At 47.1% G+C, this 144,179-nt stretch overlaps 1 protein-coding gene across 5 annotated transcripts; it reads right to left on the reverse strand.

Moving 5' to 3' along the window:
• Nucleotides 1–23,167: 23,167 nt before the first annotated feature.
• LOC116441162 lies at nt 23,168–90,042 on the reverse strand. Of its 5 annotated transcripts, none has more exons than XM_032102790.1 (6): nt 89,847–90,040; nt 89,460–89,764; nt 70,785–70,860; nt 69,060–69,550; nt 40,111–40,164; nt 23,168–25,550 (listed from the first exon to the last, which is right to left on the reverse strand). In XM_032102790.1, exons 2-6 carry the CDS (start codon nt 89,562–89,564, stop codon nt 25,422–25,424), a joined length of 855 nt encoding a protein of 284 aa, XP_031958681.1. In that variant the 5' UTR covers nt 89,565–89,764; nt 89,847–90,040; the 3' UTR covers nt 23,168–25,421. The 5 variants fall into 5 exon arrangements, with proteins under 5 accessions (XP_031958681.1, XP_031958682.1, XP_031958679.1 ...); XM_032102792.1 differs by adding an exon at nt 49,240–49,366 and having other exon boundaries at nt 25,460–25,550; nt 89,460–90,042; XM_032102791.1 differs by having other exon boundaries at nt 40,111–40,161; nt 89,460–90,041.
• Between the last annotated feature and the right edge of the window lie 54,137 nt (nt 90,043–144,179).

Here is a 144,179-nt window from a genome sequence, read left to right on the forward strand (position 1 = left end):
CACACAGGCACCACCAGTATGGGACTGTATCTCCAAATATTGCCAACACCCAGAAGGTCCACAGCAAAGTTGAACTCCTCCATTTCTTGCGGTTACGGTCCAAGGCCAAGACGTTGACTATGACAACCTGATGCTTTGATGACTGGATGGGTAGTGATGCTCCCCAAGAATAAACAATCACCGAGGGAAATGAAATAGAAACAGAGAGAATGTCCTGGTTCCCTCCTTCTGGGGCAAATTCCCTCTTCCCACAGAAACTAAGCTGTGAAACAAGAAAGAAATTATGGCAGGTATTGGAAAGCCACTGTAACCTGTAGCTGCTCTTGGGTTTGAGTGTGACCAGCACGGTCATATTCCACCCTGTATGCAGAAAGGTATTTTTTTTTCTACTGAATCTATTGAGTTTGAGATATTTTTCCCTTGTCCCCACTGCTCCATAAGCCCTTAGTCAGCAGTGTCCCAAAGCACCAGCCTGCAATGCTGTGCAGAACACAATCCTGCAGCACCCACAGAAATGAGTACAGCCTCAATGAACTCCTCAGAGGCCAGCAGCAGTCCTTAGGTCCCATGGAGTCTTGAATAGCAGAGCAGAGTTTGACTCTGAGCGCCTGGAATACCTCAGGACCATGTGCTTACCATGCTCCCATCCTGCTCTTCTGGTTTCTGCCTTGTAAACATTAGACTAGCATCTTGTATGTGCTTTACTCAAAGGTCTGCCCAGCCTTTCCTGAATAAACTGAAGGCATCCTATGGCACAGTCACTACAGTGATTCGTACTTAGGCCCAGGTAAAAGTGAAGCTCAGCTATGAGCGCCTGTTTATTCCTTTACATTCCCCAGGTTTGATTGCATGCACTGGACTGCGAATGCAGGAAGGTTATGGTTTGTATTGCACTTTGCACATCTGCTGAGCACTGCTGGGTGCACAGCACAGTCCTGGCAAGGACTGTGCTGTGTCACAGCACAGAGAGATGGCCTAGGGATGCCTGAGGTGCTACCACTGTCAGGAAATGAGAAGAAACAGCGACACAAATACAGCAGTACCTGCACAGCAGCACATCTGCTGGAAGGGCAGCTCTGCTCATCAAGCACTGTGGGACAGCTGACTCTCAGGTCATCACAGCCCACCAGAGCTCCCAAAATGTCCTCACTGCTCTACTGGGCCATGCCGGTTTCCTCCATACTCAGCCATTCAGGCAGCTTGTTTCCCGACATGCTCAAGGACTGAGATGGCATTTCTTTATCCAGAACCATCTGCACAGTTTCCCCAAGGTGCTGTTTGACATGGGATTTTGCTCAAAGCCTCACTTGCTCCAGATAAGTGCAAGCTGCTTTCCAGTGAGACCAAAGCATTTGCTTAATATTTGAGTTAATTCCTATGTTCCCCAGATAGGGCAAAGATCAGGCTCTCGGAACAAAATATCTGTGCAAGACCTCCCTCCCAAATTACAAATGACAGAAGCATGATTTTTCTTTTATGCCTTCCCTCCAACCACAATAGATATTGGTCCTCCTTTTTCTGTCATCTACCTCCCCTGGACCCTGTTTCTTCAAGTCCTAGTGGCATTCTTTTCTCCTGTCCCATCCTCTCTCCTCTCCTCTCCTCTCCTCTCCTCTCCTCTCCTCTCCTCTCCTCTCCTCTCCTCTCCTCTCCTCTCCTCTCCTCTCCTCTCCTCTCCTCTCCTCTCCTCTCCTCTCCTCTCCTCTCCTCTCCTCTCCTCTCCTCTCCTCTCCTCTCCTCTCCTCTCCTCTCCTCTCCTCTCCTCTCCTCTCCTCTCCTCTCCTCTCCTCTCCTCTCCTCCCCTCCCCTCCCCTCCCCTCCCCTCCCCTCCCCTCCCCTCCCCTCCCCTCCCCTCCCCTCCCCTCCCCTCCCCTCCCCTCCCCTCCCCTCCCCTCCCCTCCCCTCCCTCCTCTCCTCTCCTTTTCTCTCCTCTTTTCTCCTGATGTACATTGCACAAATCATCTGCCCCTCCCCTCCCCTCCCCTCCCCTCCCCTCCCCTCCCCTCCCCTCCCCTCCCCTCCCTCCTCTCCTCTCCTTTTCTCTCCTCTTTTCTCCTGATGTACATTGCACAAATCATCTGCCCACACAGGCAGGAGATGGTGTTCATCAGGCCTCTAGAGTTATCATGCTCTTTCATGAGCTGCCTGGAGAACATTCTGGAAGGGCATTGTAGGCCATCCTTCAGTGGTCAAGCACTTTGGTGGGGTGTTGGTAAGAAAGCCTTCGCAAGTCAACAGGAGAAGTTGGAAAGGAGCACCAAATCACAGAATGTCTGGGTTGGCAGGTATTAAATTTTCTGTTTCTCTTCTTTTTATCTTTCTCCGCCTCTGTTTCTTTTACTCAGAGTTCAGATTAAAACGCAGGAGACGCGGAGCTTCTCTTCGGACTCAGATGTTTATTATTTCTTATCTATAGCACAGCTGCACGGAATGTGCCTCTAAGTTAACAAGGTGGAAATGGCCCCAGAGTTCTACCTGCCAAGGTCTTTTAAAGCCCAAATTACCCAATTATGGAATGCCAACTAATTTATTTTTACTTATAATCCAGTAACTAATCATTCATGTTCTGCACTGCGGGTTTTTTGAACCAATACCAGATCACCCAGGCTTGTGAAGAAGAAGGAAGAAGAAAGAAGAAGAACTGACCTACACCCGAAGTCCTCCATCTTGTTGCATGTATATTACTATATCCCAGAAACCTAAATTCTCTGAACCCAGGGTTACAACAGGCAGGGACCTTTAAAGGTCACCTATTCTGACCCCCTTGCAGTAAGCAGGGACATCTCCAACTAGCTCAGGCTGCTCCAGAGTCTGACTTGGTGCTGAGCACGATGGCCTGATGCTGGCCGTCTTCAGCACAGTGCAGTGTGCAGGCAGGAGGGATATGGTGCTTTCCATTGTCAGAAGAGCATTTTCCTCCATGTCCTCCAGCCTTTTTCTGGAGGAAATATTTTTTGTTTCCTTCATGTCTCCATATCAAAAGGACTATCTCCCCTCCTGCCAAACAGAACATCTTAACGCACACGCATTTTGTCTGAAAAGTCACTTCCCTGAGCAGCCTGCTCTGGTGAGTCTCCCTCTTTCATCACAGGGCAACAAGAACGGAAGAGACCTGGGCTGTATCTAGTCCTTTGCTGTCACAGGCAAAGGCCAAAACTAGGCCATAAAGTCCTCTGCAGAGACTCACCCTTAGCTCCATGGAACTGTTCTGGGGAATGTTTGGTTAGCAAGACTAATATTTATATTAAGCATGAATGAGAATCAAACATCAAGTGCAGGTTTCAGTTCTGGTTTGGCATTTCCTGAGCAAAATCCCAACAACATATGAAATCTTTAAACCTTCAGGTTTGCATTTCACACTCTCTCTCATGTGAGTGTGTGCCTCCAACCAGGCTATCTCGGCATTCTGCAGTATGGCAATAACAAGCTTGCATTTAGCTGAAAGACCCTGCTCCCCTGTATCACCCACTGAGTGGGTCCCACAGTGCACGACAGGCTACGGAAAGGTTTCTAGAAATCACTTGGGGTCCTGCTGAGAAGCAGCCACCTCTGAACATATTGCAGCACTCACTGAATGGCTTCCAACAATGTGAGAGCTTCATTTGTGAGACTCCTAAGGAAATTGCATCCAGTTGTCATTGCAAAAGAGGGAATTTAAGGCATGCACAATGTAATTATTCCCACTGGGAACTGCCAAAAACAACAGGGTGGCACCCCATTGCTGGGAGGGCGGAGGAGCGGGGGAGAAGCTGTAGAATATCTCCTGCTGTGTGTAGCCAGGACTTTGATGTCCTATCTCCTCTGAGCACAGCCCATCCCCACAGACTCTCAGGCCCTCCCAGTGCCACAGGGGAGCACCAACTGGGCTGGAGGCAGAGGCGAGCCCCGCCAAGAAGCCACAAGCTGTTTGGCTGCCTCGTGTGGCAGCGGGGACCTGTACTCTGGCAGAAACAGATGCCTCAGGGTAAGGCCACCAGCATACGGTTTGGAAGGTCAAAATTTCATTTACAACATGTTACCAGCAGATCACCTAGATCCAAGTAGGCATTTATGCACTGAGTTCTCAATTTAACAGGAAATTGGACGTCTAAACATTTTTGACGATCTGTATGTAAAATGAGACTAACAGCACCTCAGATGTTACGGAAGGTATTTCTGAGGTGACAGAAGCTCTGCCTGGTGAGGTGGGCAGCACTGGCAGACACAGAAGGGCACTGCTCTCCTTCACCAGGTGCTCCCCAGCCAGGACTAGCGCAGGAGGCTCTGTGCCACCACCGCTGCTGCCCTGCCACCCAGAGCACTTCCTGTCAGTGCTCACAAGCCACAAGGCCTCTGCCTCAGGTGGCTCGCTGCTTCTGCAGAGGTCTTGATGCAATGAGCCCAAGACAGCCATTGCTGGGTTGTCAGGCTGGAAAGGCCAGGGAAAGCACACATCTGTAAGCTGTCCCAAGCTTCCCCACCACCTTCTGGGCTCTGCAAAACATCTTCAATTGTCACCAGAGTTTGAAAAGACCCGGGAAGCAACACCTGGATCAAATCTAGGCTTCATTAATCTGTAAAATGTCTTTTTTTCTCTACCCAAGCTCTTCTCCTCCCAGTGTACAAAGCAAAACATAGCGAAGAGCTCTGGGGGAGGCTGGGCCTGGAAGAGGCTCAAAAGAACCTAATCTCGTACTTCTGTGTATGTTTTTGCTTTGTAAAGACTTTTGTATACGTTGTTGCTCCAGATGTCAGCAGCAGAAGGGAGCAGTCAAGCTGCAGCCAACAGAGCAGCCACAGGAGAGGGATGTCATGGACACACTGCCCAGCCAGGGGCCAAACCAGCAAAGGTGGCATCGCCCTCACTGTCCCCACGGCAGCAGCCAGCTCTGTTGGTATTCACAAGCCTATTCTCAGTGCTGACCCTGCTGGTTTGAAAGACAGCCTGGCCACTGTTGTTAAGGGCATCTATGTCTCATCTGCTCTCCCACAAGGAGGGGAGCTCAAGGGAAAACACTTGGTTGGGTCTGAGCAATGGCTAGAGCTGGATGTCATGGGCATGACATTGTCCTACCAGCTACCAAAATGAAGGAAGCGTAACACAAACAACCAGTTGTACAGTGAAATGGCCAAAGCCCACATTGATTAATCTCCAGCATCGGCTCTAGATTCCAGTAGTTGTTTTGATCTGTGTGTTAAATAACACCAGTGCCTTACTGAAAGTACATTTGCAGAGGTTTAACAGCAATTAAATGCATATGTATCTCTTGCATGGGAGCTGAGCTTCACTGAATATGGTTTCAATAATCAAGTGGTATTTTGTTTACATGCTGTAATTATGATATTAAAATCTGTACCTAAACCTCACTGGAGACAGATTTTTTAATGCATGGCAGCCTTTGCAATGGACAGCAGGATGCAGAGGTAAAAGGTGACAAGATGGATGTGGGGTGAGCACTCATAAGATTACCCAACACCACAAACACAGCTGAGTGGGGTTCCTGGTATCCAGCAAGATGGGCACAGTTCTCAGCTCTTCAGCTGAAAACTACTGGATGGCTAGCTGGAATCCCTGAAAGATGGGCACCAGCAGGAGACCTATTTGGGATGCTCTGTCTCCCAGCAGAGTCATAAGATGGATGAAGTATTTATCCTTACAGCTGTGGCTGTAAGATTCAGCTAGGGCTCACACTTAGCAGGAAGATTATGCTCCACTCAAGTGATAGGATGTAGGATGCCAAATCTTAGCCCTTTAAATTTGTCTAGGCCTGCTAGGTAGGGCTCAGAATTGCATGGGGGAATTTACCATTTGGAGTAAAGCTTTCTGGAGAACCAGAACCACAAATCAAATACAAGGTACTCAATACCATCTTTGGCTCAAAAGCTTTCAGCACTTTCCCTCTCTGGATTTGTATCTCCCTCCTTGTGCTGTCTTCTCAACCTGCAGTGTAAACTTTTGGAGAAAGGCGCTCAGTTGATACCGAATGCTTGACCCAGAGCTTGCCTAACAAGCCATAGCCAGTGCCCCAGTGAGGACATATCCAGCACATTTAGCCCAGGAGATAATCAGTAAGAGGTGGTGAGAAGTATTTGAGATCTTATATTTTCCCTCAGTTGTGAATGTGGACAACCCTGCCCCATTCCATGGCAAAGTCAGATCATGATGGTGGGAACAAACCTCCATTTGCCCACTGGAACTGGGAGAAAGAGCTAAATGCAGGCAAGTAAAGGTGAAAAGAAGTTGTGTTTTCATGATTTTCATCTCTCCACCTCACAGCCCATGCTTTTCCCTGCCACCTCCCACCAGCACCCCAACTACACTGCAGAAAGGAGTGACTGGAGACTGCCTGGTTGGGATGTCCTCCTCCAGCCTCAGTCAAGGGATTTGGTGGGGAAGGTCAGTATGTAAGTAGTAAGTAAGGGCAGAAGCTCTAGACAAAGCCCCTGCATGGGCCCAGGCAGTGTAGGTGCATTCTGTGCCTGCCCACAGCACCATCACGGCTAGTGCCAGGTCAGATCCTGCCAGGGACATGCCAACCTCGCCATGCCAGTAAGCTGGACACCACGGCCCAGGCTCTCTGGGCTGCGTTATATGACCAGCTGAGCAGGATCTAAATGACTGCTCTTCTCTTTAAAATCTGTGGCCACAAAGGAGAGTTAATTTCTTTGTCATGTGTTGAGTTGATGAATTTCCTCCAAGCAGAGGAGCTGCGGGAAGAGAAACAGTCAGGGGCTGAGATTAAACGGTACCTCCAGTCCTAAAAGCGAAGCAGATTTGCCTGTAGTGAGTTTTCCTTTCCAAAAGCTGCGCCTGGATAATCTCAGTTTCTACCTAAGAGATAGCAGAGCTGTCAGGACATACTGCATGCGGCCACACAAGAAAACACAGACGTGACCCCTTGGCTCTTAGGAACAAATGTAAGGGGGAGGGGAGGAAAGAACTAGCAGGGCAAAGAAAGCAACAAAACCCAAATTCATACAGCAAACAAATGTAAGAGCTGCTATTTTTACTCAGTAATCTACATGCCTGGCCACCTTCCTATTTCTTCCATTTTTAATCTACAACAAATATCTCTGAACTGTGCTGAGACAATAAATCTGGGGCCCTTTGAAGACCTTGGGCGGCAGTGCAACAACAATACACTTAATAAACTAAACATTTTAGAGATTCATTTTCCCTTTGATCTGCAGCATGGTACCCCCACTGCATGCGTGTGCACACCCCGACGCACGTGCATGTCCTGCTGAACCCACCATGCCATGGGAGGTTGTTCCCCCACCGCTGGTGGTGGACATGAGAGAGGTCATAGATGGCTGTAACACACAATGTGCACCCGCTCAGAGATGCACATGTGAGCAAAGCTCTTTCGGTAAAAGGACACCGTCGGAGCGGTGACCACTCCAACGCTGGTAAACAACAGAATTTAAGGTCACAGTGGCAGAATTAATTGTTCAATGGTAGGGGCAGGAAGTGGTTATAAGCAATAGGGTTTGTTTCTTTTTAAAGCACAGTGAGAGAAGAGGAAAGGAACTTTATTGCATGATATCTTCCTTGTACCCACAGGAACCTCAGCAGAGTCACGTCCATGAGATCTGCTTTGCAGCCTTCAGCCCTGAACTAGCAGAGTTAGTGAGGGCAATGGCTATTTGTCATCCTTTGTGTAAGCCTGCACTGGACACTTCGCCTGTGGGGTTCACAGACAACTGTTGACAGTGGAAAAATAATGAGGCACTGATCACTTCACCACTCTAGTGGCTCTATAGCTGAGTCCACTATGGCCTCCCACAGCCATTGAGCTGAAAGGATGCAGAGTGTTTATGAACTGCACGTTACTCACCAGTGCAAGACCCACTTAATTCCCAAATACAGCTCCCCTGGGACAGCAAAATTGTTGTAGATTAGCGAGAAAATGGGATCTCTAAGCACAGCAATTTGGGGCAAGAAATTAAAAAATCACAGCTCAAAGAAAGAGAGTGAAATCTGGCTGTGAGAGGCGTGCGTGGCCCAGGCTCATATTTCCTGGTCACAGAAATGTGAAGGCCCTGTTTCATCAGATCAGTCTCCAGGGTCAGTACTCACAGAGCTCTGTCACAATAGGCTAGGGAGATCAGTCCCACTGAGCCAGAAAAGAGGTGGTCACATGTGGAGACAACCTGGCCTCTTCTCAGAGGACTCTCAACCAAGGGCCAACCTGGATCAAACGTTTTTGACTTACATGAACTGGCACGATCATGGTAGGAGCGAGGAGATCCATGAACGTGTCACCGATGCTGCAAACAGATCAGCTACAGCATTTGCTGTGTGATGTGTATGTTGGAGATCCTGGGGAACAGACAGAAGGTTGCTGCCTGTCATTCTTACTCATTTTCCGGATAATCCAGCCACTTACTACCCTGCCATTGTGGAAGCATCAATTCAAACTCCAGAATACCAACTTCTACTGCTTTTTTGGATTCATTCCTGACATGTATGCCCAAAATGGTTGAGCTGTCACCAGGAGGTGTCCCCTCACTTAATTGATTCTGGGGAAGAGCTGCACCAGGCACATGCAGCTGTGGGGCCAGAAGAGCAGGGCAGTAGCTGCAGCATATTGAATCAACAGCATCCTCCAGCCCCTGCACTCCAGAAACCAAAGGGAGGACAAAACCCAATCGTTTGACACAAATTAATTTCCTGCAAAGACTTCAGAGTGAGTTAAAAGCACACGCGAGTGCACACACGCAGAGCCCAGACCCTGAAACCCGACCCGGTGCAAGCTGCAGTGAGTCAGCCGGACACGGAGGGAACCGGGAAGCTCTCCATCCCTGCAGGAGACGGATGCGAACTGTGCTGCCCCTCATCGGTTTGAGTCGGCAAGCGGAGGGAAGCGCCAGTGTTTGGACAGATGCAGGTCTGTGTCACAGGCAGAAGGGCTGAGGAAAACGCTGATCCTCCGCTGCCCACTATGGATCCCCCCATAATAATTTTCCAGGCTCCTTTTAGCCATCTTAGAAGAGCTTGTTCTCCAGCTGCCTCCCAGGCCCCTCTCACGCTAGGTCTTCTAACCATGAGGATTGTCAAAGCCAAGCTTCAGGCAATTCTCCCAACCAAAATCAGAAGATCCTTCTTAAAAAGTAAGATTTCTTTTTAAAGGGTTGAGGTCTTCGGTTTGCTTTCTTGCTGTGAAGGCTACACGCAAGCTTTCCTCTCCCCTCAGGAGGCCTGTTGTCATTGCTTTGAGGACGTGAGAGATGAGAGCCACGTGTAAGCACAGCACTCCAGGAGCTGGAGCTTCAAGAGTATTCAAATGGCAGACCCCGAGGAGAGGGAGTAAATTTGTCTCTGGTGTCTCAGATCACACACAGGGGCTGGTTGTCCAGTGCCTGTGAGCAGGTGGGGGTGGCTGGGATGTTCCCCCAAACAATTCATTCTGCTTTCAGACAGTTCACATGGAGAATAAGTATGGGACTAAACACTGGTTACACGCTCTGTACAGCTTAGAATTTAGGGGTCAGAGGAGCTCAGAAATTAGGGCTGGAAAAGCCTACAGGAGGCTGTTGAGTCCATCACCAGTCTCAAGAGTGCATCAGCTATTGCTGCACTGCTTCTGACATGTTTTCCCAACCTCTCCTTTGAGATACATCCACCAATGGATTTCCACCACTCTTCCATCCATTAGCAGGGGTGACCTAGGACATGCTTAATTTAGGCAGGGAACAGAGAAAGTAAACCCTGGGGTGACTTTACTTTCCAGGATGAGAGAAGAGAAGAAAGTCAAACAGAAGTAAGGAGATGGATGGGAAAGCTGAGAGGAGCTACAAAAAACTGCCAAGATTTTGAATTTTGTCTCCTTCCACCCTCCAAGAGCTAAACAAACCCCAGTCCTCCTCTCACTACATCTGGGGGCTCGAAAGGCTTCCAGCTGGTTGACAAAAGAAGAGTCAGAGCCACGTCAGCACCGCATGAGGTCACATCACCCCGGGAGGTGATGCGTGAGACCGTGACTGTAAACCCCCGTCTTTGTCACAAGCCAGCGCTGACCCCAGGAGTAAGGTCGTGTTGGGGAAGACACGTCCCCAGTAAGTGGCACTGCTCTCTGCCATCCAAACAGCCTCTTGAGGTTGTCAGGTGTTGGTGGTGTCCATGCCAGGGCCTCAGTGCTGCAGCAGCTCCCCGGCAGTTGGCTCATTGCAGTGCAAGGTTCCAAGCCTGTTACAGCCCCGTAATAGCAGAGCAGCTCCACTCAGTACAATTCAACATTACCACTGCTGTTGATCTTGGCGTATTATTTATCCATCTTCCGAGCCATAAATTTCCTTCCTGGACTCCGTGACTGGCTTTATAACCGCGCTCTTTGCGCTGAGACTGCAAAGCCCTGGGGACAAGACCTTTGCCTCCGCACTTTCTATTTAGGGCCATGCAGCTTTATGACACTAACAGAAAGAGTAACTTCCCAGATGACTTTGCAGCCATCCCAGAAGTTTCTTGAAATGCTACTTTTTTGGCTACTCAGAAGGTCACCGATAAGAGCAGGGATGTCTCAAGCCCAAGCTGCTGTCTCATGGGGAGGAGGAGATCCTGGTAGCTCACTTGCAAATATGACCTTCAACAAAGCATGAACTCTTTCCCGTGTTCTCCCAGATGGATCAGCATGACATTCCCCCCCAGAGTCTCATTACTTGGCCTCTGTCTCCCAAGTTTGAAGCCTTTAAGGAGGTGAGTAGCCCCACCACATTATCACTGGAGGCTCAGCTGCCTGTACAATCTCTGCACCAAGATCTGGGAGCTCAAGGGAGACCAAGGTTTGCACTGCACACGTTGGTGTTTGACTCTCACAGAGGCCAGAGCTCGCCAGCCTCCTGGCTTGTGCATCAGGACCAGCATCAGTTGACTCATGCTCCAATCCCCATCCCAAAGTCGGTTGTCCCCACCAGCCTTCTTGCTCTGGGCCTCTGCAAGGGTCACTTCTCATTGGGGTGAGAGAACCTCAACAATGCTTTCCATCCCTGCCTGCCTTAGCTTGGAGGGGTCCCTTGAGCACGCCATGAAAGGAGAGGCACATCTGGGCTGGATTACGGGGTGGTGCAGTGGCTTTTATAGCTACAGATTCCTGCATATGTTTCTGAGCAGGACATATATGCTCATAGATCAGAATGCAGAGAGCCCCCAGGGTTGAGGACCCTCATTTTTTATATAAGTCATTCCAGGTTGTCCCCTCTTTGGAGGGCTCAGCTATGGACACCTTGCAGGCTGGGGTCAGTTGGAGGAGATGCTCTGGCCGATGCTGTGGCTGATGCTTTCCCACTGGGCACAGAGAATTGCTTTCTTTTGAGAACAGAGGCCAAACAGAGGGAATCATTTATACCATTGAGAAGTGGGTGTAACACTGCAATTTACTGGCATATTGCAGCCACAGAGGCAGTGACTTCGCATGGATAAGGAGAGCTCTGAAGAAAACAAGGGAGGAGGCAATGAGGCTGAGAGTAAATCCACAGAGATCAATAATGTTACATTAGATTTACGCCAGTTAGTAAACCAAAGGTTGTGGTCTGCGCTCCGCAGCACTGGTTTATCACAGCTCCAGATTTTATGCCACGGTCACTGCAAGCAGGATCTGTTCCCTGAGGTTTTAGAAATAACCTCTTTCTCTCAAAACCCTTTTCTTTAGCTGTCTGTGGGTTCAGAGAAAGAGACAATGATGTGTGGATGGAAAAACAATAAAAAAAAGAACTAAATTAAAATTAAAACGCAGCAAGCTCCAAAGAATTTACAGATGTCTCTCCTCTCCTTCCCCCCCTGCTTCCCCATGGTCAGCTGTAAATATTTATCTGGCAGGCTGCAGTGAAAGGCATGGCCCAAAACACTTAATCACAATTCCAGCATGGCTGCCCTCCCGAGCACCCCAACCTTGGGGGACGGTGTTTTTTTCTGCAGCATTGCTAGAGGAAGGTACTTCTGTCCTTACGAAGGCAAACAAGCACCTTCAAAAGCAATTCATAACATCTCCAACATGGGCTGCTGGGTCCTTTGTCTTCTTCTTTGGATTTTTTTTCTTTTTAAAGGGCCTGATTTTCTTTTTTAACCTGAGTGGCAAAGATGGGCAAGCCCTGCCACCCCACTGTCAGCAGCAGCCTGGTGCTGATTGACAGGCAGAAGTGGAGTTGAAGTTGGACTGGATCAGTGAGGAGGTTTGGGAAATATTCCCCAGAATCAAAGGAATCCTATTTCTGTAATTCACCTCAAACTGTTCCACAAGTATTGATCAGACCTGACCCTATCTCCCCTATGAAGAGTGGCTGTTTCCAGGGTGGAGCCTTGGCAGCTTCCATGGGTCACTCAGCAGAAATTTGGGACAAGTGGAAGCACTGCTAGAGGCTGGCAATTTTAGGGGCTTTGCTTTTGAGGATGCCCAGTAAGAAATACTGTTGGCACAGGGATTGCTGTGCAGCAATAGGTACCTTCAAAATCAGGAGCAAAGACCATGGGAGCAGGGACTTGCAAGCCTCACTCCCTGGTTTTCATTTTCGTGGCGAGTCTGGCCTTCTGACGGATCTCCCTGCAAGGATACTGGGAAGAATTTCCCTGCCTTCAGTTGCACTGTTCCTCCCCACACACAACCATTACACAGGGCTCTAAACCCTGTATATTTCTATTTTTCTATCTCCTGATGGTTCACTCTCCTGTTTGATATGGACGAGCTTGGAGAGGAGAAAGGACCATTACACACAAGGCCGTGGCTCCTGTGGAACACACCCTCAGGGCGTCCCTCTAAGTTTGCTCCAGCCTCACAGACAGAGGCTGGAGCACATAAAGAGGCAGCCAACGTTCACTTTGTGTCCCAGCTTCCAGCCTCCCCAGCCAATGCGTGGCAGAGTCTTCCTTGGGAGAAGAAATTAAATGTCCCACCAAAAGCTTGGTTGCTACTTCACCATCGTGATTATTGCCTCCGTTTCCAGCTGAAACACGAATGTATTTTATTTTTACAGTTCTTTGCTATTTTCTGCAGGGAGTGGCACACTTTGGCCAAGCAGAGCCATACGTGACATCATATTTTCTTATTGGCCTTTATTGCACTGCAATTGCCTCACCAGTTATTGCCACTTACTGCCGAGTAGCTCGTTTTCACCACCTGATTATTTATCAGCCTGCCTTTCTGCCTTCCTGGGCATTGAGATTCACTTCACTTTCTCCCTCCTCCTTGCCAATGTTTCCAGTGTAAATGATGCTTTGTCAGCACATCTGCAAACATGTAGATTTCCTTGAAAAGGTAAGTCCACTATTTGGTCATTTAGAGCAGTAACCACACAGATAAAGTATAAGTAACCACACAGATAAATTGGTCTGAGGTTAATCTATTATCCTGTCAGGGGCCATAGCAATTTTTAACAGACTCAGAGCCTACAGAACTTTTAAAGCCCCCTCCCTGTAAATATAAATATATGATAATCTCAGTTTCCTTCAAGAAATAAACTCCCTCTCTGCTGTAATTATTGTGACCTTGCCATTGCAATGCAAAGGGTACCTGAAAGTGCAGCCCAGCTAAACCCAAAAGTTTTCAAAACCCAGAGTGACCAGAGTTCAAATCGCACAGTTTTTTAATCTATTTTTAAAGCCAGGGCTGTGAGATTTGAGGCCTTCTTTGATATTTTGAAATCTCTAGGGCTGCTAATACTGTAGCAGTTAACTGTGTGCACTGACACCAACTGCAGCACCATAGGGGGCTGTGGGATGCTCTGGGAACAGCATGTCCTCCTACGGCAGGCTTTTCCAAAGGGCACTGTTTGCGTTGACCAAAATGGACTGCTGACTTTTTATTACACATAGGGTACTGTACCATGGGAGATTTCCAGTCTCCCTACTGCTGCCCATGTCTGAGCCCATCCCATTGGCTACCCAGCATCACATCCCGAAGTGCCAGGCCCACCCTTTCCCCTTGCAGTGTAATAAACGGCAAGGCGCAGGGGGCACATGGGGAGAGGCTGCTTTTATGGGAGGGTGTCTGGGGTCCTGGACAAGACAGAGTGAAGGTGAGGGGTGGCTTTGCATTATCACCCCTGAGGACAGCCCCAGTAGTGCCAGGCACTGCCTTGGCAGAGGATGGGACAGAGCTTTGCTTTGTGTGCCCATGCAATCGGGACCTGCTCATGCTCCATGGGGTTAACACAGTATTGAGATTACCCAGCTGTAATTCCCATCATCTGTCAGTAGCTGGTCCTCATGTCCAGCAGTCAGGCACTCAGGTTGGCTGGTTCATCCATCAGTCCCCTGTCCATTGGGACAGCCAGGTACTGCTGCCTTCATCCTGCTGAGGCAGACCATGGCAGGGTGGGGAGGGCATGTGGGCAGAGAAATATTCTCCATACTGCAACTGCTGCCAGGCTGACAGCAGTGGCCAGAGCCAGGTTTTCCCACGGTTCCTTCACCTTCCCGTCAGTGCTGAGGGTGAGGTGCCAGCCTAGCCCGGCTGCTGGCGGGCTCTCAAGGGGTGGGGAAGTGGAAGGGGCTGCCCAGGCTCAGCTGGAGCTTCTCTGACCCAGACATCAAGCACGATGCCGTTTTGGCAATGCACTTTGTCCTCCTGTTTTGTGAGCCAAGAGTTTTTAAACCCACAGGGAGAAGAACCTCTTCTTCCTCTCGGGCACCACCAGTCCTGCTTTTGGCTGCAGGCACTTCTTTGCTGCACGCCCCTGAGCTGCAAATGGGTATCTGCTGCCACTCTTTCTCTTGGCTTATCAAAGGGAACAAAGGAAAGAGAAATCAAGCAGATCTTTGCTGTTTGCTTTGCCTCTTCAGGAACTGATTACACAATGGGAACAGCAGTTTGTCAGCCTGGCCAGTGCCACCCTCCTCCCTGCCCCTATTTCACCCCAGAATCAGCAAAGTGGCTGCTCCAGGTAAGTCCCTGAGAAGCAGGAGGCTCATGTTGCCTGCAGGCACCATGGGGATCTGCTGACTGGAAGGCAGCTCTGCATGTTCCACCATCTTCAAGGGACATCTTGGGTTCAGGGTCACATCAGCTCAGGCACATCCCCATCTGCCTGGCATTGGTCTCAGGGTCTTTCTGCTGTTCACAGATACAGGGGCACATCTCTGCTGGCAGCTGTGGTGGGACACCTGGACACAGCATCAAAGAGAAATTGAACCTTCCCTCTGTCCCTGCCATAACGGGAGCCCCCACCACAGCTGCACATCCCCAACAGCCTGGCCCAGCCAAGATCATGACATGAAACGATGACATGAGATACACCCTGTCTATTTCTATCCCTGCTCTTCCTGTCACAAGCCCAGGAAGCTCAAATTATTTGCCTGATACAGAGGAGGCAATGGAGTGATTCAGAGATCAAGAAACTTTTCATTTCTCAGGCAGAAAAAAAATACTGCACCTTTGCAGTAAGTAAATCGTTTGGCAGTGCCAGCACCACAACAAAATGTGTTGTTCTCCTGATTCAGGATTGTCAAAGCCGGGCCACCAGTGAGCTCAGCCATCAAGCAGAGGCAGCGCTGGCATCTCCAAAGCCTGATGGCTCTCCAGAGGCTTCCAACCTGTACAAGTCTTAGAGAACTTGTACAGTTTCTGAGCGGCTATCGTAAGGAAAGGGCTAAAACTTTGCCAGGAAGCTGCCAGATGCTGTGGGAAGGTGAGATGAGGAGTTACCCAGTCTATGGCACCCAGCCTCTTACAGTGGCAAGCAACCGCGCAGCAAGTGACCACAGCTGAGAAGCCTGAAGTCTCTGGCTCATGTCCAGAGCATTTCCAGGCACACTAAAATCAGCCCAACAGCCTTGGTCAGCCTCACCTCCACAGAGCAGCAGCATCACTCACAGAGAAAAGGCCTGGTCATGCAGGAAGCCCTTGGTAGCATCCCCAGCTCAGGAGGTGCCTTTTGTGGGCTTCCCTGAAGTCCTGGGTCTGGAACATAGGAGCATGATGGAGCAGCTCTTGCTCTCTCCTGGCCTCTGTTCCCTCCTGACTGGGGCTGGAGAGGTATGGAGGGACTCTCAGGTCTCATCCTGCACACCCTGGACAGGGTTGCAGTCCTGGTTCCTATGGCCCAACCGAGCACTGGGCAAAGCCACTCAACCACCCCAGCTCCTCACTCTGCTGAAGAACAGCTGTAACACCCTTTGGCACATGGACAAAGCTCGTTGAAGGAGCAATGGGAAGTGTGAAGCCTCTCTAAATACCTTGTTCATGGTGTTTAGACAGCACTGCCTGTGGGCCAAGGCACAAAGAGATTGGATTCCCATGGCCCCAAATTATAGAACATGTTCTTCTTTTAACTGGTGCTTCAGATGATCTCAATCACCTGGGATCAATTGTGGTGGTTAACCACTCTGCAGTATCTACCTCAAGTACTCCGGTTAGCGGGGACACTTCTGCCACCTGCTTCCCTTTCCATTTCAGCCCCAGCTAACAGTTTCTCTAAGGACCTAAACTATTTGCTTACTCTGTTCTGCATTTCAGCTCCAAAGAGAGGATCTTTCCTCTGTGCAGGACCTGTGAGATTCAAAAATAGCTGGAAAATTCAGTATGCACAAGTAAATTTGGTGTGCACAAGTAAAATCCTATTTACCACAAACATTGTGCTGTCTCCCAGGGGCAATCATTAGATTACAGTTTGTAGAGCACCAAAATAATGAAAGCCCCAGAAATACCACTGGAGATGGAAAGGTCAGGTGATTTAATAGGAACCATACGTGCTGCTCCAAGTTTTCTGAGTAATCCAGCTTCTGCTTGTCCTCGCTGCATTACAGACATGATGCATCATCTCCCCTTTCCTTGGCTTCATTATGGGGAATGAATCTCCCCTGAGACCCTAATTGCTTCAAATGCTCTCTGCTCTATTTATATTTGATTTTACCCAGTGGTTTCAAGCAATACTGATCCTGAATGACTGTTGATCTAGGGCTGTACCCTGGCTGACATCTGCTTTGAAGGAATTGTGTGCAGGTCTGTTTGAGTAACATTACACAGGGCAGAGAGGACTCTGCTCTTCAGTTAGAGCCTTTATAATGATCCAGTCAATACAATGTTTTTCTTCACAGAGCCATGTGACCACAATGGTTTTCATATCTGTGGATTTAGTTTCAGGCTAATGTGTATCTTTCCCCTATCTTCGTGTGGGGTCCTGGCCTCAGCTGCCCCCTGCCTCAGTTTCCCCCTCACAAACTGGTCATAGCTCCCCTCACTTGGGCCAAAGTGCTGCCAAAACCTTGATAATCCACCCTGCCCTATCTGAAAAGGGACCTTTCCTGCCCTGCATAGTGGAAATACCCGCAGCAGGCCCCACTGCTGGCAGCCCTGGCATCCAGAGGTCAGCAGAGAGGGGGAGGAACATTTGTACCCTCTCAGTGCACACAGACCTGCTTCATGGCCTGGGCAAAGCGGTGCCTTCCCTCTGCTGCCACAAGGACAGAGGCACGGCTCAGTCTGTGTGGTGGCGGAGGGTGGGGGGCAGGAGGAGCACAGAAAGCAGACAGATGGCTACACAGCCAGCCCGGCTATTACCGGAATAAATTGGGTAAATCACAGGCTAAGCAGTTGCTCTCCCTGCGGTAGAAGAGGATCTGACACTGTGATTGAAAATTAGCACCATCTCAGAGGCAATCATGGCTGGGAAGCTTGCTGTGCTGGGAAGCTCCGCTCAAATGGGTGTTGCACTTGGAGTATGTTATTACTGCACCTTAAACCACAAGAACAAAATGTTTGGGACATGCTAATGACACCAGGAGAAACAGAAGCATTTTGATTTGGTAGTAATTGTAGTGATTATTTGCTACCAGGGCAGACATGAACACAATATAATGGGTCTGATTATTTATCAGCATTCAACACCAGAAAGAAAACAATGCTGGTAAATAGCAGAGGGTTTATTTTGGGGAACTGTTTAAAGCCAAGAAAGGACAAAACATCTCTGTTCAAAACAGGGCCCATGGAGGGTCTGTGGTGAAGATCTGAAAAAGGCTTTCAGGATTCACAAGAGCTGTATATGATTGAGGTTTGGCCCTGATGTGTTTGGCTTGGTGGCACTGCCAAGGCCAGGTTTGCTGAGAAGCCTGCCCTTGGGCAAGACCCTGACCAACATACTGCCAAATGTCACCCACTGGCAATGAAACCACCCAGGGCAGAACACTCTGGCAACCCACTTTGGAAAAACTTGGCAAAGATGCTTTAAGCACTTGCAGGAGCATCACAAACAGGAGAGCTGTAGGCACACCAGGACAGGTCTTACACCAGCAATACTCACCGTCCCTCAGTGGGGAGCAAAGGCCTGTGACACCCCTGCTGTAGCCTGCCAACATGCTCCCAGGCCACTAGAGCAAGGACAGATGCTGACAAGCCTGCCTTGGAGTGTCTACAGCACATGCCAGGGCAAGGTAGGCATTGCTCCTAGGGGACCCTTTGGTAGAAAACAACTTTCCTCCCTGTGCAGATGGCAACCACTTTCCTTTCAAAGGGGCTTTGTTGTCTCCCTTCACTTCCCCACTTGGCATCCAGCTCCCATGGCACTTTCGGTTCCTCCACTCATCCAGCCTCGGTGCTACTCTGCTGTGAGCACGTCAGACAGGAACATGCAATCAATGCTGGCCAACCCACTAACAGACCCAGCTATTATTACAGCAGGCACTGATGTGAGCAGCCACAAAAGCAAACAGAACTTCGGGCTCCTCGTCTGTCCGGAGCTGCCTGCACGTCCTGCCCCAGGTTAACTGAAAACATGTGGTCAGGTCCTGCCAGGCTGGCATGCAGCTACAGATGCTCTCAAAGCATCTACAACTTCTGTTTCCTCACCCCTTTGCTTGAATAAGCCCACTGAAATTTAGCTCAGGAAATGGTGAGATACCAACATGCTTAAATGTTCTCGTCATCACTGATGTTACTTCTGCAGAGCCTTGCTGCTTCAGCTGCATCCTCTTTGGCTTGCTGGGTTGAGGTTTACCATGTGAGGGTTACAAATCACTGGAGGACGCTTGCCCTTGCTTTCCTAACACGTTCCTAAATTTTGAAAGATAATTACATGCATAATATACCCATCATAAGCCTGCAGCAGTGCTTAAACCAAACTCACTTTGTTCCTATGACACATCAACACTGCCTGCCACCCAGGACAGACCTCACACACTTCAGAAACCTGAGCCTGAGCTATGCCTTTGTGACCAATCTCTGCACACAGCGACCATGGATGATTCAGGCTCAGCCTAGCTGTGCCAAGGGACATGATGGATGCCAGACAGCCCTGATGGCCCAGGGTTCTCCCAGGAGGCCCCAGCACCCACACTCTGAGGGCAGAGAGGATCTGTAGGTTGCCCATGTGCAGCCATGCAGATAGATCAGCAAGCAGCCCAGATTTCAGGCACTCCCTGAGTAGCAGTGCAGTAGGTGAACGGGGTCACCCCTGGGCTCACCATCAAACACATGAGGGCCAAGTCACCACTGAGGCTTCCACATGCAGAAATTCTTGGAAGTGTAACGGCAATGAACATGCATAAAAGGCAGTGCTGGAATGGCTGGTTGCTGGTGCATGTGCCTGTTTGGAGCTACTGGCCCACCTCGAACGCTGGCAGGAGTAGACCCTGCCACTGAAGAGGCACAGGAGATGGCACTGGCACACAGTAACCAACCCCAGAAACTGCCCCCATGTCACCACCCTCCTCAGCCAGAGGTGGCATTTGTGAAGGTAGTTTCCTAGGGAGTACTTTTTATTTTTTCTTCTTTCTTTCAAGTCTGTAGCCACGTAAATACCAAGCAGCCACAGCGTCCTGTGGCACAGGGTTCCCCAGTGCAACCCTGCACTCTGTGCAGATCTACCTCCGGTTGTTTGCTTTGAACCTGCCACCTGCTACTTTTATTTGATGTCCCTGAAGTTCTTGTCTGAGAAGCAACAGAATACAATCATACTCTAATTTGTATTGAGGTTGCTTTGTCTTGAGTCACTGGTGTTCAGGTGCCTGCTTCTTTCTAATTCAATGGTGAAAGCTCCCAAGTGCCTCAAGGGCACAGATCAGGCATTTGCAATTTTTTCTCCACTTTTCCAATCATTACTGGTGTGATGCACTGCAAAAGTCTGCCAGTTATTACCACTAAGGGATGAGAGTGCAGAAACAGGAAAGGAATACTCATTACCCTCGCCTTGGCATATGTAACCCATCTGTATGTCCTCCATGCATCACTGCCTGCAGACACCTGTGAACACACAGCCTCATTCATGCCCCTCCCTCCCCTGCATGGGCCCTTCTGCCCCTGCTCCAGATGCACATCCACCAGCACCCATCCTTCCAGAACCACACTTGCATGCAGGCATGCCCCTTTACCTTTACTCCTCCAAGACATCCTTCCACTTAAAATATAACTAATATGCCATAAATACAAACGCCACAGGCACATAAATGCCACTGTAAATGCACTGTGTCTTTACACCCATGCTGTATCAGCACATACCCCATTCAATCCTAACTTGATAGACATCCTTGAATGCATTCTCACATCCCACACCTTGCCACAACATGCTATGCAGCTTCAGGAAGAGCAAGGGAAAGCCCAAAGCTGTTTGAAGGACATGGTCTGTCCAGCTGGAAATTCTGCTTCTCAGTTTTTCCTGTGCCAAGCCATGTTTCAGTGGCCTCCATCAAGTCTGGGGTGAGAACCCTGGCCCCAGCAGCACTGCCAGCTTTGCCCATTTTCCTGGTCAATCCCATAGGTAGGCTGATGGGTCAACACTCAGCACACAGCTGGAAGCAGGGTGGTGGGTGGGTTTTCCGAGCACCACTGTGCTTCGCAGCATAGAGGTGGTGAGTGTGCCACAGATGGAGCCCTGCCAAAGACTGACCCAAGTAAGCACAGGGCACCCTGCTTGTGGGTGACTGTAAGGGGACAGAGATTTCTGCACAAATGAAACACACAGGCAGAAATATATAGATATGCATATCTCACATGTGTGCATGCAAGTACATACATATAGGTAAGAAAATGTTTGAATAAAACAAAGAAGAGATGATTCTGGGTGCTGGCTGCAAAGGGACACCGAGATACACATGTAACAACCCACTTTGCCACTGCTGTGATCTTGGTTCCTCTGTGTTATTTTTATAAGGCCATAGCATTAACCTAATTAATTTACTTTAATTGGAGAACAGTATTAGCTTAAATGGTCCCACTTAAATAGTAGAGAAGCCGTAGCCAAGCTCTTCAAACAGCTGCTTGTCCCCATTCACCCTCCTGCAGATGGTTAACACAGCTGAGCTGCACTTTGGCACAAGAGCCCTGCTCTCTTCACAGAGTGTTTTCTGCTCTGAAGGGAAACACCTGCACGTCTCCAAACAAGATGGCTCAGAGCAGAGAAAGGACTCAGCTTAGAAGTTACAGGCTCCCCTGCACCAAACCTGGTGGGAAGCCTAACACTGGAGCCCAGAGTTCCAGCAAAGCAGAGGTCCTGAGGGACCCGCGCCAAGCTGACCATGCTCACAGTGCTTTGCTCAGACCTCAGCCATCATCCCTGCCTGCTCTGGCAAAGGAGGGAGTGTTTGCACAAGCTGGTGTGGAAGCCACAGAGGTGAACAGCTCTGCACTGATGGATGCCAGAAGCAGCAAAAGGGGGCAGTGGCTACAGCAAGGAACGGCGCTCCAAAGACCACAGCTCAGCTCTCATTTCCCTGGTTTCTGCTGATAGCTCCTGCAGTGGGCGTTGGGAAACTGCTCCCATATGCCAGGGTCTGGCATCCAAAGGAGGCCAGCATCCTCACTCTCCTTTGTCAGTAACATTGGTAACTATAGCTGAAAGTACCCTGTAAGATCTTCATGAATACCACCAGCCTGAGCTTCAGAGTTGATGCCATATTGCAGTTTATCATCATGCTTCACCACAAAAACTGCCCTGTTTTGTTGTTAACCTGGAGGCCCAGCCTGCAGGGAGAGGTGATGGGTGGGCCTGAGTTAACTAAACCCAAACACATGCTGGGGGCCTAGACAACAGCCCCGGGGGCAGCAGCAGCAGCTCTACCCCCAGCTGATCCTGGTCCATGAGCTGGCTATGCACTGCCAAGCTGTATGCCAGCTTCCCACCCTTCACCAGCTGTACCCTGCCTTCGGAGCGCTATGTGTCCACACCACCAGCTTAGCGGATACAAGGTGAGTGCATCCCTCTCTATGAGTGTACAAAACGGACTTGTAACGAGCTTGACCTGGCAGATGCCTAGAGATGATCAGCATTTGTGGAGTCACAGCCACCACCACAGTTTTCAACGGCATCTGAGGCCCCAAAGGTGGGTGTGCTGAGCAATTGGGCTGTGCTGGAAGAAACATCCCAGAGAAAGGCATTCTGTAAGGGAGGTACAAGAGCAAGGGCTCAGGGGAGCCAGCAAGTCACCATCCAACCCTTGCAAAATTGGCCAAGGCCAATTAACAAGCTGCAGCTGACAGAGAGGGGAGGATTTCAAGATAAGAGAGATGGCAAGAAGCCTAGAGATCAGAGCTTGGAGGGAAGAATGGAAAAGGCCTCCTGGGAATGAATCTAAGTAGGACTGCTAAGGGAATTTATGCTAATATCTCTCAGGAGGCCTTGGAAAAGGGGATATAGGTAATAGCTTTGTGAGATGCTGCTGAAGATACAGAGTTAGGAGTGGGGGAGAGACAGGAATTAGCTCAAGTAGGTAGCTGGGGGTGGGGAATGCACATTAGAAGTACCTGAGATGGAGTTTTTAGAGCAAGATCCAGAGGAAGGGGTGAACTATAGCTAAATTATGGAGAAGAAAAAATGCTCTGGCTGTAAACAAAAGGGCTGTAGAAAATCTCAGGAGAGATGCAAGACTTCCGGAAGTTAAAATTACAAGCCAAAGACCAGCTGGGTGGTTACCCACCCTTCTGTTTTGCGGGGCTGGAAACCTCCAGTCACGCTACATCTGATCCCCAAGCAATAGGCAAGGCACTCAAAATCCAAAGCACTGTCTTGGTGAGGGAAGCACCAGTGAGGGACAATATACCACACCAGTACACCATACCTCACATGGAGCAGCTGCACATGCAAAGAACCTGGCATTCATTTTGCAAAAGCTCTTCATTTTCAAAGCCATTCACTCGCAGACGTGGCCTCCTTGTATTGTGGAGTGCTTGGGACTGGCTGCACTGTGTCATAGCTCACTCTACTCCACCTCCTCCTGCACCCCTGCCCACAAACACCCAGGAGACAGCAGATGCACGAGACCCACCAGAGATGTGAATATAGCAGCTGTTACACTTTATTTCACTGTGGGGTTTTAATTTTTTTTTTTTTTCCTTCTGATTGAAAAAGAAAAGACAGAGAAAAGTTACAAAAGTAGTAAAAGGCAACAATATCGGCAGGACATCCCTGTTCCCTGCTCCTACCCGGGCAAGGCAGCCTGCCCCACCTGCTGGCTGGCAGGAACACACCGCTGGGCGCCAGCACCTCGGCAGCTCTTGCTGAGCAAAGCCTGAGGCTGCAGGGCCATGCAGGGGCTGCCAGCCCAGCCTTTTGCACAAGGAATGTGCCTCTTAGATGGGTACCAGGCTATGGCTGTCCCATCTCCTGAGCACAGGGATTTGGTCCAAAGGAGCAACGCTTCCTGTCCTGCACTGGTCAGCTTGATCTGGCAGCAGTTAAAAAGCTGAAGCGTGCCATCAAAACAAGACAAGCAGAATTTCTACAGGGGCAGGAGGAATTAGCAGAGGAATTAGGCTCTCTTGGAAAAAGGGACTTGCAGGGAACCATGATGGTCTGCCAGAGGTTCCTCACCAGTAAATACAAGTGACCTCTTGGAGGTGGTGCTGGTGCAGGGGGTGGCCCAGCTGTAACAGTCTGGAGCCAAAGAGCAGGCAGAGCTGGGACAGCATCAGGACAGACATCCCCTCACCACCTTGCCCAGCTGCTCTGCCTGCCTGAATGACAGGCGTTAGGGAGGGGGGGGGGGGTGGGATTCAGGTCCCCAAGCCTGCAGCCTTTCCCCAGGGGTCTCAGTGAAGGGCCCAGGCCAGTTCACTCGGTAGCCTCCTACTGGCAGCTGGACTGACCATTGGTGTCAACCAAAGAGCAGCATCAAAGACCTCCACACTAAGGCAGATTTGAAAAACCAAGAATTATTCTGTATTACTCACAGTTGCTCCTCTTGATCTGGACAAACAGTAAACTACCTGCTTTCCCTTGCACTCAGATACAGGCTCATGGTGGGGAATGCCTACACAAAGAGGTTACTCTCTCCACTAGGTGCAGCAAGAGGAAAGTGCCTCAACAGGAGAGGTGGGAGCTTGTTCTATGAACTCCTGCCTTGTGCACAAAACACACACGCCTCGAAGAGAGATCCCAGTCAAACACCAGTGGCAGGCAAGGCCGAGCATGGTCCTAACAGCCTCAGAACTGTCTATGGAGGAATGTCCCCCACCTTCACCCGAACTCCTGTTATTTCCACCAACAGTCACAAAACTGACTGCTTCTTCCCACTCCTTGCTTCATCTGGGCATATTATACCAGAGGGGTCTACCTGAATTTAGCTAGCATGAACAAGGGGTGTGGAAAGCTTGCTGGAGACATTAAATTGGGTTGCGTTTGGTAGTACCAGTTACCTCCACCATCATGTAGTGGGACAATACTAAGGAGAAGTGTTGCATACCCCAGAACACAGACTGCCTCAGCAGAGAGGAGACCCATGAACACACAGTCACCCCCAAGTTCTTCTCTTTGATGATGAGGAGTGTAGTGAAGGTGGGTGCTGTGTGGCTTAACACAGACCTTCCACTCTAGAATTTTATTCTAACCTGACCTACATATGGATGTCTCACTCTCCCATTTCAATCTCTTTTTGGACAGTATCACTGAACTGCCAGCAGATCATCTGGAATGCACAGCTAGATGTGCCAGTTTCTCCTCCACGTGTCTCCCTGTCCTAGGGTTTTCCACTTAAGAGAGCTTGATGTGAATGCAATTATAACAATCTCAGAGAGGGATTTTCTTGTTTTGCAAGCAGCTCTGTATAGCCTCTTTCTTCAATCCTGAGCTCACTTCTGAGTGGGAGAAGTGTCAGGTCTACAGCAAAGCACTGTTGACCCAGGTATCCTTGGGAAACTGACTGGATTTGGTTTCACACCCTGATCACTCATCCCTGCTGCCATGCAGGACACTCTGACCCCTGAACGCCTCATGTGTATCTTCAATTACCACCATCCTCATGTTTGACACTGCCTTGGTGGCAGCTCTTGCAGTTTGTGGACCTGACTGGTTTGCTTTGCCCTGAAATGCAAAACTCACTCCCTTTGCCACTGCTCAAATACATCAGTGGTATGGGAACAGGCACTGCTGCCAAGCCATTCACTTCCTCCTGCCAGAGCAGCTGCATTGCAAAGATGTGTCATTGCCCCTTCTTCTCCCACCCCTCCCCTTGGGTATCACCACCTCCCCTTCTCCCTGCCAGGCAGGACATTGGTTGATAGTTCCTGAGGATTTTTGGAGAAACTCCTTCAGTAGGCACACGACGGTTCTTCCACTGGAGCTATCGGGCTCAGCGGCTTCAAGGTGCTGAGGGAACGGAAGGCAAAAGTGGAGGGATCATACATAAAGTGGGGCGGCGGGCAGCCTCCGCTGATGCTCTGCAGGGGAATAAAAACAGGCATGAAGTCAGTGCTCGTATCAGCTGCAAACAGTGAAGTTCTTGCCTTGAGTGATTTGTCCTCCCCCTCTCTGATACAATTACACCTCCTTGAATGGGTGGTCATGCTTGCAATTAAAGCATATGGCATTAATATAAGCAGCGGAAGCACTTTGCTCACATCCTTGCTCCTACCCTTCAAGGTAAAAAGCTGGCACACCTCCTTCCTCCAGTTCTGAGGTCCCTAGGATCCACATGACTAGGGCCCATGGCACCTGTAGCCACTAAGTGAAACAGGATATCCATGAAGCATTTAGAGTACCAGAGTCAGAAAGGTCAAAAGGTGTCACATGGAAAAACTAAATTCACTTGGCCTTGAAGTAAGACCTAATAACACTTTTAGAGCATGGAGACAAACCAAGCCAACTCTGAAAACTCTTTCTTCAGCTCCATTTTAAAACAATTCTCCAATAAGGATTTACAAACCATCCTTTCTTGAAGTCCAGGCATGCTGAAACTCTCCCGGGTTTTGGTTCCAAACTCCACAGTTTGACAAGGAATGGCTGAGAGATATGCAGAGAAGATCCAACCCCCAAGGCCTTACAGACTGGTTTCTACCATGGCCACTAAAGACCATTCTCCTGCCTTTGACTCCCAGTATTCAGAGCACGGTCAGAGCAGCTCCAGAGTAAGTAGGCCAGAAACCCCCATGGACTCCCTGCACTGCGTGACAGGACAAAAATGCTGCTCTCCACTAGGCTGTGCTGGGATGTGTGGATCCCAGAGAAATTAAAGTGCCAAAGAAGTGATTCTACTCTGTTAAATGTGAAGAGCTTTCTTTTTTACTTTTCAGGAACTTTGTTTTGTTTCTTTCCTTATGCAAGCATAAAGAGTAGTGGGGCAGCTACTTCACTGATACTTTTTGGCCAGGAGAGGTCAAACTGCTCTATGGGCCAGGAAAGTGTTTAATCATGATTCTGCCGAGTTAGTTCCCAAGGAATAGGTGGGATGTTCAGCAGCTCAGAAACTCATGCAAATGTCCCCTACTCTCATCTCACTTCCATCACTCTTGGGAAGAGCTTTACCATTATTTTCACACAGGTTAGGAAAAAAAACCAGTGAGAAACAGGTTAGAAAAAACCCAAAAACCTACAGGTTGGGCAGGGAAGTGATTGAGAGCAGCCCTGCAGAAAAGGACTTGGGAGTGGTGGTTGATGAAAAACTCATTGTGAGCTGGCATTGTGCACTCACAGCTCAGAGAGCTAGTGGAATCCTGGGCTGCATCAAAAGCAGTGTGGCCAGCAGGTCGAAGGAAGTGTTTCTCTTCCTCTATTCTGCTCTTGGTGATAACCCACCTGGAGTGCTGCATCCACTTGTGGAGTCCCCAACATAAGGAGGACATGAAACTGTTGGAGCAACTTCAGAGGAGGACCATGAAGTTGTTAAGAGGACTGGAGCACCTCCCTGATGAAGACAGGCTGAGAAAGTTGGGGCTGTTCAGCCTGGAGAGAAAAAGGTAGCATGGAGACCTCACAGGAACCTTCCAGTGCCTGAAAGGGATCTTACAGGGAAGCCAGAGAGAGACACTCTTCTGCAAGAACTGTAGTGACAGGACAAGGTGTTATGGGTACAAATGGGAAGAGGTAAAATTTAGTCTAGATATTAGAAAGAACTTCTTTCCTGTGATGGTGGTGAGACACTGGAACAGGTTGCCCAGGGAGGTCATGAATGCCCCAACCTTGGCAGTGCTCAAGGGGAGGTTGAATAAGGCCTTGAGCAGCCTGGTCTGATGGGAGGTGTCCCTGCCCATGGCAGGTGGGATTGCAACTAGATGGTCTTCAAGGTCACTGCCAACCCTTAACATTCTATGTGATTCAGACTGGGCTCTGGTGTTATGTGACTCCCTGTTCCTTTTCTAGGCCTTTCCGAACTAGAACCATGGTTTCCTTTGCTCAGCCTGCACTGTGGGACTGTTCCTCAAAGAATTAGGCTTTTTAGGAACAATTACCGACTCTGCTGTCTCATAGAAGACAAAGGTTCATTTTAGCACTTCAAATTCAGGTCTGTCAGACAGCTGCAACCACATAAGAGCACGGCAAGGTGATGTCTTGCTGCCTCCACCTCTGTTCTGCCTGGGTTTTAACTTGTCATCACAAGACAAGCACATACAAATATCCCTGCTTAAATGGTTTGTCTCACCCAGACATAGCAGATCAGAATGAGCTAAGGAAGTGTCCAAGCCCAGGCCCTGAATGCTGCAGTAACTGCAGCAGGATCTGGAAGCCTCTGTCTCCAGGCTCTGGGTCACAGCTCAGCCCCATGGGGCAGCATCCTTCATGTCAGGAACGACCTCTAAAACCAGTGTGGGCAGCTTATTCCTGCCTAGTTGGTATCTCTCCTGCAAATTAAGATGGGCACTTGAGAATGGAAAATGCCAATGTGGTGCTTGGCATCAGCTGTGCGTGGAGTTTCAGTCAGACAATCATGCCCTGCTACATCCCCCTGACACCTTGGCCAGCAGCATAAGAAACAAGAGAGGCAGATTTAAGGGCCTTTACTCAATAGCCACCTGCTGTGGGGTTATATATGGTGTATGCTCTGGCAGGCCTCAGAGCTGGAGGGTAACATAGCAACCCCTATTCAAAGCTAAGGGGCAGAATAAATCAGCACATTTGTCCTTCTCCAGAGCAGAGAAGGTCCCCTGCCAGTGCCAAGAGGGAATGGGAACAAAGAACCTGGCAGTCCCTTCCATTTTGAAATGCCAGACAGGATTAGGGAAGGCAGCTGAATCTGTTCATTTCTGGCAGACGGCAGATGAAGAGGCTGGGGAAAGATGGGCCCAAAGGACAGACAAAAGTCATCTACAAAACTCACCAACCTTGGGTGAGAAGTTGCGCTATGATTTCTCTCTGGGCCTTCTTATGGGGCCAATGTGTGGGGCAGAGAGCCTTTCCAGGGCACTGCCAGGATGATGGGCACAGAACAAAGGTTGAGGTGAAGGTCAGGGATGTGAGAAGACACAGGAGGATGCAGAGATTCGCAGGTGGCCAGGCAGCTGCGAGGCTCAAAATGCACCCAATCCTGCCTTTTCATCATGGCACCTCTCAAGCAGCCACAAGATGACCGCTGGCTTTCAACAACAGCAGACAAGGGCAGAGTGAGAAGGGGCCTGTGCCCAGCTGCAGGCAGTAACAGGAGAGACAGTAACCTGACTGCCCTCATCCATAGCAACACCCTGACCAATCTGCACTCCTTTATAATCCCAAGCAATACAGGATCCTCATGCACCTACTCCCTGACTGACAGGGCAGCACCTCTGCTACTGACCTTGCTGGAGGTAAGAAACCTCCAAATCCCTCGACTCTCTTCTTGCAGAGGAGCATTTTTAGATTGTAGTTCGTATCCAGCCCTAGGGATCACCAGACCTGATCTGGCTTAGTCCAAGACACCATTTGGGATCACAGCATGTGGTGGTCTGCTCCTGATGAGTAGCACAAGGCAAAGCTCTGTAGACGTATTTCCAGAAAGAAAATGGAAAGAGCCAGCTGCCAGAGAGGGGAACATGTTCCTGCCACCCTGTTGCTTGGGCCAGCTGCCTCCCTGTAGTCTGGGCAAACGTCCTAGCCAGCCTGCCCTTCTCCTTGGGCACACCATGCCTGGGACTTTGCTTTGACTAGGGAAGGGTCTTAGGAGTCATTGCTGCTGCAGCAGGTCCCCAAGGAGTTTGCCATAAACCTGCCTGACAGCCCCTGGTGAGCAACCCCAGGCCAGCTCCTGCAGAGGCTCCTCAGAGTGCAAACAATCCGCACTTGACATTAAAGGCTCATGTGTTCACTCTAATGGCATTCGGACAGCTGGGTACCGCTCACAAAACGGAGCCTAATATGGGCCCTGTGCTAATGGAAATCATTAACCAGAGCCCTCAATTTGCTAAGCAATGTATTTACACAGCTGGAGAGTGGCCCGAGTCAGGTTCACTCAGCTGCCACAGGAGAGCACACAGGCTGACATACATGCTGTCACACACACGTGCTCACTTGCACACACTCACCTGCCCTCACATGCCTCAGGTTCTCCCCAATACACATGGGCTTCCCTGGTCACTTGCCCACATCCTTCCGTGCACAGAGACTCCTCCTCACTTGGAAATCACAAGGAGAGCTGTTCCGCTCATACAAATCTTGCCTGCTCCTAAAGTAACTCAAGCCATGCAGGGCTGGAACTTCACAGCATCCAGGGGATGGGCTAAGGCACCACAGCTCATCACTGCTCAGAACACAAGGTAGGTCCAGCACCTGAAGATACCCATGCTGCCCCATTGCACACCTTTTTTGAGTTAGATGAGCTCCTAAGGGAGGTAAACTTGTCTTAAATACATTTCAAGCAACTATGCACAGACCACCTTGGTCAAGAATGCCTCTTCACCCATGTACATGTGCCTACACATACACTCTTGCCAACATGCACTGTTGTCATCAGTAGCAGTATCACCTTCAAATACAGGGGAGCAAATAAGCAACCAGGTTTGAAACATATCTGAAGTGCATTAACAAAGAAGCACACCTAAAGACAGTGAGTGGAAGGAATTGCCTCAAAGAAGACCAGTAAGAGTAAACATCTCAGCAGAAATGCTGATTTCAATCATATTAGCAGCTCTCAGAAAACAGACAAATGCACAACTGTTCCATAAACCCATCTATAACATAATTGTGTATTTCAGCAAGGAAAGAGTACACAGGAAGAAGATAAACATGTAAAGCTAAATCTATTAATATGAAGCCATATTCCTCCTAGAAACAAGTCCCTTACTTCTATGAAGTCTGGGAAAATATCCCAAATGCAGACTGTAACATAATTTTGGTGTCATGATTCCACAGAATCATGATTCTCCTCTTTGGACAAAGCCAAAGTGAGCACAGGTCCAAGTGAGCTTTCAGTTGTGGAAATTACAATGCCCTCAGGAGGGGGGGAATGCAGTTACCCAACACAACAATGTCTCCGAAGAGAGTGGTGTGCTAAGGGTGATGGAAAATTAAGAGGACTCTTTGGTCCTCTTTCTTAAGAGCCCTAGTATCCTGGTGGGATTCAAAATCAGATCAGCTTGTGCACTCTGCCAACTCACCCCTACTCAAGGCCAATCCAGCACAGGAGTCCCTTCTTTCCTACTCTTGGCCCCCAGTGGTTGGGAAATGCTGCTGAGCTCCTTTTAAAGGATGCTGCCTTCCAGCGGTGGGTGAATGATCCCTTTGCAGTCTGCAGACTCACTTGTTAAAAGTCCTTAGGGATGAAAGGCACCATGTAATTGCAAGTTGTAAAGGCGCATCCGATTCCCACCACCACCCTGTGTGGAAAGGAATAAATCCCCAGAATAGCTTTGGCAAGGACAGATTCCTGCCTGAGATGCTGCCTGTTTGTGAGACAGCTGCCTTGCCGTGGAGTGGGGAGAGCCAGAGGTAGCACCAATGTTCAGACAGCGCACAGAAAAAGTAAAGGCTGTCAGACTCCACAGAGGAACATTTACAGGTACACTGATTCAACTCCACTTTGTCCTCCTTCCTCTCACCCCTGCTTAGTGTTAGAAAAGAAACTTCTTCACACTTCACCTTTGATATATGAAGCCATCAGCAGTGAGCAAGGGAAGGGGACCCACACACCTGCTCCTAGGTACATCTGTAATTCCAAACATGGCTCTGACCAGGCCACTTCCCATCATCTCTGCCTCAGTTTCTCCAATGCATAGTACCTACATGTTCTGGTTTCTGCTGGGATAAAATTGATTTTCTTCCTAGTAGCTGCTGTATCCTGTTTGAAGGTTTAGATTTAGGATGAGAATAATGCTGACAGCAATAACTAAAAATATCAATCTGTTAAGCAATGTTTATACTAAGTTAAGGACTTCTCAGCCTCTCATGCCATGACAGTGAGAAGGTTTGGAAGGGCATGAGAAGTTGGGAAGGGAACAGCCAGGACATCTGACTCAAACTGGACAAAGGACTTTTCCATACCATATGATGGCATAAGCTGTTGTTTCACCTTCCCAAGTAACCATGATGCAGCCCTCCTTTCCTGGAGATGGCTGAACACCTACCTGCCCAGGGGAAGCGGTGAATGAATTCCCTGTTCTGCTTTGCTTGCTTGCACAGCTTTTGCTTTCCCTATTAACCTGTCTTTATCTCTCCCCACAAGCTATCTCACATTTACCCTCCCAACTCTCTCCCCCATCCCACGGGGGTAGCAAGTTAGCAACTTCATCATGGGGTTAAGTCACGACAGTACACCACAGCCAGGCAGCCAGGATGAACTAATTAACTTCTAGGTGTTTCAGCCTTCTGATGAGAGGTGATTTCTTTTCATTTACAGTCTTGCTTCAGGCAGTTTTCAAGAAGTAGTCGCTGGCAAACAGGACCAGCTCCTCCAGTGGAGCAACAATTCACATTTAACTGCTTATTCATTAACTCCGATAGGGCCTCTGACACTTTATTCCAGTCACAGACCTGGAGCAGCTCAAAGAGTAACTTTTCACAGGCAAACTCCTTGCCTCCTGAAAGTCTGTCCTCCACCCCCAGGTTCATAGAGAATTTTATTTCAAGGAAGAGTTAAAAGATAGACCATGACAGAACTCCATTTTATGACTACTCTGTTCCTTTCTTTTCCAAGAAAACGCCATCTCCAAATGTTGGTCTGACAAGGAACCCAAAACTTTGCAGTTAGCACAGTTTTCTTATGCTTTTCATTACCCTCCCCTAAAAGACTGAAAGACCTGTCTTCCATCACCAACATAAGGCTGCCTAACACCTATGTCCTTCTATACCACCCCATTGCAAAGAGCAGTTCAGTGGTTTACAAACACATCCCCGTTCCTCTTAGAAAGGTTAAAAAAAATTTTTAAAAATATCAAACATTTGCAAATCTGTGTGCAGAGTTGTCAGGTGGCAACTACCAGACTTACAGAGGTGCCACCAGACAGACAACACTGAACCTTTTTGGAAGGTACTTCAAAGGGCCTAGCAGATGCTTGTTGGTCACTTGCCCAAAAGCAGAAACAGCCAGTTTCAGCTACGGGTCCCTGCTGGCACCAGCAGGATAGGCCTTTCTTCTTCCCTCTTTCACACATCTTTAGATGCGTTTTTGACAAAGCTGACTGCAAGCTTTGATTCTGCCTGCCTGACAACCTGAAGGAAAGAGGCTGCACGAATAAAAGGGACAGATGGATCATTCAGAGGGGCAGTCTGTTGGTGCTCCCTGGCCAAGCTGGGGAACTCGTCACTCCAGGATCCCAGTAAAGGTCATGCTCTGAAGGCAAAACAAATCTCTTAAGAACAAGTGAATGAACCCATGTTTCCCTACTAGTGAGCTGTGTCTTGCACCCACTTTTTACCTTGTGATAAGGAATTGCCTGTGGTTCCTGCATTCCTGCAGTTCCTGCAACTACTACAGGATCTGCATATGCCTGAGCAGGAGGAGAGGCAGGCACAAGAGTAGCTCCAAACAAACACAGACACAGACAAGGCACAATCTGGCCCTAAATCTCCAAGTGCATCTGAGTCCTTAGTTTTGGTCTGTACACAAGTGACACTACCTCATCCTTTCCTTCCTCTCCACCCTCCCCGTTCCAGCTCTTGCTGTGTAGCAGGAACACCCTCCTCTCAGAGAGATCACACCAGCTGCCTCTCAGTCCTCCTCCCTTGGGGCCAGGAACCCCAGGTACCATGCTTCCCAGAGCCGGCACGTGGTGTGTACTTGGGCATGTGCAGCTTCCAGTTTGCATGAGGCCAGGGCAAGCAGATTCCCTCTGGCCAGGCAGGCTGGCACAGAGCAGCACGCTGCTTTCAACTTGAAGGGTACACAAATTAAACCTGCAAAGTGAGGATTAATTAGCCTGGCATGAGCAGGCTGCGAACACATGCTGACATAGTGTGCTTGCCCCTGGACAAACCGCCCCAGCTGTGGAAGCCAAGCACAGGAAGTGGGTGTATTATGGGAGAGGTGTGTGGGAAAAGAGGATTACAGCTCTAGGGACTGGGAGGTGCCAGGTTCCCACAGCCAAGAAACAGCAAACAAAAGGGAGCCGGGAACCACTGCAGTGGGCCTGGATGCAGTGAATAGATGTGCCTAATCAGCCATCTTGGACTTTAAGCTCTAGCAGAGAACAGTGGCTCTCTGTCACCCTGTGCCGTCCCCTACATCTCTCTCTCTGCTCCATCACCCAGGTATGACCCAGAAATCATTAAATCTGACCCTCTCTCTGTGAAACATGCCTTGCCACTTTCCAGTCCCTTGAACCGCGGTGCCACTAGCCATAGCCGCCACTGACACACAAGGCTGTCCCAGGAGCAACTGGGCTGCACCTCCTTTCCACCACTCCCCACCTCCCCCTATTCTTAAACCAGACCCACAACCCACATCAGACCACAAGGCAAGAACAGCACTGAAAATAGGAAGTCAGCCTCCTCACTCACCAGCCACTCGCTACTTTCATGATGCTGAGTGGATTACAGAGCTCTCGGCTATTTCACAAAGTCTATTCTGTGGGCACTTACATGATTCAACAGGTGTGAGGGCATACATGGCAGGAATTTATGAAAAGCAGGAAGCAATAAAAGTTCTTGTCCTTAAGGAAACAGAAGAGAGACATGACAGTCCCATTTTTACTGCTGTAGGCAGGCTAAAGGCTGGCTAGCCTTTGCCATGAAATCCAGTAAAAGCCAGATATTTGGAATCGTTTCTAAACAGACAGAGGCATTCCCCCCTTGGCTACACTGGACCCTTCCCCACACTGAGCAAACTCTGGAAAAAGTCTTTTGTCAGGAATTATTCAGAACAAGAGCTGGGGTTCTCCAGGACCAACTATCATCTTCAGCAGGAAGTTCAGTGGCTGGGCTGGGAGGAGTGTAGGATACCCAAAGGGATGTTCATGCTCCCACTTAGCAGAGGCCCTTCTCCACTTTGCTCAGCAGAGGCATGCCCATCAGCTGCAGACAAGACACCACTTGGGGAACTGGAATGCCAAAATCTCCATGAGGGGCTTCTGAGCAGCAAGTAATCCAAGGTTGTGACTGGCCAAGGAGGTGAGTCTCTCTTGTTGATTCTAAGGTCAGGGTCAGGTTTAGACACTCAGTCACATACTGAAAACAACCAGGAAGGTTTGGGAAACTGTTAGCAAGCTGCAGTTTGGGATTTCTGCTGCCTGAGATGCCCGAGCTGTTTATACTCATGATATGGTATGAATAAGGACATAGCTCCAGGAACACGGCTTGAAGTTCTCCTCACCCTGTCCTTCTTCAGGTGAGTCACACTTTCTGCAGGTTTCTCAGTATAACTCACTCTGAAATTGTAGTCATGGTATTTATCTGTGTATTTATATGCATCCAATGCTAAATGCTTGCACAGCTCCTTAGGAGCCTGTGATAGAAGGGGCAACATCTGTATTTTATATACATGCATATACACACAGAACCTTCTGGCTTTTTAGAAATCTTTACTTTGTGCTGTGCAGCCAGAACCAGAGGTTTGCACCAATATTGCTCTGTCACCTGGTATGCCTTGTATTTGTTAATAGCTCAGGCATCTGCCCAGGAGGTTCTGGCCAACACATCTCCTGCTCAACTCCACACTGAAAAGGTCCCTTGTTTTAGGAGAAGAAAAGCCAGCATGTTTCTGCAGTGGCCTTTTAGGATGTAGAGTAAGAGATAAGAGACAGGGAAGTCATTCGAGGGATCTGGCCCCTGTCCAAGCAGAGGGCGTTCTCAACATTGATAAGATCAAGGCAAGAGCACAAGAGGTTTATGTTCCAATTTAAAATTCTTATTTTTACATAGCAGAAAACATCTCTCTGATCAGCCAGGTTATCAGATTGGCCTTGAAATCCTTCCTTCCTTTCTGCCAGCCCCAAAAGATCCTTGAGACACAACTGGTAAGCCCCTGGGTTACCTACTGCTCTTAAGAAAAGCTCAGCTCCACTAATCCCATTCCGAGATTGCATGTAGAAGTTTGTGAAGGAAGAACAAAAACAGGAATAAATTACAGACTTTTAACCCTCATCCCAAAATGGCCTGGAGAATTGAAGACTGGTGGTATACAGACACACTGGAAGACAGGTCTCTGCATTCAGAGCTGGCCAAGCCTGGCCTAGGGCAGAGGCAGTTACACCCCACGAGCACATGGTCACGGTCATCCTCCTTCCAGCGCCAAGGAAGCATCTCCATTGCAACACCCACCTCACCCCACAAACACACTCTAGACAGTAAAATACTCACACACGCATGTGCCCCTCTCCCACTTCCAGTGTCTTGCTTCCAGTTACAGACATGGCACTGGCTGACACTTTGGGGCACCAGTGACCAGGACTGCACACTCACACTGCCCACCTCACGTGCAACACCCACATAGGCCAACGCCTGCCCCTGACCTTGCAGTGACACGTGCTTTGCTACGTGTAGCTATTATGTACAAATCCATAGTTCATGTACATGCTGTCACCTCTAATTTATCTCTGCTCACCTGCCCACAGGGGCTGATTCTTCTGTTCCATTATCTTTTATTGGGTGGGAAGAGAAGCAAGATTTTTTTTTTCTTTTCTTAATATTATTTGCTCTTCACTGTAGGCTGCCACCTCTCACAGCTGCTATTCCTGAAAACATTCCAAACTGACTAAGCTGCTGCATGTTAGAAAAGGTTATTAATCTCTCTCCCATAATCTGTCTAGGTTCTTAAACTAGTCACATCACTATCCATCATCCCACTAAAGAACCACTGAGTGAGTGGAAAGGCTGTAGCTGATCACCACCCAAGCTGGCCCATGGGAAACTTAAATACAGGAAACAACAGCAAGGTGACACCTTAGTGTTAAAACAGCAGCAAAACCCAACCCAGGTCACCTGCTTAAGAAAGACTCCCAAGGACCACAAACATTTCCAAAGGCTGTAGCTGTGTTTCCATGCCAGAGGGCAAAGACACTGCCCCTCCATCTCACCTTCCCATGGGAGACTCCTCCAGCAGAAGAGGGAGGAAGGCATAGCTGTAATGATGCATGAGAGCACAACACCTTGCACCCTGACATGCCAGCAAAGCCCCAAGATGTCAACCCAACCAAAGCAACAGCCAGGAGGAAAAGTTTTTTTAAAAGCAGACATCATCTCACAACCACGAGACACTGATCTCAGCAAGAACAAGATGAAAGTGCTTCACTGATGATATTAGACGGTCACTGTCATCGTTGTCCTCACACAAGACAGAATAAGAACAATCCCTTCTCCTATGAGTTATTCAGCAGCAGGAAAACTGAAGGGATAAAGCAAGGATCCTTCCTTCAAATCCCTGGCACAAGCTGTTAGATATCCTGCCTGTTCCTCAGATCAGTTCACTCACTACATCTTCATCCAGCTGCATGCTGTCTGGCTATCTGTGGCATCTCAGTTCAGAAAGAGACTACCTGATCTGAAACAGGAACACTTGTGCATCAGTGCTACAGTGACACAAACAAAGTGGTTCACATGGTGATGTTTCCTGTTCAGACATGCAGACAGCTGCCTGGTTCCTCCTGTAACAGCTCATCAACCCATCACTATGAGATCTGTCTTCATTTCTTCTACCCTCACCACAATGGACAGGTCCAACAATGAACCTGTGCCACCAGACCCTCAGCAACAGAGGGCCAAGCCTCTCGCTTTGCCTCCTGCTATCACTCTTGGCAGAAGGCCACATTCAGTAGGCCCTCAGAATAGCCCTTCCAAGAGAACTTAGGTCCCTGGTGTGCTCTGACTCCATTACTGAATGTTCGACAAGACCCAGAAATCACAGAAGGGCTGAGGTTGGCAGGCACCTCTAGAGATAGCTGAGTTCAAACCCCCTCCTCTGAGCAGGGTCAGCAGGAGCTTGTTGCCCAGGACTGCATCCTGGCACATTATGACTCTCTCCATGGACAGATTCCACAATTTCTCTGGGCAACCTGAATATCTTACATTTCGACTTGTGCCCGTTACCTCTTGTTCTGCTGCTGGGCAACACTGAGAAGGAACACCATGCCAAGAATGTCCTGCTGGCTGGATTGAGGTTTCCCTTTATATGATGAGAGCACGGCACTGTCTTTCAGAAGTATTGACCTCTCTCAGCTGCTTCCAGAGCTGAGGCACTTCAGCAAAGAGTTCTGCCAGGGACCTGCTGCCTCCTTTCTCAGCTGGTTACAAAAAAGTGGGCACTTACAATCACTTGAAAAATGGAAGCAAAAATGCACCTTTACTTAACAGCTCTGCCACCACAACAGACCAGCAAGAGGCTGTGAAGTATCATATGCTATTACCATGGAAGCCACAAGTGCCTCAGGTGGAGAGGCACTGTCCCAGCTTGGCAAAGCTGGCCAGAGAAGAGTGGATTTTGTGCCACCTGTCAGAAAAGCGTGCTCTCAGTTTCTGCTGTTTATTTTAGTGCAAGCTGATGTGGGCTTAAGGAGCAAAGGGATAATTCTCCTTTCAGATTCTCCAGGGGCACAATAGTAAGCCACAATAATGAGCTTAAGATGTCAGGAAACCACCTCAGTGAGGCATCACTGAAACCCAAGGGACTGGAGAACCATCATCAAGCACCACTGGAAATAGCTGGTGTCTGGGGACAGACACCCAGAAAAAACCCAGTGAAAGAGCACGGGGCAGGCATAAAGGAAGGTGATAAACAAGATGTGCTAAAACATTGCAGCAGGATTAGACAGCTGGTAGGTCTGAAGGACAGGCACAGTCTGGGAAGAGCTCATGGGGCACAGGAGGACACAGCTATACTGAAAACAATCCAGGCAGAAGCACATGAGAGCACATAAGAAATCAGGATTAATTGTGCAATCAGAAGTACCAGGTCCCTGTGGGGCTGCTGGAGACAGGATTGAAGAGCCCTGGCAGAAGGCATACGAGAAGTCAGAAAAATACCACCCCCAGCTCTGCACAAGGCTCTAGCCAGCTCTACCTGCTCCTCCTCCTCTCAGATACCAAATTCATTTCCAGAGCAGTGATGGGCAAGGGCATCCAACAGCGTGCTTATCAACAGCTTCTGGGTGCACAAAGGCATCATTCGTACTGCCTGCTGGGCAAGGTAAAAACCTTGAAAGGATCCAGGTCTGTCATTCATCCCTCTGGCAAGGCCATAAAAATACTGCAGTGAAAATAGCAGCTTTATCATGAAGGATGTTTGTTTTCTTCACCCTAATCTTTTTTTGCCTGTGTATCACAAACATGGAGAATCATGGGGGGAGGTACACCTGCTTTGGTGACAACATGCAAGGTCACAAGCAAACAGAATCATAGAATGTTTTGCGTTGGAAGGGACCTTCAAGATCATCCAGTTCCAACCCTCTGCCATGACAGGGACTCCTTCCACTAGACCAAGTTGCTCAGAGCCCCATCCAACCTGGCCACAATTCTTCTTCCAGAGATGGGGAAGCCACAATTTCTCTGGGCAATCTGTTCCAGTGCATCCATCACCCTCACTGTAAAGAATTTCTTCACAAAGTCTAATCTAAATCTACTATCCTTCAGCTTAAAGCCATTCCCCCTTGTTCCAGCACTACACATCCTTGTGAAAAGTCCCTCTCCAGCTCACCTGTAGCCCCCTTTAGGTACTGGAAGGTGATTTAAGGTCTCCTAGGAGCCTTATCTTCTCCAGGCAGAGCAGCCCCTGCTTTCTCAGCCTGTCTTTGTAAGGAAGGTGCTCCAGGCCTCTTAACAACTCCATGGCCTTCCTCTGGACTTACTCCAACAGTTCCATGTCTTTCTTCTGTCGGGGACTCCAGAGCTGGATGCAGCACTCCAGGTGGGATCTCCCCAGAGCAGAGTAGAGGGGAAGAATCACCTCCCTCAACCTACTTGTCACATTTCTTTTTGATTCAGCCCAGGATGCATCTCTCACAGCACCATACAGCATTGATCAAAAGAAAGGCAAGGTACCCACAAAGGACGCAGGAGTTGGCTGATGAGTCAGGGAACAGGCTGCTAAAGACAAAACTCTCAGAGGTGCAGGCAAAAATCTACAAGGATGAGACCTGAGCACACCTGATAGGGATGCAGGCTGTTAAGCACGGAGATGCTCGGGACACTGCAGCATCATCCCAGCTAAAAAGCCATCTGAGCAATGCAGCTCTTATCTGCCATCACCCAGTCCCATATCCCATCTGGTTCTGCAAACACCAGTGCACCATGCAGGTATAGTCCTGTTTCCCCAGCTTTTTACCAGGCCTCTCACCCCTACCAGACACCACTTGGTCAAGAAGGATCCAGATGACACCCTACAGGACAGCTATGCTGTATGAGCTCATAGCATGGGATGTAGGCTTTTACTCCAAGGAAGCTTTAAAACTACAGTCTCCAAAATGGAAAAGACCACGTATTATGAGCCTTGTCAACACCTAACCTAAATTGCAACTACATTCTATACTCCACAGTAGCAACTTTTGTAATGCAGCTGATCAAGCCACAGGAAATCTCCAGAAATCATCTTCTGGACACAGATGTTCAGTGAGAATCACCACATTAGGAATATGTGGAAAGACAAAGGAACCGCACCGGAAAAGAGCAACTTACACGAATTTTAATTACTCTAGTCTTCGCTCCACAATTCTTCTTGAGCAGCATCTTCTGAAAGAGAAGTAGAATCCAGGGATTAGTAGAAATATCATGAAGGAATAGAAAGAGGGATATTGTAAGGAGTCTCTTTTCATCAACATTTCATTAAAACAAGATGGATGGATGGTTAAGTGAGATATGAAAGATTAAGAATTACCAAAGGTGGACAGCAAGTAATCATCCTAATCTGAGACTGTCTCACACAGCCTGCACAGAGTCCTTTGGCAGGGGCTGATACCCTGGGTTTTGAAAGAATATACAAGAGATTTCACAAGGAAAGAGATGGAACAACTGCCTGAAAGGAAGTTTCTTCTTAATTTCCGTCAATTACTGGTTAGACTTTGCCCTGAAGCAGGTGAATTTATCTTCCTTTACAAAGGAGAAAATAGACTATTTCATGTAAATGTGGATGTTCCCATTATTTAACAGATATTTTCATTATGCTTATTTATTCAGAATTTTAAAAAAACAAGGTAAAAGCACCTGCCTGCAGTCCTAAATCTCTTTGCCATATACTGCAAGAGTCATTAAAGTTGTCATAACGTGAACCACACAATTTAGCAAACAGGATATACTCGAACCAGCAATTATTCTGGGAAATTACTGAAATAAACGGGTGAGTTGAAGCTCTATCCCAGTTTTGAGGCAGTGTTTTGAAAGCTGGAGAATGAATAAAATCATTCTTTCCCCTCAAAAAATTGTCACAAAACAACTCCCAAGTGGAAAAACAAGGCTTCAAGAGAACAGTTGTCCATTTTAAAAATTACTTCAATTACATTTTTCATACTGAAAGACCTGGTGAGGGAGGCATATCAGGAAGAAACTTCTCCATCAGCTTTTGAAAGAAAGAAAAGATTTTCCCAGCTCCTGTTTTTAACACTTCTCCAGTTGGAAAGCTGTGTGAAGTATGGGAAAACACTCCCCACACTCACATGCTTTTGCAAAGCAACTGAAGTGTTTTTCAGATGAAGTTCCTAAAGAGTGTAGAAAGACATCCCACCATTTTACCAATATGAGTGGTAAATAGCGAGACTTTTCTATTTTCTCTCTTTGTTTGTTGTCTTTCTGCTTTCTCTAGCACAAAGCAAGACAAAAGCAACTCAGTACAGGGAGCCTTGGAAACTCAAAAAGCTTAAAAAATCCAAACATACAAACAACCTCCAAAAAAATTCAGAAGAAAAAGCACCACCCCAAAGTTGAAGTCAGCACTTAGGTGAAAGTATTTATTATTTTTCCAGTAGAAAGTACTGCTGGGAGGTGGGAAGAAGTCCCATTCCTCCACCGCCCTCTGTCACTCTACATCCCATAAGCACGTCTTTGCAGTCCCAATCCACATTACTACCCAAAACTTGGAGAGGGAGTTAGCGATCCACCCAGCATTTCTACACACATCAGCCTCTTTGATCTAAAATCCAGAACTTGGCACACTCACACCCCACTCTGAAACTTTCAGATGAGTAGTTTGGGGCTCAAGGACAGCATATTTCACTATCCAAGCCTGCATGGGGAAGAAGGGAGGTGCTGCAAGGATTTCGAGCTTTTACTGTTAATCCTTTAGCAGGTGAATCCTATTGTTGTCTCCATTATTCAAAGGGCTCAACAGGAGCCATGCCGGATTGCTCTGTCCCCAGGTCTGACCTGGCAGCACAGCTCCAAGGTTTCTAACCTAAAAGGACCCTACCAGTCTTTGCACTAACCAGGTAGGAGCAACAAAAGGAACTGCTGAACTGAACTAGCCCAGCCCAAGGCTGTCCAACTGAACAAGTAATCCTCTGGGAATTCCTATAAAGTATTGCAGGACTTGATTCCCAGGCAGGCTGCAAGGCAGCTACTGTAAGGCTGGTATTTACTGTGAGGTCACTGCCTTTCTTGAGACCCCCACAACCACACAGTGAAAAAGACAGAGAAGGAAGGAGACCTTGGTAGGGCTCACAAAACCCAGGGTGCAGGGAAGGGCAAAGTGAGGAGCTGTGAGGTCTTGCAAAGTTGTGGTCTCTCCTTAAGCTTTTCTTCCAGCTGCTGTGAAATGCGGGTGGGTGGGTGGGATGAGGAAGGGCAGGCTAGATAGCTCAAGCCACAAGCCCACTGGTGGGATAAAATGTGCGAGACACAGTCAGGTTGAGCAATGGAAGTGAGAATCAGGACTTGTGATTTTGAGCCCCATCCCTTAGGGGAAGAATGCTGTTAGAGCAGAACTTATCCTGCAGCATCCCACTCGACCATAAGCTGCATGACTTTGGGTGAGAACCTCAGCTTCTCCAGGCTGCTGTAAAGCTGAGCTTTTTAGTGGTACTTGGCTGAACCCCCAGGATAAAGTGAGGCTGTGACACAAAATTCTACTGTCTCAGTAGCACCACTGAATCCTCTGCTGAAAGGGGAAAAACAGAGCTCTGTTGGCCAAGGAGCAAGTACAACACCTTCCAGTACAGTCCAGCGGGATGAAAAATGCCTAGCATGGTCACACCCACGGGACCCCCATGACTTCATCAGGGCACAACAAAAGACATTATTTCCCCACTATAATCAGCAGAGGCAGCAAGACATTTACCCATCCTGGCCTTCTATTAAAATATATAGGGAGGAGCAACAGAGACAGAAATTACAAGATGACACCAAAGACTGAATGAAAGGCTTGCAGGTAGATGGACAACCAGCCAGACTCTTCCAAGAGAAATTCAAGTGCTCAACTGTATCCCAAGTCCTACTCTTCTGGCAGAAAACAGAAGTGATTTTTAGTGATGCTGTTGTGATAAGCTTTAATTATATGAGAATCTTACCACTATTTACGCTACTGCTGTGGTTTGCAAAGATTTCATTGTGCAGCAAGACCAAGATACCCTACATAACAATTTTTGTTCCTCTTGTGCTTCCTTTTTGTTCCTGGCGTTCCTCTTGATGGACTTAGTAGAGAAATAAAAACATGACATCCCCTCATCCACAGGGTGTTAAACTGGACCATAAACCTCAGCATGGGAAGCTCTCTGGAACTGCTAGGTTCTCTTATTTCCACTTAGACTGAAAGGAGAGCAAGACCACTTGTGCTGCACTCTCAGAGCTTTCAGGTCCCACATCACAGTAAGGTCCAAAACAGAGAGAGGGAGAGAGAGAGAGCAAGCCAGCCACATGATCCTGCAAGCTGAGAATGAATACATGGAAGGCCAGTTATCAAATGCTATTCTATTTAATCAAATTGCTTCCACCTCACTAGCAGCCACACGCTTTCTGCACCCAGCACAGTAAAGCCATGCTTTACAAAAAGTAAGTCAAGCCATCTTTGAATGGTTTTCCATCCCTCAGCTTTCCCTTTCCTTGCCAAACCTGAGTGCAGACTTTCGGACAGGGAAGCTAAAATGCAGTGATGCCTAGCAACAGCCAGGGACTTTCCACGGCAGCCTCTCCTCATCCTCCCTCTGGAGACCTCCACGTCACAAGCCAACCACGAGATGCAGCAACTCATTAACTCCTATTTACACAGATACAAAGCAGAGCTGAAATAACATTTATTTGGCTACATGACTTGCAGTTGCCTAAAGCAGGGGAAATGGCCTATAAGGAAGGTGACATATTCAGTTTAGTAACTCTGGGATCATTCCTAACTACTAGACCAATGTAAAAGTGCACTTTTATTTCCTTGAGCTATTTTCTGGGAGTTATGACAATGAGCAGAGCAGAGATTTCTCAAAGGTCATGGAGGATATTAGTAGCAGAGCTGAGAATAAAACCATAGGGTATAGTTTCCAAAACTTTCTTCCACCTGCAGAAAATTGAATGCAAGAAAAAGAGGCAGTGTCCCTATTTCAATTAAAAAGTCTTTCCTGCTGGTCTCTGACAGAACTGCTGGCATCAGAGCTGAAACATACAGCTTAGGAGCACTATTATTTGCATGAAGGGAAGTTTATTTTGCTATCTACTGTGACTTCTACTAAAAGGAGGAAATGACATGACTAAGGAAATGTTAAAGCCTTTTTGAGGACACAACAGTTATGCCTCACTCTAAAAGCAAAGCTGAATTGAAACATTTCAGGGTTAATCCTCCAGAAAGCAGCAGCATCAGTTCAGCCCAAGAACCCGCCCACCAATCTCACCTCCTGCTCATAACCCAGAGACTCTCTCAGTCCTGGGCCTGGATTCAAAAGGAAGTTGCAAGGACTGGAAATAATAGAGTCACATATTCACCAAATGAAATGTGGTAATGAACCCCTGATCAGCCACACACATGGCTTTGCTGCACATCACTGCCACATCAAAATACCCCCAATTAGAGCAGAGATGAGCCACCAGCCCTGCTTCTCTTTGAGCACAGCTCTCCAGTCCAGCCTTGCTTCAGCAAGTATCTCCAACTGCTTAAGCAGCAGTACTCCAAGCCCTCTAACACTGACTTGAGCAGTTCTGAACTCACCCAGAAGGAAATGGTGAATGCCTGCATCTGCTTATGCACAAAAGCTACCATAGAACTATTCTCTACAAACTGCACCATCCAGATGACTGTAATATATATTAACAATCAAAATACAGGCATTCTGAATGCAAGATCACTCTAGGAATAGTGATATCCCCAAGATGAATGAATTTATGTCACACTGCTGCAACAGTTCAAAACTAAGTATTTAAACCTCTGTCAATGCACAGTTTAAAGACAGGCATCACAACTTAATTTTCAAATGTATACAAGTTTGAACAAACTCTTAAACCAGCATACAATGCAAAATATTTTACATTCATATATATTAATAAACACATTTCATCTTACATCTGCTTTTTATATATAAATTTTTGGTTGTAGAATAGTTTCATTTTCACTACCTCCACAAGACAGAGCAATTCTTTTGTCCATTAGTGTTTTGGGGGGGGGTTAATTTCTATTATTTATTTTATTATCTAATTTAACTAATTTATTATTAGTTTTAAACCTAAGGGCCTGTCCAGAGTTGGATGCAGTTTAACTATTACTGGTTTTTTCAGACTAGTTTAGTCTATTTCATGCAAGAGAGCACAGGCACTCTCAGTTTCCCAACATAACTCATTATTTAATGACACACTTCATCAAATGCTACATACTGATATACAATCAGCTTGTTACAATTTAAGAATGCTGCAGGGATTTTCACTTGCTTAATGAAAGAGATTTCAAAATTAAAAAAAAAAATCTGTATTCAATAACTGTGCTGTGATTTGACTCAAAGATCAGACTTTCCAGAGACCAGCAAGCAGGACAGAAGTCTGCCTCTCTTTAGTTTTGCTTATGACCCTCCACAGGACAAGTGCACTTTAAAGGTAGGGACATTTCTGTTTCTTGTTGACATCTTAAGGCTCTTGACAGGCTACAAAGTTTTTAAGAAAAAGCCTCCTCAGCTCTATAACCCCTGTTTTACTTCCATGCTGTTAACCCTACCAGACAGCTTCCCAGTTGTCCAGTCTTTTAGGAACAAGAAGGCAGACCAAGCTTGAATGGCTAGCACAGAAACAGAGAAGCAGACTGATGATATTGCTTGCTTTGTTCAAAAAAAATAAAAAAAGAACTGAAAGAAGAAACAGTACAGTGTGAGGAGCAATTGCACTCTAAGTCACAGCAGAGGGCTGATGAAAAGGGAAAAACCATGCCCAGTGATGCAATGTGCACAGAGAAAATTGCCTCACAGCAAGGCAGGGAGGCAGTTTCATGGCCCATTAAGCAGAGGATTGAAAGGGCCGCAATAAGACTCATCTTGGGACAGTGAAATGGATGCTGGTGCAGAGGCAATGCCTACGTGAGCTCCAGCCCAATGCCAATCCCATTACACACAGTGAGCCAGCCAGGGAAGCATGGCCCTATGGCCCTCCTCCCCTGGGGAGGCATTTCAGAGCAAAGGGCCTGCCCCATCTCCTTTCCTAACAGCCCTCAGAGACAGGTTTGGGCCAGGAGAACAGCTTTTCCCACCAGCCAGCTGCTGCTGAGAGCCTGTCCCCTGCCCCAGCACTGCTGGGGCGGGAGAGCATGCAGAGGGTTAAGGCGCAGGGCAGGGGTGCAGCTGCAGCACAGTGGGCAGATGAGGTCAGGGGCTGCACAGAGTGGCCATTGTGCGGCACACTGCGGCTGCAGGCTTCTGCTTGACCGGGTGCCACCTCCCTCCCACCGCGTGGCACCATGACAGCCCAGGGGCCGCAGGGCGGGAGGCCCACAGCTGCTACCCACCGGAGCGGGCAGGCACATGCGGGCAAACCAGCAGCAGCCTCACACTACTGATGAAGCAGAGGATTCCAACAAGGCCCTTTTTAGAGCACAGGCTGAGTTAAAGGAAGGGGATCGGCTACCCCCAAAGGCAGTGCTTGCAGAGGCCAGATGTGAAAGCCCAGCAAGGCCCCAGCCAGAGTTCAGTAGCAAGGTGGAAGCTTTCAGTGTTTTCCCAACCCAACAGCTCTGTGCACCTTCAGGCTTAAACATCACAGCCCAGTGTCTTCTGCTTCAGAGAAATCCTCCACCCAGGAGAGCAGTACTTCATGCCCACGTGGCAGGGCACAAGGGAACAGAGCCATGGTTCCTGTCCTTTTGCCAACACAGTGTTGGGTTTTATACAAGGGGCAAAGCCAGGTCTGCCCTCCCAATTTATTGGGGAGGATTTGTTTATTATTAGGAGAATTTATTATTTAGGAGAATAACCAGTAAAAAAATTTTAAAGCTATTTTGTATGTTGATTTTGGACTGGCTTTTTTAATTCCTTGGCACTGAGTAGTGCTGCTAGGACATGGGCATCATCTCTTAGCCCTTCAGTACAAAAACTGTACAGAAAAAAAAAGTAAGTCACAGGCTCCTCCTTACTGCTTTTAAGCTGAAGCAACTCCAGCCGACACTAACCACCATCCAGGCTCAGGCTCCCAGGCACACGACTTAAAGTGGCAGACAAACCAGGGGGCCAAGCCTTCCTAGCAGTCACCTGAGGGTATTCTGCAATTGCATCACCAGGGATGCCCTGTGCTAGGGGAACACCCACTGTCTGGGCCCAGGCGTGCAACGCCACTGTCCAGTACATCCATGTACCAGACACAGACACAAGCTCCCTGCCCAGCCCCTGAAGCAGCACAGCAACAGGAAGGCTATAGTTCAGCCACAGCTTTAAATTACAATTATCATCAGTCACAGCCTCCAGACGTCTCCATCAGAAGTTAAACAGCCTCACAGCATTTTAAAATACAGGCTAACTCAAATGGTTTGGCCAACAGTCCCCTGTCACAAAAACAAACCCCAGCATCCAAACACTAAGCTGTGGTGATACTGTGGAACATCCTGAAAAGCCTCTGAACTCTTTTGAAAGTTATTTCTAGTTAATATTCAGTTGAATTAGTCATTCATGCTCTTTTTGCCACATTTCTCCTCAGTCCATCTGCAGTTTCTTCAAAACATCAGCACATTTGGTCTCTTAACATTGTCATAAAGGGCTCCCATCTCTATCAAGATGGGAGTCTCAGTTACGCAGGCAGCACCTCTGCCAGCAAGGGCCAAAAATCCACAGCCTCCATAAAATGTAAACACTGACAACTTAGTGTATCTGGACAGTGCAGCAGAGGAAATACTGATTACTAAGTGATCATTGAGAACAAATTCAAATTAAAAAAAGCCAGGCAAGGCCTTACAAAAAAAGATGTACTGCAAGGACTTGCACAGCATCACACAGTCAGCAAACAGTGCACCATGAAAACCAAAACAAAGTCATTCCTGTGGTCACCAAAATCCTTTTTAACACAGTGTCTTTAATCACCTCATTTTGTGCACTTCTGGGAGGGGCTCAGCTGTCACTGCTAAAGAGAAATGGTGAGAGCCTACAGCAAATACAAACTGGAAGAACAGCAAGTCAGTCTCACCAGTAACTGCTCTCTAAATAAGCACAGCCCAGTTGCACTGCAGTCCAGAAAGGTGATGTGTAAGTGATCACTGCAGAGTAGCACCAGGCTGCTGGGCTTGGTCAATGCCTGCTACAGTAGAGAGTAAGCTGAAGTCTGGCCAGCAAGGTCTGCCACCTGGCAGAACATCTGAATTCCCACTATTCCCAAGGCCCAGAGAACAGATTAAGTTATTCAAATTACAGGCTGCTTTTTGAAGTTTTCCCTGCATATCACACTAGAGCCACAGCTAACATAAATACAGCTACCTACTCACACAGTTGTGGTCTAAGCAAACAGACTGACTGCCTGTCTGTAGGTGACTAGTTTTCTACTGCTCCTCTGTCTCCTTTGTGGCATACAGTTTCCAAATATACTCTGGATCTGTACAGAAGCCCTGCCCCTTTAGAAACAGATAAAGTGGGCCATATTTGCCCTGGCACTTTTACCACTAGCCCTTTGATTGGAATTTGGGGATGGAGGAAGTGAACACTCTCTATGGAGCATCTCTGGCTCAGCAGCCACTTTCCCTGCTGGTCTGGCAGAGTCTGAGTCTGCTGATCTGCAGGGTACATCAGATGGTTCATCTATTCACTCTATGCCAACCCCAAATCTCTCACTGAGTTTTCTTTGAGGCCTGGAAAAAACGCAAAGCTCCATTTGTGCAGGAAATAGACCTGACCAAAAACTCCAGCACCTGTGGAGCAACAAAAATCTAAAGAAAGGGCAGGATTCATTAATTCCCTATCACTCATCTGCACATGCCAAAGTTACCAAAGTTCAAATGTTAGGCTTGCCCCTCCTGCTCACTAGAGTCTGTGAAGGGAGGAGGGGTGCAAAGGGACAGGGGGGTCTAGTTTCACAGCTGGCAGGCACGGTAGCAGCTCCTGAGAAAAAGCTTACAAAGCTTTTAATTCAGGGCAGCCAACATGACTGTTTCCTCCCTTCCTTCCTGGCCTTGGCTCCAAAGTTGTCCACAGGGAATGTCCAGTCTAGTCTAACATATCATCTGATGTCTCTATAGTTAATCTCACTTCTAACTGAAGCCTTGGCTCGGACATGACTCCAAAGCCCTCCCTCCCCATGGACTTTTGCTTCAGGCAGAGCTAGGGCAGAAGGCACACTGCCTCCTGCAGCTTTATCCCATTCCCCTCACCACTGCTGCTGCAGCACGTGGGAGCTGGCAGCGCTGGGGGCTTTAAACAAGCAGCCCCAGACTCTTCCACCACTTACTGTTTAGATGCTGTCCCCAAGTGCCCCAAGAAGGGGTTAAGACATCAACGCAAGTCAGGCAGTAAACACAGTTCCCCTTTAAGCAAGGAGATACAGAGAGAGCTCTAAAGTCACACAGATGTATACCCTGGGAAAGAAGATGAAAAATACTAAAATCACTGAAAGGTACCAACTCTTGTCATCTGTGATGTTACAGGGACATGGAGAGGAAGAGAATCCACAGATGGCTGCTCCAAACCCAGAGGACACAGGGGCAAAAGTGTGTGCCTTTACACTATCCTTGGGTAACTGAAAAAACAACAAGACATTCCAAATGCTCTGTGCAAGCCACAGGGCCTCATGCACACCAGCCACAAAGTGAACAGCCAAGCATGTGGAACACCAGATTTCCAGAAGAGACTCACACAGGTTTGCCACATGAAAAGATAGATGTATGTGTGGATGGCAAAAGGAAAAATAGGCCAAAACGACCAGCTCAAAACGGTTTCAAGTCTAGATTTTTAAGCCAATTTCTTCCTGGTTTTGACACAACTAGAATATTTTAGATATTCATATGAAGTATTTATGTTAAAAAGTAAAAATTCTTGGACCTGAATGCCTGTTTGTCAGCCCAAAACCCTGCCCTGAAGTTTGCACTAGGAACTTTTCAGGAGGTATAAAACACTAAAAAGATCTACCTAATCCACCACAGAAAACATCCAGTGGAGATCAGTGGGTTTCTCTGAGGAGAACCTGGAATATGTACCTTTTCATCAGATTTTTAGCCAGAGGATTGGTCTTACAGGAGCTTCTCAAAAATAGGGCAACATGAGGTATACTCATTGCTCTAAATGAAGAAAGGATTTGTCAGTGGCCTGGATCTTCACAATAGAAACCTCAAAAGGTGGCTCTGAATTGCCTCCCACGCTCTCCAGCTGAGTGCAAAGGACATCACTCTGTGGGAACCCTTGCTTTGGGTTCATCTGGTACTGCTGGGAGCACTTACAAGTGGAACTTTAAGCAGAAAACACATAAGGTCACGTCTTCAGATGAGAACTTGGATTCATGGACAGTGGGGAAACTTTGAAAAAGCCAAATGCGGACTGACTACATAAACAGCTTTGGAAAGCCAAAACAAGCCTGTCTTAAACAAAGACGCAAACATCTCAAGTTGTGGGGCTTGCTTGGGCTCTGAACACAGGGCAACAGAATCCCTCTCCTTCTCCTCCCAAGACACACACACGTATCATGTCTGCACTGCCCTGCAAAATATTTGAGCATATTCTCCTTTCACATGACTATGCCTGTTTCGGAAATCTCTTGTGTTTGCATGAGCACATGAAAATAAACAAATACTATATTAGAAACTGGAGACCAGAAGATGATTAACAAACTGTGCTAGTTTGAAAACAAACCAGTGGGAGGCACCAAGTCAGAATAACAATTTAATGGAAATTAAAGAAAAGGAGAAAAAAAAAAGGTAAAAGAAAACACTATCAAACTGACAGAGTCAAGGTACAACCTGACACCCTGTTAGGCAGGGTGGTGGTAGCAGTCTGGTAGAATGGTGGCTGCAGTCCTCTGAAGCAGTGATCCTGTAGTGAAACAGTCTGCTCTTCCTCTGGAAGTCCAGTGGTGGCTGTGTAGCTCCTGTCCTCTGGAAATCCAGTGGGAAGCCCCAGTCTCTGGTGTTCAGCCTCAGCTTATATCCACGCTGGGATGCTTGGTTCCTCCCTCTGGGTGGAGCATCTCACAATGGGGTGATGAGTCATGAGGCCAAGTGTTGATTAGGCTCATTAACAGAAGATAGTTCGGAGGGAGTTATCTGTGAGTCATGCGGCAGGACAATGATGGGCCATTAACAGCAAGATAGTCTGGGGGGAGGAGGCAAGGAAACACTGCCCCACCTGGTTTCAACAGCTGATGGGGATGGTAATAGAATACACTGCAACCCAGGACATTATCCACCCCTTATTCTATTACCATCTACATTATCCCAAATCAATACCTTCTTAAACTCTAAAACACACATACATATATATATATATATATATATATACACAGTGAAACCTACACACTGTTCTCACCTAAGATTAGGTCTCCTTGTGGTACACAACGGGTTTCCCCATCTTTCTGCATTACCCACCAAGTGCAACCAGGTCCTTGAGCAAAGACAATCCCACGGATGGGTTTGCCTTTGCCTGAGGTGGGATTAATCCAAACAGTCTTTCCTAAAATACCTCTCAGGTGTACCACAGGGACTCTATCTCCATCCACTGTGTGCAAGGGTTCAGACTCGGCAGGACCAGCTCGATTGATGGACCCTCGGGTATTGACCATCCAGGTGGCCTTTGCTAAGTTCACTTCCCAATTTTTGAAGGTCCCCCCACCAAGTGCCTTTAGGGTAGTTTTAAGTAGTCCATTGCAGCGTTCAACTTTTCCAGCAGCTGGTGCATGATAAGGAATATGATATATCCATTCGATACCGTGTTCTCTGGCCCAGGTGTTGATGAGGCTGTTCTTGAAATGAGTCCCGTTGTCTGACTCGATCCTATCAGGGGTGCCATGTCTCCACAGGACTTGCTTTTCCAGGCCCAGGATGGTGTTCCGGGCTGTAGCATGAGGCACAGGGTAGGTCTCCAGCCATCCAGTGGTTGCTTCAACCATGGTCAACACGTAGTGCTTGCCTTGGCGGGTTTGGGGAAGGGTGATGTAGTCAACTTGCCAGGCTTCACCATACCTGTACTTTGACCATCGTCCACCATACCACAGAGGCTTCACCCGCTTGGCCTGTTTGATTGCAGCACAGGTCTCACAACTGTGGATGACCTGTGAGATGCTGTCCATGGAAAGGTCCACCCCTCGGTCACGGGCCCATCGGTATGTTGCATCTCTCCCCTGATGACCAGAGGCATCATGGGCCCAACGAGCTAGGAATAATTCTCCCTTGTGCTGCCAGTCCAGATCCACCTGTGATACTTTCACCTTGGCAGCTCGGTCCACCTGCTCGTTGTTGCGATGTTCTTCATTAGCCCGACTCTTGGGCACGTGCGCATCCACGTGTCGAACCTTCACGGTCAGCTTCTCTACTCGGGCAGCGATGTCCTGCCAAATCTCAGCGGCCCAGATGGGCTTCCCTCTGCGCTGCCAGTTGGCCTTTCTCCAGCGATCCAGCCATCCCCACAGAGCATTAGCTACCATCCATGAGTCGGTGTAGAGATAGAGCCTCGGCCACTTCTCTCGTTCAGCAATATCCAAAGCCAGCTGGACGGCTTTAAGCTCTGCAACCTGACTCGATCCACCTTGTCCCTCGGTAGCTTGTGCAACTCGTCGTGTGGGGCTCCATACTGCAGCTTTCCACTTCCGGTTAGCGCCTACAATTCGGCAGGAACCATCAGTGAAGAGGGCATAACGTCTTTCAGTCTCTGGTAGCTCATTATATGGTGGGGCTTCCTCAGCACGAGTCACTTGCTCTTCCTCTTCTTCAGAAGATAATCCAAAAGTCTCACCTTCAGGCCAGTTTGTTATAATTTCTAGAATCCCAGGGCGATTCGGGTTTCCAATACGGGCACGCTGTGTGATGAGGGCGATCCACTTGCTCCATGTGGTGTCGGTGGCATGATGCGTGGAAGGAACCTTTCCCTTGAACATCCAACCCAGCACCGGTAGTCGGGGTGCCAGAAGCAACTGTGCTTCAGTGCCGATTACCTCTGAGGCAGCCTGGACTCCTTCATAAGCTGCCAAGATTTCCTTCTCTGTGGGAGTGTAGTTGGCTTCAGACCCTCTGTAGCTTCGGCTCCAGAATCCCAGTGGTCGGCCACGAGTCTCACCAGGCACCTTCTGCCAGAGGCTCCAGGACAGACCATTGTTCCCGGCTGCAGAGTAGAGCACGTTCTTCACCTCTGGTCCTGTCCTGACTGGGCCAAGGGCTACCGCATGAGCGATTTCCTGTTTGATCTGGGCGAAGGCTTGCTGCTGTTCAGGGCCCCAGTGGAAATCATTCTTCTTGCGGGTAACCAGGTAGAGAGGGCTCACGATCTGGCTGTACTCGGGAATGTGCATCCTCCAGAAACCTATGGCGCCTAGGAAGGCTTGTGTTTCCTTCTTGCTGGTCGGTGGAGACATCGTAGTGATCTTATTGATGACCTCGGTGGGAATCTGACGTCGTCCATCTTGCCACTTTACTCCCAGGAACTGGATCTCTTGGGCAGGTCCCTTGACTTTGCTCCTTTTGATGGCAAAGCCAGCTTCCAGGAGAATCTGGATGATTTTCTCTCCTTTCTCAAACACTTCCTTTGCTGTGTTTCCCCACACGATGATGTCATCGATGTATTGCAGATGTTCTGGAGCCTCACCCTTTTCCAATGCAGTCTGGATCAGTCCGTGGCAAATGGTGGGACTGTGCTTCCACCCCTGGGGCAGTCGGTTCCAGGTGTATTGCACACCCTTCCAGGTAAAAGCAAACTGGGGCCTGCATTCTGCTGCCAAAGGAATGGAGAAGAAGGCATTGGCAATGTCAATAGTGGCGTACCACTTCGCTGCTTTGGACTCCAGCTCGTACTGAAGTTCCAACATGTCTGGCACAGCGGCGCTCAGTGGTGGCGTGACCTCATTCAGGCCACGGTAGTCCACCGTCAGCCTCCATTCTCCACTGGACTTACGCACTGGCCATATAGGGCTGTTGAAAGGTGAATGGGCCTTGCTGACCACCCCTTGGCTCTCCAGTTTGCGAATCATCTCATGGATGGGAACCATAGAGTCTCTGTCGGTGCGGTATTGCCGACGGTGCACTGTTGCTGTGGCGATTGGCACCTGTTGTTCTGCAACTCTTAGCAGTCCCACGGCAGAGGGGTCATCTGAGAGGCCAGGCAATGTACTCAGTTGTCTGATATCTTCTGTCTCCACAGCAGCTATCCCAAAAGCCCAACGATGTCCTTTTGGGTCCTTGAAATATCCATTTCTGAGATAGTCTATGCCGAGAATGCACGGGGCCTCCGGGCCAGTCACGATGGGGTGTTTCTGCCACTCGTTCCCAGTTAAACTCACTTCAGCTTCCAGTACAGTCAGCTGCTGGGATCCTCCTGTCACCCCAGAAATAGAAATGGGTTCTGCTCCCACATACCTTGATGGCATCAGAGTACATTGAGCACCGGTGTCAACCAAAGCCGTGTATCTTTGTGGGTCAGATGTGCCAGGCCATCGGACCCACACAGTCCAAAAGACCCGATTCTCCCTTTCCTCTACCTGGCTAGAGGCAGGGCCCCTCTATTCCTGGTCATGTTGCATGTTGCTCCCTTCCAGTGAATACGTTCCTGAGGTCCCTTCAAGAGGATCGGTCATAGTATCATTCCGGTACCGTCTGGAGTTCTGTGTGCGGGAGACCGGAGCAATGTTGACTCTAGATGCGCTTCTTGTGGTAGTTGTCCCTCTTTTTAGTTCACGTACCCGAGCTGCTAAGGAGGAGGTGGGTTTTCCATCCCACTTACTCATGTCTTCTCCATGTTCCCGAAGGAAAAACCAGAGATTACCTCGTGGGGTGTATCCTCTCTCCCTGGTTGGGGGTCGCCGGCTCCTAATGGCAGAGACTCTTGTTGGTTCTGGTGGGATGTGGTAAATCTCTTCCTTAAGTTCCTTTTTCAGTTTCTGATGGCCTTCTTCAATCAAGCTCCGGACTTGCTCAGCCAAAAGACTTGTTTCCACGGATGAGACATGGGTGCGAAACGGGGCTGTGACGGTGTCCTCGTAAATCCTCAGTTTGTTCACCAAGACGCCCACCCTGTCCTCGCCTTCCCTCCATTGCAGTGTTGCCAGGTAACGGGAGTATATCTCTGGTCCAAGGCGTGCGAACCTCAGCCACATCTGTGACGTGCACTGGACACCATCTGGGCTCTTAGGAAATCTCTCATCTTCTGAGAAAATGATCTCCAGCACAGCCAATTCCCTCAGGCACCGGATACCTTGTTCCATTGTGCTCCATTTTCCTTGGTGCACCTGGAGGTCTTCTTTACAAAGGTACCTGTCCCTTACACTTGTAAGCAGTCGCCGCCAGAGGCTGAGGGTTTCTTGGGTTCTCCCGATCCCCTGGTCAATGACCACATCCCGGGACAGAGATCCCAGTTGCCTGGCCTCACTTCCGTCCAGAATGGTGTCATTGGCTGCAGCGTCCCAGATGCGGAGCAGCCAGGTCAGGATAGACTCGTTCGTCTGGCGGGTGAATTCCCTCCGCAGGTCTCGCAGCTCACCCAGGGATAGCGACCGAGTGATGATCTCTGGCTCTGCCTCTTCTGCTGGGTGCGAAGGTCCTGCTGCATCCTCGTCAGTCACTATGCGGACTGATTTGCTTTTTGATTTCTTCTTCTGCACGGGGGCAACTGCAATCGGTTTAGGCTGTTCTGGTTCAGTGATGGTTTGCGTGGGGACGCTGACAGTGCTTTTGGTTCCCTTCTCCTCTGTGTCAGTCTGCGTGGACATGGACGCTGTTTTCTTGCGTCTGGGTTCTTTCTCCTCTGTGTCAGTCTGCGTGGACATGGACGCTGTTGTCTTGTGTCTGGGTTCTTTCTCCTCTGTGTCAGTCTGCGTGGACATGGACGCTGTTGTCTTGCATCTGGGTTCTTTCTCCTCGGTGACAGTCTGCGTAGACATGGACGCTGTTGCTTTGCATTTGGTTCCTTTCTCCTCTGTGTCAGTCTGCGTAGGCATGGTGTTTGTTGCTCTGCTCTTTTTCCCTCCCTCATCCTGAGGATGCTGTGCCATAGCTCTGATTCTAAGCATGGTGTACATGGTGCAGGCTGTACAGAGAAGACAAAGCAGAACTGACAGCAAGTTTATGCCGTCTTTGACATCCAGAGGGAATTCAATATTTTCAAAAACTGCTGTGCCCGGCCTGAAAGGCTGGAAGAAACCACTCTCTACTCCTCCCACCAGGGGCTGGGTGCGATTGTTGAGGAGATCCCAGACATAGGAGCCCAGACTAGGACAGCCAAACAAAACTGAGTATATACTCCGAATGGTATTCATCGCCTCACAGGTTATTATGCTGTAGACATAATAAACCATTAAAGCAATTCTCATACCATTCCCTGGTTTTAACAGGAGTAATACTACAGGCAGGTAGTTCCCCATGTGAGGAAAAATATAGAGAGCAAGATACAGTACCCACATAGACAAGCTGAGCACCATGGTGAATAGGTTTCCGTTAACACAAAATTGTAATTCTGACTTTCTCTCAGAGCTGCCCCACGTTGGGCGCCAAATTATGTGCTAGTTTGAAAACAAACCAGTGGGAGGCACCAAGTCAGAATAACAATTTAATGGAAATTAAAGAAAAGGAGAAAAAAAAAAAGGTAAAAGAAAACACTATCAAACTGACAGAGTCAAGGTACAACCTGACACCCTGTTAGGCAGGGTGGTGGTAGCAGTCTGGTAGAATGGTGGCTGCAGTCCTCTGAAGCAGTGATCCTGTAGTGAAACAGTCTGCTCTTCCTCTGGAAGTCCAGTGGTGGCTGTGTAGCTCCTGTCCTCTGGAAATCCAGTGGGAAGCCCCAGTCTCTGGTGTTCAGCCTCAGCTTATATCCACGCTGGGATGCTTGGTTCCTCCCTCTGGGTGGAGCATCTCACAATGGGGTGATGAGTCATGAGGCCAAGTGTTGATTAGGCTCATTAACAGAAGATAGTTCGGAGGGAGTTATCTGTGAGTCATGCGGCAGGACAATGATGGGCCATTAACAGCAAGATAGTCTGGGGGGAGGAGGCAAGGAAACACTGCCCCACCTGGTTTCAACAGCTGATGGGGATGGTAATAGAATACACTGCAACCCAGGACACAAACCCAAGATACCATTTTTTGCCTACAAATAGACATCCATGAAATGGGAGTATAACAACACTAATCACCACAGAGAGAAATGATGATGTAAGCCAACTGTTCCCACATTCCCCACCCAATCACCTACTTGTCTCCCTGCTCCTCTTCCCTAGTGAACACTGCTTACGCTTCAGTGACAAGGGAACATGCTGAAGCAGCTAGTCAGCTAATAGGATAAAGGCCTCTTACTCCAGGGAGCTAATCCATTTATGTAGAACATAACTAATGACTGCGCTTGGAGAATGCTCTCCCATGCCCATATGCAGCAGTGCCTGCCCACACGTGCCTCACAGCACAACCCTGTATAGCCCACAGGGCCTTGCTCAGGTGGTGCTTGAGTGTTTAAACTCAGAACTTGGGATGGGGTTCAACCTACCAACTTTGAAAGGGCTGGCCTAGGCCTGTACCCATGTGAACAGCTTGCAAATACTTCAGAGGAGCCAGTATCTCCTGCCTGGCGTGCTGTCCTTCCTCTGAAGTAGGCATACAGTTCCCTTCAGCACTGCTGATCAGCACTTGCAGATTCTAATACCATTTTGCATCCCTTCATTCACATCCTCACAGCTGCACAAGGCTTGAGATGGCGTAGAGCTGGTCCAGGGAACCATCCCCAGCGCAAGAATACAACCAATTCAGCAATCAGGGCTTTTCCCTGGACACTTCAATGAGCTTAGTGAGCTTCAGTATCTCTACTTGTCCATAGGTACCAGCACAGGATACACATTACTCCTGCCAACTTTTTAAAATTCCCGTGTGAGGGCAGTGAGGTACCATCAAAACCAGAAGCAGATCATTGCCCTTCTGAACAGGTTAGCAGGGTACAGCAACCCTCAGAGCTGTGCATGAAGTACTTGTTGGAGAACTGCTGCCCTCAAGCATGCCACTCCACTGTCTGCATCAAGATCCACTTTCCAAACAGTTGGAAATACACCATCAACTCAATAGCTTGCAAGATCCGTATCAGAGCCTGTATAACACCAGTGTTCATAACACAGGCATCAATTTTAATGCACAAATCATTTCAGTGTTTCCTTCTTTCAGCTCAGGATTTTGGCCCATCTCACACTTAGAAAATGGTCATGCCCTAAGACCAAGAGTTCTCCTTTACTCACTACACTGCAGAAGGGCAAAAGCTCAGATTAACTCATTAAAAATAGACCAGAATGTCCCAAGGCCAAGTTCATTAGGATCTCCTGTGCAGATAAAGGTTGATAACAAGAGCAAGTTTATTCATTATATGAATAGTTTTGAGGGTGTTTGAATTATTTGGACACTTGCATTTGGAAAGCAAATGAAACAGTGCCTCAACTCAGTACAGAGTTTTATACAGCAGACTGAGCGACAAGTCTCACAGTTGGCAGCAGTAGTTACAGCTGCTTTCTACCTCTAACCCTACCAGCAGCCCCATCATGAGGCAGCAATCTGATTTTTTTTCAGCCTCTTGTGGTTTACCGTTTCACTCAGCTCTAGAGAGAGTCCATAGGCTGTTTAGCATAACTGCCCATAGTAAGAGTCTGCAAAATGCAAACGGGATGAACTAGCACAGCAAAAATACCTTTCGCATTTCTTGTAGCAGTCAGCCTTGAATAGAACATTGGTGTATTATGAAAGAAAAGATACAAGAATACTAAAATAGTTGTACTATAAATCTTAGAAAATATTTTCCAAGAGCACCACTTCCAGTGCTCATAATTGCACTCTTTCCACTAACAATAATTAGAAACTAATAGGGTTGGTTGTGTTATTCAGAGGATGACAAGAAATTATATTAAGTTAAAAATTAGTTAAGAGCTTGATTGGATAGCACACCAAATTCAGTACTACAATGAAAACAAACATACCATTAATTCACTGTCCTATTTCCACCAGAGATCTGAACAAAGCACTGCATCTTAGATTAAGACTTACTTTAAAGTATGCTCAATATACGGTCTTATCATCCAGGCAGGTACACCATGTTCTTGTGTGAGGTTTGTCTGTCTTTCCTGCACATACAGCAAACAGTACCAGTGACAAACTTTCCTGAACAAACTCAGGGCATTCCCTGACCTATGGAGGTTCCCCCAGCTGCAAACCACATCACTTGAAACATAGCAAGGAACAGGTTTACAGAAAAATCAGGCATCTGACGAGCTCTATTTTAAAGATATTTCTACCCATACTAGGAACTACACAGATCCACTAGATTTGCAATTTGGAAAATGATTTTTTAAAAACTGTTCCTTGTTTCTTAATTATAATATGCCCACATACCATCATGGCAGAGCCTATAGGACTGTTTGATGAGCCTCTGAAATGATTGGAAAGATAGGGAGTTTCTAAAGCCTCTACAAGTAGACAAATTTTTATTTTGTTTATGCTGTCAAAAGGAGCATGCTTACAATAAAATTGCAAAGTAACTTGCAAAGCATTTTAGGGTTTTATCCTTTGCACAGCTATTAACCTTTTTTTTTATAAACAAACACGTGAAGGTGAACTTACAGCTGGCAAGGATATGCCGGAATTTTAAAGCACAAGCGTGTTTTTGAATTAAAAATACAATTTATCCTAGTATAGACTTGACCACAGACTTCATTTACATTAAGTTTCCAACATTCTAGACCAAGTTCAGTTTTGCAAATTCATTCCTATGAAAACTGCTTTGCAGAAGCAGTCAAAGTCCAGCAGGAAACCAAAAAGATTATCTACAATGAGGAAAATCAGCAAGTTTCATAGAGTTTCTCTTAAGTGTCTTCATTTGTGCTTTTTTTTTTTTTTTCAATTTACCTGTGGTACCAGGACACTTATGTTTTTGAAACCTTTAATTTAGAAAAAATGTTGTTACATGGTTTTTTGGCTTGAAGAGGGAGGGTTGGTCTCTCCCTTATTGGTCATCATTTCTTCAAAACAAATTGCAGCTCAACAAGAAGCATATCTGGGCTCACAGCTCTGGAGAAGGGCAGGGAGTTTTACATGTGAATCTGCTCTGGTTTAACTCAAGTCTCCATCTACATGAGAAGTAGATGCCTCTATTGAGTGCCTCCTCCTGTGAGATGAGCTGTGGACCAATGCCCAAAACTCTCATTGACATCAACAGGCTGAAAGAAAGCACAAGCAGAGCCCAGCAGTGCGGTTCTCATGTGAGCCAACAATGGAGAGGCTATTCAGAGCTAAGGCAGAAAATCAGAGCTAAACCCCAGTCCATGCCAAGGACAGCTGTGTTGTTGACAGCCAGGCTGGCTATTCTACCACTCCAAAGCTTGTCTCAAAAACAGCATTTCCTGGAGTGTTTACTCTAGTCACGGGCCTTAAAAGCTCAGCCAGCTTCTGCCTATTGAGCAGTAATGGCTGCTGCATTTTCAAGACTCAGACATGCCCTGGACAAGCTGCTTGCTCTCCGTCTGTGGTGACAAACTGGAGCACAAACACCCGGCATTAATAGTTAATCAGCACCATCACACGGCTGTCCTGTTCCTGCTGTTACCAAACTCACACTACCTCCTCCCTCCTTCCTTCTCACTCCCAGGCAGTGCCTCATGGGAGGCTGCAGGGTGCAAAGTACACCCATGTCACCTCTCAGATGCCAGTGCCAAGCCATGCTGGGCAAGGAAGGTGTCCTGCTTCACAGATACAGCACTAAGCAATGCCAGGGAAAAGCTAAGGAAAAACAAGCTCTTGTTTTCCATTCCCTCCTACCATCTCTTCTGTATAGTGCTTTGAACAAGTCTCTAACTTGAACTCTAAGCAATAGCAGCCCGTTATCTTGTGGCTGCTGAATTCTAAGGGAATTCAATGCTTAGTGGTGGCAAAGTAGGAACAAAGAGGAAAAAACAAACCCCTAATCTATCTCTACTGCTTACTTCAGTTTCTTAACCTATATAACACAGTCAGAAAAGCAAGCAGAAAACTGCTACCACCATCAGATGCCCTCCGGACTATATGAGGAATAACCACACTGGTTCTAAACAGCCATTCACCCTCTCCAGTTTCCTCAAGCCACTTCACCGGTCCTCCAAAGAACTAAACTGTAAGGCTCTCTCCTTTTCAGAAGTTGCTACCACAAGCAAAAGATGCAACTTATTATGCCTGAAGAGCGATCCATTCATCCACAGACCAAATACAACTTGGGCAGTGACAGCATATGGTGAAGCCGCCTGCAGACTCCTTCTCTCCCCAGGCAAGGATGAGATATTTGTATCACAGTGAGCCACATGCTACGGGAGGAGTGGGCAGGGAGAGGTATCTGGCCAATTCAACAGCCACACTGGGACCCAACCCAGGCACCCCTCTAGTCCAGACACACCAAGGCTGTGTCACCGAGGTGAGGACAATCCAGCCCTATTGCAGAAGAGGAGAGCACTGTAGAGAAGGTCCTGACCTTCCCTTCCAAGCAGCATCTCCAAGCTGGTGTTTTTGAAAAATATACACAGGTTGCAGCAAAACTTCTTAATCTGTCAGGCCCTTGAGATTACTTGGGCTGAACTCAGGGACTGGAAAACAGCATGCCAGCATTATCCTCCTGCACTGTACTGTGTCAAAACAAGAAAGAAAATATCCTTCAGAAAACCCTATTGGAAAAGGACCTGCAGAAGTCAACACACAAGAGATAGAACACGCATATATTGCAGGATGGCCACCCTTGGGGATCAAACCCAGCACCCACTCTGTGACTGCCGCTCACCCCACATCCAATCACGTTTTAACCAGTTGTGTTGTTGCTGCAGTTAGGATCTCTCAGTTTTGCTGAATGATGTTTTCTGTGGCCAGCTGGCAGCCCACCATTAAACACTGCCAGTAGATATGGGAGACTGGGCTTTTCCTTCTATTAGTTCAGTAGGCATCATTCTGTGTGGTGCTCTGAGAGCAAAATGTTAGAGGTCAAAATCCCAACCTTGTCCATTCACATGCAGAGTTTCTGTCAGACACTTTCAGGTGGAAGTGCTTTAACTCCCTCCCAATTTGCTCCTCCCAGGCCTACCTAACCCTCAGAGTCAGATCAAGAGTTAAGTCCTACACAGCATCGCTCAGGACTGCTCCCTGAGTCACATCCCCAGGCCACATGCCAGTGGTGCCCATATGCCCATTTGATCTCCTCTCTTTGGTCTGCAGCCAAAGACTCAGCTCTAGTTTAATACCTTCTTACCAGGCTTTAGAGCTTTGAGGAAAAAAGAGAAAGACAGCAGGGTTGGGAAGGTAGTCAGCAAGCCTGCCAATCTAAATGATAAGCCCTTGGCTTTAACCTCAGGCTTATAATTTTCTGCCACTGGTGCCAGGTGCTATTATTGTCCCTCTGGGAATCTTAATACAACAGAAATACTCTCTCTAGCTCTGTCTCCACCATTCCTAACCTTCCTATTCCACAGATCTCTGCTGCCTTCAACATGTACTCTGTCAAACTTCAGCCACATCAAACTTCCTCCCCTCATCTTCCTTTTGCTCAACCAAGCTCTCTGGTGTTCTCCAAATGACCCTGACCAACCTAATCCCTGCTCTCTTTCATGATTTGCAGCAGCACCTCAAGGAACCCCATTTCAGATGTCTCAGCAGATATTCTAGCTACCGGCTCACCCTCCCTTGGTAGTCCAAAATGGATACATTCGCAAACATGCAAGCTTCCAGGAAAAGGCAGCAAAATTACACAGCCACATACTCCAGGAAAAAGACTGGCAAGTATTTCCAGACAGAAGCTCATTTGTCCATCTCCCCCTTGAACTGCTGCCCCTTTGCATATGTTACAAAACCAGAACAAAAATGCAGAGACAAAACAAGGAGGGAAAACATCAAGGGAGAAGAACAGAAGCACTTGGCTCTAGGAATGGACAACACATTCTGTACCAGGGCTCACGCAACAGGAGAAGAGGTGCAAAGAGAGGTGTGTGCTCAGAATGAAAGTCTGCTAGCACACCTGAAAGTTGAACACAGTACACAGAACACAAGAGATGCCATAGGGCACGGCAGAACTGGAGGGGACTTGCACTAAAATTAATTCTGTATTTCAACAATGTACAGAGAACACAGATCCTCATGGAGAAGCTGTTGACGTAATGGCTGTATAACTTCCAGAGGGCCTTTGCAACCTCAACCACTCTGTGAGAATGCTCTAATGTCTGGAATACTGATTGATGCTGAGAGTTTAGGAACAGGACTAGATTATCCTGCCTGCCTTGCCTTTGGCATTTACAAGCTGGCAGCAAGATGAACTTTACCATCAGTGAAAAGAAGACATAGTCAACTTACTTGCCTCCTTCAGGAAAGAAGAGGAAATCATTATGCTTTCTAGGAAGCAGCTAGGACAAGTCCTACGTGGGTTACTGCTCTCTTACATTCCGATTCATCCAGCTGCAGCTGCACACAGACACTTCCTAATGTTTTTGCATGAATTAGATAACCATCCAGGGAACACTTCTGAGACACAGAGACAGAGGTATACTGCCTGGCAGTCATAATCACTTCCTTGGGGCTGGGTGGAGTTCCTCATGCCTTCCCCCCCTATTGAGTCTCTCTCCACCTCCCAGACAGCACGCTTTCTCCCCACCCTCCTTCTCTCCACCACTGTCAGACTACCAATGTCTGATGTCAGCAAACTGGACATCAGCTGGCTGGCCTTGAGCCAGAGTCTTTAAAACAGAGATCAAACCACAGGAGAACATCTCAGCTCCTCCAAAGATGCAAATAACAAGACACCTCTAGCATGCCCCATCTCCCACTCATATGGTACAGGCTTAGGTCTAGACTCCCAGAGCCTCCTGCCAGGGAACTACATCCTTGTAGGCAAGCAGACCAGACAATCTCAATCATGTTCAGGCCTGAACTTCCTCATGCTAGGACTGCCTTGCAGCAGCCACACATAGCATTTGTTTGCTGGCCACTTCAGTGCCAAACACTGTCAGGGTTGAGACAGACAGGCACTTCTGTGCTGGAAGAACAGCTGCTGTAGCATATTTCTGGGGGTGAAAAATTAAAGTGAAATTGCAGGAGGTTACTAAAAGCAGAATTTCTCATTCTGTACTGATGCAATCAGTTTCTGCAACACTTTCTTTACTATGTTGCTTCAACAAGCCCAGGGACAAAGAACTGCTATGGCCCAACTTCCCACACCTGATTGACAAGTTCTGGTACTGGGCCCCTTAAGAAATGGTGTAAGCCATTTCCTCAGCACAGGCCCCTGAACTCCACTCAGGCACTCTGGAGAGTGAGGCCCAGGGCAGAGTCTGTGATGAAACTACCACCAGCACCAGCAGTAGATTTTCCGGCACCCTCTTGCCACAGAGAGAAGCTCAGATGGGCAAACAGATGGTAACAATTCCCAGGAACTGAAAAGGCCTGGATTCAAATGGGAGGCCAAGAGGTGAAAAGGACTCATGAGCTCACACGTGGAAGCTATCTGGAAGCTATTTGTCAAGTCCTGGAGAGACAGGCAAGGGCAAAACCCAGCTGTGCTAAGGATATGGAAATCTCACCCTGGAGCCATTAGCAGCCCAAAGCCCAGACCCCAGTGCACCCAGGGTCACACACTGGGTCCTTGGTCACGTGTGGCAATTGCTGTTCTGTGGCCTCTGTGCAACCAGTATTGACTCAAAGGAAGTTTTTGGTGCTGATCACCCCACCAGTGCCCAGTCCAACCAAAATACCAGTATTCAACAATACAGCAGAAGGAAGGAGGTCTTGATATTACACAGCTAAGCCCAGATCAGGACTCTCATCAGGCACTATATCCAGGCCATTCCAGTGTCAAGTCAAGATGAAGTTCCACTCATCTGTCTTGCACTGAAACTACTCCCCCACCAAAGCGGGTGCAGAGCCTGCAACAAACAATCCATGTGTTAGCATGGGATGCATTTTCTCTTCTCTGATGGCCTTTTTCATCCTAGCATCTCAATGCATTTCAAAGAATGCACTAAGACTCCAAAAGAAAATAGTATTGATACTCTGTAGAGGGAGCCAAATAAGGAGCAGCTGCGATCACTTGGCTTGTTTAGTCTGAAAAAGAGGAGAGGAAGAGGAGAGTGAAAGGAGTCCTCATCACAGTCTAGAACTTCCTTATGAGGGGAAGCAGAGGGGCAGGCACTGCTCTCTTCTCTGTGGTGACCACTGACAGGAACTGAAGGAATGGCCTGAAGTTGTGTCAGGGGAGGTTTGGGTTGGATATAAGAAAGAGTTCTTCATCCAGAGGGTGGTTGGGCACTGGGACAGGCTTCCCAGGCTAGTGGTCACAGCACCAAGCCTGCCAAAGTTCAAAAGCATTTGGACAATGCTCTCAGGCACATGGTGTGATTCTTGGGGCTGTCCTGTGCAGGGCCAGGAGTTGGACTTGTGCGTCCTTTCCAAGTCAAAGTATTCCATTAATTTCTGATTCTGTCTATTCATACAAGCAGGCAAACCATGGCAGAAAGCTCTGAGCAAATGGTGAAACCTATCTAGTGACTTTGCAGCGTAACTGGGAATATACCCATGTACCCATATTCTCTGCCTCATACTTTTAGATTATGTTTTCCATATCAGCCACCTACCCACACAAAGAATTTGGACTGCTTGTTGTACCACCCCAAAGCTGCTCTCCTCCAAGAGATCTCTCTCCCTGCAAATGCTACAGTCTGACTTTCCAAGCTTCCGTAAGTAGATTTCAGAGGTGCTCCTGGCAGTCCCAGTGAACAGCACAGGAGGATCCTTTACTTCCTCTCTGTTTACACAACATGCCAAGACCAATTAGTCCACTGGTAATGAGCTCAGCAGCTCCGAGAAGTCTTTGTGGCACCCTGGACTTCCTTATACCTCAGGTGAACCTGACACCTTCACCTTGAACCAAAGGATGTCCCTGCTCTCCTAGACCTTGTTCTCTCAGCATTGCCAAAAAAGCCAGATATGCTAAAGTGGCAGCAGCCATGCAGGGTGGCAGCAGGCTTCATTAAATAGCAAGTGGTTGGCAGCAGGGCCTGCATGCAAGGACATGTCTGTCCAGGGACCGTGATTAAGAGGTGCTGGGAGAGGGCATTCACTTCAGCAGTGCGAGTGTCTGCACAAGCCAGGGTATTTCTGCCCAATTAAGGGAAAGAATAGAAGCCTTCTGAGCTAATTTTCTAGTCCTTTGGAGAAGTGAAGAAAAGCGTGCATTGAAATATCCTCGCTCTGCCTCAACAGGGAGACACTGGGTGGCCAGCTGACCAGCCAGGGTGGGAAATACATCTGCCAACAGTCCAAACTTACATTTGAAACAAAAAAGGGCTGAATTACTGTGCCCTGTGAAGCTGGAAAGGCATAGCCTGGCATCTAACCAAAACAGGACTTTTTAAACCTACTCCTGGTACAGCCTTCCCTGCTGCAGGAGGTTGAACTGAAAGGCACGGATGATGGAGATTTCCATTTATTCACGGGCCAAGAAAGGACAGCAATTCTCTAACTTCTTAAAAGTACTCTGATTGCCCCCAACCCACCTGTCTCCCAAGTTTGATCCTCTTTCTTACCAAAAGGCACCAAATTACTGGAATACAAGGAGACATTTAGACACCACTTGCCACTGACCCATTGGAGGAAGCAAAATCTGCTTAAATATCCCAACACAGAGCCACTCGACACCACAACTCTCTGCACCAATATTCCATCACCATCCAGCATAAACAGAATTTGATGCAAAGCACTTGGCATCTCTTCATCCACCCTTGAGTTACCCATACCACATCACACCCCCAAAGTGTCTTCTTATCTCATAACACATTTGCTTCAGGCACAAATTCATCTTCCCTGATATTCTTTGTCATCTGTCAGCTGCACAGAGCTGCAGGAATGGGAAGTAAGGCTCTGGGATAAGAGCGAAAGCCACATCTGCTACTCAAAAAAAAAGGTCTATCTGATAAATGTTTCAGCTGCATTCTCATGGGCAAGCACATGACAGCAAGGGCAAGAATCACAAAGCAAGAATAGCTTGGTGTTCGGAGCCCAGATGAAGCCTCAGACTAGCCTGTTTAATATTAACATTCCTCATATGCATTGTTTACCTGACTAAGAAACACATGATGCCACACACTGCCCAGGCAGTTAATAAGAGCCATTTTTGTTGGAAAATGGAAACAGACCAGAAAACAAACACCCCGGTCCCATTTTATAAGTGGGGAATGGAGGTCTTGAATGAGTTTCATAGGAGAAATAAGGACAGGTAGCAAGCAAAGACTCATCATAAAGCTTCAAGATGTTACTGGCTGAAAGCTAACCAATTAAAATTATAAAAATAATACAAATTACCAAATACAACATTCAGGCTGCATCTCACTTTGCATGTGTGTGTCATGTCATGTTGTGCCCTCAGTACATTTTCTTTCAAATTAAATCCACCAGCTGACTAACCTTTCTTTATAACATGGATTCCACAACCTGAAATGTTAATGACATCCACAGTAAAAATGTTTTTTAAATAACACACTGCCACCTCCACTCCAGATTTTAAGTGCTTTTGCAAAAATCTTTGCCACAATTAATCCAGAAGTGTAGAGAGCAAATGGACAAGGAAGCCAATTATTCTCACAAGGTTTCCCGAGAAAAAAACAACAGTTTGGAAAGCTTGTTTAAATTAGCCCCTAACCCTCACCAATACACTCCTAAAAACAGTGCTGAAAGGAGCTTAAAGGAGAGCAGGCAGATGCTATGCCTGGGATCCAAATCAGAGAAATCACCTGGGCCAAAAGAAACATTTCCCCATTTACTCATGTGCACTGTGAAAAAAAAGAGAAGGCTGGGCACAGGCTTACTAGCTTTCTTCTCCTCTCATAAGGATGTGAGACTAATTAAAGTCTGTCAGTATCAGTAGAAGATTTGGGTGATGTGAAATGCAAGACTGGGCCTTTTGAATGTTCTGTGAGCAGAAACTTGGCTAGAAGGTTGAAAAGGGGGTGAGGAAAACTGCACTGAAAACACAAGTCTCTGCATTATGTATTCATGGGATGTATGCTGCCAGCAGGACTGAGAAAAACCAGCAATGCAATAGGGAAATGGAAATCTCACTTTTAGACATCTTAGAAAATAAATACATAGTCTTTTCTTTTAATGGGTCCATCTTGTAGGCTTAAAAGGAGTGTTGCAAGCAAGGTCAAAACTAGTACGTCCAACCAACCAGAGGCAGTGAAATTCCTCCCTAATGAGAGGAAATTCACAACTGAAAATAATTGGTTTTAACTTACTGCAGTGTACCAGGGCCAGCAGATGTCTGCACATATCTTTTTAAACTGACACTACACCAGTGCAAATAGAAAAACAAATAATGAAGAGAGCTGAAATACTAACTCTACAGCAAGGCCTTTTGAAAGGGAGGCACCAGATGGGAACTGCACAGGGCAGCCTGCCTCATTTCCCAGGCCATGCAGAGAGAGACAAGGCAAACTTCTAGCATTTCCACACCTCAGTCCCAGGCCAAACTAAGTCCTGCAAAATCAAGAGTAACTGCATCTAGAGGAAACTGTAAACAGTCTGTTTGTAAAGTGCTAAGAAGGTAAAAAGCACTGTTTTACATTCCTGTAAAACTCCTACGAGGCATAAAGAGATCTGGGCCCAAGGAGGTCAACAAGTGTGGAAATACCTATCATCATCAAGTCTCCAACCACTTTCACCAAAGGCTTTTTTTATACATCCCTAAGTGATGAATTAATTTTGGAGGAAGTGATATAGGTCAGATCATGGAAGCAGTGGTAACCTGATGAAAGCAAACGCCAGTGATTTTGTTCCTGTGCCGCGCGATGAACTGGACAGTACAAGTGCTGCCTTCCTCATGGGGTAGCAAGAGAACAGCCCAACTGCAGCAGGAGCCACTCAAGAAGCAGTGCCTGTACCTCTCAAGAGGGGTATCTACAGTTACCCCAATCTATCCTAGACAGACAGCAGAAGAACCCTGCAAGTATGCCCCTGAAGACATGACCACAAGAAGTGAGCCTTGCCTCAATAACCCTTTCCTGTCTTTGCTTACCACACCTTTTTTCAAGCGATGCTGCTTTCCTCACGTGAAGTTCTGCCTTACCTGCTGCATTTTTTCCAGGTCAAGGCTGGGCCTGCTGACCTTATCCCCATATCCTTGTCGATGTCTCTTACAAGGCATGACTTGCTCAAGGCCCGCCCCAACACTTGTGAAGATTAAAGGTCTGGAGGCTGGGCTCCGCACCAGGGGCTGGAGTCTCTTGGGAGGGGAGGCACTGAACGGCACGGGGCTCGGGCTGGCGTGGAGGCCATCACCCTGCTCTGCCACGGGCCGGAAGGACATGGCGCACAAGTTCTTCACTTCTTCGTCGCTGGAGGAGGTGTTGTTGCCGTCGCTGCAGCAGGCCAGCCGGCTGACCTGGGACCACTTCCGCTTCTCCGTGGCAAACTCTCGGTTGATGCGCTCCAGCTCCTCTTCTGAGCTGTGGCGGTCAAGGCTGGCATGGAAGAGGGCCCGAACCTTGCAGCATTGGTTCTCCTGGTTCTGGAGCTGGTTGGTGGCCAGAGGAGTCAGGGCACAATTCCGTCTTCTCTCTAGTGGGAGGAGGAGACAGAGGAGCCTAATAAAATGGGCCTGTTTTCTCCTGACCTGTTGTTTTCATCTCCTCCCAAGTAAACTTCTGAGCTGTTTCTCCACCTTCTCTTCCCCAGATCAAACACCCCCCTGCTGAATGCTTCCCTTTGGAAGTTTCCAGACCTTTGGTCAGACCAGACTGCTAGATGTCATCATCCCCTTTCAAACCATCACCTGGAAGTCTAGTTCCAGAGAAAGAACATGGACCTGTCACCCACCTCACCTCCTCAAGGTGGAGAAGACATGAGCTTACAAACGTGTTGCAAGGCACTTGCCTCTAGCTGAAAACATTAACTTCTAGTGACCAGTTCTCAGGGCAGAAGAGGTGAGTAAGTGACGCTATTCTAAACGTCACCTTTACGGCTCAAATAAATGAGATCTGGTTTCTGGAAATAAAAATCCTCTATTATGAGACTTGTCACACAAGAGAGACTGTCTTCAGTCACAAGCTAGGCATGCTTTATCTCTTCTGCTGAGCTCTTTCTATGCTAAGCATATGGAGCAGGGATTTGAATTCTGACAGGACATGTCCTGTGGGTCAGGAATTGAACTTCTGCTGCCTCGGCATAAGAATCCACTTGAACCTGGGCACAGGGCATGCACTAATGGCAAGCTTAGCATAACTCAAGAGATGCATTTAATGCAGATTTCACCTGCAGCTCTAAGCTACTTAATATCAGTCCAAAAACAACAGCAGAGCACCTGTATCTTCTCTGTCAAAGACTCTCACTAGATGCAAGAATAGAGCTGCACAATACCAACATTATAGGAGGAAGGGAGAGAGATAAATAATGAGTCCAGCAGAATGAAGAAACTGAAAGTTAAAACTCAAAATAGCAAGGATGAGGAAACCTAGAATAAAGATGACACAAGTGCAAAAGCATGGAATAGAAGATAAAATTCTAGTCCCAGCTCTGCTGCTGGAAGACTTGTGGACCATCTCTGCCCCATGTCTGCAGCACTGGGACTTTAACACATGGTTAACAATGTCTGTTTCTGGTGGTAAAAATGCAACTGCAGCATCTGATAACACCAGCCTCTCCTTGTGAGGTCCCAAATGCTTCAAGGTGACTGACTTAAGGCGTCTGATTGTGGTACATTGGGGACTGAGGAGGCACTTGCAAGAGCACAAGCGAAAAGAAAAACTGACTTCAGCCGTAGTATCCCGGGATCCTTCTATCTTCATCCCTTTACCTCTGTCGATCTGAGCAAGTTCCTGGTTCTCTCCCTCAGAGTCATCGCTGTCCTCATCACTTGGGGGATAGGAGATCTAGGGGACAAGGAGAAAGAAAAGGCTTCATTGAGAACACTGAACATTGCCCTGCTGCTGCCCAAGCCACTTCCCGCACCCTCCCCCTCTCATATCCTGCAGGCATCCACCCCACCTAACCACACACACCCAGCCATAGCACCTCCCTCTATACACGTCCTCATCTCCCAACCCCAATCTCCCACTGTATCCTCTTACTTTCAGCAACACAGAACACACAGCCTACTGCTGTCTCCACCATACTGCACTGCCAACTCTTTCCCAAGCACAATGAACATATCCTGCCTTTCGCTTCCCAGACATGTAGCTTATAACCATCATGGCCTACCACATCCACATCACGTGGATAACTGAATCTCCAAAATCTCCACTGCCGAGATAAAGACACATCCTGTCAGCAGCACTATCATCTTGCAAGGCACCCACAAATGGAAGTGGCACGTTAACTTTAGCCATCCTGTGTATGTACCCACACTTCCCCCTTGAAGTTCACACATAAGCCACCACAGAACAGACTCGCCTTGCTTTCCTACAGGACAACCCTGAAGTATTTAATAGAAATAAAAGAAACATGATTTCACAGAAATGCAGACAATACTGTTATGCTGTCCCCTCCAGGAGATAATTTACAGTACCACTGAGCACCCTTAAATGCTCCAAGAGTAATGACAATTCACATATTTTGTCAATATCAAAACTTTTCAGGAACATTTGCTCTGTGTCAGCCAATGGACTTCAAACCACTCACTCAAAACAAGCCTAACATTGAACAAACCTGGTAGCTGCCTATCGAGAGGGTTGAGAGATCTGAAACCAAGCTTTTACAGGTCAGATAGATCACGCTGCTTCTGAGTTTCCTACACAGAGGAAACCCTACCTATCTTGTTCCTAAAGTGACTTTTGTTTGGCTGCATAGAGCCTACCTGGAAGTTATTAGATCAAACCTCTGAGCTACACAGCTTAGTATGTGTCTCTGGCAACAGCCAAAACCAAATGAGTCAAAGGAAGATGCAATACTTAAAAGAAACCTTTATAAGAAACAGTTCTGGAATAATACGATCACTGCAAGATGAACTTCATTATTCCTTACACCTTTTTATTCAGAATAACAAACACTGCTGTCATTCTCAGCTGGCTCAAGCTACTTGCTCACAACAGAATCCAGTGGCAATACATTTCAAAATGTTACATGCTGTGTTTCCATTTTAAGTGTCATGGGCTGTGCTTGACTTTTATGGAAGATGAGGCAAGCATGCAACCATTACACTGATTTGAACCTTTTTTACCTCCACCACCCTGGGGAGATGTCTTTGTAGCGTTTCAGCAACCCAGAGACACAGAAGAGTAGCTACACTTAACTAGGTGTCTATGAAAGACACACTGCTGATGCAGATAAACAATAACAGTGGAGAAATTCTGATTGATACTGAATTTGACAGCTATTAAATCAACACACCTATTTTGTGATTATCCTCCAGGATTGTGTTTGGAGGGTTTTGTTCCCCCAAAAGCATGTTGACACCTGTTTTCCCCTCCTTTTTTAGAACTACCTTTTGCTCTTCTGTATTTACACTGCCCTTTGAGAAATCAAAATATATTTTCCTTCCTTGCTATTCTTTAAACTACATTCTCAGCTGTCAAATGATGAATTGGGCAAGTCAGATTTCAGATTTATCCCCACTGCAGATATTCCTGAAGTAAATGCAGGACGTTGTTTTTCCTACTACAACTATAATTTTCTTGTATGTGTTCACACACATGCATCATTTAATAAAGGCAGCTGGCACTGAGGAACACTGCCAAACACAGAGACTTCTAGTTGTCCCCAGAGCAGGTATAATACCTTGTTTGTACCATGGCAGTTCACAGAGGGGACAGCTGACACTGAGGTGCCATTGTGTAACTGCTGTACAGACAGAGGTCCTGTCTCTGTTACAAAAGCTAAGGCTCCCATTCTAACTTGAGAGGTACTGACCTTAGTCTGTCCCTCATTCCCACATAAAAACCTTTCATTTGGACATGGCAGGGTTTTCAGTGAGGTTTAGCAGCTCTGCGTGGGAAACCTAGCAGCTTCAGTTTTTGTACAATGTCAATACATGGCATGGCACTGCTTCCAAAAAAAGAGGCAATGAAATCTAGCACATGCAGGTCAAACAGCTACTGCACAATGTCACTGGCTTGAGATGCTTAAGATAGGAGTTGGATTTGAGTCAATGATTGACATTTGAAGGCCTTTGTGCCTACCAGTCCTGGACTTCCAAAACACTCACTCTTCCCTGTGCAAGTGCAATTTTGACAGCTCTTCGTCTCATATGGGTAACTCTCCTCTACTGAGCCCTCCACAGTCCCTCAGGCAACCAAAGACCAATTCCCTTGCGAGTTGCCTTAAACACTTTGCTAGAGGCTTTCTTCAGAGCACCTGCAAGAAAAATCTCTTTCAAACAAGAGACTCTAGCTTTCATGCTCCCTAACAGAAAACCATCATTCATAGTAGGCTAACCATTAATCTTGCAGAGTTGAAATTTTATACCTGAAACTCCTTGCCACGACACCCCACACAGGCAAAGATTAATGAAAGATCAAAAAAACTATTCTCCCTCTGGATAACACAACTTTCCAAAAACTATACATTTGTGGAATCAAAGGCTAATGCTCTGACTAGCTGGAGATATATATTCTCTCCCTTGATTCTTCCCAGGCTTTAACAGTAACCTTCCCCTAAACATTCAGAAACATTTCACTAAACACAGCAGTACTGCCTTCAGGCCTCCAGCCTCCCTTGCACAGTCCCTGTCATATATTTGCCACAGATTTACTTTTGTCCAAGGCAGTACAGCCCCATTTTCCTCAGAAATGGCACGGCTATAGCAGAAAATTTAAAAACTCCATGTCAAAAGTCCCACCAGATCATGGCTTCATTCACAGCGCATCAATTGCAGAACTGTTTAGACTGAAAGACACCTCTTGGTATCACGGTAGTCCAAGCTCCTGCTCAAGCTGGAACAACTAGAAAGGTTGCCAGGACTGTGTCCAACACACACTGTGCCTTAACATGCAAAATTGAAAAGAATAAAATAAAATCTTCAATTCACATAGATGTGTGAATGTTTGCAAACTATGGCACAAAAGAAGCCAAAAACCAAAGGACAGGTGCCCCATCCACCCTTCAGTCTTTCTTCAGGAAACACATCAGAAAGCAGCCTCGTGTTGATGAGGATCTCAGTGTTACACCTGGGTTCTTCAGCTATGGCACCTGATGCGCCTTCTGTCAGGATAAGGACTCCTCCCGTGCCAGACGGAAACATGCACTAACCTCCCCATGCATTTCATTTTTCATCCATCTCTAGTAAGGAAATATGGGTTTGTGTAAAATAACCAGATGGTATTTAAGGAAAACTTGAGCGTAAAGCTTATACCTTTGAGGCAGTTTTAACATGAAAGACAAACTAGCAGATACAAGAAAAAACTAGAGATAGAAAAATATGTCTTTCTCATCACACTGACACTTGTCTACTGAGTAATGATAACTAACTGCAGTTGAAATTGCCCAGGTCCTAAAGGGTCACATCGCCCTTAAAATCTAAAGCTCTGAAATGCATCAGACAATAAAAAAGTCCCACTATGCTAAAGTGGAGCTCCTCTTGGTTTGGCTTCCAGAAGAGAAATTATCCTGCTATCATACAATCAGAAGTAATGACATTAAGAATCATCTGTGAGCTTACAAAGGATAAGGAATCTCACTTCTAAGGTAGAATAAAACTCTCCCAACAGGCTTCACTTAAAGGCTGCATTGTCCTAAAAACCTAAAACACCAACAGCATGGTTTGGTGTGGTGGAGGTGTATTCATGAGGAAGAGATAATATAAAGATACAACTGACCACAGGCAACCCCTTGTTCCCAGCTTGAATGAAGAACGCACACCGGCAGGAGGGCATCATTCCCAATCTCCCTCTGGGAGCGAGGGAAGGAGGGAGTTACCTCCAGGGAGGTGGTTTTCCTGGCAGAAGCCAATACTGGCTGTGCTGCACATATAAGGCTATTTGTGACACAGGCTTGTTAACTTCAGGCCAGCCACTCCACGGAATCTCTGTGACTACGTAAAATCCCCTCCAAGAGCCCTGGAAAGAGACTTTGCTGAGTTGGTCTCACACACTGGTTCCTGGCACAAAACCAGAAAGCAATGGATGACCTCAACAATGACTACTGATATCTCTGCGATGGGGAACTGATTTCCATTTCTTCAGACTTCAGACTGGAGAAATGAAACTAGGGCTCACTTACCTCCCCCCCACCACACTGCCTACAGAGCAGCTGCTACAGACATGGACAACCTACAGCACAGGGCTCTTCTCAATTTCCACTGCTTGGCTTTAGCAAAAACATTTCACTAAATTTCCCTAGTGTTATTTTTCCAGGTCAACAACTGGTGCAGTTGCCATGGGACACTGCCTGATCTTGAACGAGGGAGGTGCCATCCTGCCAATTATAAGAAACTCTGAATTAGAGAGAGTTGGAAAACAAGGTAGATGATGAGACATGGAAAGGCAGTTTTGAGCCATGGAACATGAGGAAGAAGGAAGGAATGAGTCAAACAGACCTTCAAATTAACATGCAACTCCTTTCCCAAGATCTCCTTTAATTTTGAGAGATACTCAGTATTACAGGGAGAATTTATGCTAGTACAACAGGCTGGTTCTCTCCTCAAGAAAAGTTGCCAAGCTGAAGTTCAGTTCAATCTTCAAACATGCACATGTGAGACATGACTACCCAAGCTATATCTGGGATTTACAGCTGGGGTCCTTCAACAGCTAAACTCCCAGCCAGAATCATCCTGGTTTGCAAAAGCTTTTCTAGAGTATTTTTTCCACATTATGTTCCTTTTTAATTTTCACAGTAGGTGTGCCTTCCAACTCTATTCCCCATTTCCTTGCAAATGGCTACAGTTCAAACCCAGGGTTCATAACCCTTGAACATGGTCTTGCTTGACAGAGCAGCTGAGTCAATGAAAGCAGGGATGGGCCAGTGGGACACAGCACTCCCTGAGGCTCTTGTTTCTAGGCCTGCTCCATGCCAAGGACAGAAAAATTCCTATTGTAGGAATGCCATCTTCTAAATGGAGCTAGAGTGTATTTAATTGTCAGTGGTTTCACAGATCTGAGGGAAGCAGAGTCACTCCAGGTAGCCAAATCTGCAACGTTTTAATAGTCCAGTTATTATTTTTGTTCAGTGCTTACCATTCTCAGACTGCCAAACATGGTGACTGGCAACACTCAGGGTACAGGTGGTAGCAGTCATTAACCAAAGAACATGGAAACCAAGCTTCTGCTCTGAGGAGCAATGACCGAACTGCATTTCCAGAAGCATGGGCTTAAACTGGGTTGCCTAGATCTTGAAAGGAAGGCACAAGGCTTACACAGAACAGTGAGGATATGAGTGGTGCATGGGTGTGAGGAGGCACATGCTTGGTCCTCTTACTGTTTTAAATCGTCTCCCTCATCCACCTGCATTTTCACAAATACATACGTGTGTTTTGACCATACTGTCTACAGCTTCTGGGAAGAATTTACCCCTGTGGACAAATCTGACTAGAACTAAAGCAGATACACTACCCTAGACTTGGGGATCCTCATCTGTGAGTGGAATAAACCAGAGGACTCTATGCAGACAAGAGCACAGCTGACTCTCTGCACTCTCTCATCTGCCCCACATCAGTTCTCTTTGCAGCAGACAGAGCGTGCAAACCTCTTTCTCAAAATCTTCCCCTGCTCTTCCCAGGGCTAAGCTGAGATGATTTTGCAGGGGAAGACTAAAGATAGAAAAACACCAGGAGGTTTACAAAATAAAAACCAACCAGACAAAAACCCCCAAGAAACCAAGCAAGTCCCGATGCTTCACCATTAATCCAGAAAAGTATGTATACAGCAGCAGTGAGCCTATGGTGCTTGAATACGTGGAGTCCACAGCCACCAGAAACTGGATACCCCATGTTCCCTGTCCTGGGGAAGTGAATGCAGCTGATGCCTACAATTGAGACTCCTATCCACCCTGGTCTATTCTTAGAAACTCTGGGCAAATATTGTTACAAGAGTGCAACCAAGACCATGCTTTTAAATTCCACACAAAATAGAAATAAGTACTTGCAAACAAACTAGAACAGACTCAGTTCTACCAATGGTATAGGCACCCATATGGATGCACACTCCTCCTACCAGGCATCACACATCTGTGACAACAAAAGACACAACATGAATGCTATCAATTAAAAAATTAGTCTTTAAAAGGCCTCCTAGGCAAAAAACACCCAGACTCTGTTCCTTAGCACCCAAAATACTCCAAATCTGAGAGAACCCCATTCAGTTTATTTATCCTCAAAGCCACTATGAGAACAAGAATCTCTCTGATTAAACATAGCTGCAGTCATGTTTGGGGCCATGATTTCAAAGGTTATAAATTTCACTTGTTAAAAATACAGATAAAGCAAAATCACTACAGCACTCACTCAGCAGGTGGATGGGGTCTGGTAACAAAGGTGTTACCACAGAAATAGAGCCTTTAATCCTTCAATTTCCTTCTTGACTTCCCAGACTACTGTGTTCCAAAGTAAGACTGCTTCTGCAGTATGGGAGCCAGGGGAATAGTGCAGCTCCATGCTGTGATATATATCACTCTCTCTGGTAGCAGGAACTTACACAAAATTCTCAAACTATCCCTATGTTGTTAGCTTAAGAGGCTAGTTAAGTTTTATAGCTCTTCCTACAAGTGACAGAAACCATACACTACTCCAACTCCACTTCTACCTGCAGGTAAAGCTCACAGATGTTCCACTTCCCAGTAAGTGTCCCACAAATCTCCTACCCTCCTCCCACACTCAGCTTCTGCTCCATACAGACACCCAGCACAGCCTGGCCTCAGGTGGCAGTCACCTGCATGGACCCACACTATGAGTTTCTCAACAGCTCTGTTACTCTACTTACAGCTTTGCTGATGCGATGAAGAGAATTATGGCTAATTCCTACCCAAGTTTCAAGGATTCTCATGGAGGCTGGCATTCACCTGTTCACTTTCTCATCCTATGAGGGAAGACAGCATAGCTCAGATGAGAACTAACAAAGAAAAAGGTGGCAAAGCGTTGGAAAGCATCCATCAGAAAGAAGCAGCAACAGTTGGGCTGCAAAGAGATCCCTTTCCAAAGGGGGTCAACTGCCCTGACGGCTCTCAGCTTGGAGCCCTTGAAGCCTGGCTGACACCCAGCAGGAGCAGTGTTATTCAGCAGTGTTGACACCACAAAGCACAGCAATCTGGAAAGACAAAAAGGACCCTGAAGGATTAAAGACCATTACAGGGCCTCATCCATGCTGCACTAAGATACAGTGACTTAGCTTCATCTGTAACTTACAGCCCATTTGCTGCTAAACCTTAGCTCCAGATAGTCAGATTAAAAGCAAAACTATTTATCACAGGCTGACAACCCTCTCAGACATAGGGAGTTCTAGGGGCACCTAGAACTGGAAGGGCACCTATAATAGCTGATCTTATCTGTAGTGCATTTACTCAGGGAGGGAGGATGGGAGCTGACTGCTCACACCAGTGCCAGCCATTCCTGCCTTGGCCACAGGGATTTAAAGACACTCCTCCCGACTCATACCCTACCCCCACCAGCGTAGCTCAGTTACCATATTGCTGTGATGGGAAAAAGTTTCTTTGCACAGGCCAACTTCTCTGGCAGTTTACAGCAACTCCTCAGCATTCCATGAGTCCTGTCAACCAGGGAAGCACGGCTGACAGCAGCTGGCATAAACAACACATCTGGTAACAGTTTTTCCATTCCCTACTCAAAAGACTCAGAGGGCAACTGCCTTTGCCCTGAGATACTTCCTTAGCAGAGGAGAAGCTGCTTGTGTTAGGAGACCTCACTCGACACTCACCTCTGCTCAGCCATAAAGAACTACATTAGCCGCATTTGCAAACACAAGGAACAATGCCTTACAGTCAGGCTGGAAAATACATTTGGAGCACATGAGACATTTCAGGCTTCTCCTCCTCTCAAAATCTCACATTAACCCCTCTGAGTGCAAGCAGATGAGAGCTGTTTCATCTCTATGGATTTACACCAAGCTTCTTGTGTTTTATCAGAGAGCAAACCAGTAGGATAGTCCTTTCAGACCAGGTCTTTGATCCATCTGGTCAGGCACCTTCGAAGTAAGAGACAGGGACATGCTATAACTTGCAATGGCTCTCACTGCACCAGATTCTTTCCTGGTAAACTTTGTGTGATTCCAAGTGGTTCCTAGTTGGGAAAATCTGACAAATGGGTTGTCAGATCGTCCCACACATGGAGGGATGGGCTAGAGATGAGCGCACAAAGACAGAATTTGAATAATCACTCTCTTCTCCAGTATACAACACAGAAGGCACAAAATTAAATTAGTATGAAGTAGGTTCTAAATAAACAACAGATGATCATTTGGCAGTGTGTAGTTAAGGTGTGAAATACTTGCCACAGGATGTTCTGGATGCAAATACCCTACACAGATTTGGTGGTGTAAAATGAACAGGTTTAGGTAAAAGAAGCCTACTGGATTGCTAATGCAGGAGATGGGATACTGGGGGAAACTGTAGGTCTAACACAGGATGCATGCTCCTAAATCCGATTCATGGAAGAGGGACACAGAGTACCATGCATTTACTTACAATGTCACAATGTAAGGGAGATTCACAGAGCAAAGTGTTAACAGTGTTCCTTCAGGTCAACTCACCCCACCACAGAGTGCTACTGAGACAGTGTCCAAGCACCAAATACTAAACTAGCATGCCCACATATCAGTTTGGGGGCAAGATGGGAAAAGCTGCATTGCACCGCAGCCCTCTGCAAAATACCATTGAGCAGTTTCCCAAAAGTGATTGGTTCTGTCCAAGCCAGAACAAAAAGGGTTCTCTGAGAACAAAAATATGTACATGGAATCTGCTGATTTTTCAAGCTTGTAAATTACTTCAGTTTATATGCTTCACACCAAATACCTCTGTTCTCTCCTCTTAATTAGCCTTTGGCCATAGAACTTTATTTCCTTGGAATAACCAACTCATAGGAGTAAAGAAAAAAATTATAAAGAAAAAAAAGAAACACACACAACAGTCTGGCTGCAGACAACTGTCTGGAACAACCACTTGGCTTTGTGTGTAATAACTAGGTGACAGGATATGGAAGGATTATTTTCAACTTTTCCAGCTTACATCCAGACACTCTCAGCAAACTGGAGAACCTAGCTGCCTGTCTGGCACCTTTCCCCAAGATGGGAAATTCCCCATTCAACCACAGGAAATTTTATTCTCATCTTATGCCCATATAGAGCTTGGCAGATTGTGGCCTGTCATGCCAAGAAATAAGGATATCAGTTAAATAAAAACCATCATGCATCATGGAAACAATGTGACCCCATTAGGAAGGAGTAAAATGAGACAGATTGCTGAATAAAATAGGTGTGAAGGGATAGGATCTTCGTGCTATCAGCAACTCGAATTGTGTGATCTCCTCGAAATCCTGGCTCAAAACCAGGTTTGTAGCCAAGACAAACCAATTAATCAGCTACCAAGCAATAGTTTGGTCCCTAGAAATATGAGAAACCAAGGCCTGCCTATTCTCATTGGGGACATTTATGAATATTAAGGTATTTGGACATCTCCCAAATACCAGGTATCTCCCATCCTTTCATACACCTAAATTCAGGTAAGGACCATCTACCTCGAAGTCAGGCAACAAACCTCAGGTGAACCTATCCATGAAATGGGAGACATGACTAATAAAAGCCTCCTCTGGAGACCTAACTCTAGACTTTGGTTTTTCCTCCTCAGAAAGTGTTTCAATAGGTCTTCTCATATGGGCTGATGCTGGAACTAGGATGGGCAGGTGAATCCAGGCAAAGCTGTAGAGGGCTTTTCTCAGGTGTGTTTGCTGGGTACAAAGACTGACCAACCCAGTCGTGCTGTTTGAGGAAGGTAACCCATAGCCTCACAGTCTACCATGCCTTAGGAATACCTCCCTGAGTTTCACCACATCTCCTCGCTCACAACACTCATCTGAAGGGTGCATGCCAGTGGAGCACGGGCATCGATCTGCTCTCAGCACCACGGCTCAGGCCTTGGCAAGCTGAAGTGGCTCTGCAGCAGGCTGAGCCTGGATGATGAACTGCTTGGAGAAGTGTGCCAGGGGAGGAGAGGGCTGGAAACAAAGAAACAAGGGGCTAGTCCACACCAGCTGCTTTGTAAAGCACACACAGAATCTTCTTTGGGCTTTTAGCCCCTGCCACCCTTAGATAACACTCCGCTGTGCTAACCCAGAACAACTAGAAAGAACCAGGATTTGGATTACTGCACATGCAGCCATGTGGCAGCTTCAGTGTAAACTTACTAAGCAAGATACTTTCTCACATACACATCCAACAGGAAGTTTCCAGAAGCATCCACGGTATTTCACTCTTCATGAAGCCATCAAGGATGGACTAGAGAACTAATCATGTGAGCTCTTCACATGGGTACTCTGTTATGGCATTCCCATTGTGCTAGAGCTTCTCAACGGGATAACAGCAAAAGTTCACCTGGCTGAGCACGTGGTGTGCTGCACTGATTACAGAGCAGATTAAAAAAATTTTTAAAAAAACCAAACTACTCACCATGTAAGATCTGCTCCCTCTGCCTCAGCCAGCTCCCAAGACGCCCCAGCCTCAAAACACCTACCCCACAAGGACTGAACAATTCAGTGTGACATATAGACTTAGGTACATATGGATGCCAGGTCTGTGTCCAAACAGACCAGCCCATGGCAGAAAGGAGGTTATAATGGGCACAAAAACCAAGAACATAGCAAGAGAGGGAAGAAATGCCTAGAGACACCCTGAGCTGTCCACCCCCAAGGAGCGACCACGCTGATCCAGAAGAAACCTTCTCTGAACTATGCTTCACCTGTTTGTTGCATCCCCACAGCTTGGGCAGCCCTGTGCCCAGCCTGGCACGGAGACAGCTCTGCATAGGTCACGCTGGGCCGTATGTCCTTTACATCGACTTTTAGGCCTGGGTCACAGCAGAGTTCACTGCACAGGGAATGCTTTCAGTGCAGATAAAGGTCACAACTAATTGGCTTTTCTCGAAATCCTTGCCTGGGTGTTCACGCTGAGTACTTGTGGGTGGTGCTGGTGCCTATTCACAAACAGCTTAGCTGGCTGACTGCTGGTCACCGGTGGCAGGAGGACAAACAGGCTCTGCCCACGGCCACGCACAACAGCTCCTGCCGCAGAACATGGCCCGAGCACACACATACCTGTGATGCTGGTTGCTAGGAAGAGCTGGGTCACCCAGCAACCTGAATCCCACTCAACCGGAGAACAGGAGCTACAGATAAAGGCACGGGGGTAGGAGGGGTTGGTGCTGCCTACAATGTGTGTGGGAGTGTTACTTCCCACTGAAAAGGGAACACAGCCCTTGGTCCCCATTCTGAGGAATCCAAACAACACTTCTGTGACCTCAGGCATGCTCCAGGAACAGACAGAGAAGCTGGCCAGGCTGACACATTACAGCAGTGGTGCCCTGCCCACCCACCACTCCACAGAATTCTCCTAAGCGGATGCAAGCCTTGCTTTTTGCTGTAAAAAAAGGTGAACCCACTTTTTTGTGACAGCCATATAATTAAAATAAATAATGACCTGGTTCTGCTTTCTATTTTCACCTCAAATATGAGCTCTTTTCATGCTCAGGAAAACGTTTAGCATCCCAAACAGTGCAGCAAATTTGGAACCTGGAGGACAATGCATGACAGCGGGAAATGAAGAACTGCACTATCCAGCAAAGAAAAATAATCAGTTTTCACTGAAATCCCAAAGTTAAATACATAGCACTGACTTTTCAGAATTTAGTTTTTCATTCAAATAAAATTCAAAAATTGGGAAATACAAGGAAAAGTAATGAGATTTCTTTGTGTCTCTGGGAGGTGGACTTTTTTTCAAGCTAGTCCATAGTTTCCTATCAGTCATAAAGGCAAGCTGAATGTCTCAATGAACTACCCCAATGTCAGTGAATGGCCTATCATGCTGTATTTGCAGTATCTGCAACTTGTCTGAAGTACCACTCTTTGGAATTAAGTCTGTACAGGAGATTATCAGTGCTGAATGTCTGCATAGAAAAGATGACAACCCTTAGAGATTCAGACCTTCGAAGCCAAGTAGAAAGAATTGCAAAGCCATTATTTTACAATGCCTCAGGCAGAAGTTTCAAAAACCCAAAGCTTAAAGTGTCTGGGATTGCCTGTTCTATTCTTAGCCTTAGCTAAGTATCTACCACAGCATTTCAAACCCACTAACATATATATTTTTAGTCCAAATTATCACAAACATAACTTCAGGCATATTCATAGATACTCCAAAAGTCAAAATTGTACTTACACACTTAGATTTGTGCGCTTGTGTCTTTCCTGAGATTACAACAAACCAGAGGCATCTAACACAACCAGTTGATGTAACAGGAAGAAAAGCAAAGTTTCAGTATAAAACAGAGTCCTCCAGCTCTAGAGGAATGAACTTGTTTGGTGGGATCTGCTGAAAACTCCAGAAAGGAGAGAAAACCTGCATACACCACAGCAGACAAAGCTAAATTTTCCCTGTGCCAAGCTGAAGACCTGTGACACATGACAAGCAATCAGCCCAAAGAAAGACAGAAATCAGTCTGTGGTCATTCATAGTAAGCACGAGCACTTATGCAGACCTTTGAAAGCACACCCACTGTGCATCAGTAACAACACTACTCCACTCTCTTTTGGTCTAAGGAGAAAAAAATAACACGCCCGGCTCTGCAGAGTAACAAGCTACCACAGGGACAGTGACTCAGGAGTCACTGCCTGCAAGCTTGAGGTTCACTTTGCACGGCCAGCTGAATCCCCTTCATACAGGGAGGATGAAGATGATTTCCAGTTGCCCGTCAGGGCTGGCCAGCCAGCCCAGACTCTCATAGCCGATTCCAGATACACAGGCCAGTAGAAAATAACTGAGATGACTTTCTGGTCCCCAGTGCTGTGTATGCACACATACAAGCTGCAAGGGTACATGAGGAGAGCTGACGCAGTGGCTTTGTTAATGCCTAGCACACAATTCCCTTTAAGCAAGCATAAGGCTAAAATTATGTGGAAGAGAAATGCAGTTCTCTGTCACCACAACACTCACATATGACTTCATACCATTGATCAAGGAAGTGACAAACATGTCTGAATTACTTCTGCCCAGGACCAAAATGAATATGCCTAGTACATAAGTAATTTAACAACTGCTGTGGATTAGAACATCAGTTGTATCACCTCCAAAGTTATTTGTGTCAACAGCAAAGTTGGAATGAAATTGCCACCTTTAAAGTGCTCAGTTTTTTTCGGCTGCATGTTCCAGCCAGTTAATTTTTTAACACACCACAATCCAACTGTTTCACTGTGATAACACCTAGGGCCACTAATTAAGGGCTTAGTTTGACTGGCAATGCACAGACTTGTTCCAGCCAGATGCTCCATACCCCAAGGACCTTGCTTGCAAGCAAAGCTCAGAAAAGAGACACCCACACTTTAGCCACTACATAAATAGCAAAGCCACAAGAGTTAAAGAGAAACTTGGAAGAAACACATTTGTGTGAGAAATCCCTACCCCAAATTGTGGGGATGAGCAAGACATTTGATTTGCAGAAAGCTCACAGAGTTGGTCAGAGAATACTTCTAAGGGCTCAATATCAGTACTCCATCACAAACCCACATGCAAGCCCAAGATATGCATTTTAAAAGCTCCTAGATCAGCCTGACTTATAGTTCAGAAAGTGTTTCTCAGGGCTACCAGTCCAAAACTATGAAAGGAAATAACAAAAAACTGTACTAGACTGTAATATTGGACAACTAACACACACCAAAAAAAAAAAAAAAAAAAAAAAAAAAAAAAAGGCCCACAGTTACAGGTCCCCAGGTCCCTCTCACTTTCCTGGTTTGAAGTATTTCACTACAATATGGGACACTCCCCCTTCTCACTCTTTTTCTCCTGTCCCAACTGCTCTGGAACAGATCCAGTTGCCAGCTGTTATCAAAGATGACCCCTAACCTGTTAAGTCAGATCTGCTTCTGGTTTAAAAACAGCCAAAAAGGTTCCTGAATCCGGCCTAATCTCTAGCAAGTAACACCAGACCACTGAAGCAAGAGGTAGACCAAAGACTGAGTCACCAGGCAATTCCCTCTCCTTTCTTGGATTTAGCCACAGAAGCTGAGGGTTGAAGAGCTGAAGCTCTTAAACTAACAGGCTGTGCTACAAACTACAAGAGCTCAGGAGCAGACACGCTGCCCCTGCTGCAGGGGCACAAGTGTCCAGTGGGAAGACATGTAGGAAAACTTGACACCCACAAGTCCACAGGCCCTGATGGGATGCTTCCAAAAATGTTGAGAAAGCTGGAAAATACCATAGCTAGGCCATTCATGATCATCTTTGAAAGGTCATGGCAATCAGGAGAGGTGCCTGAGAACTGGAAGAAAACAAATGTTACCCCAGTCTTCAGAAAAGGCAAGAATTAGGAGTCAGGGAACTACCAGCCAGTCTGCATCACCTCAATCGCTAGAAATGTGATGGAGTGCCTCATTCTGAAGGCCCTGTGTATCCACATGGATGACAAGGAGTAGTCAGCATGAATTTACTAATGTCATGCCTGACAAACCTGACTGCCTTCTACAGTGAAAGAACTACCTGGCTGGATGAGGGGAGAGCAGTGGATACTGTCTACACTGACTCCAGCAAGACTTTCAACACTGTCTCTCACAACATCCTCATAGGCAAACTCAGGAAGTGTGGACTGGATGAGGGGACAGTGAGGTAGATTGACAACTGTTTGATGGTCATAATGAGGGGCACACTGTCTGGTTGAAGGCCTGTCACTAGTGGTGTCCCCCAAGGTTCAATACTGGGCCCAATATTGTTTAACTCATTCATCAATGACTTGGATGAAGGGGCAGATGCCTCCTCAGCTAGTTCATAGATAATACAAATCTAGGAGGAGTGGCTGATACCCCAGAGGGCTGTGTGACCCTTCAGAAGGGCCTCAACAGGCTGGAGAGATGGGCAGAGAGGAACCTCCTGAAATTCAACAAAGGGAAGTGCAGGGTCCTGCAGCTGGGGAAGAATAACCCCATGGACCAGCACAGGCTGGGGGCTCAGCTGCTGGAAAGCAGCTCTGCGGACAACAACCTTGGGGTCCTGGTGGGCGACAAGGTGTCCGTGAGCCAGCAGCGTGTCCTGTGGCCAGGGAGGCCGGCGGTGTCCTGAGGTGCACTGGGATGAGCACTGCCAGCCCCTCTGTTCAGCCCTGGTGAGGCACACCTGGAGCGCTGTGTCCAGTTCTGAGCTCCCCAGTACAAGAGAGACATGGAGCTGCTGGAGCACGTCCAGTGGAGAGTAATAAAGATGGTTAAGGGACTGGAATATCTCTCTTACCAGGAAAGGCTGAGGGAGCTGGGCTTGGTCAGTCTCAAAAAGAGGCAACTGCGAGGGAATCTCATCAATGCATATAAATACCTAAAGAGGAGGTGTCAACAGGATGTCTCCAGGCTCTTCCCAGTGGTGCTGAGCAATAGGACAAGGGGCAACAGGCAGGAACAGATGCACAAGAAGTTCCACCTGAACATGAGGAAGAACTTCTTTACTGTGTGGGTGACCAAGCCCAGAGAGGTTGTGGAGTCTCCCTCACTGGAGATATTCAAGAACCATCTGGACACAATCCTGTGCCATGTGCTTTAGCATGACCCTGCTTGAGCAGGGAGCTTGGAACAGATGATCTACTGTGGTCCCTTTCGACCTTACCTATTCTGGGATTCTGTGAAGACAGCAAGGTCAGCTATCTTCCAAGGTGAGGGGCTCAAATTTGAACCCCAACTATCACACTTGAGAGCCCAGCCACCCTTATCAGAAACTGCTGGCTGAGCATGCTAACCCAACATCAGGTGAAGTGTCACACAGTCCCTCCCTTCCCACCACGGTGACTTCTGGAGAAAGGGAAATAAAGGGACACTTTCTGAGAGACACCAGCACATCTCCTGAGTCAAACTCCTCTGAGCAGCGCTAGTTGTCAACTGCCTAAAGCTTCAGTAAGGAAAAAGAGAAGTCCACTACATCAACACCCAAAACTTGCATATTTTTTTGGTTTCACTTACAGAAGGCCATGGCACCCTCTCAGCTTCTCCAAGTGGGAAAAGACTAGGAGGACCTATCACAGCCACACTAAACCAATTCAGGACACATCATACAAAAATAAAACCTTACAGTGGGCAGAAATTTCATCCTGAAAAGATTGCCAGAGCCTGGTTGCCAATCCAAGGTTGGTCAAATCTTCCACACTTGTAAAAATGAGTTGACAGTTTACCCAAGGACAGTCTCCTGGGACTTTGGCTGATTTCAATACAGTTGTAAGCTAGAAGCACAACAGCAGCTTGCTTTTCCTTGAATTTGGGAACCTCCCATAGAGGTCATAAAGTGCAAAAGCGAGTGGGCAATGAAGGAGAAGAGCAGCTAAGCACACTGTTATTAAAGCTCAAAAAGCTCTTGGTTTGGGTGGTGAATGCAGATCAATTCTTACTCTATCCAAACTTGATGCTCGTTCTCCACTTACAGGACTACAGACCTGATTCTATGCTCTCACCTAACTTTTCACTAGGTTTCAACGACAGCACACTGGACCTTTTAAATAATGCATATACCATACAAACCAGAATACGTACAGACCTGCATAGACACAGACCAAGGCCAAGAAAGCAGAAGTCTGGTCAGTGCCTGGCAGCCCCACATCATGAGGGCAGTAGTGCAAAATGGTACAGGACACTTGGCCTTGACACAGGGTCCATGCACAGCACAGGCACCAGAAGCTCCCACACTGCTCACCCCCTGTGACACCTACCCCAGGTCTATACCTGCAAGGAGCTCTGGTCCGACACCTAAGACAGAGCACTGCACACTCCATTAAGCAATTAGTATGCTGCTGCAAGGCTCAACCAAGACCAGGCAGCTGTACATGGTCCCCAAAGGCCTACAAAACAGATTTAAACCCAGAGTTTGCAAGTCTGGCTTTCTGCCCATACACGTGTACCAGTCATTGTACCACTCCCCACTGCAGGCTGCAAAGACAGCTCTGATGGGCTATGCATTAGCCTTGCAAGCAAAGCACAGTGCAAGCTTAACTTTCTCCATTGAGCCTGCAAAAATGCAGACCACCTGTCTGCAGCACAAAACCTTGGCACTAATATGAACAAAATGGCTGCAGATGCCCACTCATGCACATTTTCCTGCATGCCTCCAAGCATCCTGAAGGCTGTATCTACCTCTGAGAGCGCCTTCCAAAGATTCTCATGGTTTCACAACCTGAGGCTCCAAGAGACAAACAATAAAGCTAAAGGAGATTGCAGCCATAAGGCCAAGAAACACAGTGTTAAAAAAAAAATCCCTCACTGCTTCTGCAGATACTCTGCACTGAATCAATCCACTACAACCTAAAGCATTGTCCTTATTTTACTTCCAAAAATAAAATCTAACCCTGCCTCCCCTGAGAGCCACAGAACGTGCAATCCCCAGGGGAAGAAGTACAGCAAACTTTGTTAGAAACAGTGCTGATGTTTCATCAAAGTTGCCATCAGCCTGTCCAGAGTGACTGCGCAGAAGTGCAGCCACACGGCAATGAGCCTCTGTGTAACACATACAAAAGACTCCACTGGAGTCTGGTATACGGATCCCCAGCCCCCAACTCAAGCAACGAGGGCTGCTACTTTTCCCAGATCCCTTCTTTTATTTGGGGCCAGGTGCTACATTTCCCGCAGCACTGGTGCCAATCCAGAGTAACTCTGCTGATTTCACGGGATATTCCTTGATTCACAACAATTTTGCCAAACCAGGATCTGGTATTTTTTTCTCATTCGTCACAGATCCATTTTTATCCCGTGGTATATGGCTCAAAAATTCCTCTTTGTATTTTGCAGGAAAGGCTTAGACAGTTCTTATCCTGAATCTGTGATCCTCAGTTTTATTTTAAACATTAAAAACGGATGTAAGAAGAATCTGGAAAGCCATGGGTCAATGCAATGATCCAGTCTGCAAACTTCAGCTCAGATTCTGGCCTTCAGGACCCGAAGAGAGAGAAATGCAAATAACGAGCTGAAAGGCATTTTAGGTAAATCATGTTTGTACAGTACCTAGCACTATGGGGTTCTAGCCTGGCAAGGACTGGGAGGCCACAGATTGCACACATACAAAGGTATCTAGGCAAATGCCTACACAGTTAAATGTGAATCCCATCTAAAGGAAAACATTCTAAAAACCAGACAGATACATCTGTCTTCATACACCTTTCTGTATTATCTGAATTGTGCAGGGTAATTCTGGATGCCAAGGAATGGGACTTTAAGTAACAGGAATACAGCCTAGGCCAGTTCCTCCTGAGCACACTGGCTGAGAGGAAACCGACCCAGCATAATAAACACTGCAAGCTTCCAGCTCCTCGAGGCCCCCTTAGTAATTACCTGAAGGGGACAAAAAACAACCGAGACAAAAACGGGTTTTCTTACCTTTAGCTGGAAAGGTTGAATTTCGTTCAAACTCTGGTTCCTGAGCTTTTTGGTGAGGATCTTCAGCATGGTACAAATCCGAGGAGCCAAGAAAGGGTTAAGCATACACACACACACGCATCTGCATCTGCCGCGCCGCTACGCTCGGCGGAGCTGCGCGGAGCTCGCATCCAGCACCCCAGGTACGCGGCGGTGGGGGCACGGCTCCGCACAGCCGCTCCCAGCTGTGCCCCTTTCCCCTCCGCCGCCGCACTCTGTCCTACAGCCCTCCGCGCTGGGAGGCACAGGGAATCCCCCTCCAAAGCCTACAGAAAAAAAAAAACGAGCACCAAACTTCCTTTGCCTTCCACCCCCTCCCCAGTTACGCTTCAGAAAGGAGGGAGGTACCAGCTGGCAGCGTGCTGCAGGGGACAAGAGACACTCGGCGCAGAGTGCTCACTGCGGGACGGCAGAGCTCCCTGGGCGGGACACCGGGCTCCGCTCATGGCAGCGCTCCCGCCCGCTCGGCCCCAGGCGGGCACCGAGCATCGCGCCCCGCCGCTACCGCCGGGCGCCGCCGCCCCGGGGTCCCTCCGGCACCGCCGCCACGGGAAACTTGTAACAAGCGGCGCGGCAGCCGCGGCGCACATTGGCCCGACGGGGCGGGACAGGGCGGCACGGGGCGGGGACTCCGCTTAAAGGGTCACCGGCTCTTCCCGGCCGGTCAGCGTTCCCTGAGTTTCCGATCCGGGCGGGCTGTGGTCGGGATGTAGTGGAGTGGCCGCTGCCTGTGCGCTGCCGCATCCTGGCTTGCAACCCGCTCAGCCCAGGAGGGGAAAGGGATGCGCTGACCTGTCTGTCCTGACCTCCGATTCAGAGCACAGATCCACAGGGAGGGCTCGTGTGTTCTGTCTCGAGTCCCTTGAGCCACCCCGGGAGCTTGCATGGGGCCTGCGGCAGCAGGGAAGCTCGCCACAGCCTTTCCCCACAGAAACGCAGGCCAGACCAGCACCAGCTCCTGCTGCACCAGCTATCCTCGGGCACAAGCAAGGTGCCCCATTCCCATGGCCAGTCCTCCAGCACCTCCCTGGCAAAACAGTCAGGAAAGTTATCAGGGACTGACTGATAGGCTCCCAGCCACTTAGAACCCATGGGAAGCCGCCGACACGTTTGCCGGCAGTAACAACAAAGGGCTTTCACCCACTGCCAACTCCATGCCAGCGATAAACTCCCCGTGTCTAGGTGAAAGGTCCCTTTTGCCCATTACCAGTCCCTTGGGGCCAACAGAGCCTTTTGTCCCATCCTTCCTTCTGGGACAAGCTAGGAAGCGTTACAGAGGTCTCTGCTTGTGTACAAATTCCAGAGGAGCACAGGCTGGTTAACGTATGGGTTCGCAGTTCTCAGCCAGCAGGCCTGTAACAAGATAAGGAAAGAGCACTCCTAAAGTGCTGACTGAGAGAGAACATCTTCGCTGCAGGGGAAAGGGTCTCGGTTCAGCTCCAGTTAGCAAAGTATTTTTTCTTGAAGGAGTACAAAAAGCACAGAGTCTGAGCCAGAAAACAAAATTTCTGCTTTCCAGATAGTGCCTTCCTAGAAGAAGTCTGCAATAGAAAACTGTCTCAGCTGTTAAACCATACTTGCTCTGTGAGTTCTGCATTCACACTGTGGACTGCTCTTCATCTATTTTTCCCCCATTTCACACCAAATTGAAATCACAATCCAACCTTATGACTCTAAGCCACCACACATTGCTATAGATACTCCTGCTTTTCTTATTGCATGTATTAAAAAAAACAGGGAATAGTGCACATGAGCAGATTGCTACTCTGGCATGCTGCATCCAACAGGAGGGAGTAAAATGCCAATTGAAACCAGAAATCCTCCACAGAGATATGCAATAATATATTTAATTTTAGATAATAATTACTCCTGGTCCCTAACCAATAACCAAGGTATATCCCACAGTCCAACACTTGAGACTCTCTTAAAATTTTTTCCTTTTTTTTTTTTTCATATAAAGCAAAATTCCCCAAGCCATTATTCGTTCCTTATTTCAGCTCTGGAGACACTGGCTGTCCTCGTAATGGTCTGTAAGATATGACCCATAAACCACAGTCAGCTTAAACTAACATGTATGATTGCTTTCCCATTCAGAGTTCAAGCACTGGGACAGGCACATGCCAGGGCCCAGTTGTTTGTTTCAGATCAGATGAAGCTGAAAAAGCTCCCTGGAACAGAGAAGAGCAGAATCTGCCATCCCAGTTGTAACACATCACAGCTCACCCCACCCCACTAAGGCACAGGACAGCAGTGGGGACCACAGCCTGGTGAAGGGTTCCTGCTAGGCCTCCTAACCTGCTGCAGGGCCAGGCCTTTTCAGGGCAAGCAGCAAAAACAAGTGCTGATAAGGCTTTTTAGGGGCACTTGTAATTTGAGAGAAACTAATACTACAAATCCTGCTTCTGCAACCTTTACCTACATGTGTTTCAGCAAATACCTGCAGAGCATCTGTTTCTTTCTTGCTTTGTATTTCGTATGACCAGAATAGCCAGAAACACCAACTTTGGGTACACCCAGTTCTACTGGAAATCTAGTTATAGATACCTTCTCCCAGTATTCCTCTTTTCTCAGACTGTGTATCCATGAGCATCTCTGTGTTCCAGCAGACTCAGGAGAAAATCACACTCTCAGGTTCCTCCCCAGCTAACCTTGCACCTCGCACTGGTGAAGTACCATGACCTCTCTCTTGGACCACAACTGCAATGCCAGGAGCAACTGATTGACAGATCACAATCTCTGCGTTGATCACAGCATCCAGCATCTCCTCTGAATGAGACACGGTGACACACTGCTGTAACCAGCGACAAGCAATTTAGCAGACCCCCCAGAGGACAAGAAACCCTCACAGAAAGCAGAGCTGCAACCTACTGCTGCAACCTTTGTGTTAGGTGATCTGTGCCCTGAGGATGAGGCTCAACATGCTAAATGGGTTCCCAGTAGATGACAAGTTACGCTGCTGCATCACATAGTGGAAAGAAGGCTTCCTGAGCGGCCTGGAGGTGTTGCTCCTCCACATACAGGTTGCACAACACTACCAAGTAACTTCTATCCAAAGATAGCAAAATATTTTCCAGGGGTAAGTAATAGTATTATTCCCAAGGAAAAACCCAAGTCAGAGGAAGGTTACTTGACTTTCTGAAGGTCACTGAGGAAAGCTGTGGAAGATCCAAGAATAGAAGTGGTACCTCCTGGCCCCTAGCCGTATGCTCCCAGACTGTAATCTAGCCTGTTACTAGATCACACTGCTGGAGCTATGCAAAATTCAGTGGTTTCTGTTCCCAAGCATCTCATGTGATCACTCTGCTCTGGTTTTGGTTCCTGTGGGTTTCTACCCCTGGAGTTTTGATCTGCCTACTGGGTTCAAGCCAAATCTCAAATCTAGTCCAAGTTTCCTCTGGTCACATGATAAAAGCATGAAAAATGCATCACACAACATTTAGGATAAGCCCACATGCCTGCTCCAGCATTTCTTGAAGATCTCTTTAAATTCCTCGTGACCAGACCAGGAGCAGAAAGGAGGCAAGCAGCAAGTTTCCCCTGCAAGAACACATGGCATTGAGGTGACAGGGAGAGGGCAGGGGACTGTGAGTGGAGGCAGGATGCTGGTCACTTCCACGTGTTCCTGCCTGCTGCTGCCATGGGGAAGACATCCCTGGATGTCTGCTGTGCCACATCTTAACGTTCCCTTAGAGACATTCCTCTGTGGGAATCCTGACCAAGCAGTGCAATGGGAAGAAAGGCACTAGGGATGAAGACAATGCAGTGAGGATTAGTTTAATGCACAGATTCCCTCTGGGCTGTGTTTCCTGCTGTGCTCGGAGGACAAGCTAATGCCTTTTGCAGTTTATCCTGCCCAAGGTGTACCACTGACACTGCCAGGTGCAAGAACAGGAATGTGTGTGGGTGCAGAAAGCCTCATTAGGCAGGCCTGGCCAAGCCTTCTCAAAAGGAAAGAGATGGTTTTTTCACCCTTTGAAGTCGCCTGGGGATCTGCTTGCCCCTTCTTACACACTGAACTGCTCTTTGGTTTCCTTTTTCCACACACTGTGCCATAGCAGGCTTACACTGCACCCGTGCATACACTGGTCTGAACATCCCGAGGTTGGAGGGAAAAAAACAGCCAGGGAAGAGGTTCAAGTGCCATCTATTGGGGATCTCCCCTCATTACACCAAGGGAGACAAGGATGAGCTGGAAAAACCCCATCCATCCCCTCTCGCTTATGACCCTAACTGGGTGATGTCCAAGACAGACACTGGAGGTACTGCCAGTGCCAGGCAGGGAAGGCGCATCTCCCAAGGAAAATGCTAAAAGAGAATAACAGGGCAGGAGCAGGCTGAAAGCTGAGCCTGGAGCTTGCTTGGAGGAAGATGTGGACCCAAATCCAGGCACATCTTGGTGTCCCAGAGCAGAGCCATCCGCCAGCTGATTCAAACACAGTCCAATGTATGTAGGTAAAAGCAGGAGAGAAGGAAAATCCACAAAAATAACGAGAATTGTTCCCAGAACAGTTTGACTGACAAAGCAGACAAAGGGCACTAAGCTCTGTCCCTGAGCCAGCCACCAATCACTTGTAGCATTCCTCCTCCCAGTGTGAACTGCTGAGCCTGTGGGCTCGTCCAGAAGGGATCATCTCTGACTCGGCCTCTGCACGATGTCTGCCCTAACACAGGCCAAACTAAGCTGTGTCCCCACCACACAAACCACAAACACCCCATGACCCCGCTGCAGGGGTGAAATTGCAGCATACACAAGGGCTCTCCAAGCTCTGACTATATCAGGAGTATGGGACAGGCAGCTGGGAAACATCCCACATCCCACACATGAAGGAGCCCTTCAGTAAGGCTATAAGCAACCAAAGGTGAGAACTGCCCACCATTACCTTAAAGGCTACAAACTGTCCCAGAACTGAGCCAGCTGCTGTCATGCAAACACTTTGGACATTCAGGGAGAATCAAGAAGGGCTGGTTAGAGGTGGCTGAGGGTAACAGCTATCTGTTCTCTTTTAGATACATATCTTTTAAGCTAATCTGAGCAATGAACTACCTAGGATACATGTTTTGGCATATGCAGGTTTTGACTGCCATAAAAGAGGAAAAGAAGGAAAAGGAAATTGAAGAGATGCTATACAACAGAGAAACAATGACCATCCGATAACAGGCCATGTGACATACATTAGAAGAAGAGACAATCCTCTTAACAGCACTGCTGGGCAGCCCCATCTCTGTTATAATTCCCTTGCTGCCCATTCTCTCCCTGCAAATTGCTTGGGCCAATTGGAAAGTCAGCATGTGGCTGATACAACGAGAACCAGAGAGAGCAGGCCATTTACACGGTGCTTCTCCTGCTGGTACTGCAGACACTTGTTCCTCTGCAAGAGGGCCTGGAAGGGCCCCATGACATCCACTCGGTAACAGGCTGCTGGGACAGCACTCACAGTTTAGCTTGGCCAGCCAGAAACTCCAGGGTAGCAGGCAGCCTGGCTCCTCAGAAACACAAGCAAAGAGAAGTAATGATTTCTGCTTTGGATAGCTTCTTTCTAATCCCTGGAGAAGAGGAATTGTCTCATCTGACCTTCTTTCCTTCAAACACAGCCCCTGCAACTCACTTGCATCTCTTCCTTTTCAAACGCCTTCTCAATAACAGTCCTCAGCTGGAATCACAGAGTGCTTCTGAGCCCTGCCACGTAGCCAGGAGCACAGTCCAAAGATGAAAGAAACATCCAGTCTACCCCCACAGAAAGAGCCTACCAGCTCATCAGCTGCATCAGACTTGAGGTCTTCAGGTCAAAGACAAGAAACCTCAAACTATAATGGTTAGAAGGGCAGCAACAGAGAGAAAGGTCCTAGGGTCCTGCAAAAATGGGAAACTTCTAAAGCAAAAGTGCTAGGAAACAAGCACACACAATCTCTGAAGAGGAGGGGAGAAAATATTATTGTGGTTCCTGGTTTGATGGGGGGAAATTCCTTTCTGGAACTTCCTGGCTGCCCAGACAGCCTCTGGGCTTATCCCAAGTGTATAAATAAAACACAGCTTTCAACATCAGAGAGGTTTCCCAGTTCCTCTAGTTGGGCACCCCATCTAGATATGTATTTGTGAGCAGCTTCAGTGCTTCTAAGGGAAGTGAAAAAAGAGCCAGGTTAGTATCACCAGGGAAAGAAATTCTAAGAAGAATTTCCAGGACACGCATGTTTGAATTTGTTGCCTTAATGCGGGCACAAGGCACGGATGAGGAGTGCAACAACCAAGCCACACCCATGCTGTACCCTGGCTGGCCCATCCTAGGCAGCTCTTGGCCACAGTACCCCGCTTTGAGCCTGGCCAGACCTTTCAGACTGCCATCAGATGAGCAGAAAACACCAGCCAGCACTGGTGATATTTCACAGAACTGTTAGGACTCCCATCTGCCTCCCTGCACCTCATCTCCAGCTGCTGCCAGGCTCCAGTTCATCACTGGGCAGGGAAGACAGTTTTAGGTCTGCTGAAGTCACTGTGTGAACCTGTGCTGCTGAGTGGCTCAGCACGGAGGGAAAGCTGGGAGAGGAGCAGGAGCACTGCCTGAGGCCTCTGTGGGAGTGACAGCACAGCAGAATCCTCAGAGAAAGTTTTGCAGGTAAAAGACATGGCCCTTAAAATAACTGTAAATGACTGAGGACTTGTGGCCACAAACCAGCCATAAGCAAATGGAAGGGGTCCAAGCATTCAATAAAACTGCACTGTGAGGAACAGAAAAAGATAACTTGTCTTCACAAGCCTCTGCCTCAAAGGCTCAGATTGCTAGACTGGCCAAGGAGCAGCCTTAGAAGATTTTGACATGAGCATAAATCACAAGCACGCTATTTACTCCTTGCTTTCTAAACTCTGTGATTGCACATTGCACCTGTACCTCCTCCCCACCTCTTCTAGAGGCCAAGACCAAATGATGCAACCTTTATCAGTTTCCCACAGCTAGGGACAGTTATTTGCAAGCAATTCACCAGAAATTCCACTTGAAACAGCTCTCTAGGCTGTGTAAACAAGGATGAAAACAGCCTTGGGAGGGAGGAAATGAGATTTGGCATCAGAAACCATGAGCTCTGCATGCAGTCACGCTAGCACTACAAATGGTCAAAAAGGTGGGGGGGAAGGGGTGGCAAGAAAAGATGGGCTAAGACAAAGGGCTGATAAAGAGTGGGGGGTGAGATGTTTTCATGGAGGCCTTATCATCCATCACTCCCTCATTTCTCTTTGTTTCCAAGCTCGTGAAAAGCCTCTCCTGTCTCGGACCCGACTCCTTCAGTGCCTGCACTGCCGGCCGGCCGGCCCCAGGGGGCGCAGGAGACCGCGGCTTGGCGCTGTCCCGGCTCTCCCTGTCCGGCCGCTCTGCCGGGAACCGGGACGGCGGGATGCATGGATGCAGGGCTGCAGGGATGTAGGGCTGCCCCAGCTCTGCCGGAGGGTGTGTTCTCCCGGCTGGGCTAAGGGCACAACCGGCATTACCACGGAGCAGCAAGGAGCTGCTTTATATCGGCGAGCACACGCTCATGCAGGAAATGGCACTTTAGTAACCAAAGGTCTGGGTGTCTCACGCAGCCAGCCACGTTGCTGCTCCCAGTCTGCACACATATCCAGCCAGGTTGCTGATCCCAGGCTCTGCCAGCCCCCTTGGCGCAGAAGACCAGAGTGAAAGGATCAGGCCTGCCTCCGAATCCCATCCTAGGATGACCTCTCCTCATTCGAGTGTTTGAGAAGTGGACACCAGAGCCTTACACAAGTTACAGCCCCACACCAGGCTCCTAGCCCTCAAAGGCAAACCAAGTCACACACCTGACTCCACTCGGAGGAGACAATGCAGAGAAAAATTCTTCATCTCAGTTTCCACACCACAGCCAGCATTCCTAGAGGTATTGATGAGTCATTTTCTGGAGCCTGTTTTTGAAAAAACTCTCCTCATTCTTAGCCATATCTATTCAGATGTATTCTGGCTGCCCTCTAGATGGATAATGGGCCCAGATACACAGCACCAAATCCCCTGAATAAACCTGGCCACGCATCACAAAGCCACACATGTAGCAGGTGTGGGTGACTCCTTCTCTGGGAGGCATGTGTAGCAAATGGCAAAAAAGCCAGGACAGACAGATTCAGTCCAAAGGATCAGATGTTCATCTCATCAGTTCCCAGCCCTCCTCTTTTCTCCCTTGTAAACCCAAAGGATGACTTCTGAAGAGCCAGCCTAATTTGCTTATATATGGCAGACACTCATCATACCCACAGATAAATGGAATTTCAGTATACTTTTGCCCACTTCCTTGCTGCTATCGTCACCATAGTGCACAGTACCAGAGCTGTCCCAACATGGCCTGTGGTTGGGATGATTGGATACTCAGGTCACATATTGCACAGTAGAGCAGCAGTCCCACAGATTGACTGGAGCCGCACAGATAAGAAGAGACACTCGTTACGTCAATGTTCATCTCAGCCCTGGCCCGTGTGTCCTGACACTAATGTGGTGGCTGCATTGACAGAAATGAAACTCAAGTTGTGGTAAGAGTCAGGCTAAGTGGGTGACAGCCAGAAGGAGTTAGGAGAAAGAGCTATGATTAGACCAGACAGATGGGTCAGGAGAAGTATGTGACTCGGAGCACTGCAATTAGCGTCCTGACCAAAGGAGTTTTGTTCCTGCGTTTCAGTGCAGGTTTGCTGCTGTCAGTCAGATACCTTTCTGTGCTCTTCTTCAGAGGACATAGAAAAGCTCAAGGCTCAAGTACATTCACGTACTAGAAACTCAAGAGCACCATTCCCAAGAGATGTAGTACTACAGGGAGCAGTGTAACTGAATACACCCGCAGGGGTGTTCCTTTAAAAATGTAATCAGTCCCTCCATAATTTCATACAGCAATATTAATGTAATCTCAAAATCTCCAGGTTTTACCTGAAGACAAAGGAAGTTATTTTCTACAAAGTCTGATGAAAATTAGCCAGGCTTTGAAAAATTACTGGTTTGTATGGTTTCATTTTTATCTCCTATGTTTTATCTGACTTTCTCCTTAAAAATATAAAAAAAGTGTTAATTAAACAGAGCTCACTATTGTTATATGCCACTGTCATGAAGACAGTGATAATAAAACTACATAATTACAACCCACTTTACTTTCCACCAGATTTTTACTATTTAGGGAAAACACTATAAAGGGTCATGAACACCAGAAGGCAAGGCTTTTTAACTAAGGTGATAGAAGATTTAAAGGCTCAAGGCCCATGTCCACAAAAAAACCCAAGGTTCCCTAAAATGGATCTTGGGAGAAATCAGCTACCTAAGTCCAGGCATGCAACCCTTAAAACCCTGCCTAATCCCCTGGGCTCATAGACTATGTCTATACCAGTAAATTAAACGTGCCCAGGACTGTTCTCTGGCACCAAGAGCCCTGGCACAGGATGGCTTGCACCAGTAACATTAAACTCTTTTATCCTTCAAGCAAGGCATTTGAATCCAAGTGGTTGTTGGGAACGGCCCCTGGCCCACAGTAACTCCCTCAGTCGTGCCTGGGAATTGTCTGGAAAAGTGTTAACTGGCACAGGCCAAAACCATGGCAAGAATAAATTAAATGGAATCATCTATTAATTTCTAGACGACGGAGTTGTACTGCCCCAGATACAGATTTACTGATAAGACATAGCCCTAAAATCCTACTGTGTGGACATGCATAATTTATATATACTTATATCCTATCTATATAATATACATTTATGTAGAATATTTTGCATTCATACCATATACTTACAAGTATCAAGTTTGGTCAGCATAGGAAGCATTTCTTGGCAAAAGTGTGGCAGATAGGTGTTTATGTTGCTGGTTGACCAGCTATCAGCAGTCCTTCCTTTCAAGTGTCTTCATTCCAAGTGTCCCTTCCAGTTAATGGGAATTTCTAGCTTCTCAGACACTGCAGTTTTATTCTGAATAATTGGAAACATTTGGGGGCAAGTTTCACATCATTTTTCACAACTGGACTGTCCATTTGTCCATGCTTAGAGGTGTTTGTCTAGAAATTGCCTTGGCTTTTTGAGGCTTCTGAGGTTGTGAATCTCTAAGATTCTCCTATCTTGTACATAATTTGGCAATTCCCAGTGTAAAGCCCAGGACTCTACTGTGACTGAGCACCTCATGTCCACCTTGACAGAGAAGAACCTGAACCACCAGCTCTACCTGCTCCTCATGGTAAACAACCCTGCAGCTCTTCAGAGCTGAAAGCACTTGTTCTGTCCTGTCTGCCTGATGTCAGTCACGTGATGTCCCTTTCGCAGAGACAAACGGGACACACAGGCATGGTGGGATTGGCACAGCCATTGTGGGACCATTCCTGTTGCACATATAGGGCCTTGAGCGTGTCCCGAATTACAAAGCACACTTGACTATCCCCTGGCAATAATAGCTGGTTTTCCCTAAAACTAGTCCAGCCAAGTCATGTGGAGGCATAGGGTATTTATTTACAGGCTTAGCTTTCAGACCACTCTACTTATCCATGAATAGGATGGCATCCTCTGTCCATGCAGCGATTTTGCTTCAGCAGTGCCACATGAGCAGTTGCTGGTCTTGACTTTTACAGGAAAGAGTTTCAGCTACATAGTCAAAATCCCATGCTGTTAGAAAGGAAACATTTCATTCACATCAACTTGTCCATTAAATTTCATCATGTACTTGTTCATATAAAACTGTACACTGTACACATCTTAGGTGCAGAGCAGAGCCTCTGAAGGGTTTGGACAATACCTGAGTTTAGGCTATGTTTCACTGTACCAGAGGTGTCTGAATCAGCATGAGCTAAAACTCGCTGCCTTAAGACCTGACTGCCATGGTGTGCAATGCTGGGACACTCACAGAAGCCTGTTTATCGGTGCAGTGGATCTTTCATGCTGGTATGGCAGTCTGAGCTCGGAAAGTCTGCTCAGCAGGACCCTGGAGCTGACTTGCCAGGCCTACCAGCCATGCCAATGCCTTTAAACCAGCAGATATATAACGGATGTGTTACTATACCAGCAGATACATGGGGATGTATAGTGGACAGGCTGGGGAATAGCACCCTTCCAGCCGCAGTTGGTGGTTCTGAGGGACCCGCAGAAGCAAAGCCCGGGGCTTGTCTCCAAGCTGCCCCACAGCTCGTGTGTGAGTGGGAGAGCAGATCCTCACAGCTGGAGACCTGAGTCAAAAGCCGGAGCAATATAGTCCGTGATTGATGCCGCTGAGTCAAAAGGAAATGACCCACAGTTAGCTATCCCTGCAGGAAGTGCTGCAGGGATGCAGTCACACGCAGGCCCGGCCCGGGCAGGGCGCTCTGTCAGAGCGGAGCCGTGCCCGCAGCCCCGGGCGCAGCGCGGCCGCGCCGCTCCCGCCGCTCCCGCCAGGGGGCAGCCGCGGCGCGCGCACCGCGCGGCCAGAGCCGCCTTCGGCCGCGCTCCCCTGGCCGGGAAGGACTGGGGCCGGGAAGGACTGCGGCCGGGAAGGACTGGGGCCGGGAAGGACTGCGGCCGGGAAGGACTACGGCCGGGGCCCCCGTCGCCACAGCAGGGCGGTGCCACTGAGCCCACGGGGAGCGTGGCCTCGGCCGCCTCCTCCGCCCAACGCGCGGATCCAGCGCTCGGGTTTGTGGCTGCCTTCACACACCCTGTTCTGAGCTTTCCTCATCCCGGCGCAATCCCTTCTGGTAACAGTTGGGACATTGAGGCCGATTGCAAGACTGCGTGTGCAAGTCCCTGCCAAGATTTTCCCATTGTCACAGCTCACTGAGTTCCTTCCCCTTCCTCCACCCACCAAATCCTGCTGGGTTACTGGAAAAGCTGCGCTCCAAATGTACCAGTGTCTTCAGGCCACCTATCGCATAAAGGGATTTTTCCAGGAAAGGCACATAACACAATCACAGTCATTGCCACTTGAAATTGCTTCTTTTCCACTCCTGAAACGGGGTGGTACGCAAGTTACTAGAAAGACAATAAATAAATAAATAAATAAAGTTTGGTGGATCTGTGTTGTTCAAGCTCCAGGACACAGACAAGCCAGCCAGCCTACTCCATATAAAACCCACTCCAGTCACTAATTCTGTCACTTCATGGTGACCAGCCAGCAGGTGTGCAGATTGCCTAGAGAGTGTCTCCTCCTCCCCACAAACCTTAGGAAATTTGGGGGACGCACACAACAGGATGGGACATCACCAACCAAACAAAACAAAATAAAAGAACTCCACACAAATAAACAAAAAAAAACCACCCCCAAAAAATCTGAGGAGACAATATTCTCTAGGACTCAGAACAGTAAGAGTCAAAATTTCTGTACTACACAGTGAACTTTCATTTTCCAAATCCTTGGTCACATTTCTTAATCCCTCTGAGCCTCATAGTTTTCAATATAGCACCACCTTACCCACCTGCGCAGTGGCTGGTGCATTCTGATGAAGGTCATTATAAAGGCAGGCACTTTAATTACATGTTTAAAGCGACAATTGGATCTTTTTATGATCGTGACCTGAAGGAAAACCAGACTGCCTATTAACTAGAGGTGGAGAACACTCCATTAATGAAGGCATGGAAGGCAGGACTGTGAAGTTCTTGTTCTCTTTCTTAAGGACAGATTATTCTGTACTTTTGCATAAGCCAATTAGTTTTTAAATGCCTTGGCTTCCCAAACTGCAAAATGGAGGAAAACGCATATTGCACAGAAGCAACATGAGATTTATTTATATAAATAACACTGGCAAGATTCTTAGAAGCTGACAGATAAAGCATGTCACATAAGAACAAAGTAAATAGGGCCAATAGCTCTATTGTGAAGTAAGTAGGAAATATCTTAGTCTTTATGATGATGAGAAATATAAGGAATGAACAGCCTTTTTACACTGTGCTTTTCACTCTCTTGCTGAGCATTCCCTGCTAGATAGAACTCAGAAGGACTCACATGTTTTTGTCATAGCACATCAGACATAACCCTACAGAGAACGAAATGCAAACAGAGAAACAACCAGAAGCTTTCTTGTACCATCAAAGACGTAGAAAAAGGGGCAAGAAAAGGTGGCAAACCACAGAGTTTGCCCAACAGAGAGGCCAAAACAGGGAAGAGAAGTATCAAAAGCAGCCACGGGCATCTGAGAGGAAAGTGAGTGGGAGGAAGATAATGCAATAATACAAAAATAAAGCCCCTAGCCCATTTGGGCATGTTCAGACTGACAACTGTATTGGAGCTCTTCCCCAGGGAGCAAGGCATTGGGTGGTTTTTGTATACAACAAAAAAGCTTTAGGCATTTCTGTTCATGCCAGCTCCCTTTATTGAACTGGTGTCTTTCCCCAGGATGGCTTTCCCCATCAGCCTTACCTGAACCCTTAAGGCAAGTGCTGCTTTTTCCCTGCCCACAACAGCACTGAGAGACAACATCCACCATACACATCTCCCCCCACCATTGCCTGCCCCACTAGACCTACCAAGACTTCTCTTTCTCTGGGCGTTCTGCAGACAAAAGTTACAGGGTTTAGTCACATTTTAGGCAGTCGCTCTACCCCACTGACCTAACACATGAGAACAATTAAGTGGTGCTGGCCAGCTGCACTGTATCCTCACGAAGGAGCTCACAAGGAGCCAGCTCTGTACACAGTACCTGTAGTTGTGTAAACTGGAAAGCAAATAGGAAATCTCCCTTCTGTCTGTAACTCCAGCAAAGGTACACACATAGCAATACCCTGACATGCTTTTTTAATGGCTTTTAAAACATTCCGTTCTTCCTCCACAATTCAGAATCCTCTGCGTCCCTGTAGCACAGCATACACAATGCAGGTGGATTCAAAGCCCCTACCCCCATCTAAAACTTTTCTACAAGAAGTCATCCTCACAGCCCCAGTCATCGCCCGTAAGTAAATTCTGCTCCAGTTTCGGCATCTTCCATGCACTTCTGGAACCTCAGGACCCCTCCTTGTCTGAGAAGACCTCACAGTTTAAGAACAGGCCCTGTAGTTCCCCTTTTCTCCACTGTATTTGTGATCGATGGAGAACTGGACTAGTGGGAGCCTCTAGACTCCACGCTTGAATGGTTGGGGGAAGTAGACCAACCCAGAAAACATGAGAAAACCCGATAGCACTTCAGGCTTTTTCATGCCTCCAGGTAGTTGGGGTGTGATCTTACCCCATCCTGCTTGAAGAATCTCCAACCAAACTGCCCACAGTTCTTTAATGAGATGCGTGAGGCAGAAAGGATACAGCCTGGTTTCTCCCAGAAGCTTGGCTCACCAGGTTGATGGCAGAGTGCTTCTGGTGTAAAATGATGGGAAAAGCCTGAGTATCAGAGCTGTTGTTTCTCCTGGCTCAAAGACTCACTAGGGAAAACTGGTCCCTTTGCTTTCCTAGATCTGAGGAGCTTGGTTTGACTCCAGAGAGATAAAAAGTGCTGAAATGAGAGGGAGGGAAGGATCCTGCCATTAACAAAAGGCTGGTTGCAAGTCTGGGGAAGGAGTATACACCATCATTAAGATATCTATGTTCTCTCTGGGAAGCCTTTGACCTGGAGTAAGAATCTGAGTTCAATGTCATTCTTCAGGCAGTAATTAAGCAGAAGGCTGGAGGAAGCAATCTATTCAATCTCTCTCTCCTGCTCCTGTCTCCATAGACCTCTTGCACCATGAAACAAAAGTCTTTACCTGTGCACAGCCCTTATCTATTACCAAGTGTTGGGAAAGCTGTGACTTCAGGAACTGTTAAGAAAAGGTCACTGAACTGCTAAAATCTGACAGCTTTTCCATCACATCCAAAGCACAGCAGCCAGTTTGCTCTCTGCACCTCCTTCCCTAGCTACAATAAAGCGAGCAGCCCAGCAGTTAATGCTGGCAGCTCGGGGTAATTGAATTTGCACAGGGCCCATTTCCAGCCCTGCTATTGTGCAAGTCTGGGAAAGGCACCATTTCTCCCTGTGCTCTCTCCCCCGCTCCCCCCCGAGTGAAACAAAGCACCCATCAAGCAGCAGGCTTGCTTGTCTGAATGAATTAATACCTGTAGAACAACCTGAGTTCTACACAGGTCCGTCAAAGCCATTATCAGTACTGATGCTGGCTATCACCCCCTTGTTCAGAAAAAAAAAAAGGCACACAGAGGCTACATCAGGCAACTGCAGAATGACCCAGCCTCAGGGAGAAATTTGACATTATGCAGATACCTAACAGTAACATTTATCAGTCAGGACTACATAGACTTGACTTGAACGAGGCAATCTGGAGTTTGTAGCCATCCCCTTAGCTCCAAAGGCCCGGAGCCTTAAAGGATTTAAGCATCTAAATATCATCAGCGGCCTGAAACCTAAATACCTTTGAAGAGCAGGGCCTCAGGATTCGCCTGCTAACCAGAAGAGTCTAACTTCATGCCACTGGGAATACCAGCCCTGATGTTTCACCTGATACTTGCAAAGAGGCAATTGAGGATTGAGAACCCACCTTGTTAATTAAAGCAGGGTAGTATCTTGCTTCTTAATAGGGAGATATAATCAATGTTAATCTTTTGGGCGTGCTACTAAATATCCAAAGGGGATGTTTGTCTTGCAATTTCCCTCTTCCTTAATGGCAGGCAATGGTAGGCTTTTCCCTGCCCTGCACAATTAGCCACCCTGCAAATCACAGCTATAAATATTTTGGCTTGTTTGATAGCTGTAGCATTTCAGCGTCTTTCACCTTGAGCTCTCTCTCAACCATTATCCATTGCTCCTTTGTGGCAGAGTTTTTGAGCTGATCTCCTCCTGTTAAGCTACACATGTTGTGAGCTCAGTGTAGACTTTTCCTCATGCTCTGGATTCCAGGCTCATCCATACCACATACCTAAAGGAGTAGTAACAAAGGAGAGCAAGCTCCTGCCTTGAGCAACTCAGAGAAGATGCAAACCATTTGCCTGAAGCATCAGAGCCTGCAAACCATCTCTGACTGAAGAAGATGCACTGGATTGGGAGGCAGGGTAGACTGAAAAAGCAAATAAGGAAGGAAGGGGATAGGATGAGCAGTCAGGAGAAGGACAAGGGGAAACATGGCAGGGGAAGGCTGAAGCAAGAAAGGCAGTGGGGGAGAGGCAGGATGTCTAGGAAGAAGCAAGGTTTGAAATGAAGGAGTGGGATGACTGTCAGAGTGGGCATGGCTTAGAGTCAAACATGAAGTTTAGCTGAGGAGCCAATGTATATGGAAGAATGGAGATCATGTGGACAAAGGCAGTCATGGATATGGATGGAAAATCAAGTTATTGATATACTTAGGTTCCTGCCAGCCAAGTCCCAGCTATGGAAGCAGTTTTGGAGTTGCTATACAGTGGCCTTAGCAAGGGCAAAAAAATTCATCTGCTTTTCACAATGGGGCTTGAGAAATCTCTGATATGGTGTCTGGAGAGGACATACCTAACATGTGACTGGAGAGGATGAAATGTTGTAACGTGGAGACTTCTCCTACCCATAATGTTTGGCAGAGTTCAGGATAGTTTGTGAGTAAACAGCAGCAGAAGGTGCCATTAGTATTTCTGGAGGAAGAAAGGTAGAAAGGATGTGCAGAGGATATGGATGGATTGAAGGAAAAGCAAAGCTGGTACTGTTGTTCCTGGCCTCTTGGGCAACCACGTGCAAGTGCCCTAGATGAAGCTGGCTTTGCTTCACGCTTTACAGCTAATGCCATTTTAATTTCTGACATGTCACTAATGGAAAAAGATTTAACATGTACTATTCAATGTCACTAAAAATACTCCAGCAGTTGCAGAGTAAGGAGGATAGGGCTGATTGATGGGGGAGGGTGGAGAGGACCTGCACTTTTGTAAAGGACTGAAACATAATGCTAACAAGCAGGATTGGAAAGACTCTCTCCAGTAACTGCTAAGTATCCTCTGCCATGAAACCTGCTGTCAAGGTGTCATGTCAAATCAGGGAGACTATAGGCAGAGACTGAGAGAGATCCTTTTCCTAAGAGCAGCCCAATGGATGGAAAGTAATTGTTCTGCCTCCAGCATTGCCTGAAACCTGTCAGGTTCTCACTAAAAACAAATACTCTTTCCCTGGTAATGAAGGAAAGGTTTAATCTCGTTTCACTCCAGGTGAGTATGTTCAGTGCAGTTGCAGTGAGTCCTTTTGCCACTGTTAGGCACTCATGTTAGCTATGAGTGGTCTTCTGGCAGGTTTTAATCTACTTCACAAGTCAGTAGGAAGTGTGGTGGCAATAGGTCAGCTGATGAGAGCAGCTGGGTGCATCATTTTCTTCCCCCCTTCTCCTACGTGGTGCAGAGCAGGTCACTGGCTCCCTGTCTTGTGCTTTTATCCCTTGTCCCTGCATGGGGAGGCGTGGATCTGCAGTGACGGGTGGCAGAGGGCCTTTCTTGCCCCAAGCTGGATGCAGCCTTGGTGTACAGACTGTGCAGGCTGTACAGCTCTGCCCCTACTTCCACACTGTGTGACCTGGAAGGTAGGCAATTCACCACAGCTCCCTGCCCTCCTTTGGTAAACCTGCCCTGCCTCCTGCCAGAATAACAGAGGGGATTTAACGCTTCCTGGGCCAGGGCTGACCATGATGTCCTGACTCCTCCAAGCCAAATGGGCTTTTGCTCAGTGAATCACAAAACAATAGGAGGCTTTTTCGCTCACAGTATGCAGCTCTGTCCCTATGCTTGCTAGAGATGGGCTCACACAAAATGTTAAGATTCAAGCCTCCATGAGCACCAAGGGAATTCAGATCCAGATTAGATAGTGCTTGGATGCTTTGGTGATTGGCACCTTGGAAATTACATAGATAGACAGAGCACAGTGGAAATAGATGGGACTTTGCAGCTTTGGCTCTTCTTTGCTAGTTATAATTATTTAAGATGATGTTTCACATCACATTCAAGCTCCTGTGCAGATAGCAGCGGCAGAGAACAAGAGATCTCTGCCACCTAGGAGAGGATTATGTGGATATGACAATGTTCAAACCCACTGGGCTCTGCCACGCTGCATTATTTAAGCCCAGTAACCAAATTTAGTAACCAGCCCCTGAGGCGCTGAGAGAAAAACACAGCTTCCAGAGCTCCTTCTCTGCAGTCCTGTCGGCTTCCTCCCTTAAAGGAGCCACCAGCTTTTCTCTTCCTCCCTCAGCCCCACCAGCCAGGCCTGACTTCCCACATTGTTCCCACCAAGGGGAGCAATGGAGTCCCTTGCACAGGTGTAACACATGACCCAGGTACAAGCTGTCGCACACAGTGTGAAGCCTTGGGAGCCCAGTGCAGAGGTACCTGCATGGGGAAAATGAGCCATCCCAGCTCCAGGGCTTCGGGATGCAGGACACAGAGGTTTCATCTGTGCAGTGAGGTGTGAGCTCAGGTATAGACAGGACAACCCTATAGTCAATGCACAGCCTGTCTGGGCCACTGGCTGCTTCCCAGCTGTAGTTCTGTATTAGATATCTATGTATACTTGGGCTCCTAGTGCTCCCCACTCTGCCCAGAACTGGCTCTCACCTTTTCAGGAGCTTTGCAGTTCCATCTAAATCTGTGCATAAACATGCCTGCTGGTAAAATGTATGGACAGAAGCAATTCTGGACATAAAAACAGGCTCAGACTTGAAGATCTCTCCTTGCCTCCCTTGCCTACCAAGTGCTGCAGATGACAGGAAGAGGTGAGCACAGCTCTAGCTCTCACCAGCTCTGGCCTCCCTTCAACAGCAGAGCTTTGTCACTGCTCCATAATGTTACAATGCCAAACAATGGCACTTGTTAACCAATTTTCAAAAGGAATAAAGCCAAGGGAGACTGGGAGGCTTGGGCAGACTCTCTGCCAGCAGCTCAGACTGTAGGTCATCTGTCTTGTGTTCAGTGAGCAGGTGCTCTGCCACAGCAGGCCCTTGACTGCCCAATTAGATAGGAGTGCCCCAGACCATGTACGTGGCCAAGATCTCTGGAGCAATCTATGGGAAGGAGAGGTTGAACAGAGTAAATATTTAGCAGTGCTGTGTCAAATGCAAACACATGTCTACTGTGGTATTTATCATCACAGGGCCCTGATCTCGTATGTACACTTGAGGCAACGCAGCTTAACTCCCCACTGATTCTGGCAGAGCTGGCTTGAGATACGCAGAATTTACCTTGGCATGTGAAGAGGTCATTTCAGTAAAACCCAAGCTCAGCCTCCGGGAATCATGAAATAGTGTTGAGACCTGCTGGTACTGTAGGTGACTCCCGCCACCATGGCTATTAACTGCAAGGCGTATCCTCTCCGCCACAGCAATCGGACGCCACTGCCTCTTAAAACTGTCTGCTGTCTCTTAGATCCCTCCCTGGCCTTCTGCCCAGAGCCCCAGAGGCAGAGTCAGAGACTGGTGTTTACAAACAGTCTTTTAAACCATGTGCGGAATGAGAAAAAGGAGCAAGCCCAGCTGAATGGCCCTGGGAGGAGCAGATCTCATCAGAGCTCGCACAGAATGTCTTCCTGAGCCACCTTTCTTGACCTAGATGAGCTCTGAGCTGCAAGGACAGGGAACAATGGCAGTAGTAAGGGGGCTCTCCAGGCAGTCAGGGCTCCTGCCAGGTCCATCTCCCATGAGCTGGGCCTCTCTGGTTGCTACCATGCCAGGGAGCATACCGCAGTGCTGATCATAAAGACCAGCTCTGCAAGGAAAGAAAGATTTCGGGGTTGTATGGATGGTATCAGCTAGTCCCCAGGGCATGGAATCTCTGCCATTTTGTGCCATTCCCAGATGCCAAACTGTGGGTATTCAGGATTGTTTGGGCTTTTTAATTTCTGTGTTGTTGTTGTTGTTTATGCAATTCTCAGCCTGACCAAACTTGAAAATGGGTTATTTATCACATACCTCGAATGCTGTGACACATATGGCCTATTGCACCAGTGCCCCTAAACTGCCCCTACACCACAGCCATTTTGTCTGTAAACCACAAGCTCTTTCCCGGTATTCCTATTGTTCAAGTGACCACCAGAGCCTATACCAGCATTGACCTCCGGTGGATGGTCCCGGCAAGCAGGCAACACCCAGTATAAACTGGATTTTTCTCCCTCTGTGAGCCGCTGTGCCCAGTCAGCTCTTCCCTCCACCACACAGACCCCCAACAAGATGCTGTGAGTCTGTGCCAGCAAGGATACTGGCTGTCATGTGGACATCAGTCCTTGGAGAGCTGTCCTAATCCAGCACAGGACACCAGACTCCTGTCAGCTGCTGGCTGGCTCCTGCTGCGCAGTGCTGGGTGTGACACCCAAGAGCAGGGTCATTTTCTGTAATGACAATTTATTCTCGTCCTTTTTGAGGTCCTTTTTCTCCCCCTCTTGAGGGGGAAACTTTCCAGTGTTGCTGTTGTGGGAGAAGTTATTCTGCCAGAACTTTAAAACAGTTGCCCATGGGCACATAGTATGCTGGAAAAACAGTCATTTAATTCTGGTGTGATCACTTCAATTCTCGAGCCTGGCTTTTTCCCTCCCTCCCATCCACTGGAAATTAGCTTGCTCAATTCAGTTGCAAGCTCTTTGCAGGCAAGGATGAGAGGGCCACAGTGTGGCCTGCAACAGGACAGCTGCACGGTGCTCCTTGCTGCTTCAAACCAGCGGCAAAGTGTGCAAAGCCGGTGTGCAGCCTGCTCTTGGGAAGGGATGTGACTGCCCAGCCTTTTCTGCAGACCCACATGGAAACCCAACCGTGAAAATAAAAATAACAGTTCTGGTGAGAGCACAACAAAGACTTTCAGCGGCTGTGACTAACATTAAACCACTTGGCAAAGGGCTTCTCACTCTCACTCTCCGCCTTTCCTACTCTCCGGGAACCTCAGAAAGGGCATAACTGGAATCCCTGTCTGGGAAAGGGGAGGACAAAGAACATGCAGATGCCCAGCCTGAGATTTCCTACAGCTATTGCTTATACCACGCAGATAAGAGCCACGTGCAGCAGCTCCAAAAGCAACTCACAGGAAGGGAAAGGCGTGAGATTGTTTATGTGAAATGTATACATCAGGACTGGCTGAAGGCAGCCCAGACCTCTATTTTCCTGGAAGTAGAAGCAAGGCCTGGGGTTTTGCCAGCAGCCTGCTGCCACCCTGCCTGCTCTTATACTAGCAGGATTCATCTGCAGCAGCAAACATCCAGTCAGAAGAGATTTTCAGGATGGGTTGCTTGGCAGGGAGGGAAGGGGCGAGTGGGTATAGAAGAGGATAAACCTGTAATGTTCCTTAATTGCGGTACAGAAACAGCCTCAGATTTCCTCCTAGGGCTCAAACTTACCTCGGCAGAGCTCTTATCAGTGCTCAGCCACGCTCGCACACAGGGGAAGAGCCACCACTGCCTGGTGCACCAGGCCCTTCCTGGGACTGCAGGCTCCATTCTTTCTCTGCCCTAGACTGACACAGTTACAGCCTTCCTCAGGGCTGAGGCGGTGGCAGCTGAAAGCCACAGCAAGACATGTGGATGCAGACAGACCGAAGTTGTGCTCTGGCACAAGCCGGATGAGGTGGTTGCTGGTGGGGGAAACTACTTGGGGGTTAGAAATCTGCTGATGGCTTTTACACAGAAGCAGGCTCAGGAGAGAAAACCCTTGTTGAGTACTTGAGCTCTGTCCTGTCTCCTCTATGCCACAAAGCACGTGCCACTGGTGTACGACCCTTCTCGTTAGATGGCTACACTGGCCGTGGCCCATCATTAGCCGCTTTCCAGCTGGGTATCCTCTCTACAACACTAAATTCCCTGAGAAGGATGGAGATGGGAATAGCACTCTTAAAGCAGTCTGTCCTGTAAACCATGACCTCAATATTGTTTGCACTGAAATCCAAAAGCAGGAAGAAGATCACCCTCTTCCTATGTTTTGTGGGTAGTCAATAACTAACCTCTGGGACCCAGCTGCTTACAAGAGGGAAAATTTCTAAAAGACAGCAATAAAGAGGACGTGGGTGCAGGGGGAGGAGGAAGGCGGGGAGGGGGAGAGGAGGGATACGTATGTCACAGCTTACCTCAGAGCCAGAATTAGAAGCTGGGTAAAAAAAATAAAATCACAGCAGGAAATAATGTGTGGCTTAAAATAGCAACATCAAATGGGAGCGAGAATGGGGAGTGGGTGGCATTTGAGGTTGCTGCTCTGTTCCTCCCTCAATGGCAGGGTGATTAATATGTCTACGATACTTGTATTTATGTAACAAAGGGCACAAAAGGCCAAAGCTGCATTTTCACCAACACTGCAGGGGAGTCTGAATCTTTTCTTCCCCCCATAGTATTAAATGGGAGGATCTGCACTTGTGCTTCCTGCCTCAGAAACCAAAAAAACAATCTTAAAAAAAATCTGTGCTTCAGCACTGCACACACAGTTACATTTCCACAGCTTGGCATGGTGTCACAGAGACCTTTAAGGCTTTGAAAGCATTCCTGCTGTCTTTCATGGCTCCCCACAGAAAAAGCCTGTTCCCAGAGAACACCTGTAAATGCGTTTGGGTTGTCTCTGGCTGGAGGCTGCGCTGTAATAGCAGGCAAGGTACCACTACATGTTACTACACATTTTCTTGCTTGTTCTCTGTATTTGCAGTGAATCATAGATCTCTGAGATGGGTGATGCAGTCCATTTCCTTGCCAGCATAGGATTGTTCCCAGCCATGTACTTAAAACCCTCACGTTTCTCTTGGGAGACAGTGATTCAGACTGATCACTCCTTTCTCTTCATGCTTTGTATCCTGAGAACTGCATTAAAGACTTGAAAGCACTCATGTGTTTTGATAAGAAAGGGATGTTGTTCTTGGGTGCATCAAGAACTGTTTAACCCACCACATCACTGTTCACTGATGAGTGGCTGCCAAATGTATAACACTTGTTATTTAGACTCCTCTGGACTAATAAGCAGAGCAGGCCTGCACTGAACTTGCAGTGAACAGTAGGAAAGCATCCCAAGGGGCGCAGGAGGCTTGTGTCTCAGGTGGCCACACTCAGCACCTCCCACTTATCTGAAAGGCCATGTGCTGCCAGAGTTCCCCCTTCTCAGTGTCTGGTCCCCTCAGAGAGCAAAGGCAAGAGCAAAGACCTTCCTTCATCTCCACACACACATAAGCCTCGCCCTGCTACAGTCACTACAATCAAAATGCCTGTTTTCAAGTATCTGTACATGCAAATAGACCAAGTTTGTAGTGTGATAAAAACCTGCTGCACAGGCCTGATCCTGATATTCCCTGACATCAGCAAATATCTTTGACATAAGCTGGGCCATGCTGCTGTCAGAGGAAGGAGAATCTGGCCCAGATCTAATGCAAATCTTCCCACAGGCAAGCAGAGCAGCACGATTTGTTTAAACATGGCATGCTGGTGGCTGCAGACAGAGACCACTCCCAGCAACTCCATCAACATGCATAATATCCTGCTAGTTAAATCCAGCCATGGTAAATATCTCCAACATGTTAACCCTCCAAGCAAATATAGTACCTGTATGGAAGAAATTCCTCAGAATGTTTCCTGTCTGGAGCTGAAGCTTGCCAGGGACTGAATTTCCTGTGAGGCTACAGTTGGGAATGCAAAGCAAAGAAGCTAAGAAGAAAATGAGATGATACATATTTGGACCTGCTTTATACAGATCCTCCTAAGCAAGCACATTTCCCCCTCCAACCCCCCCGCCCCCCCCCCCCCCCCCCCCCCCCCCCCCCCCAATTTATATAAAAATTAAGCACTTTGATTTTCAAATATTGGCCAGGTTATTTTTCATAACGCATTCTTATTTTTACCCCACTGCCTCCCTCTCTACCCAGTTTTTTCCAGCTGCAATTCTGTGACTTACACATCCTGAAAATGAAAGAGGTTGTTTTTGCCAATAGCAAAGTGCTATGCATCCTTTCAACCATCTGGAAATGGATTTTTTATTCTTCCACTCTCCCAGCCACACACGCACGTGCGCACACACAACTGAGTCTTTGTCTCTTGGAATCATTTCCCGCACCAAAGTTGATGGCCATGAAAAGAATTCAATAAAAAGTTCCACAGGCATTAAGAGGCCGAGACTGAATAAACAGGGTGACTTCCTGGGCACTTGTTCTCATCCAAACTGCCACCTCATGAGGAAGTGATGAATGCAATGGAGCATATGGCTCAGTTGTTAGAGATTAAGAGAGGTAGTTTAAGGCTCTTGCGGTTTTGTCCTGGTTCTGCTACAAACCTCCTTTGTCACTAAGAGCAAGTTGCCTACCTGCTTGGTGCCTCAGCCCCCCTAGCTGAAAATAGGGATACACTTTCTAACTCTGTGTGATGATCAATGCATTTGTGTTTGTAACGTGAGCTGATCTCCAGAGTTGAAAGAAGTAATCTAAAGTGAAAATTGCCATGATAACTCTGTGCTGAGCCTAATAGAGTCAAGCAGGACACTTTGGGAGCCAGAGACTAGACTTGATCATCCCTTGCCCAGAGGCAAATGTTAAGTGAGCTATGTCACTGTGCTATCCAGATGACTGCAGGTCTGCAGGAGGAAGCAAAGAAGAGCCAGAGCCACACTGACTGGTACAAACATGCTTATAGTGTCCAGCTGAGAATGAGTAACAGCTGCTTGCTCATCATCCTGATTTCTGTCACTACTAGTGTTTCTGAATGCTGAAGTGTCCCAATGCTGTGACTCAGGGCTGTGAGTCATGGCCTGTATGTCTCCACCGCATGGAATCACTCACTTGCTCTCTGATGAGATTGCAGAAATCACAGATCATCTTGGGTCTCTTACAGTGGTAAGTCTTAAAAATATAGACAGATATTTACAAACACATCCAGAACAAAGTCATTCTGTCTCAAATACTGTCTTCTGGGGATTTGTAGTAAAGCTCAATTTCATACAGATCCCACTTAGGGATCTGTAAATCTAGGATAAGTATAAATAAAATACTAAATCTAGGAATAAATAAAATAAATCTAGGAAAAGTATAAGTCTTCTTTCTTTCTGTGGACATTTAATTCCTATATCCCCAAAGCTCTAGCAAATCTGGGCTAAACAGGATGCAGTACAGGTAGTACTCAACCTTTTGCTCCCCTGCTTTTGTCAGTCACATTTTTAGACCTGAAATGCTGACATTGTGGCAACACAATGCTTTTTGGCATTGTACCTGCCTGTCCAGGCTCTTCAGCATTCCTGGTAAGGGAGCTTTGATCTAATGACATTCTCCTAACTTCAGTGCTAGGCACTAGTTCCATGCAGGGCTGCAGTGGGGGCCCTCTCAGTTGGCTGTGAGCAACTCTGTGAGTTGGCTGTCAAGACCTCAGAGAAGACACCAGAAACTCACAAGGTATCATCAGATCTGTGTTGACCACATACAGCACAGCGGACAACTGTCTCATCTACAGACTGCAATAGCAACCAGCTGCATGTTCAGGAGCTCACCTCCAGTTTCTATAAGTTCTCTGTTGATACAGGTGCAGCTGAAATGGCCACCACTTCTTCTTGACATGAGAGAGCAGGGGCTCACCTCAGCACTGACCTCACCACCTGGGAACTTCCTGCGCTGTCCACCCATGCAGCACCTAATCAGTGAAGCGGAGTGCCCACACTGACAAGAGTGGGATTGCTGATACTCCTCTAGTGGCAGCACAGTGTTGGCAAAAGAGTGTTTCTGTTGGCATATGCCTCTTCCCAGAATTGATTAAGTCATGCCTGTTTTTGCAAAAATCTCTGCAGCAAGGTGTTTTACTGGTGTAAAGATGTGTAAAGAATCGCTCTGTCTGCTCACAGCCAGTCTGAATCCTTCCCATGAAAGTATGTAAAAGACTGTGTTGGCAATCTCCCCAGGTGGGCTTCTGTGTGCTGGGACAGGGTGAGTGCACTTATATGTCTGAACTAATGCAGACAACCACCGAGACCCATACTAGGAAAGCAAACACAATGCTCTGAGCACAGGGACTCCCAAGTGATAGGAAGTGACTTCAGCACACCAATTCCTCTATTCCCGTAACTCTCTGTGGGTTTGCCAACAATCCTTATCGTCCTTGCTGAGAAAGGAGAGCTTTGCTAACTGATTACATCCTCGTTTCCTTACTGTGGTCAGTCAGTTGCTGCATGCCAGAAACAGCTGGTACGATTGATAGATAAGCACACGTCTCGATGGATCTGTCTGCTCTAACCACATCCATCCCTGCGGCTACAAGACAGGCAGTTCTAAAAAGGAGTGAAACAACACAGAGCAGTTTTGGTACCAGTACTAGTACTCTGGAAACACTAATGCAGGGCATACCGACTTTTCCCATATTTCCTACAAAATACTGCAGGTCTCCATGAAGAAAGCCAGGATGGTCCCAACCCTCCCTGTCAGTCCCCCAAGACAGTACATCCCACAGCCCACCAACCTCTGCAGATATGGCAGTTCAACTGCTGGACCAAAAAGATGCAGGCCTCAAGACCCCGAGTTATCAGGACCTCTAAGCAAGGCTCCATGCCCTGCGCTGACATGGGGTTGGGTCTAACAATAGCACCTGAGACTAGCCAAGAAATCTGCAAGAAATGTGGGCTCTTTGAGGACGAGCATGAATGCATTTGGAATTTTACCCCGTTTTGATTAAAGCTCTCTGCACCTTGAGTTCAGCATTTTTGGATGGACTGAAGGCATTCTTCAAATGCAACAGCACAGTTAAGTAATAAAATGCCTCAGGATCACCTCTACTCCAAGCACATTGCCCTCTTTTAAGCAGCACACCATGACAAAAGTCATCTCAGGCCAAATTTCTCTTCAGTTTGAGTCACAGGAGTGTCATCAGAGATTGAGTTAGCTCAGTTTTTTAAGTGAGTAGAAGATGTCCAATTTTATTTTGGTTTTTGTCTTTTTTTTTCTGTTCTAGTTCCTGGAATCTGGTTTGTAGAAGTGGCCCTTCCCTTGCTGTGAGCTCACGCATTGAGTGGGCAGGAGTGTTCGAATAGCATCTTCTTTGACCTTTCTGGTACTGAGATGCTCGTTGCTGCCTTTTTTGTAAGTTTCTGAGAAGCTCTCACAAGCGTCTGTCCCCCCCCCCCAAAATCTCCTGAACTGCATCTGCAGCATCCAACAACAGTCCCTCTGGAGGGCAGCGTGGCTCTCGCAGTGACGACACCACACTCCTAATTTGTTCCAGCCTGTTTCACACTGACATTTTAGCACTGACGTCATCAGCTGCTGAAATTTCATTGCTGCTGCTAAGAATAACAGCCCTCCTCATCCCCCACCTTACACCAAATAATTATTTTAATACTGTAGGGACCTAGGCTTATCTTTTCTGACACAAATCAGGTTCTGGTGGTTGGAAGAAGTAGTAAGAGCAAAGCATTGCAGATGCTTTTATGTTCTGTCAGCCTAGGACAGAAAAAAAACCCCAACACAAAGATAAAAAGTGTATTGCTAAGCTGTAAGAGTGCTATAAAAAATGAACAGGAAAAGTTCAGACTAATTTGTTTTAAAGCTTCTTTGTCAGAAAGTCCTAGGCATTGTGAATTGCCTAACTAGCCTAGGCTACAGTCTGCCCCAGAAGTCCCTTACAATGGCCTTCCAAATTCTCCAAGGCTTTGTACCTTGAATATGTGCTTATACTGGTGCAGCGTGGGCATAAAGTTCTGCCAAATCACAGTATCCCATTGACTTTGGGGTCTGAACCAAATCCTGTCGATTTCTGTGGGAGGATTTCTATTAACTTGAACGGGCATTGAATCAAACCTAAATTGGCAGTGCTCTGCACCCATTTGGCACAGTGTAGTTCTCTGCATAAGGTAGAGAATCAGGTCCAAAGACACTGAGAAATGCTTTAATTAGGAGCATTATTGAGGAGAGCAAGCTTTTCCATCATTAAGCCGATAAACTGAATTTGTTCTATAACTTTTAATAGCAAAGGGTCAGATTTTCAGACACTTGATCTAAAGATGACGCCGAATGCTTACAGGATTTCCATGAAATGTTATAAGGCAAATCAGATGCTGAGAAGCATTAACAGGTCTCTTCACTTATTTACACGCTTTCAGAAATCCTAGGAGCTACCAATTGGTCTTTCTTGTAGGCTTATAAATCTAATCAGAAGTTATGAAATGACCATTACCTGCAGCCAGCAGCCAGGTCTATTCACCAGTTCCTGGTCAGGCCTGGGCCCTCACAGGCACAGGGAGCAGCAGCTGCAGTAACTGCACCAAGTATTGCCTATAGGTACCTGCCCCCCCATTCCTCACAGAAGGAGAATGGCACCTCTGTCAGGCACAGCAAGTCATCCACAGTCCCTTCTGGGCAGAGGTGACAAAGGCCACTAAAAACCAGACACACAGAGGTCCTGGAAATGCTATTTTCAGCCTCTGCTGGGAAAGTCAGTGGCTAGCACAGCTTCCGCTCCAGAAGCAGACCTGAAGCTAGACAGACCAGCATCCGGTCAAGGAGAAAACTCTCACAACTGCTTTGTTACTGCTTCCCCATCATCTCCGAGGTCCACATCATTTCCTATGTTGCTGCTGACCCTCTCAGGCACCTTCCTCTACTGCTTGATCTTTAGCAACTGCTGCCCTCATTATCTCCGCATCTCCCTTCACTGCAGAATAAGGGAAGTTTTAGGAGCTGGCATTTCTGGTGGATCCTTTGGTTCCTCGGCTGGACTTATTTTGTCTGGATACTATTTTTAATTTGGACTTCAGTGCTTGGCATACTTTTTCTGGAAAGTACAGGCAGATTTATCATAAGCCATGAGAGACAGACATCCCTGCTTAAAAATACTGGAGGCTGCAAGAGAGAGAAGATGAAAGCAGCACTATCACACTAAGAAGCCTTCCCATGAAGTGTTGCAGGGAAAGAGATCCAGAAAAGGTTGATGCTAGAGAGGAAAGCAAAGAGAAAGTGAAAGTGGTGTCAAGCCGAGCCTTGAACGCGAAGCACAGAAGCTAGGAATGTCTGCTCCGACCCCTGGCAGCCATTCTCGTTCAGCCATTCTCGTTCAGCCTGAATCGGTCAGCAGGGTCACATGCCGATGGGCTGACAGGAGCATATCTCTGAGCTGGCGTGCCTCTTCCGGCAGACGTCAGGATGGACTTGGCTGGAAGCCTGCGGGGTAGTTCGGACACCTGATTTCCTCAACCCCCGTGCTAACCTCTTCCTCTCTTCCTCCTCATGACTAATTTCCCTCCACCTCCTCCTATGCACACCCCGAGATCCTCACCCCGTGCATTTTTATGCACAAAAGACACTTGTTAAATTACACCACCTGCTACTGGGATAAGTATCAGGTAAAGAGATAGGAATGTACTGAGGAATGTGACTCCTACAAACCAAGGAAACAAAGAAAAATTTCTGCCCTGCATTGGCAGGCACAGAAGCAGCTCTCAAACCATCTCCTTCTGATAAGAGCCCTGCTTCTAGGTTGGGGTGCTCTTAAAAAAACCCATTTAAGTTGCTAAAGAAGTTGCTCACTACAAACAGTAAGGCCTCAGATATGCTCATGTCTGTCTGGGGAGTCAGCAGGCCAGGTCATACCTGAGCTGGTTCAGCTCCAAGAGGGTAAGCCATGACTTGAAGCCATGCACTGAAAGCAAAGCTGTGCCCAGCAGCATTCCTGGGTGTGAGTGGGAACGGTGCTGCCCCACCATACACTTTCTGCTTTCTTTTGCTGACATCTACAAAACTGCTCCCAGCTTCGGGCTGCGGCTCTGGTTCTGTTCTGTACCACTTTTACTGTGATACTGCTCCACTGAGTACCAATTTTGAGTCTAAGCTTCCCCAGGGCGAGCAAGAGGGGGAATGGGCCTAGGGGGTTTTTTGTTGCTTACACCAAAAAGAATTATCTAATTAAAAATCACTGGAAACCACATGCATTTGCAGAAATGGCTCTGCTTCAGAGGAATCTCTCGAGGCAAATAAGTGAGTAATTCTTCAAGGGTTTATGAAAATAGCCTCTATAGTTACACTCACTGGGATAAAATTACAAGTGTTTTCAATCCTCATACTTCGGGGCATAAGTTGATCCTCAGCTGGGGGCCAGGGAGGAATTTCCTCCCAGAGGATATTATTGTTCTGAGATGTATCTCATGGGAGATTCACATCCTCCAAAGTATCTGGCATTAGCCACTGGAGGTAAAAAATAAAAAAAAAAAAAAAACGGAAAAAATAAAATAAAAAAAAAAAAAAAAGGTACTGCTCAAACCGAGCCCGTGCCCTGGTCTCCTCGCATCACACCTCGGGGCCCGGGCCGCCCCCGTTGTTGCACAAGCTGCCCCGTCCGATGTTGTAAGGGTCCCGGAGCTCCGGGAAGGGCGCGGAGCGGCCCCGCTCCTTCTGGGAAGCGCCGTGACTCACCCGCCGTCCCGGGCCCTTCCCGGAGCGCCTGGCGCCCCGCCCCTCCCTCGGGGACAGCCAATCAGCGCCCTTGTATTTGCATGAGCGCCCGGGTGTCTCTGGGATAGCGGCGGGGCCTCGCCAGCCGCCCCCTCCCTCTGTCCCGCCGCCGCCGCGCTCTCTGCTCCGTGGGGGATGTTTCCGCGCTGGGAAAGGGCGGAGGGCGCGCTCTGGGGGAAAACACTGCTCACCCTTACCTAGGGGCAAACTATCTAGGGGACCTTATATATGGTGTTGAGGAGACGCAGGAAGTTGCCCGGATGACCCTCAGTGGTCTGGGGTGCAGGCTTCAAACCTGTAGCTGTCTAGCGACAGAGTGGTTCAATTCCACCTTTCGGGCGGGGCGCTGGGAGTGGAGCTCCTGGTGTGCCGAAACCTTTTGTCCCGGGAGACGGCCGGCAACGCCAAGACCGACCATCCCCAGGGGCAAAAGGCAGCGCCCGCCACGCCATCCCCAAGTGCCGCCACTTTACTCTTCTTCCACCTTATTCCCACGGCACTCGAGTGCTGAAATGGCAGTGTGCCAAGCAGAGCCGAAGGACAGTTCAGGTTTTAATTGGATTTTTCTGCTAAGCAGATCTTTGTTAAACTGTGTCACATGTCCTACAAGAACAGAAAAGAAGTAAATAACAGAAGTCATTCTCTAGATCTGCTCCATATTGACGATAACCCATCTCCCACCCACGCTGCAACAAAGATGCTTCACTTCAGCAGTGAGCACGGGTGCTAATAATGTCACCCAGCCCCACGAAAAATAAAGGTTACCATCAAGCTAAAAAACATATTCTGCAAGCAGAAGGCATTTATTTTGTGATATTCTGATACGACAACTCTCCAGTCAGTGATTTGTGGAGCCCCTAGTTAGGACAACACCCTGACCACCCCTACCACAGGGGACAGCGAGGATTGGAAGGGCATTTTCACATTATCTCCTGGCCCCACAAGTAAGAAGGGTGATTCTGCCTGGTGAATTACAGAATACTGACTGAATTATCAGATCTCCCGTGTTCCTGGTTGCTTTTTGAGGGGTGCAGTGCCATCCAGAGTTAAGTAGGTAAGCACGCCTGAGGATCTAAGCCAGAATGACTGTGCTTCCTTTACATGGAATGAGTCACTCCAGCTGAAGACCTAGGAGGAGAAGGGATGGGCACTGGGAGCCCTGAGACCGTTCCTGATGGCGGCTACTTCTGCAACCCCTGAGCTGGTTGGAGAGGAGCAGCCTTGACGCTAGCAAGGCATGTTGCTCCAGGAATACACTGTTCCATTACGGGAAATCTAGGGGGAAAAGCCCCTCTGAAGCTCCCACAGTGCGTGCCAACTTCTCCATGGCCTTGCAGATGTGCGTGCACAGCTGGGAGCGAGTCCCAGATGGCCATCTATGTGCTCCGTGCCGCTCTGCTTGCCAGCCAGCCTGCTCTGCCCATGATGAACTTTCTATGTGGAATTTCTCTGCGGCCTCAGAAATTGGTATCTGCACTGCAGTTTGGCTGGGGGGGTTTGTTTTGGGGGTGAGGGGGAGACTGGGAAAGGCCTTTGCCCAGTAGTGGGCAGCTGAGAATGTTAGCGCTCTATGTCAGTTACCAAGCAGAACATAATACGGCTCTTTCATGTGGTGTTTATAACTGAACATGCTGTTTTGTGTCAGCCTGATTTTTTTCCTTCCAAGAAGTAGTTTTGGATTAAATTATGACAATTACATTCTTATATTCACACACACACACCCCCGCCAGCCCCCACCCTTGCCCTGCGTGCACACAAACACAAATGGAAATTATGTGCTCTGAGCGCGATTTGAACTATACAGCCTGGGATCTGTGCCTGGCATTGAGTTCCCTTTTTTTTCCACCAGAACAAAAAGGCCACATCTACTCTGTACTCTTTCATTGCCTTAGGAAAAAGTAGGATGGTCAGATTGCTGGTGTGGGTGATTTGTCCCTCATGGAGCTGATAGGCATGAGACTTCCAGGCATGAGACTTTCAGGCACGAGAGAAGAGGCTGGGGAGCCTTGCCTGGGGAGGTTGTGGTAAGCAGTGCAGGGACCTAGCTTTGTGAAATCCCCTGTGACTCCTTACTCTGAACTGCTTACACACCCCCAGTCTGGCTCCTGTACCTGGGCAGTGCCTCATCCGGTGGGTTACACAGGCACAAGCAGGAAGCAATCCTGTCTTTTTCGGCTGTGCCCTGCAGGGCTGCACCTCTAGCACATGGCTGAACACAGAGAAGCACGGGTGTTCATTAGGACAAGAGACATGGCAAGGCTGCTCTTGCAGCCTTTAGCTGACACAGTGGGTGGGACAGGGCCTTAGGAAACAGTGCTGTTATATATATTTTATATATATTTTATTATATTTCAGTGCTGTTTTTTAAACACTGGTTGGAGGAGAACACCAGTGTGGAGCCCCGTGTAGATGATCTGTCTGTAGGAGGGACATTTTGTACAATGCCATCCATGTCTCATCTGAGTCAGCTTTGTTTGGAGTCACTATTAGTCAGGCAAAGCTTCCAGTGTTTGAACCTGAATGTCACTTTCTTCCCTGACAAAGGGCCAAATTAAGAGGAGCCAAAGGCCTCGCCACTGGTTAGAAGGCAATCCAGGGGTTACTCAAAGCCAAAATGCACGAGAGCCTGGATCCTTAGTCAAACATAATCTGCCTCCTGTTGTTTTCCCCATGGAGTCACAGCACGGTGAGGAGGATGTGCTGGTGACAGATGGCTGACACGACTTGCTAAGCGTACGGGTGACTGGGCTGTGACTCAGCAAGGGTTTGGTTACAAGAGACTGGGAGCATGTGCTTTTGCACTGGTAGCAGTGGTCCTAGCTGGATCTCCTCCTGGGAAGATCAGGCATGGGGTCTCATGTGAAGCCTGTGACGGCCATCTTCCATGGGAGGGAAGCAGGCACATGTGGCCTATTAGAACAGAAAGTCAGGCTCCTAAATTACTGTTTACATTTGCAATGGATAATGTTTGAGTGTGTAGAAATACATGACTTGCCAGTGGTGCTTAGATGTCCTACTGGCCTTCAGAAAGGAAACATCCTGGCCTAGAAAAATTACCATCTTGCTTGGAGGGAGTAGGACTTGGAATTGCAGTTGAGTCACTAGAGGGGGACAAAGACCTAGCCTGGATATGTATCCATCTACCACTTCCCCCAACTGCAGCTGTGGGAGACACCTTGGAGAGGCAGCTGCAGAGATGGCCCTGGTCTTTCTCAGGTTTGAAGGTGCCCAACTGCAGGGAGAGTTTTCCAGAGGCTGAGCATGCAGGTGGGGACTGCATGAAGCCACTCCTTTTCCCTCAGAAGGATGATGGCACATGTATGTGCACGAGTACGTTAGCAGCCTTTATTTTGGCTCTTCCAGCATTTCTGCCTACCTAGAGTCAGTTGGTCCACAGATGGCCCAGGCTTTCAAAGGCTAAATTCCAGGCATTGCACAGCACAAAACAGTGTCACCTGGGCAGAGGACACAGACAATCATGTATGGTTACAGGCAAATGCCATTCTTCTCCTTTCTCCTCTTTTACGAATGGAGGAGAGCTGAATTCTCAGGTCTGGATAGGTGCCAGGTGTTACTGTCTCTGTGAGTTAAAGATGTCATGGAAATACTGGAGGTCTTGACCAGAGTGTACCTGTGTGCATCCCACATGCGCACAGAGAGCCCAAGTGGCTGTGGCTGTGGCTTGCGAGTGACATATTGACCTGGAGTGCTTAAAAGCTACTCCACACACTGTCCTGGGGAAATGGAGACCGTAATGACTCACACGAATGGATCGTGATGTGCAGCCCTCAGCCCAGCCAGGCTATGTGTGGAACCAAGACACTCCCGTTTTCTCCCCTCCAGCATACTTCCCTGACCAAATCCAGGACTGAGCCATTTGGCTCTGACTGGAGCTGGTCAGAACATGTTTTTCTTTTCTTCTCTATTCCCCTCCTTCACCCTTTGGAAAATGTTGACATTTCAGCAAAGGGCTGAAAACCCAAACCCTGAATATTTTCCATTGGAAAACGCTGGGGGAAAGGGAGAGGAATAATCCCCAAACTGCCAACAGTCAAGTCTCTTTTGCTTTTAAGGCTTCTGGGTTTATGCAAGGAAGGCATATTTGGAGGTCAGTGAACACTTTTTAACGAAACTACCTGTTCTCTCAAAACCAAATTTTTCACTAGAAGTGTTCCAACTGGCATCATTTTCACTGGTGATGGTTTGGACACTCTCTACATCTAATTTTGTAAAGGACCTGAAAAAAATTTAATTCATTTAATTGGAATATAAGGCACAAATGACACTCTCACAGCACAATTGATACTGGGTATTTGTATTCTCAGTATCACCAGACTATACCGTGATATTCTTTCTTTTTTAAGAGCAAGAGCAAGTTTGGAACCTTGTCTATGGAAACACCATGCTCCCACAGTTCCAGCTGAGTTGCCTCAGACCTCAGAGCACATTCCTGAAGGGAACCTACCTTTCACAAGGTCACATCAAAGGCTGCAAAGGAAGCAATGTGCACTGAAAGCCGTGTTACCTGCAAGTATCCCTTGAGTAACTGATAGCGTAGAACACTTACAGAGCATTTTATTCTGGTGTCTTCAGCTGATTTAAATTTCTGTCTGAATTGTAATGTAGACCTGAAACATGTTTCATCTTGGTTTTGCATATTATTCTGCTTTCCTGTAAGTTAAAAATAAAAAAGAAAAGGGACAATGTTAGCATAACAGAACACACATATTTGTAGGGGATTAATTATGCCCTAAAACCTTCACTAAATGTGGCTAATAGCAGGTTAGAGTTTATAAAAAGAAAGATCTCAAAATGGGCATACACTGGTCATAAATAAATTGAGGCTCCAGACTTGCAGAAACTTTCAAAACAACAGCAGAGTGAAGTTCAGAATAACCTCCAAAGAAAAGCAATGGGAATAAAAAGCTCAACTGTTTGAAGACAGATCTTTATCAGTTGTGGGATATCATGACAGCAAAGGAATAGATTTGATCACACAGACAACCCTTTTAATTTATCGTGCCACTTACCCCATTATTTTCCACGCTGAAGCTTCCCAGTTACTATTTATATTCTCTCTGGTATGATTTAGCAATTGCACTGCTGCACTTCATTCTGATTTAGTACAGCTCCCTGTCCCCTGTCACTCCCAGGTTTTTCTGAACTAACCACCTGTGTTTGAATTCAGTCAGCACCAAAGAAGGGGCATATTTGACTTCATCAAATCCCTGGTTTTTATTCTTTCCAGTTTAGGAACATGTCATTGTAATTGTTAAACCACATAAAGCAGAGGGTTTAGAAAGAAAATTATGCAAAAATCTCAGTTTTGGACCTCACCTTTGTTGGTTGGGGACAAATAAATTGCATATTGATAAAAAGAACAGGCACTGAATGTCTTTGATAACTTAGTGGCAAGAAATACAGAGCTCCCAAGCATCTGCATTGGTGCTGTACATGCTTTCTCATAATTTTTCAAGATAAGCAATTTTTCACTTACAGAACCTTACTCTTGAATTAATAAAGTCAAAAGATAAAGAGTTTTAGCCCCTGACCTTGGAAACACAATGGCATGCAAGATGCCATGGCAGAAACCTGAGGAAGTGCCATCTGGAGCTGCAGAGCTGTAACTAGCCATTGAGAAGCCACACACACATAGCTGAGATGTAGCTATGAGCTGTTCTTGCTCCCATCAGTACTAGGGGGGAAGATGCAGAAACAAGGAGATCCCAAATAAGAAGATAAAGAGTCAAATGAATCATTCTGTCACTGTGTGAAATGTAATGACTGGGAGAGCAAACAGATTAAGCCAGGGTTTATGACTGTTAACATTCACGGAAACATGTTCCACAAATTCAGCTTTCAGAGAAAAATTGGATTCTACTTTCCTTCTGGTAATTTAAAGAGGCAACAATCTGTTCATATGACCTTCAGATTGGGCTGGTACAGGGACTGAATCCTACAATAAAAACTGAAGAATGGCCCTTTGGGGCAGAGTAATGGTCCTCCCCACCCAGCACTCTGCTCCCAGCTAGGGCAGGGTCCAGGGAGCACACACACACCTGGACACTTCCCTCCCCTTGCTGTTTTCTCAGGATTCACCTTTACTGGATTGGGATGTTAGATTACACACTTTGCCTGTTCCTTTTAGTGTCGTTTTATGGACCTGTTGCCTGCAAATTTGTTTAATCCCATTTTGAGCCCACTGATGCTCTCTGCCTCTGCAGCCTTCCAGGCCAGCAACTTCCAGAAGTTCTCTACCTAATGTGATGTAATTTCTTAAACTTAAAAAATTTAAGAAATTAGTGCTCCCTGTTCTGCTGCTGATGGATTGGCTTCTAATGGCTCTGCATTCATCTCAGCCACCCTGATTTAGTGAATCCAGTCCTTAGCCACCAGAAAAATAGGGAAGCATTGCAATACTGGTTGCTCAGCTCGCTTCAGACCCTGACGCCTGCTGACCTGCCCAGAGTGGTTTTGTGCCTGGAGCACTCTGGCTCAGGGGAGAAAAATGATGGCAAAGCAAATGGAGTGCAACTCTCTCCCAGGGCTGTGCTCCCCCCGCAGCTGTTCACCGGTGACGCAACGGGTCCCCTTTGCGGTTAAGAGCGGGACGCTGATGGCCCCATCCTTATCCTGGGGCTCTGCAGTTCCGGGCCCAGCAGGGGGCTGCAAAGCAGCAAGCAGGATTTCGGGGAGGGTAGGCTGGCAGCCCTGGCGGGGGTGTCCGGGGCATCTTCCAAAGTGGCTTTAATTAATGAGCACATGTGCAGCGAGGAGAGTTACAGCATCCCACTCAAATTGTTGACTTGGAGCCGCTTCTGGAGACAGCCGTATTCTGCTCATTAGGAAAGAGCTTTTTTGCAATGCCCTTGGATTGGACAGCTCTTGGATTGCACCACGAGATCAAGTCCACGTACGGGCTGCCTGCCTTTCAACTGCCAGCTCCAAGAGGGTTGTTTTTCTTGTCTTCTCATTCTCAAGGAGTGCTCAGCCAGATGGCCTGTTTTCGAATGCACTGTGCGTTGGTTGGATGTGTGTTTGGAGAGTCTGCCAGCTTCATGAGAAGGAAGAAAGAGCAAAAGAAAGGGAAAAAAGCACCATTTGGTATCTATCTCTGGGACCCAGCCAGAGTTGAGGCTCTGTTTGAAGAAGGGGGGAGTCTTAAGAAGGAAACTCTAGACAAAATTGAAAGCTGGAAAAACTTTCAAGCTTGACAGACTGGGAGACTGAAGTTCTGTACAACATCCATCCACTACCTGGCTCCATTGCAAACGTGTAGCAGACTTCCTCAAAAACAACAGTAAGAGCAAGCACAAGCACCAAGTGTCTGTCTCTGCTCTCCCAGTGTACCTCACCTGTGGGCTGGGATGTGGAGAGGTGACCCAGCCAGCTGCCCACAAAGGCTGGGTAATGCTGCCTGTGGGTTTTGGGATTTTGCTCTCAGTTCACCAAAACCAGAAATTACAGCATGCCACCTGGGCACATCAGCTCAGGAAGAGGAGCTGCAATGGAGTAGTATGAAATACCCATCACCATGGCCCAACTCTTGAATAAGCTAGCCTTAATTAGTAAATTAAGCCAGGCCAATGTCATTTTCTTGCACCCCCTGATGTTCATTTCCCAGAAACACCTTCTATTGATTCAGTGCAGCAAATAAATACAGGCCAAACCAGAGCAATGGCTTTTTCCAGCACTCACTGGCAAATAATTTGAACCTGATAAGAAAAATCTGTTGTTGAAGGAGAGAGGGAAGTTTTGAAGTTTGGGTGGATTGTGCTTGGCTTTGTTTTCTTAACTAGATGTCATGTTGTGGTAACCACATATTGTTCCAAGCAGCAGGAGGAGGTCTTGTTGAGCAGAGCTGGAGAAAGCCACATTTGTAGCCATCCCCACCGGCTGACACGCCACTTTGTCTTGCAAGCAGGCTTGTCTGCTCACTTACTGAAACTGTGGCACAAAGACCACGGTTGCAGGAGCACGTGTGTCTGTGCAGGTGGGTTTGGTAACTGCAAACCCCACTTCTCTGTTGATTGCACCAAATTATTTTCATTGAAGTGATCAGAGTTCATGGGTCCTGGGTGAGCAATGTGGCCCTGGCAACACTGGCTGGGCTCTGTGTTGCAGACACTCTGCCGACAGCCGGGGCAAAAGGGGCTCTTCTCACTCCTGATGTGGGACACATCTCTGGCCAAGCCTGCTGCTGTCCGCAGCGTGTCAAAGCCCTGTGGCTTCTCAGGAGTTCCTGGCTGTCACTACTCCAGGTCCAAAGAGGTACACAACATGGACTTCACAGCAGTCACAAGGCCCCACCATGTAAAGAGCAGGACCTTTCCCCACACACAAGGAAACATCCTCAGCTGTTGCCAAAATAATGTCTCTGACCTAGAGGTGCAGATGCCATCCTGGAAGGGAAGGAGGTTTAGCTGGCTCAAGACAGTGATTACACCACACAAATACGTTCTTGCATGGGTAGGAAGGCTGCACAAAGAGACTGCCTCCCTTCCTACTCCAACAGGACCTAGTTTTGGTAAATGACCCTGGCATAAAAAAGCAGGCCACGGTACCTACATTCACACTTAAGATCATTACAAGAGGATGGATTTTCTGTGCCAGAAAACAAGGCGCAAAAGTCTAACAGTAAATTCAGTCATTCTCTCTGGGGCTTTAGAGGGCTCATTACACCACTCAGGCAACTGCCTGATTGTCACCAACGCTGTCACGGAGCTGATAAAGGAAGAATTTCTGTCTTTAATTGCACAGAAAATTCAGGGGTCTAGGAGTCACAGGATTGGGCTCCTCCACATTTGGGCTAGTTAGGCTAGTTACTGCACCTCTTGGCAAATGGAAATAATGATTACCACAACATTCACATGAGTACTGTTGGGAGAAGGTGGCTCCCAAAGAAAGGTCATCTGTGCACTTTGGGCAGGAGATCAGCCAGAAAAAACATCTAGCCGTCCACTCACCCAAGCTGCACTGGCTGTGTCAGACACAAATAGCAGCCTCTGCATTTTTCACATATGGTAGTTTTCCCCTGCTTTATTTCATTGCTCTAGGGCTGCCTGACTTGCGGACATGTGCATCTCCAGCACACTGCCCAACATGGCATGAGTTGACAGGCCAGTCTGAAAAAACAATTCCCTGTAAGTTATCTGGCCTAAGGTACAATTACATACCTAGCACTGTCCAAGGAGGGGAAGCTAGAAAAATTGCCCAAACATGGGATTTTGGAAATTTGTCTACTGTACAGAGAGATGAGGCCTGCCTTTTGGCACCAGTCCTGGCTGCTCCGCCACCAGCCTTTGTGTATAACTTTTTTAGCCACTCAGTACCTGGATGGGAGATCTCCAACAGAGGAACCAGATGTTCAGAAAGTCATCTCTCCAGCTAGGGATAGGTCAGTACACACCTCAGCATGGCATAAGTAACATTGCACTGTCCATTAACAAGGGTCTTGAGTGTGGCTGCATTCGAGTTCAGCAGCACCCACTGAGGTACTGCAGAGGATGGCTCCAATTTTGCATCTGAGCAGTTAATTTAGGCAACATCCTCCTTCAATAGCTCAAGGTTTTCACAGGGACTGAACTCCCCAAATCAGTTAAAAAATGGCCACATTTCCGCTTCCTCCATGCATGGCCTCACTCTGCACCCAGAAGCTCTCAGAGCAAATTCTTAACTTCATTAAGAAAATCATGTTTCTAGCAAGAAGAGATGATGATGAGCACACACAGCTTCCATTTCCCACCTGTGGGGGAAAACTCCGTGTGCTACAATTCCAAACAACAGGAGATGAGATGATGGGCACAGGACAGAGCTGAACATCAGTACCAAGGATGTGAGGATCGAAGCTGGAGATCTGGTTTAAAGCCTAGATATACACAGAATGGACAGTGCCTGAGATCCATGCTGCTTATGTTGACAAGCTTACACAGGCTTGGAGTAATCAATCCTGTTCTCATGGAGTGTCTCACTCACATCCTTTCTCTCAGTCCATGAGCTTCCCATGGTTTTATTGGTGGTCTGTATCTTCTGTAGACCATATGTTTGACATTACTGGGGAATGCAGAGGTTAAAAAGATTGGAACTCCTTTTGAAGTTACGGGAAAGAAAAACTTTAGAGAATGACTTACAATTAGAAGTAGATCATCATTCAAATGCAGAGACCCATTTGACTCATAGCTGGAGTTGGATGTAAGGACAAGGATGGTTGCTTTAAAAATTCCCAGTCAAAGGTAAACCAGAAAACCATAAAGTGAAAGACAACAGAGCACATGTTTAAGAAGTGGAATTCTAAGACACAAATTCAATTCACTACCATGCTGACTGACTTTTAAACTATGACTACGCAGTAGTTCACAAGCCTGTTTTCAAAAAGGGCCTGCACATGCACACACATACAGGTAAATATAATATATGCAGTGCTTATCCATATGTGATTTCTTGGCAGGCATTTTACCATGACCTTAGCAAGGCTTGAGGCTGCCTACCACAACATTCTTGTATTCAAGTTTGGATGTTATGGTCTGGGTGGGTAGACTAACAGACAGTAAAATACTGGTTTAGATGGTCAGACTTGGAGAGGACCAAATATATGTCATGCCCTACCTGGAGGCTGGTAACAGGCTGGGTACTGTAGCGGTCTGTCCTGGGGCCTGTCCTGTTTAAACATCTTTAGCAGTTGTCTGGATGAGACAGTGGAGTGCTTGCTCATCAAGTCCGGAGACAACATCAAAGTATTAGAGGGCAGTTGATATGCTTGAGTGCAGAGCTGCCATTCAGAGGGCCCTGGACAGGCTGGAGGAATGGGCTGAGAGGGACCTTATGAAATTCAACAAGGATAAATGCAAAATCCTGCACTTGGAAAGGAAGAGCCCCTGCAGCAGTACGGGCTAGGACTGATGGGAAGAGGAGCAGCTCTCCAGAAAAGGAGCTGGGTATGCAGGCAGAGAGTACACTGGGTGTGAGCCAGGAGTGTGCCTTGGCAGCAAAAGAAGCCAAAGGCTGAACAGCCAGGAGGGTGACAGATGTGTTTATCCAGCTTCCCTAGGTACTCGGATGGCACTGGAGTACCAAACCCAGTTTTGGATCCCCAATGCGAGAAAAACATGGACACACTGGAGCAAGTTCAGCAAACACCACCAAGAGATTTGAGGGCAAGAGCCCTCCGAGGAGAGGCTAAGGGAACTGGACTTGTTTGGCCTCAGAAGAGATGGCTTTGAAGGAGACAACCAGCACCCTGACAGCTTTTACAAGGAAGTTATCAACAAGATGGAGCCAGGCTTTTCACCATAGGGCATTGTGGGAGGACAAGAGACAATAGACCTTAATTAAAATGGAAGATGTTTAGGCTGGCTTTAAGGAAATGCATTTTCACCATGAGAACAGCCAAATACTGCCCAAAGAGGTTGTGCAGCCACCATCCTTGAAGGTTTTCAGTACCCAACTGTCGAAAGCCCTGAGCAACCTATCCTCATCCTTTATTTGACCTTCTCCTTTGAACCAGAGGTTAATCTAAAAACCTCCCAAAGTCCCTTCCAATCTAAGCAACCTGAGTATTTGGAAGGTTTTGTAAGGTATTTGGGAGCCTGAGCATTATCCACTTAAGGAGCAGACACAATACTATGTGAACTGATTGGCCAATCATTCTGCAAGCAGAAACTACTCAAACAAAAGCCACAGTGAATTTGCAAACTACTCAAACAAAAGTCACAGAATTTGCAAAAAGTTTTGTTTGCATAAATCAATTGATTGAAAATTTTAGACTAACAAGTAGTTGAGCAAAAGTCTGTCTGTTCTTCACTGCCTGAGAAGAAATGCAATTTCAGTGAATTTATGACCCAATTAAACACTAGTTTTCCTTAATGCCCAGCAACCAGTTAGGAGATTGAAAGCTCTGTTTTCTCTGTGAGGGCTGTCTTCTACACATGAAAAAGAATGAGAATGCTAAATACCAAAGCAGCTAGAAATATTTCTTAGATTATTACTATGGTGTCTTCCAACAGAAAACTCAGATTGCTTCACTGCTGTTAATTAAGTATGCCTAGAAACACTTACACCGGGAAGTTTGATATCACCACCCCTTTTTACAGATGAGGGGAAAACAAGATATAACATTCAGAATTCAGGGTTACTCAGTGAATGAGGGGCAGAACCAGAAATAAAACCTGGGAATCCTGGCTCAGAGTCTCCTCTCATAATCTCTGAACAAAGCTTCTTTCCTGTAAAATTCCATCTAAGCTCTTCATAGAATAATTAGAGCCAATTTATTTCTTCACTCGTTAACGATGAAATCTGACAGGCTTTGTACTCAGGATGCTGAAGCTCAGTTAGGGGAGCAAGGCTCTTCTCCATGAGAGGAGGCCTGGAATGTCAGTCTTTAGGTGGCTTAGTAGGGGCATGGTTCCAGCTGCCAGGTACTTGAACTCCTGCCCAAATCCCTGTGACAAAGCTTGAAGGAAGAACTGGAATGTAAATGTGATTTACCATAAATGTTAGGGAAGGATTAGACAAATAGAAGCTGGTTTTGCAATGATAAAACTTTGCCTTCAGTGGCACTTAAGAAGTATGAAAGAACATTTACCTGCCTTGGTATTAGGTAGGTTTCTCCTTTCCTTTGGTTTCTTTTGCCCCCTTTTCAGGTGAACAGACTGAAAAAGCTCTGAGACACAGAGAGATTCATGGCAGTACTTCAGATGTGCCCCTCAATTCTACCTTCTTATGTTCCATCAGATCTGGAGGACACAAAGTTCCTCAGGGCTTACAGCTCACTTGCAGCTCACGAGCAGTGACTTGCACTACCTTGAGATGTGCAGTAAGGTCATGAGTCATTCTCCACCTCCCCTACCCAGGGCAAATGGCTCACCATCCACTCTGTCATCACTCCCAAGGTTTCCTCAGAGGTCAAGAAACTGGCACATGAAGAGCAAGAAGTGCTGACCGCTCAATATTTTGAAACTCTGACGGTTGCTCAGAACCTCTTAACTGCAGGCCACTACATTTGAAGCTAGAGCAGCCCATAGTAGGGAGTACATTTAAACATGTGCCCTATTTGCTCAGCATCCCATGATGGAGGCTCTGGTAGAGGAGGGCAGAGTCAAGATTTCCACATTAAAAAGCCTGACTTTTGCTGCTTTTAAATATTTTCCTTCTTCAAAGCAAAACAAGAAAGACTATTCTCACAGAGCTTAACGGAAAACTCTGCAGGCCCTCTGCCTTGCTCTCTTCAGCTTTTGGCAAAGTAGAGTTGAGGACACTGGCCATAAAGTCCAGACACCAGCAGAGGTGAGGGAGGGACCATCTTTTACAAGAGATCCTTGTGGAGTGTGGAAGCTCATCTTTCCTGTTTCTTCAGTGTCATCTGCCCCATCTTTCCCAAGGCTCCAAGCTCCGGTCCAGTAGGTGACATGTTTGAATTGACTTTGATCATCTAGAAATAGTTTGCAGTTTGCTGTCCCCTTGTTCCAAATGAAGATTTATGGCTATACTTGGTTAACAAATTGCTTCTCCTTTGGCCCCAGATGTCTGCTGTAGCCCTTTCCTTGTAGCAAAGGGATGAAAATCTTGGGCATTTTCAGTCACCAGGACAGTGTGCATCACCTCCTGTAGTGGAAAACATTGACAGAAAAGCCCATTGTCTTAACATCTGGGGACAAATCACCCAGACTCCCTCAGTCCAGCATTACCTTGGTGACCTATGGAGCAGAAGTTCATACACACCTTTCCCTACAGGGATGATAAGGTTCCAGCCAAGGTCTGGGGCGTGTGAGGAGGCTGAAATCAGGGAATAGAGAGAAGGAAAGAACAGAGAAGAGCACTTATGTCTATCAAACCAAAACTAAAAGGTCTGGGGAATAAAGGAGGTTGGCTTTGGCTTTGGCTCAAGATCAAAGCCTGAAGGTGACTGTGGCTTTCTGATCTTCTAGCTCAAAGTAGCAGAGGCTTTTTTTCTTATGATACTGACAGCACTGAGAGCTGCTTGCAAGAGTCCAAAATCTCAGGAAGAGAGCCACAAGGATATGAGCTTTCCCATCACTTGATTTTCATTTGGAGGGGATGAGGTTGGTGGGATTTGAGTATCATGTAGCAGGGAAGAGTTGAGGCTGCAGTACCTCAAAGGCTTCAGGGAGACCGAGAGCAAACACAACCACAATTGCCTATCTGTTTGCAGCAGGGTCAGGGGAGGCTACAGGATAGGGAAGGGGCTATTTCTTCACCAAGCTGTGTGTTCAGTGGAAACACAAGCTGGCAAGAAAGGAGAGTTCAGCTGAAGCCTAGAACATGAAACTGAACAGGTGGCTTTCTAACAAAAAGCTAAATGGGAAATTCCTGAGTCTGCTTCATTGCAGCAAATGATGGCAAGCCAAGGAGAAGGGAACCGGGTTAATTTGAAATCCAGAGGGACTGGATACTCTGCTGAGCTAAAATTTGTGTCTTTGTTACATAGATACAGTTTTCTTGTGGGCATCTACCTTTTTCAAATGTGAATCAGAATGGCTGAGGACACTCTGGGGAGAGGACAGCCTTCTACAGTGTTGAAACTTTGCCCAGAAGTCACACCAGCCTTCTGTTTGTTCACAAATAACCCAGCACGTCAGTCACTGACCATGGAGCCTGGCAATTGAGACAAATCACTGGGACTGAGAGGTTAGACAGCACCAGATACAGTAACTAGCATCCATTGAAGCAGACATTTGAGCTTCTGGGGGTGATACACATCCCCTCCTTTTAGGAGATCCACAGTTCAGGAGTACAGTTGATATATAGTATCTCTTCCAGAATTTCTTGCATATGAAAAGATTCTGGCAATCTGCTGGAAACCAGGAAAAGAACTGAGCTAACCCAAGAGGAGCTGGGTTTTATGTCCTTTTCCATCCTGAGGCATGGGAACATTTTTACAAGTTAGCATGTTGGTGTCTCCCTGTAGCACAGCTGGGATCAATGGCAGATGGCACCGGGGCTTGTCCAGAAGAAGGACTAACAAGGCATGAAAATGCCTTCCATGGCCAGTGGAGCTGTAGGAAAAGAGACCTCTGCAGCTGTCCACATTAACAACTCACAAATAATATAACTAACCAATAGGAAGGTTACTGTAAATTCATCAGACAAATATTATTCAACCATCTGAAGAACAGCTTGACTAATGAAAAAGTTATTTGTGAATAATTCCAGAAGGATGGTAACACATTGGGAAAAGTACAGAGAAGCGATACTGGGCTGATTAAGAAACTAGAAAGCAGGCCTTAGAGTGAAAGACTCCAGGAGCTCAATCTGCTCAAACAGAGGACATGTGAAGGGTTGACTTGGTCACAGTCTCTTAGTGATGACATAAAACCAGAGATTTGATAACTGAAACTGGATGAATTCTGACTAGAGAAAAACCTTGATATTTTAGAAGTGAGAGTAATTAATCAGTTTATGTAAGGCTTCTGGTAGATTTCTCCATTCATTTGCAATATTAAAAAAATAAAATCCCCTGAAAGTCACTCTGCATTTCCAAGAAAAAGCAATTCAGAGTGATACTGCAGCCTATGGTTTGCAGGAGCTCAGACTAATGATATCACTGGCCCCTTCCCATTTTGCAATCTCTAAACTAATGAGCAAGTTACTCAAAACTGACAGCAGAATTGTATGTGGATTCATTGCATCATTTAGGTTGGAAGAGACCTCAAAGAAGGTAAGTAGCTGAACAGATACACCGTTTGTCAATGTTATTCAGCAGGCTCTAATTATGATGTTTGCAATGACTGAGGAGATCAATGGAAAGACTCCTAGTGACAACATCAACCTGAGTAAAGCACTATCTACAAGACACACCTTCACTCCCTTTGTTCTTCAAGGAGAAAAGTCCTCTTTGCAGATGCCTTTTGCCCCTTGCCGTACCTGTCTTTCTCTGCCTTCCACCAGCAAAAGGGACTTAACACTAACTCAGACAGGATTTAACTCACTAATGATTGCACAGTGCTTCAGGAGCCTCATTTGGGAGATTCAGTCTATTCCTGTGTGATCCCACTCACTGATTCTCTTAGACAAATGGGGGCAGGTACTTGCCTCCTTGTATCTGGCAGCTACTGCAATAACAGCTTCAAAAATAGATTTTGGCAGAGAATTAAAAAAAAATTAAGTCTCCTGACTTTAAAGGCTAGAACAAGGATTAGAAAAGGCTGCTTCATCTGGTAATTCACAGAGAGATGGAAAGTTCCTTCAGTGATGACTGTGTATCATTTGTTGAATAGAGTCACTGCCTGAAACTGCCTTCCCAGTTCCATGTAGCTAGAAAAAAGTAAAAATGCTGTTCTTCTTGTGACCAAATGTGAAGTCACTCTTTGGATCATGGGATAATGTCATAAGGGCTTGGTCTGACTCATTTTAAGAGAGAAGATTTTCGAATCAGTGAACAAGGCAGTTCAGCATGGCAGTTCAGTCTCCAGCCTGTCAGTGGATTTCACATCTAAAATCATAACAAAAGCTGCTAGAAGGGAAACAGGCCCACTGCTCAGCTGCCTTTCTTTGTGTATCTACTTGAACCCATCTTGCAGAGAGCTCTTAGCCTCTAGACTAAACACTGCTTGGAGCTGAAATAAATATGAATGAACAATGGTTAGGATGCTCGAGTCAGTTGGTAGTGTGGTAATGTGGTTGTACTGGACGAGAAGAGAGGGTGAAGAGACAGAAGTCCATCTGTATGCACTCCTTTGACAGGGGGTTTGTTTTGCTGAAGTATAATCACTTCTCTCCTTTGTAAAGACCACCAACTTTTTTACACATGAGAAGATAAAACTGTCCTTATCTCAGAGCTGCCAAGAGGTACAAACAGGGAAGTGTAACTGTCCTTACCTCCGAGATGCCAAGAGTGACACAGAAAATGAACCGTGTGAGACCACACAGGAGTACTGCCCGATGTAAGGCTCTTGACTGGAAGACCTAAACCTCAGTTCTCATGCCAGTCTACTGCTGATGGAAGGATATGATTTCACCTGCTCTCTGGAGTGGCACATTACCCTAGTTGACTACAGCAGTGGATGGGACTTCAAATATCTAAGGTTGGATGGTATCAGGTTAAGACCTCCGCCCAACCTCTTTATGCTTTGTTTTAGCTAAAACTTCCTCCACAGAACTCATTGAAATCAGTGGGAAACCTCTTAAGGATGCCAGTGAGCTCAGCAGAAAGCCATGTAGTTGAAGATCCAGGCCTTGGTGGTTTCAGCTTTGTTTTGGGAGTTTTAGGCTAGATTTTCAAAACAGTTCAGCTGCTGGTACCAAACAATTGCCAGGGCTGTTTCATTCCTTGTGACTGGGAATGGGTGTCATATCATGTGGGAGAATCAGAGGCTGGGGAGGTGCAGCATTTCCCCAGTGACAACTCTGAGCCATGCATATGGGGCAATCACACCTGTTTCCAAAGGGGCTGGAGTCCTGGGTGCAAATGCACTTGAAGATGGTCTCTGTATGTGTGCTGTCCCACTCTCTTGGATTTCTGGATAGCCACAGTCATACTGGAAAATTATTAACTTTTTCTGGAGAATCCCAGCCACTCCAACCTAATTTCTCTGTTGATCAGTGAGTTACAGGCTCCTTCTGGAACAGAGACAACCTCACAGGAAGCAATGTCAATGAACACAGCAGAGCAGGCAACTACTCTATCCTCCCTTTTAACCAGAGACTGCAGCAGAGTTATAGAAGGTTACACACCCTGAGCATCCTGAACCACAATGCCAATTGCAAGAGTCTCCTTTTCTTGAGAAAAAAGTCAGAATCAAGCAAACGGCCCTTGCTCTTTCTTGTATTTCACACTATTTGACCTTTCTACTCAGCAGTTCTAAGAACGAGAAAATTAAGCCAAGATTGGCTGCTGGTAGATCTCCTGAAAGGGTTAAATGATAAATTGTATCTGACTGAATGAACCCATGAGGCCTAAAGCAATTCAGTCTCTCTAAATCTTGGGACTTCATTGGGAGGGGTATAGCTGCATATGAATGAATGTAGTAGGGAGACAGGAATGCCCCCTAAGTTTCTAAGTTTACACCCAAGCATTTACAGCAGCTGGAGATGTGAGATACAATTGTGGCTGAAGAATGGGCTGGGACTCTTGTCAAGGTACCAGTTAGTCACTGGCCTCAGTGTGCTGCTCTCTGAAGACAATGCAGTGCTGGGTTCTGACCTCACATGAAAAGAATGAAAAAGAAACCACCAAAAAACCCTACAGGGGATATTTTCTATAGGCAGAACTAGAAAAAAAATACGAAAATTGCCCTTTTTTGGATGAAAGTCTGAAATCTTCAGACTTTTCTATGTAAACTAATCGTGTTTTTTAATGTAACAAAAACCCCAGTGAAAAATGTTTACTCTTTTCCTCATCTTGCCTTTCTCCTCTTCCACTTTTCTCCATTCCATTATTGAAAAGGGGTTGAGAGGAAAACAGACAATAATTCTGAAGAGAGTTAAATGTTCTTGAAGGGAAAAGTTTTGAACAAAGGTCTATGAGCACTTCCACTTCTGGACATTTGATATGTTGAACTCCCCTCTCCATAATTTCTGCATTCTTCAGGGAAATCCATTTGCCCCTGGGGTTAAGTGCTTCAATTATTAATCCAGGTATGTAATCAGGGCTGAATGCAGCCACTATGTGACTGCTCTCTCATCATATGAGTGGGAATATTCACAGAAAGTATAGGGAAGGTGTGGCCTCTTCATGTTCCTGTGTAACTCGGCTCCTAATTAAATTCCCTAAATGTGAACTGAACAGCGGGAGACCTCCTGTGGGACAGGTAAGTTGGTACAGAGGGGTATCATTATTCCCACTTTCCAATTATTGCTTCATGAAAAATACTCAGTTATAAAATGTCTGGAATGGATGCTGAGCTAGATATAGAAGTGAACTGTTTGCCAGTGTTAGATGCTTCTATAACATGCACATCACCATGCCTTTCTCAGCTGGTGAGCAGTAGTTTGCAAAGTCTGGGTGAACATGGAGTGGTTTTACCAGACGTTGAGTGAGATGCTATGGAACAGCAGTCGTATGGTGTTTGAGGTTTGTCTTTGTAACTGGCTCCAGCAATCAAATACACCTCCTCCCAAGCTGTTGTTTCCTACTCTGTACATAAATCTTCCATCTACTTAGCTTGAATTTTGGGTTTTGCTATGAAAGACCTTCTAGATATGAGACATGATTGCCTAGAGAAGGCAGGCAGATAATCTCAGTTGTAGAGTTATATTTTTCAGTGTTAGCTTTCTGGGTTTGCCCTTTAAAGATATGACAGTTGTGTATAAGTGGAAGTAATTTAGCCCTGAAGGGGTGAAATTCTTTTTTAAGCTCTTCATGTAATCTTACTTTGTTATTGCAAAAAGATCTCTAACCAGGAGGAACTGGGTCCAATCTGATGCTGAATTAAAAATAACTAGAAATCCTGGGGCAGTCCTCTGCAGTGCCAGAGTGGTTGCCAGATGCAGTTGGCGTCAGATGTACGTCTAACTCAAGTGCATTTGCCTGTATTTCACCCACAGGTATTGCAGGCAGGAGATCAGCTGGAGGGGTGTCCTGCTGGCTCTCTTGCAAGTCGAGGCTCACCAAGGCCATCCTGTTGATGCAGAGGGTTCAATGAGGTGCCACACCACAACACTGGCAATTGTACAAATACAGGGTAGAAGACAGTTCCTGTCTAGAAGAAGTAAAAGGCTGCAACTGGCAGCAGAGAAGTGCAATGATTGCCTCTGGTTGTTCAGCAGCTCAGAAAACCCTTGGAATTGATTTGGCTCTGCAGACACTTTGAAAACAAATTTAATCCCATTCCAGTAAATTCTTCTGGTTTACTGCTAGCATGAAATGCTCTGACCACTATTTTACATGGAAGCAAGAGGTCACTACAAACAGTACTGGTTTATGTGAACTCTTCAGTGGCTGCAACAGGATTTCAAAATGATGCAAGAGTATTTTTGTGCTGAGGAAGAGGTGAGATCTTCAGTTATCCAGAACTAGGTCATCAGAAGCTAATGCAGGGCAGGGCTGGGAATATCAGTCCACCAGTCCTATCCCAGCATGGACTGGGTCATGTGAGCAGGCAGAATATTTGGACAGGAATTTATCTAAGGTCAGATGCTATGGGCCATGTTTAATCCTATTTACATATCTGATTTTTAGGCAACTATGCCCCTTGGACACATACTGAGGTTAGACTAGATAGCAAGGTAACCTTAAAGATCTGGGCTAGAATTATGGGATCAGTTACATTTAGAGAGCAACACCTAGTCTCTTACTGATCTACACAGTTGGGAAGAGCAGTTTTTCCTGTAATGGTGAGGTTAGAGTCCATGTTGTGAGAGTTGGGGAAAAAAGGAAGGTAAATAGTTTTCCTGATTCCTTTGTTTAGGGTAACTTTTAGGGAAAACATGTGATTCAGTCTGGCTTTGTTTTGTGGGCAGTTCAAGAATATCTTGGTCTATATAAGATGTCGAGAAATAGTTTGTTCTTTTTCAGACAAGGAGTATTTCCAGAAAGATAGCTTGAGCTACATTTACATTATTTGATCTAGTAGTTTGACATCACTGAAGAATATAACATGGGCTAAAAGGTGACTGAAGTGTACACATATCTTTACTGATCAACAAAACCCTTGAAACAGGCCACCTATGAATATTGTTACAGTCTTTATCTTCTTAACCTGGTAGACTGCCTCCCCTCTATAGGAGGGAGACTATTTCTTTATATTTGGGGATGATGGGGCAAGGCCAGATGGTCATTGCTTATGAAATAGAAAGAGGAAAGACAGTCTCTTTGCAGGGATTGTGCAAAGGTCAAAGAACACACATTGTGCGTCATTAGGGCTTTCAAATTGCTTGTATGTTTTTAAGGAAAATGGGTCTAGGGAGACTACAGCAGAAGAAAAGGGTTTAGGGAACTAGCCAGAGACAGTTATGCAAGAGCCTAAGACTTCAAACAGATTTCTACATACATTCCTGCTGAACCTCATTTCTAGTACTTGTTCCTTTATGATGATTCCTATGTTTTTAAGTATTCATCCCAGGTCTAGCTTGAACCTGAGCTAAGCAGACAGAAATGAATGGAACACTGCCCTGCTTAACTCTGTTTTTCTGCTATCCCATCAGGTGTGAACGAGTGACTGGCTTCAGAAGCACAAATCTGTGGAAAAAGGAGCGATGATGCATTCAGTGCTTGCAGCTATGAAGCCCTGGGGCCTTCTAAGCCCAATGTTCATACATCAAATATCCATCAAACCACAAGACACTGCAAATCTATGTCCCTCTCCTCCTTCCCAGCTCTCTGCCCTTCATAAAACCCACCAACATACCTACTCAAAATTCCTCAGAGACACACTTTTACCAGACACAGACAGACAGATAGACAGACATCAGTGAGGTACAGCTCATAAGTAACTCACTAAACAGTCTTCTGGGATAAGGGAGGGAACTGCTGTGGGTGTATTGTTCCAATCCCATCATTTCCCAAAACACTAAATGAAATAATAACTTGTTTATAATACTGCATGACATCAAGGCAATGCTACATAGCTGCACTTGAGAAACAGCTTTGAACCCTGTGACCTTCCTTCAAGTGAGAAAGTCTTTAGGGAGGTCATGGGATGCAGAAAGCTGTATCCCTCTTCTTGTTCTCTAGATCCCCTTGTACACTTGAACCACCTGTTTTCTTTTCCCTTACAGCTGATCACTCTGGCTTAAAGCTAAAGACATCCCCTTGCCAAGAAGCGATGCGAGTGATACACCAATTCATTCCAGAGCAGATTTTTGACATAAAACAAACCAAGTTCAGGCACTTGATACATTCCCATCCAACAAGCTACAGGAGGAAAAAAATTTATTCCCTATCTGTGTCACACCATGTTCACATTACATAACTATCCTCTCCCTTTGCCTTTACCCACCCTGCTTAAAAGTATCGGGTCTTGCAGGTTCACAGCTTTGATTTTGATACACTCTTTCTTTTTCCTAATACTACAACTAAATCCTTTGTATTACATAGCAAACAACTGCACCTTCCTTTGAAGGTGCAATAGGTACACTGCCTGATTGAATTCAGTGTTTCTAAGCAATAGAGAGCATCTGCTGACCAGTTAACCTCTTGTATTTTCTTCTTTTACAGTACAGTAAAAATGAAACCAATCCCAAATTTAGAAGGGAAAAAAAAAACCGTGCCAAAACAAATGAGAACAGACCCTGCTCTACTGAGAGAAGGTCTACTTTAGAGATGCAATCTAATGCACCTCCTATCTTGTCTTTCCCCTAGGCAGCTTCTTCCAAAGAAAGGAATAATATCTTCAGCATCAGTGCGGGTGCCTTATGTCTGGGGGACTAATCGCTTCCAGGACTGAACCCTGATGACTTAAGCTGCTCTGTGTACAAAACTCCATGCATGGAAAGCAAAAACATCGTTTTGTTGCCCCAAAAAGGGAAGAAGGTTTCAAGGCTTGCTAAAAACAACCTCTGATCAGCTGTACACATCTAGACACTGTTGTCTTTGGTGTCCCAGATGGTCCCAGCTGTTGGCATAAGCACTGACAATGACATTCATTTCTTTTGCACACAAGTCCTATGCAAGCCCAATTTTTCAGCTGCCTGCTGATGGGAAGTGAAATTCACACAGAGAAAAGCTGTCCTTGAGGCCCACAGGATCCCAAAGCTTGTGGAAAAAATGGGGAGGATTAGTTGTGGGATCACTTCCGGCTGCTATCTAATTTTATCTGTGTGTCACTGATACAGAACGTCATTCTTTTTATTATGAGAACCCCTCGACAAACAGGGCTAAAAATAAAAAGCAAGAGCTCGGAGCTGGCACAAACTGTGCTACATGGACTCCAATTTGTATAGCAGGAACTATAATCACTCTGAGACATGCCCAAGCCCTCGGGCATCCCACGGGATTTCAGTCACTTGTTTACAAGGTGTTTTGATTTGCAGCTGTTTGACTGTGGCATTTCAAGAGGGGGCGGTTTGAAAGGATGTTGTTACTTTGGATGCCGGGATTGGGAAATGGGTATTGAAAAATCACACAAGAAACAGGCGAGTGCTGTCTTTGTTCTTCCCCCCTTACATACGAATGACGTCGGTGCTGGGGAAAGGAGCTCCAGAACAGATCCAGAGACCAATGCTCTGGAAGGAATAAGCAGGGTACAGGTAAATCTCTGAAAACAGAGCTGTGCCCTAACCACACCAGAGTGCCCCACATCTGATCTAGGGGGACTAAGTTCTGGAGGTAAGAAGAGAACTGTCCAAACCCATTGCTTTTCCACGTTTTCTAACAAGATTATCAGCAAATAAATTGATACTGTGTCATGGACACACCTAAGAACTAGGCTAAAGGCCATTACTAGCTCACTTCAAACAGACCAGCAGCTGAAATGGATTTAGTCACTAGCTCAAAGTGATTTAGCACTTCAGATGGCTCTTTCCATAATTCCCGCTCTCCTGACCTGAACAGTTCCTCTTTCAGAACTGCATTAAGCTAATGCCCATTTTCTTCTGGGCCCTATTGGGATAATGGATTCAGATATGCAGAAAGAATGTAAAAATCCATCTGTTATCTGGGATGAGTGATTTGCACAATAGTGCCCATGAGTGTTTGTTTAACACTGCGGACAGCAGAACACTGCTAAGTGGTAACACGCTGAGAAAGGGAAAGCAAGAAGGGAGGAGAAACTACCCTGGCTGTTTAAAATCTATGTCCACCAATCTGTCTGCATTTTTTTGGCTTAGTTAGCTGCTTCCCTGTTTTTTGTGGGAAACCAGGAAGGACACGTGGAGCTTTTCCCAGGCTTCAGTGTTATTCTCTTGTTTCCAGCACTGGATTTTGTATGCATTAATTACAGTAACTCACGTAGAAGATCTAGTGCCAAGAGGATATTTACCTTGCAAACATTTCATCTGCTACCCCCCTCTCCCCTTCTGTGACTTTTTTGAGCGATGAGTGACTGGAGGTGCCGCGTGCACTTGAAGAAGCATCGCCCTTGCCAACCTCAGACACCAGCCCTTTGCCTGCTCAGAATGTGCCAGAAACCTGGCTGCGCTTTCTTGGCAGGGAGCAGCCATCTCCTCACTTCCTGGAGGTGAAGGAGGGCTCAACCTAGAATATAAAGCATAAAAATGGAAGAAATCAGTTAGATTATACCATGACAATTTTTTGTTTTTCTAGCGACATAAAAACCCACCCTATGTTTGATTCTGAGTGACATTGATCAGTTTGGCAGAAGCATCATCTCTGCTGGAGTCATGAGTGACTTCTCTTTAAGCAAGTACCAGAATTATCCAGGCTGGCATTACAGTTCATCACACTCTTAGCTTTCTTTAGGCAAAGTTGAAGGAAAAATCTGCATTTGCACTGCACATGCCATCGAAGATCTCAAAGAACATGACTTATCCTAGCCCACATGCCAAACCTGAATCGGAGCCAGGGTCAGAAATTCTCTCT

The sequence above is a fragment of the Corvus moneduloides genome, chromosome 3 (genome assembly GCF_009650955.1).
Source record: "Corvus moneduloides isolate bCorMon1 chromosome 3, bCorMon1.pri, whole genome shotgun sequence".
In the NCBI taxonomy this organism is placed as follows: domain Eukaryota; kingdom Metazoa; phylum Chordata; class Aves; order Passeriformes; family Corvidae; genus Corvus; species Corvus moneduloides.

Bases quoted from the DNA above. Each gene is read 5' to 3' on its own strand.
- LOC116441162 (XM_032102790.1), bottom strand. From the start codon at position 89,564: ATGCTTAACCCTTTCTTGGCTCCTCGGATTTGTACCATGCTGAAGATC. The intron at 70,861-89,459 runs GTAAGAAAACCC...CTTGTCCCCTAG, and splicing joins TTCAACCTTTCCAGCTAAAG to ATCTCCTATCCCCCAAGTGA. The intron at 40,165-69,059 runs GTAAGGCAGAAC...CTTCTCTTTCAG, and splicing joins ACCTGGAAAAAATGCAGCAG to AAGATGCTGCTCAAGAAGAA.